At 50.4% G+C, this 121,896-nt stretch overlaps 2 protein-coding genes and 1 long non-coding RNA gene across 5 annotated transcripts; 1 reads left to right on the top strand and 2 right to left on the bottom strand.

The window, feature by feature from the left end:
- Window positions 1–876: 876 nt before the first annotated feature.
- CTDP1 (CTD phosphatase subunit 1) lies at window positions 877–75,029 on the bottom strand. Of its 3 annotated transcripts, none has more exons than XM_004059573.5 (13): window positions 74,542–75,025; window positions 59,479–59,562; window positions 58,716–58,809; window positions 56,758–56,886; window positions 49,835–49,985; window positions 43,702–43,792; window positions 40,968–41,134; window positions 38,644–39,681; window positions 36,497–36,638; window positions 36,132–36,338; window positions 23,509–23,671; window positions 16,818–16,984; window positions 877–1,728 (listed from the first exon to the last, which is right to left on the bottom strand). In XM_004059573.5, the coding sequence occupies exons 1-13, from the start codon at window positions 74,853–74,855 to the stop codon at window positions 1,590–1,592; spliced, it is 2,886 nt and encodes a 961-aa protein (XP_004059621.4). In that variant the 5' UTR covers window positions 74,856–75,025; the 3' UTR covers window positions 877–1,589. The 3 variants fall into 3 exon arrangements, with proteins under 3 accessions (XP_004059621.4, XP_063555399.1, XP_018869756.3); XM_063699329.1 differs by having other exon boundaries at window positions 74,793–74,928; XM_019014211.4 differs by lacking the exon at window positions 23,509–23,671 and having other exon boundaries at window positions 74,542–75,029.
- On the bottom strand, window positions 68,676–74,103 carry LOC109024022 (uncharacterized). The gene is made up of 2 exons (XR_002003502.4): window positions 73,287–74,103; window positions 68,676–68,953 (listed from the first exon to the last, which is right to left on the bottom strand). It is a non-coding gene; the product is annotated as an uncharacterized lncRNA (long non-coding RNA).
- A 29-nt stretch (window positions 75,030–75,058) lies between the features above and the next one.
- Window positions 75,059–117,322, top strand: LOC109023936 (uncharacterized). Its single transcript, XM_019013742.2, has 5 exons — window positions 75,059–75,410; window positions 94,018–94,183; window positions 114,111–114,379; window positions 114,961–115,092; window positions 117,119–117,322. Exons 1-3 carry the CDS (start codon window positions 75,188–75,190, stop codon window positions 114,262–114,264), a joined length of 543 nt encoding a protein of 180 aa, XP_018869287.1. The 5' UTR covers window positions 75,059–75,187; the 3' UTR covers window positions 114,265–114,379; window positions 114,961–115,092; window positions 117,119–117,322.
- The last annotated feature ends 4,574 nt before the right edge of the window (window positions 117,323–121,896 follow it).

The following is a 121,896-nucleotide window of genomic DNA, read 5'->3' as shown; positions in this document are numbered from 1 at the left end:
CTGCTTCTCTGGACAGGAGGAACTCCCTGACCGGCGTCTGGTCATCCTGCAGCCTCCTCAGACTGCAGACCCCAGAGAACCCACAGGCGGGTTGGGTGGTGAAGCTGCCTCTTCACTCGGCGCTGCAAATAACCTAGTTAGTACAGGAAACAGTCACCCGGGGCTGGCGTGCTGCTGGGTAACGGTGCCTTTCCTCTGCCACCATGTCGCCGCATCTTGACGACAGCAGCACCAGGACCCCGGGGTCCTCTACCCACTGAGGATGCCTCCCTCCCCAGCCAACCTCCATCGAAAACTCCACAGGAAAGGTCCCACACCCAGCAGAGACAGCCTGAGCCTGGAGGTCCCGCGAGAGCCACATCCTGTGGACGGAGAGTTCTCACACCTGCCGCCTCCCAAGCTGTGGTCAGGGGAGGGTGCCGTTGGAAAGCAGGAGTGTGTGCTTTTGGAGAAGGGCCGTGGCCTCGAGGTGCAGCCTCCCACCGCCACGCTGCGGGACTGATGCTGGGAGGAGGAGGGGACCTGAGCCGAGGCTGCTGGCCGGGAGGGGTCCTGGCGGCGGCCACAGCCCAGCACCTACCTGTAGCTCTCGGGCCCCCGCATCCCAAACAAACAAAAGGGAAGGATGAAAATAATGCAAGAGAGTAATTCTTCACACTTAACCGTTTTAAAATACCAGCTACAAGCCTGGTTCTTATGCTCAGAGGCGAAACCCTGAGATCATCACGCTCGCAGTTCTGCGGTTTCCATTTCTGCCGTTCCACACGGTCCCGTCTGTGGGAATTTTTTTCGTTTCTGTTTCACAGCTAAGGAGCTGGATCCCAGCGAGGGAGGAGGCGGGTGCTCACCGCTGCCACACACCCACGAGAAGAGAACTTACAAAAAGGATTTTTATTAAAGAGAAATCTGTTTGGTGGGTCAGATATGAAATAGATTTACAGAAACTTTACATCAGGTGTCTCCAAGACATAAAAGGCCACCCAGGAAAAGCAACGCCCCCTTGCCAGGATGCCAGTGGGAGGACGGCAGGATGGCAGCCCAGGCCACATGGCGTGGACCCTGCGTAGGAGGCTGCAGGAAGCTCCAGGCTGCCCGACAGTCACGGCGTTCCCCGGAAATGGGTTCCCTAGGAGGGAGCAGCAGGCGGCGGGGGTTCCAGGCATGTCTGTGCTGGGCTCAGAGCTCGTGCACGCACGCTGTTCTGCTTAAACTCCTAGTCCATGTCTTGTGGGACCCCCAAAGCCGTCCCCTAAGGAATGTGCTCTGGTACACAAGGGGAAAACACACCAACCTGCCCCTTACCGAGACAGCGGGCGCACCAGCCTGGGCCACATGAGCCTCTGCTGAGCTCTTTGGCACAGCACACCCGGGCCTTTAACACCTGTCACTTACAAAAGTAGACATTCCTGTAATAAAACTTCTTAAAAACACCTATTTCTGCAAAATAATGTGTTTCTGTATGTGGAGCTCTGCAAATATACATGTCCTTTGGGAAGAAAGCAGCGTGGACCGAGACTGAGGGCTGGTCCGGGGACGTCCGAGTGCTGCTGGAGGTTGGTCAGGCTTCAGTCCCCGCCTGCCGCCCACGCTCACATGAGGTCGTTGAGCTCCGCCTCCAGCGCCTTAGCCATCTCGTCGGCCTCGGAGCTGCTGCCCTCGTCCTCGTTGCTGGACTCCCTGCTGGACTCGCTGGCGGCATCCTCTTCATTCAGCTTCCTCTTGTGGCCTCTGCAGAGAAGCAAACATGGTGTGAGATGGTTGTGGCAAACGCACAACGCCGGGTCACCACCTGGTCTGCATTTGGAAAGTGGCTTCCGTGGTTTTAGCACAAGACACGGCACAATTCTCTGGTCAAGGACACACACAGGCCACCGACCCAGGGCCACGTCACATGCGTGTGGACAGCAGAGCCCCAGCGCAGGAGAAGAGGCCCCAGCCCTGTTACACACCAGGACACCACTGACAAAGCGGGTGTTCACCTGCTGGAAACGCACGTTCCGGCCGCTCATGAACACCTGTGAAGCCAGAAGACATCAGAACAGGAAAACAGGACAGGAAAGTGAAGATCATCTGTCAGAGTAACTATTAGTGTTACGTGAACAAGCACCTCCCAGCTCATCAAGTGGGCCACGGTCTGGAAATTCTCATTTCCTCAGGCCGCTGCTAAAATGACTCTTAATAAACAAAGAGAACACCAGCCCTCTGCATAACCAGCCAGTGCCACTAGGCTTTCCTTACGAGCCTCTGCATAACCAGCCGGTACCACTAGGCTTTCCTTAGGAGCCTCTGCATAACCAGCCGGTGCCACTAGGCTTTCCTTATGAGCCTCTGCATAACCAGCCGGTGCCACTAGGCTTTCCTTATGAGCCTCTGCATAACCAGCCGGTGCCACTAGGCTTTCCTTAGGAGCCCTCTGCATAACCAGCCGGTGCCACTAGGCTTTCCTTATGAGCCTCTGCATAACCAGCCGGGGCCACTAGGCTTTCCTTAGGAGCCTCTGCATAACCAGCCGGGGCCACTAGGCTTTCCTTAGGAGCCTCTGCATAACCAGCCGGTGCCACTAGGCTTTCCTTAGGAGCCCTCTGCATAACCAGCCGGTGCCACTAGGCTTTCCTTAGGAGCCTCTGCAGGTGCACCTGGTTTCTGTGACGTGAGCCGACTTGAACGGGGCACACCCAGGAGATCTCCAGAGCCCTGAAATTCCAACCACCTGATGTCCTGCCAGACACCCTCCCTCCTGGTGCCGTGCTGGGACGTCCCACTGCGACAAGGAACCTCAGCTACAACCTTAGAGATGGAAGCCTGGTTAAATGTGCACAGCCTGTTTTGATTTTACCCTGATTAGCGGCAAATGGGCCATACTAGCCTTCAGTTACAATCCTGAAAAGTCCTGAGAGAAACCAGCGACAGTCACCATATGTGAGTACCCTAAGAATATTTTCTTAGCTAACGTAGATACAATGTAGCTAACATACACACCTATGTGACACGTTATGTGTGATACAGCTGCACACACACACAGCAGGCATATAACACACATGCACTCGAGGCTCACACACAAACTATAGCACGGTAATTGTGATACAGCTGCATGCACACACAGCACGCATGTAACACACATGCACTCGAGGCTAACATACACAAACTATAGCGCAGAAATAACTTGAAACCATTCTTGCTGGTATAAGAAGAATCACAGTTCATTTATAAGAGACAAAAGGAATAAAATCAGGAGATCAGATGGAACCAACAGAAGACAAGAGAACCCCGTGGGCTGGCACACACAGCCGATCAGTCACGACAAGCTCGTTCAAAGAACCCAACTGTTCGTGGTCCAGGAAATACCGCATGAGAGAAACACAAGGGCCCCAGAACTCCAAGTCCTGTCCAGGTGGCAGGCACTGGGCCGTAGGATGACAGCCCCTCCCCCGCTCCCTCCTTCCCTCCTGGACCTGCCTCTGTGCCCAGCCCCTCCCTCCCTGGCCTGCCCTCTGTGTGCCCAGCCCCTCCCTCCCTGGCCTGCCCTCTGTACCCAGCCCCTCCCTCCCCGGCCTGCCTCTGAGTCCAGCCCCTCCCTCCCAAGGCTGCCCTCTGTACCCAGCCCCTCCCTCCCCAGCCTGTCCTCTGTACCCAGCCCCTCCCTCCCCGGCCTGCCTCTGAGTCCAGCCCGCCCTGTAAGATAGGAACTGCCATCTTTCATCACATACTGGGACCCCTGGATCCACGAGATCCTTTCTTAAAAAGCAATGCATCCCATCATTTAAAAGTGGAGTAGGCAGGGCGTGGCGGCTCACACCTGTAATACCAGCACTTTGGGAGGCCAAGTCAGGCGGATCACCTGAGGTCAGGAGTTCAAGACCAGCCTGACCAACATGGTGAAACCCCATCTCCACAAAAAAAAAAAAAAAAAAAAAGCAAAAAATTAGCCAGGTGTGGTGGCGGGCACCTGTAGTCCCAGCTACTCGGGAAGCCGGGGCACGAGAATTGTGTGAACCCGGGAGGCGGAAGTTGCAGTGAGCTGAGATCACGCCACTGCACTCCAGCCTGGGTGACAGAGTGAGACTCTGTCTCAGGGGGGAAAAAAAAAAAAGGCGGGAGTAGCGGGAAGTGCATGCCCTAATACCTGCCGTCCCAGTTTTAAATGAATTTATCATTTTTATGTCAACTGGAATGAATATTTTCTACTGAGAAATAAAGGCTTACTTTTAATTGCTATATGAGAGTGAGGGGTTGCAAATTAGCTGGGAGTGTTGGTGCATGCCTGGAGTCCCAGCTATTTGGGAGGCTGAGGAAAAAGGATCCTCTGAGCCCAGGAAATGGAGGCTGCAGTGAGCCTGGGCCATGACCGCAACACTGCACTCCAGCCTGGGCGACAGAGCAAGACCGTGTCTTAAAAAAAAAAGCTCCGTGCACCTTTTCTGTGCACCTGCTTCCCCTCTGCACACCTCGTCTGCAGATCTTGTGCCCGTGCCTGTGTTAGGCTGGGCACCGCCTGCTGTTTGCTTTGAGGATGCCAGGCGTATCATACACGAGTTTCCTTTATTTCCAGTCTCTGCTGACACCAACGACGCTGTCAGGGCCACGAGTCTGGCCTCCGGTTGCTACAGCAACAAGCTTTTGGCAATTAACAAATTCATCAGTCATCTCTCTTCCTCCGCATACACGCTGACGGCTGTTCCGGGAAAACCCGGCTCCCGTCCTCCCATTAGGCTTCCTCCACCTCACTCCGTTTTGAGAACTTGAAACAAAACAAGACAGAGACGGTTCTCGTAAACGTTAAGGTGCTGCAGTGAGGGGTGCCCCGAACCCCTGGAAGAGCTCAACCCACTGGCAGGTGGACGGGACAGAAGACCCCTGCGAACAGAGGTGGCGTTTCAGGCCCCCAGAGCAGTGCATGGCGCTGACCTCGGGGAGGGGGCAGTCACGACTGTGAACAGGAGAGCCGAAGTGCCCTCTCAGGTCGAGCTCGGGACGGTCACCAAGCCCAGGAGGGGGTGGGCCTGGATCTCGTGTGCACGGGGCCTCAGGAGTGCGTGGCGCGACCCTCATAGTCTGGTGCCCGGCTCCCTGCCCGTGTGCTGATGCCTTGCTCAAGGGAGCCCTGGCCCCTCCTAGTGGGGCGAGACTCGGGGGTGCTGGCAGGTGTGGTCGACTCCCTCACAGCGACGCTGGGTTGGACGTACCAGGGGCACCGAGCAGAGCAGGGGCAGGGGCAGGGGCCCCGACCGAAAGTGAAGACGGGGCAGACGTGAGCCAGGTGGGACCCTGGGGCAAGCAGGGAGAGGAGGGGGAGGGCGAGAGGTGCAAGAACCAGTTCCAACAATTCCTTTCTTTCTAAAATCAAGCGGGGAAGCCATCCGTGGCAGAGTTCTAACGGCAGCAAGAGGATGGCAAAGAATGGGAAATGCCAGCTGTGACTCTCTGTTTGAGGTTTAGAAATATGTTCCCCTCACAAGGCCGACAAAAACACCCAGAGTGCTGTTGACAGCAGGACACCTTCAGAAACGCCAGCGTAACTTGGCAGGGTGTCACAGGACCTGAACCGAGCCCACGGAAGGGACCACCTCAGCTCCCGCTGGAGAGCCCTGTGCACATGCACCAACACAGCTCACACAGAGACACGGCTCACACGCAGACACGGCTCCCAGGCAGACACGGCTCCCAGGCAGTCACGGCTCCCAGGCAGACACGGCTCGTACGCAGACACGGCTCACACGCAGACACAGCTCACACACAGACACGGCTCACACGCAGACACGGCTCCCAGGCAGACACGGCTCCCAGGCAGTCACGGCTCCCAGGCAGTCACAGCTCCCAGGCAGACACGGCTCGTACGCAGACACGGCTCACACGCAGACACGGCTCCCAGGCAGACACGGCTCCCAGGCAGTCATGGCTCCCAGGCAGACACGGCTCCCAGGCAGACACGGCTCACACGCAGACACGGCTCACACGCAGACACGGCTCCCAGGCAGACACGGCTCCCAGGCAGACACGGCTCGCACGCAGACACGGCTCCCAGGCAGACACGGCTCCCAGGCAGTCATGGCTCCCAGGCAGTCACGGCTCCCAGGCAGACACGGCTCCCAGGCAGTCACGGCTCACACATAGACATGATAATGATGACTCTAAAGGCCTCTGATCATGATTCTGTTGCTGTTGTGTCAGATGAGGCGGCCGCAGGCGCTCACGGCACTTGCTGGGAACAGTTTCTTGTGGATCCACAGCTGGGGACGCTGTGGTTTGGGGCTGTGCTAAGTGCTTCTTCCTTCGATTTTCACAAGAAACCTGCGGGCAGGCGCCACCATTCCCATCTCACAGCAGGGGCCTGGACCCCACGATGCTGGTAAGAATGCTGAGAAACGTCTTCCACGCACTTTGGAAAAACGCAGCTGACTGGGGAGACAGGGCCAGGGCTTCCATGAGGCTGAGTGTCTGGGACCAGGTCAACGGCTTCCACCCTGAGGGGTCACAGAGCCCGGGCTGCAGCGGCCCTCCCTCCACGGGTCCCCCCAGGCCCTGCGCGGTCCCTCCTGGTGCTGCGAATGCCGCACCCTCGGTCTCGCTCCGTGATGAAGTACAGGGAGCGCCTCACTAAGGTGGCACAAAACCTTTGCTCTTAGTTAAACCATGTTTGGAGCATGGGATTTAAAAATACGAGATGAATGGACTTTAGTCATTAAAAATTACCTCGAACATCAGACACAGCTGCAGGCGACGGTTAGTAAATGTCCGTAACTGATACCAGCTTCATTTCCTCAGCATAACATGCAATATTTGTATTTTGTTCATACAACCAGCTGCACAGCTCCACAGAGAAATATTAACAGAATTTGGGGAAAATTTAAAGCTTTAACATTGATCTCAAATTCAACATGGAATAAGGCAAGAACACAAACAGAATAATATATATGTATACCCCAACCCCATATTTCAGTTTTCCAAACACACTGGGCTGTCACAGTGCACACGATTTGGCACCGGAAAGATATCCGTCAGTGCGGCAAATGCACAACTGTGTCACACCAGCATCTAATACAAAGGGGATGGAACAATCCACAGGCACAGGGTTCCCGTGGCCACTGCCAGCGTGGCTGCGGGAACAAAAGGGAAGACCAGTGCTGCTCACCGTGAGGCCACCACGTCACTAAAAAACCCTTGCTGGCATGGCCAGGTCTGCACGCACCAGACACCTGCAGGAGGCGCTGCGCATGGCGGATTATTTCCCCAGTGCACCCTGGAGTGGAACGTGGCGTGAGAGCGGCGTGGGGCTGCCCAAAGCAGGTGAAGCCGCACACAAGCCCGGGGGCTCCGCGGGGACCTGGAGGGAACCCGCCAGATGACGTCAGCGGGACCCAACAGTCCAACCACCTACAACACAGGGCTGGGCTCTGCCAAGGAAAGCAGGCGGCAAGAGCTGGTCTGCTGCTGAGAGCGGGCCCGGGCCCAGGGAGAGCCAGCGGTGCCCTCCCTCCACAGCGTCTGCACCTGAGTCCCAGTTCCCGCAGGGCCCCAGCGGGGATGCCACAGCTCTGGGTGTGAACATTGTCATGCTCTCCTCAGCAATCTCATGGCATTAGAATGAACCTGTGTGTGTTACAGGTGGAAGAGGGGCAGGGGCCCTTCCCCGCAGGGAGCTGGTCGGGCGCTCACCACACCTGACCCTCCCCTCCGAGAGCCTGCTGCCAGGCCGGGGCTCTTTAAAGTGGGAAGTTCAGTGACCTATTTTAGGGTAAGAATTGCTGCTTCATATATTGGTATGAAAGGACTGGAAAAAAATTAATGTCTCATTTAAAATTGGGCAATCATTAAAAAACACTATTTGATTCAGCAGCTTTGTACCCAAATTCTAAACTGCAGGCACCGGAGTGGCTGGCAGCACACGGTCAAGTCACGCGACCAGGAGCCTTTAGCCCTGTGCGCCAAGGACCACTTTAACACCCCTAGGCACGGTAGGCACGGTAGGCACGGTGGGCACGGTGTTCACACCTGTAGGTCCAGCACTTTGGGAGGCTGAGGCGGGAGGATCGCTGGAGGCCAGGAGTTTGAGGCCAGGCTGGTCTCAATGGGCAACACAGGGAGTCCCCATCTCTACAAAAAAATTTTAAAAACATTAGCCAGGCATGGTGGTGCGCACCTGTGGTCCTAGCTCCTTGGAAGGTTGAGGCGGGAGGATCCCTTGAGCCCAGGAGTTCAAGCTTCCAGTGAGCCATGATCGTGCCACTGCACTCCAGCCCAGGCAACAGAGTGAGACCTTGTCTCTTAAGCCCCTAAGTATGGGGTGGGCAAGGCAGGGCCTCCTGACCTGTTCACAGTGACAGCAGTTGTCAAAACGCTCTCACTTTTCCAAGAGATGCAGTTTGTGTAGCTATGAAAACACGAAAAAGCAAACTTTCACAAATCAAAACTCCGCGCGCTGTGTGAAGGGAGAACGAACACAACCTCCACCTCTGACACCCTCGAGTGGCAAACCCTGAAGAGGCCGCAGAGTCAGAACACGCATGGGAGGGACGCAGAGTCAGAACACGCATGGGAGGGACGCAGGGTCAGAACACGCATGGGAGGGACGCAGGGACAGAACACGCATGGGAGGGACGCAGGGTCAGAACACGCATGGGAGGGACGCAGGGTCAGAACACGCATGGGAGGGACGCAGGGTCAGAACACGCATGGGAGGGACGCAGGGTCAGAACACGCATGGGAGGGACGCAGGGACAGAACACGCATGGGAGGGACGCAGGGACAGAACACGCATGGGAGGGACGCAGGGACAGAACACGCATGGGAGGGACGCAGGGACAGAACACGCATGGGAGGGACGCAGGGACAGAACACGCATGGGAGGGATGCACAATCCAGTCAAACACGTATGTGTGCTGACCACTCATCTTCCCCACAAAAATTATCCATGCCACACTCATTACAACTGCTTTGGAAAAGCCTGAAACTCACATGAACTTACATGTCGTGGGGACACCTCCTAATCCCAGGAGCACCTTCTGATTCCCCAACCCACTCTCAGGACCCACAAGTCTTTCCCATGGAGTGGCCTGGTACCCCTGCTGAGAGCCAGCTGGCCACGGACATGGGGCCGTTCCGGGATGGACACTTCTGCTCCACGGCCCAGCACGCTGTCATCACACCAGCCTCCATTACGCTGAAGCAGGATGTGCGTCCTCTGGCCTGCTCTTCCTCAAGACCCTCCAGGGTCTCCTGCGTTCCTGTAAGAGCTTCAGGACTGGTCTGTGGCCCCTCCAGGGGCAGCGTCCTCCCACGTCACCCCCCATGACTGAGTGGCGGGGGAACCTCCACGGTCTCGCCATGGCCGCCTCTCCCTTTGCTTGTCAGTTTCTGCCACTGGTGAGTTGGTTCTCACTTCTGGTGTACGTGTGCTAGCAACTGGCACTCTTCCCGATGGATCCAGCTCTTAGCATCGTAATTCCATCCGTTATCATTATAAAGCGTCCTTCTTTACCTGCAGAAGCATTCTTTGTTTAAATTCAGTCTTCTCAGATATTAGCAGAACACTCCAGCTTTCCTACGGTGATGGCCTCTGACCCAGTTGTTCATCCACTCATAGTTAAAGCTCTGAATCCCCTCGCGTTCGCACCGCCACTCTGCTTTCTGTTTCTCATGCCTCATGCAGTTTTAGCTCCTGTCTTCCCTTTTCTGTTTTCTTTTGCATTAAGTGAATATTGTCTAATGTAACATTTTGGTTCCTTTTGTGAACTCCAAGTATCTGTGTCAGGTCTCACTTAACTTAAAAAGTTTATTTTGCCAAGGTTGGGGTCACCTGCCCGTGACACGGCCTCAGGAGGGCCTGACATGTGCCTGAGGTGGTCGGGGCACAGCTCGGGTTTATACATTTTAGGGAGACATGAGACATGAAAGAACATATGTAAGATGAACACTGGTTCACTCTGGAAAGGTGGGACAGCTGGAACCGGGGAGGGACTTCCAGGTCACAGGTAGACAAGAGACAAATGGCTGCATCCTCCTGAGTTTCTGATCAGCCTCTCCAAAGGAGGCCATCAGATCTGCACCTGTCTCAGTGAGCGGAGGGTGGCTTTGGATAGAATGGGCGGCAGGTTGGATAGAACGGGAGGCAGGCTGGCCCTGAGCAGTTCCCAGTGTGACTTTTCCCTTCAGTTTCATGATGGTGGGGCCCAAGGTTTATCCTCCTTTCACACTTGTATGATCTGTTTCACGATGTATTTTGAGTTACTTCCTTAGCGTCTGCTCTTGGGTTTAGCATACATATATCTCGCTCGATCAGAATCAATTTTGGACTCATGCTGGCCTAATTCCAATTCGATACGGAGACATGGCTGCTGCACAGCTCAGCCCCTCCTCACTTTGTGCTTCACTGTACAATACCACATCCATGCATGCTACAAACCCAACAATGCATCGTTGTGATTATTTATAGCAGGAGGGGCAGCAGGTGCACACTCGGAGCGCGGTGAGACCAACCTTCTTGTTCAGCACTCCTGGGTCTCTTCAGCTCTTGCTGTAAATTCCAGTCACCATCTGCTGTCATTTAATCCTAGGCCCCTCCTCGGCGTGGCTACTGGCAAATGTTACATCTCCACATGGTATGGGCCCAACAATACAATTAGGTACAAAGAGTTGTTTTATTTCGTTTTGTGACAGGGTCTTGCTCTGTGGCCCAGGATGGAGTGCAGTGGCGTGATCTTGGCTCACTGCAACCTCCCCTCTGGGTTCTAGTGATTCTTGTACCTCAGCCTCCTGAGTAGCTGAAATTACAAGCGTGCACCACCACGCCCAGCTAATTTTTGTATTTTCAGTAGAGACAGGGTTTCACCATGTTGGCCAGGTTGGTCTTGAACTCCTGACCTCAAGTGATCTGCCCAACTCGGCGTCCTAAAGTGCTAGGATTATAGGCGTGAGCCACAGCCACCACATGCCCAGGCATAGAGTCTTATACTATAAAACTATACTGCTTTTTAAATCAAGAGAAGAAAGGAGAAGCAACACGCTACCTTACAGAGTTACATAATCTGCATTCCTCGTGCTTGCTTGTTTGTGTGGATTCAGATTTTCATCTAAGTCACCTGCTTTCAGCCTGAAGAGCTTCCTTTAGAACTTCTTGTAAGGTGCGTCTGCTAGTGAATTCCCACTGTCTGGGAAAACCCTGCCTTTGTTTTTGAAAGGTTGTTTTGCTGGATACAGGGGCCTGGGTGTGGTGGTGCCATCTCTTGAGGAGAAGCGGCTGTGGTGTGATGGGTTCTCCCACCCTCAGGCCTCTCTCCCACGGACGCCTCATGCCTCCTCTGCTGCCCCCAGCCCTGCTCCCGGCATTTCCTCTTCCACTGGGATGTGCCTAGGTAAGGATCTTTGTGTTCATCCTATTTGGAGTTTGTTGCGCTTCTGGGATGTATAAATTAATGTTTTCCATTAAATTTGGGGAGTTTTCAGTCATTATGTCTTTGAATAGTTTTTCTGCTCCTCTCTCTCCTAAAGATTATCTTTCTTAGTTAATTATCCAAGATTAAAAACAACTTTGATGTGTGAGTGTTTCTGGTGGAGCACTATTCCCTGTTGTCTAAGAGTGGGAGCTCACGCAACCCTCCCAAACGGACAAGAGGAGGTGAACCTCAGAAGGACCCTGCCTGCCGCCCTGTGTCTCCCACGCAGGCTGACCACACACCCCTGTGGAGAAGAGCTGAGTGTTGGGATCTGGGTACTCATGTCAGGAAACTAAGCCTTTAAAATGTGGTGCTGTTTTCCTTTCCTGTTTATCACTGCACCAGATGGGACAGGAAACGGGGGCACCAGGACTAAAATCTCCAAGTACTTAGGGAGCCATCGTCAGCTGTTGTCTCTGTCAACAGATCATGGGAACGACCAGCTCATCTTCCTGCCAGTAACATAACAGCTCCCACCAATGCTATGCTATGTTTCTTGGCAGTTAACTCAATGTCGTTTTCACTTCTCCGCGAACTCTAGGAATGATCTGAAGAAAGAGGCTATGGTATATTTTAAAGTTGCCTTTGTGAGTGATGATTCACCTCCGGCCACCAAAAGCATAAAAGGATAGGCTCAGGGACAGATCAACCGCACGGGGACCTCACCCAACCACGGGCTCAGGGACAGATCAACCGCACGGGGACCTCACCCAACCACGGGCTCAGGGACAGATCAACTGCACGGGGACCTCACCCAACCACGGGCTCAGGGACAGATCAACCGCACGGGGACCTCACCCAACCACGGGCTCAGGGACAGATCAACCGTATGGGGGACCTCACCCAACCACAGGCTCAGGGACAGATCAACCGTACGGGGGACCTCACCCAACCTGTGCAGGGGACCTCACCTCACCTGGGCGCCTGTTCTTTTCGGTACCTGGAACTGGTGTTGGGACAATGTGTCTGTGAGATCCTTAAACATTCTGAAGATGATTTGTTTGGTTTTTTATTCTGAGGATTTATTTTAAGGAGTGAAAGTGCCCGGCAGGCGGCTGCATATAGAGCAGGCATCTGATGTTTGTTGACTTGAGAGAAGAATGAATCACTCTTGGTAGACAAGTAAAAAACACAACCTTCCCCCTTCTGTTAAAACTCATTTTCAAGTTCAACTGACATTAAGATGCTGTGGAACAGCTTGGCCATGCGAAATTAGCAAGACGTACCACCAGCTAGAGCACTGACGGGAAAGAGCAGAGTTACCTCTGGCTTCTGTACGAAACGCGTCGCCACGCATGGGAAAGAATCATGATGAAACCTACATGTTCGACATGCAAAAATAAAAAACTCAAACCACATTTACTTCGTTACAAGCAAAAATTTCATGTGAAAAATTTCAAAACATTCACATCTCACTGAATATCCCATAAACAGGAATGAAATAAAACTGGAAGTCCCTGGTCTTTAAGGAAGGAGTGAGGTCCCCAAAGTCCAAGAGTCACAAAAACCCAACTGACAGGAAGCTGAAAAGACCCCACCGCCCCACCCAGGAAGCTGAACAAACACCACCGCCCCACCCTTTCGAGGGGCACACACGGCCCCCAGCAGTCAGGCTGCTATCGCGGCCACACGCCCACAGCGATCTGCAAACAGCAGGTGTGGCGCAGGCAGGGAGCAAGCACCGAGTCCCACCCATCCCCGCCATGGGTATGAGAGTCCCACCCATCCCGGCCGTGGGTATGAGAGTCCCACCCATCCCGGCCATGGGTATGAGAGTCCCACCCGTCCAGGCCGTGGGTATGAGAGTCCCACCCGTCCCGGCCGTGGGTATGAGAGTCCCACCCGTCCCGGCCGTGGGTATGAGTCCCACCCGTCCCCGCCATGGGTATGAGAGTCCCACCCGTCCCGGCCGTGGGTATGAGAGTCCCACCCGTCCCGGCCGTGGGTATGAGAGTCCCACCCGTCCCGGCCGTGGGTATGAGAGTCCCACCCGTCCCGGCCATGCGTATGAGAGTCCCACCCGTCCCGGCCGTGGGTATGAGAGTCCCACTCATCCTGGCGGCGGGTATGAAGGCTGCGCAGCAGAACCTGAACAGACTCCCAGGACACCTTACTCTCCTGATCTCAAATTCTGAAATCACCCAAGCCCACCGAGTCTGTAAGACACAGAGTGAAACGGCAATTACAGTACTGATCTGGTCCTTGCCCGAGGAGCCAGAATGGAGAGGCAGAGCCCCAACCGCCTCCTGCAGCTGGGAGGGCAGCATGGAAGCCGCGCCAGAGCAGACGGGTTTTCTAATTGTGCTCGTGCGGTTTCACCAGGGAGGGTCAGTTCCGTGTTTGCGTGGTTCTCTAATAGTGCTTGCGTGGTTTCACCCGTGAGGGTCAGTTCTGCCGTGCGCAGGTCATTTAGCAAAAAACAACAACAACAACAACAAAAAAAAAACAAAAAAAACCCCAAAAACCCAGGGGTGCTAACTCCAGTCCTGGCCCCCAAGTCTTCAGCAGCTCTGCGTCCCGACCCGCTGAGCGCCACATCCAGTTGCCCACAGGGGGAGACACGGACGCAGCACGTATCCCGGATGACGTGGCTGGCCGCCGGCAACACCCTGACTGGTCTTAGTGGAAAAACACTTTGGGTTTCTTCTTTTAATTAGAAAAAAAACTATCAGGTTAAACCACCTATGTTCATACAAAGAGCACGCTGCAAATCCACAGATACTAACATGGCCATGGCAGACAGACTCCTTGGAGCTGGCTCAGCTCAGCCCCAGGCTAGAGGGTCTTCAGGGGAGGGCAGTGGAACCCTCCCAGAGGCCCCCAGTGCACCGCCTTCCCCGGGCCTGACCCCAGAGCTTCACGACAGACCCAATGGGTCTACACAGAAAAGTGAAGGAAGGTACGGCCAGGCAAAACCACCCCGTAATTCATGTGGGAAGAACCAAGGCTTGTTATCACCCAATACGGAATTTCAAAATCTCTCCTAAAACAATTTCATATCATTTCAACACAGCTGGAAAATGCTGCTTTCTACGTGGTAAACACAGAGTGGGTTGCCAGGAGAGAAGCTGCACTCATTTCCCTGGTAAACCACAGAGCTGCAAATCAAGTGATTTTCTGTAAGTAATTCCTGCAAACGGAACAATGACTATCTTGTCTTGTCTGCATTTGTTGCTGGAATTTCTGGCCCAATTTTGTAACTGGATTGCCTGAATGAGTTACACTCTTTTCTTGAAATGCTGTTTATTCACCTACAGGAGAGCCTAAGAGTAAGACCAGACGTGGGGAGAAAGAAAGCAGTCTGCACTGTCTTCTTCACCACAGACACCAGACGTGCACCTGGAACGCCCCCTGCTCGCCTGCTGAAGCTGGGAGCAGCTCCTCCGAGGCTGGCGCTGCTCCTACCTCATTTCACAGGTGAGGAAACCAGGATGCAGAGGTCCAAATACCGGCCCACGGCCCCGCAGCAGACGCGAGAAGGCTCTGGAGACCAAGTTCTCAGGGCAAATCCTCGGGACACGCGTCTGTACTGAGGATGTCGGCAGGACCTGGAGGGCCACATCCTGTCTAACGGGCGGGCAACACAAAGCCTCCGAGGTTACCTCGGACGGCCTCGGAACAGCCCCGGAGCTGAAGACGGGAGCCGTGCTTCTAAATACTCAAGGAGATGCTGCCACCTGGGGTTACGCAGCCCGCCGACTGCGGACGTATGGACAGAACAAAGACACTTTCCCAGGAAGCTTCTGGGAGATGTACTCCACCAAAATGCAGAGACAGAGAACACCCCACAGAGTGGGGAAGACAACTCCCGGGGGCGGCAAGCAGGGCGGGCGGGGGTGGGGGCGGGGACCTGCGGGGGAGGCTGGGGGAGTGGAGCGGAGAGGCAGCCAGGGATTCAGAAACAGGCAAAAAGGAAGAAAGCTAACAAAAGTGAGGTAATTATCAAATCCAGGTAAAACAGATGTTTAAGAAAGGGAACAGCATCACCGTGTCCTATTCTATTTGGTAAAAGCAATTTACGGTCACAGGAAACACTGCGTCATTCCACACCCCCAAATCCTGGCGTGTTGATATTGGCGGAAGCAAGAAGAGACGCAGTCTGTATGTTGAATGCTAAGAATCAACAGACGGCACCCAAAATGCCTAAGGGCACGGCAGGTCTCCGCCACCACCCAGAACCGGGCAGTGAGGTGGGTGCCTTTCACACAAGGACATGCACGGGGGATGCGGGACGGGGACCTCTCCACACCCTGGGTTTCATGCCTGTTCATCGACCAACCTGAGAAAAGATGTCTCAAAGCAAACCGGCTCCTCCCCACCATTCGACAGCAGCACAGAGATCCAGAGAACAAAGCCGATTAGTGGAGAAAGATGATGTCAGAAACTGCGATGGGACCGTGAGCTAATCATCTGGGAAAAAAGCTAAATCCCCCCCTTACTAAAAAATAAATCTTAATTTACAAAGATTCATATGTAGAAAAGGTCAAACATAAACGCATCCAAGGAAAAGACACAGGGTTAAGATTCTCAGACAAGATTCAGAACCAAGCGGCTGTAAGATCTGCACAATAGTAACATCTCTGCATGGCAGAAATGTCATCAAAGTTAAAGGTGACAAAAAGATACCTTTCACGGCAATGCAGAAAACACTGACCAGTCACAAGGAGCAGGTGAGCAGCGTTCAGAGTGCGCTGTTGCGGCCAAACGCCTGAAAACAGGCCTCATTCATGGCGAAGGAAGCGCAAAGCAAACCATGGTGCTCAGCTCTTCCCACCCACAGACCGCACGCCGGAGGCGGGGACCACTGTCACCGGCGGGGGACCCACATCAGGCACCACCCTCGACATGCAGGACGCTGGCTCCTGACCAGCAGTGCCATGTGCAGACCCTGAACACGCCTGTGCACACATAGACCCCGTACATGCCTGCGTGCACACATGCAGACCCCCCACACCTGCACACACGTGCAGACCCCACACACGCCTGTGCACGTGTAGATACCTCACACACGCCTGTAGACACCTCACACACGCCTGCGCACACGTGCAGACCCCCCACACGCCTGCACACACGTGTAGACCCCACACACGCCTGCACACACGTGCAGACCCCCCACACACGCCTGCACACACGTGCAGACCCCCCCACACACACCTGCGCACACGTGCAGACCCCACACACGCCTGCGCACATGTAAGATGACATGGATCTCAGCATGGAGACAACCAAGTGGCCATCACCAGGGGCTGCTGAGTTTGGAAGCTGCTGGTGTCACACACAGAATGGTGGAGGGCGTGAAGAATGAGATGCAAGCAGGCGGCCCATCAACTACAGAGTCACCTCCGGGAGCCCGTGTCAGGCCCCTCCCACCTCAGACCCCGCACTCACCTGGGCCCCCGGCCCCCTGCCGCGCTCCTCTCGCTGGACGCCGGTGCCCCGAGCGTCCGCTCCCTTCGGGTCCCTGGCTTCCGGGGCTGGGGCTCCTCCTCCTGCTCCTCAGGCCTCCTCTTCTCGCTGTCGCTGTCATCGCTGCCTTCTCCAAGGATGTCGTCCACCTGACAAACAGCCAAGAGTCAGCGACAGACCTCCTTCCCGGGCCCCGTCCCCCCGCAACAGGCTTCTCCCGGCAGAGTCCAGGGCTCTGAGTGCAGCAGGGTGGGGGCTGGAGGTAGCACTCTGCTTTCTACCTGAGCCCTGGGGCTTGAAACTCAACCAATCCTTAACAAAGACCCGTGCAAAAGACGCTTGGAAATCCACAGAGCAAACCCAGACAGTCGGTTCGCAGGCAAAGATTGGGTTTAAATTCCTTCTGTCCCTTACGTGAACAGGGACTTTATTCCTAGTGCACTGTTGGATTTTATGGTGAATAATCAGAATATTTGCTTGAAATTTTCAAGATCAATGAGATTCACAGCACGACTCCTGAGTGGCAGGGCTTTCGGGGAGGCGTCCCAGTCCTTCCCATCCTGGAATCTGGGAGGAGAGCAGCCACCTGGGGGTGGAGACATGGCCGTGCCACAGGGACGCTCACTAAGATGTCCACCCGCTCGCTCTGGGCACGCCTCCAATTTGGGAAACATGCAGAGAGGGCGACTCCTGAACACCTGGCGTGAGCTCAGCCGGCCCCACGCCTGACACGTGTGACGCGGACGGGAGTGGCAACAGAGGCGGCAGGCAAGTGAGCAGGTGATGGGAGTACTGCATCCAAACCTCAGCCTCCCCGAACCTCAGCAGGCGGGAGGTGGGTACCGTCAGTGCCTCAATGTGGCGGCGGGAAAGGTTGAGCCCAGTGCTGGGAGGTGAATTCAAGTTCTCCCCTCCTCTCCTGAACTGCACGGAGATGGGAGAAGGACGCACAGAAAGAACTTACACCCAGGAGCGAGGGGCCCGCTCGGCCGACGACTAGCGGAGGGAAGAGCCCTTTATGTCCAGCACGGATCACGTCGGAGCGGTGTTGGCGGGCAGCTCTCCCGGGGGCTCCCATCCCAAGAGCACGGCCCTGCTCACAGCTCTCCGATGTTGAGGGCGTCTGTGTGTGACGGCACAGCCCCGTGGTCCCTGAGACGGGAAGGTGAGGCGGGGCGGCCTGACCACAGTCCCCCAGCGCAGGCTGTTTCCCAGGAGGGATCTGGGGGTGCACACCTGGCTGGGGCCTCGAGGGGCACTCACCGACGCCGACCCAACCCCACCCCCGCAGCAGGTACGAGAAACGGCCACAGAGGACGGAGCACAACTCCTGAGACAGGCGCGGTTCGGAGCAGTCGAGGCCGAGTCCAGAGTCACAGAGACTCGGTGTGAAGCCGCTTTGATCAGAAATCACAGCTCAGCCCCCGAGCCCACATGGAGGCCGACTCATCCACCCCGTCCACTCTGCAATTTCAAACTCATCACCACGTGTCCAGCGAGTCACAGCACATGCGCCCTGGCCTGAATCATTAAAAGGCAGAAACATTTTAACCAATGGTTAATCAGCTAAGGCAGGGGCTTTATCATCAGGTCATTATAATGATCTCTAAAAGTAACACGTTACCAGGGATGCTGGCATGGAATGGTATTTAGTAAGAGCATCTGGTTACTCGACGAGGTTACTGATGTTCACACTTCACCAGAATGCTTACATCACTGAATTTACTGTTTCGATGGCAAATCTCCTACGGGAATAATTCTACTAAATTCTATTCTGAAATACTTAGGGCCTTTAACACGGCATCATACCTTGTCAAGAGAGAAAAACAAGGCACTGTTAAAATCTGTTATTTTACATTTGACAGCCAAGGGCAGGCGGGCCGGCCAGCACGGCAGCCCACGGACCCGAGGGACCCTCGCTAGCGTGGTGCCCCACCTGGGAGGGCCTCAGACGTCCGTGCCAACGCTGGTGAGGCAGGGCAGCCAACGCTGGTGAGGCAGGGCAGCTGGTGAGGCAGGGCAGCTGGTGAGGCAGGGCAGCTGGTGAGGCAGGGCAGCTGGTGAGGCAGGGCACACATTCACATTAAAACCTGACCTCGCCTACATCATGCTCCTCCGATCTCTCCCTCTTTCTGCCTGACTCGTGTAAACACACTGATGTGGGAACGACACCTACCTTTCCTGGGCTTGTTTTTACAAAAAAGGTGACTGCACTTTCTGAAAAACAGTTTTCTTCACTACAGAGGCTCCTTGACGCAGGATGGGGTCACGTCCAGAAGAGCCCATCACAGGCTGAAAATGTGTCAGCACACCCGGCCCAGCTGCCTTCCACGCTCAGACATTACCCCATCGCTGGCAAAGTCGTCCAGCACAAGGCCGACTTGGAACAAGCTGTTCTACAGAATTCTGAGCCAAAACTTCTAATTCAAAGTGTGGTTTCTACCAAACACACGTCACTTGCACATCATTGTAAAGTTACAAAATTGTTAAGCGAACCATTGTAAAGTTGAGGGTCGTTTGTATTTACTTAAAACATGCTAACATAATTTTTTTAATCTTAAGGAAAATTTAAAAGTATGTAAAGAGAAAAAACACAAATGAATTCATACCTAAGTGTTGGAATTTCTACCAAAGAGCAAATACAGATAACAGCAGATGCTACTGTATCCTATCAATGCACGGAAATGAAATGTTTCTACCAACCTCCTTGCACGACCCTGGATCACAGAATAAAACTCTCCCCAGCTCTGCCCTGGAGTGAGGTGGGACGGCTTCGAGAGAGAGGACGGGAAACAAGAAGAGACACAGAGCAAGGTCGGGAAAGCACCCTGAGCATGAGAAGCAGAACAGGCTGAAACGAGGTAACGCAGCCGGAGAGGCAGCGGATGCCGGCTTTGGGGCCCAGCAGAACAGGCAGGAACGAGGTAACGCAGCTGGAGAGGCAGCGGACGCCAGCTTTGGGGCCCAGCAGAACAGGCAGAAACGAGGTAACGCAGCTGCAGAGGCAGCGGACGCCGGCTTTGGGGCCCAGCAGGCTTTTCCGCAGGGGTGTACAGGGGACGGGCCCCACCTCAACCCTCGGTGATCTCCCAGCCCTGGTTCTGGCACCTTCCCTTCCCCGCAGTTCCATGATCACACAGGAACCTGCAGGGGGACCGACACGTGGGTGTGAGTCTCTTTGTGCGCTGGCTGAGACAGGCGGGTGTTTGTGCACAAACACACCAAACGCACACCCGTCCTGTGCCGAGGCCGCAGCATGAGGATCCACACACGCAACACACATTCGTCCTGTGCCGAGGCCGCAGCGCGAGGACTGAGTGCTATTCACAGTCACCAGGCACAGTGCTTTGGCCACGCCCACCATGAGGAGACTCAGGGACTGTGTGGGGGTGCATGCTTTAGAGTCACCTCCAGAAGAAAAACCCACGTTAGCGAGTTCTCACATCTCCTGTGATTTTGGGAGCACTCCTGGTGAGAGCGAGTTTTCATGTCTCAAGTGATTTTGGGAGCACTCCTGATGTTAGCGAGTTCTTACGTCTCACATGATTTTGGGAGCACTCCTGGTGACAGTTGAGTTCTTACATCTCATGATTTTGGGAGCACTCCTGTTAGGGAGTTCTTACGTCTCACATGATTTTGGGAGCACTCCTGGTGACAGGGAGTTCCTATGTCTCATGTGATTTTGGGAGCACTCCTGATGTTGGCGAGTTCTCATGTCTATGTGATTTTGGGAGCACTTCTCATGTTAGCGAGTTCTCAAGTCTCATGTGATTTTGGGAGCACTCCTGATGTTAGTTCTCATGTCTCATGTGATTTGGGAGCACTCCTGATGTTAGTGAGTTCTTACATCTCACGTGATCTTGGGAGCACTCCTGGTGATGGTGGCCCCACACCCGGCCTCTGTTCTTGAGGCATTTTATCAGGGTCGTCATATTTCTTGGCTTCCACGTATATTAAATGCGGAATTTAAAAACGGTTAAGATAAAATTACAAGTTAATTTTCATGGCTTTCAGGTTTCTTCAAAGCCGTTGCAGGTGAACGCTTACTGACGCCATGCCTCGCTCTGCTTAGGCACGTTCTGGACGTGGCGGTCAGAAGCACGTGCTACCCAGGGGACCGGTTTTCCTTGAAAGCAGTGACATCAAGTGAGTGGTCTGCTAGCTGTAGAAGCCTCCGTGGTTTAAACCCAAGAAGAAATCCAGATGCCTACTGGGTCTCAAGGAACTGGGCACACATTCCCACAGCACTGACCAGGCGTGAGTTCTCAAAGCTGCTCCTCACATGAGGGGCGGGGAAGCCCTTGTCAGTGTGGGTGGGAGCAGTATCCCCCACGGCAGGCGCTACTCTTGGGTCAGCAACTTTGCCTCTCCTCTGTCGACGTGGAGACCCTTCCTTTACCACTGAAGCAGCCAATGCCCACCTAACACACTGACGCGCCGGAAATGGCCAGAGGTCTCGACACCCCTCACTCAAAGGCCCCCCGACAGGCTGCACTTGACCCTGGTTCCAGATCCTCTTGACTCCCCATCGTCTGTGCCCCAAAACGAGCAGCAGCCCCACCCCATGTATCCCCAGGATGAAGAGGGGCCAATGGCAGCTTCCAGGGAGCACCCCAGGGCAGGTACCTAGTCCGTCTCACAGGCTCACGGGGGCGTGCAGGCAACGGGCCCGAGAGACAGGCTTATCTGGGGTGCGGCTGCCTCATCTGCCCCAAGCACATGGAGTGGAAGAGGGACACATGTGAGACGAGGCTGTCAGGCCAGGGCCAGGCCACGAGGAGCTTCCTGAGGCTGCTGTAATAACCAGGCGCCATGGCTCAAAAGATCCAAATTCACAACCTCACAGCTGTGCAGGTCAGAAGTCCAACATGAGCCTCACAGGACCAAAATCCAGGTGTCCACCGGGAGAATCCCTTCCTTGCATCTTCCAGCTTCCAGAGGCCTCGGGTCCTTGGCGCCGGGGCTCCTCTGACCCCTTCTCCTGCCTGCAGGCGCTGATTGTCTTAAGGGCCCAGGACTCACAGAGAATCAAGGAGGCTTTAAATATTCACGAACATAAAACCCTCTGGCCTCTCTCCCATGCACAGAACAATCCACGGCTGCAGCCTTCTGCTTTCAATACCATTTGTTCCCAAAGAGCTACATCTGGGGGTTTACGATCACTTTTTATTTCTGAGAGAAAGGATTAGGTTTTGGGGTGGCTGAAAGCTGCTGAGTGCGTTCAAGACATCTGTCTCCCATTGAGAATTCAACCCCCTTTGATATCAAATGACTAAGAACCAGTTGTCACCACTGCCTGAAACAGGACTGCGTGGGGAAGAGACCCCGAGTCCTCCACGCCCGACCAGGAAACCAGGAGGGAGATGGGACGTGTCAGCAGCTTCCAGGCAGGAAGAGGCAGCGTTCCTCCCTCCTCTCCTCCCATCCCTGGTCCTAGGCAGGTGACTGTTCCTTATACAGAACCTTCTGGAATCTTAAATAAAGTGGTCTGGGCTTACAGGTAGTGGCTGAGAAAAATTTTTTTTAGACAAAACATTTTTGTGAAACAAAAAACAGCTAATGTTCAAAAAGACAGAAGAATGGCAGAGAAATTCAGCACACCTCAAAAAACGGTCTGATCCTCACAAGATAAACTGGCGTCTAAAGGTGATGACCTGAGTTACTGAGACGAGTCTGTCCTGAATAGAACTATCTGCATTTTTCTGCTACTGTTGAAAATACGCAGGAGCTGTTTTCCTCCTCAAGAAACCTCTGCTGCCTTCTGGATGCAAACAGAATGGTGGCTCTCTCCAGAGGACAGCGGTGCCAGGCAGGCAGGGAGGACAGGCTCTGGTGGGAACATGAAGACCTGAGGGAAGGGGACGGCCTGTGCCCTGACCAGCTGCAGGTGAGGACCCCACACAGGCGCCACCCATGAGGGCACCTTACAGGAGGACACGGGATGTGGTTTCCCAGGACAGTCCTCCTAAAGAACAGTCTCCGAAGGACGGTGCTGCGCAGATCGCCCATCCTTAACATCCGGACTGTTGTGGAACCTTCTATCAGGGGGCGGCCTGGGACCCAAGAGGAGAAGCACACGGGCCAAGGGGCCCAGGACACAGGGGCCAAGCAGGACCCGGCTGAGAAAACCCCAGCTCCACTGATGCTGCCTAAAGTTGTTTCGCGCTGTGATAACGAGATGCTGTGAGAATCACCAGTCACTCTGTGTGCGTGTGTTTAAGGCCCACGTGCAACAGACACAAAGCCCTCCAGCGTTTCTCAACGGGGGCCGGTCAGCGTCAGGCAGGGGGTGTTGACCGGCTCCAGGGTCACCCCTTGTCATGACCATGAGTGCCTCCAGACCCCGTCCCATGTCCTTGGGGTGGGCCGGGAGAGCCGGAGGGGCTGGGCGGCATCGGTCCTGGTGAAGACGCAGGCACGATTCCTAAGCCACAACTTCCACGTGTTCTCATGCCACACACTGCGGACACATTGCTTAATGCTGTTCCAGGTCTCCTTGAATAGGAAGTTGCGTGAAAAACACAAGTGCTCGTCCCAAACCAGACACAACTACGCAAGTGCAGGACTCTAGCTCTACCTCCAGGTGCACAGCTCAGCAATCCGCCCGCACACCAGAGCTCTGCGGCCCCAGCACGAGCGCCGGCGCGGGCACCGGGGCGTGGGGTTGGCTCACCTCTTTGTCCATACTCTCTAAATCCTCCTTACAAAGAGTGTACAGCGGCATTGTCTCAGACATACTGGGCTGTCGCTTTCTTCTAGAAGGGCCAGGCTGCTCTCCGTCCTGAGCGTCAGGCAGCTCTTCACCAAACATCTGCGGCTGGGGTGGCGGAACCGCTCTGAAAGGAATTTCACAGGTCCCACATGAGGAAGGTCAGTTCGAATGGCACTTTTCCGCACCGAATCAGACTCCTGGCTCTCGGACTAGGTAAACACTCACACACCCCAACAGGGAACACGTATGAAAAATGTGATGTTTCGCCAATACACTTTTCAGAGGTTAATGGATCAGAATTTGCTAACTGAGCCAGGGTGAGTGGCAAAACATGTTTCTGACTATCCTGTGGAAAAATAACACCCACCTTCTTTTATCCACAAAACCCCCGTGGGGCAGAGAGCATCTGCCGGGCTCTGGCATCTTAGAATAAAGGGCAAAGAGAGACGGGAGATGAACCGTGTTCTGGGAACCCCCAGGACATGTCATTCACCCTCAAAATAGGGTCCGGAGAGCTACACGGCAAAACACAAAACAAGAAAATGCAACATCTCCAGGCTACGAAAACAGACACGAAAAACGGCCAAGTGACAAAACAGACGTCAGTGGGCTGAAATTAAAATCATTTCACAGGTCAGCACGGTGGCTCACGCTTGTAAAGCCAGCACTTTGGGAGGCCGAGGCGGGTGGATCACTTCAGGTGAGGAGTTTGAGACCAGCCTGGCCAACATGGCTAAACCCCATCTCTACTAAAAATACAAATATTAGCCCGGTGTGGTGGTGCACGCCTGTAATCCCAGCTACTCAGGAGGCTGAGGCAGGAGAATCGCTTGAACCTGGGAGGCAGAGGTTGCAGTGAGCTGAGATTGCACCACTGCACTCCAGCCTGGGCAACAGAGCAAGACTCCATCTTAAAAAAAAAATTCACGAAAAAACAGAAAAAGGTAAATCTTGTGCTTGTATAGTTAAATATTAATGTAATAAATCAACTAGAAAGGGCCAATCTTCTGTTTCAAGGATCTTTCTGCCATGTTAAAACCGCAGCTCCGTTTGAAATGGTTTCTCTCCTCTGTACACATCTTTCTGGATCTGGATATGTCAATCTTATTAATATATTCTGATGCATGCCTCTGACTGCTGGAATTTAAGGCAAGCCTCTGGGAAAGGGGTGGTGCGGCCCTCCTGAGAGGCGGCTGTTTCTAGCTGCTGGTTCTTCCCTGGATGACCAAAGGACGAGACCAGGAGGCACTAAGCGTGCGTCCCAGATACCAGCTCGCTCGGGACAGGCACGAGGACGAGGGGATAAAACCCATCCTGGTGAAGGAAAACGGGCACTAAGTCAAAGTCACAAAACTAAAAAGACACAACCGTGTTAGGCTATTTACTAACGGAGAGAAGATTTTCTGCCCAGAAATCTGAAAGTGCTGATCTGCGCTGTTTGGAATTCAGGACTTCCCAAGCCTTGTCAAAGTCCACTCTTCACGGCGGCCCTCTGTGAACATGCGTTTCCCATCCCACGAATGCCGCAAACGCCACGCTTCCCATCCCGCGAAAGCCGCGCTTCCCATCCCACGAACACCGCGAATGCCAGGCTTCCCACCCCGCGAATGCCGCGCTTCGCATCCCGCGAACTCTGTGAACGCTGCGCTTCCCATCCTGTGACCGCCACGCTTCCCATCTGCATTTGGCTGAAACACCCATGTACGTACAACTGGACACACGCAGTTCAAAGCAGTGTTGTTCAAAGGGCCAACTGCACTGTTATTTTAAACTGAATTAAATGTTTCAACTAAATGTTAAAAACCTGTGATAACTGCTCTACTCCCACCAAACACCCCACCTCTGGGGTCTCAGAGAAGGCCATGGAGGAGACTGACATCCAACCCCACCGGCAGCAATGAGGCCCCACCCACCCATGCGGGAAGGTCAGGATTCTCACCAGCCCCCACAGCCATCCACCAGCAACGGCGTCACCCCCATCCCCTACAGCAGTCCACCAGCAAGGGCGTCACCCCCATACCCCACAACTGTCCACCAGCAACGGCATCACCCCACCCCCACAGCCGTCCACCAGCAACGGCATCAACCCCATACCCCACAGCCGTCCACCAGCAACGGCATCACCCCACCCCGACAGCCGTCCACCAGCAACGGCGTCACCCCACCCCGACAGCCGTCCACCAGCAACGGCGTCACCCCACCCCCACAGCCGTCCACCAGCAACGGCATCAACCCCATACCCCACAGCCGTCCACCAGCAACGGCGTCACCCCACCCCGACAGCCGTCCACCAGCAACGGCGTCACCCCACCCCGACAGCCGTCCACCAGCAACGGCGTCACCCCACCCCGACAGCCGTCCACCAGCAACGGCGTCACCCCACCCCCACAGCCGTCCACCAGCAACGGCGTCACCCCACCCCCACAGCCGTCCACCAGCAACGGAGTCACCCCACCCCCACAGCCGTCCACCAGCAACGGCGTCACCCCCATCCCCCACAGCCGTCCACCAGCAACGGCGTCACCCCACCCCGACAGCCGTCCACCAGCAACGGCGTCACCCCACCCCCACAGCCGTCCACCAGCAACGGCGTCACCCCCATACCTCACAGCCGTCCACCAACAATGGTGTCACCCCACCCCGACAGCCGTCCACCAGCAACGGCGTCACCCCCATACCCCACAGCCGTCCACCAACAATGGTGTCACCCCACCCCGACAGCCGTCCACCAGCAACGGCGTCACCCCCTTCCCCCACAGCCGTCCACCAACAATGGTGTCACCCCACCCCCACAGCCGTCCACCAGCAATGGCGTCGTCACCTCCATCCCCCACTGTCAGGCATCAAAAAGAGGCCGTGTGGGGAACTGGACTCCTATCCCAAATGGCAGGAACAAGGGGGCCTCCACTCCTGCTGCTGGAGCATGGCCCAAAAAAAAATCAGTGATGGGAGAAGGTTTAAATAAGATCCAGAGTCTCCTAACATGATGTGACAGGTCCAGGTTTCAATCCAGTATCACCTGCCACAGCAAGAACCAGGAAGATCTCAAACTATGGAGAAAAGGACAATCAACAAGGGCCAAGCTGAGAGGGCAGAGATGCTAAAATTCACAATGATTTTATAGCATCCATGATAAAAATGCTTCAAGAGGCAACTGCAAATATGCTTGAAACAACTGAAAAACACAGAAAGGATCGGCAAAGAAATAGAAGATACAGACATTTTATAAACAAAAAATAAAAACTAAAACCAAAAAATGTCCTGGACAGACTAGCAACAAATGAAGGAGACAGAGGAAGGCTGTGAACCCGAAAATCTAACAGAAGTCACCCAACCTGGACAACAGAGAAAACGAGCTGCAGGAAAAAGAACACAGCTTAGAGATGCACGAGATACAAAAAGCCTCAGCATCCGTGTCCTGCCATCCCAGCATGGCAGAGATGGCCCTGAAAAGCAATGGCTGGAAATGTCCCAAAGACGTCAAAAGACATAAACCTTCCAACTCAAAAAGCAGAGTCAAACATAAACAAGGTAAACCCTCCAAATCTACACCAGGACACCTCGTCATCAAACCTCAACTAAAGACAGAGAAAAACCTGGAAGGCAGTGAAAGAGAAAACACAGCTTACCTACAGGAAAAACGGTCAAAGACAGAAGATCACTCATCAGAACCACGGAGCCCAGAAGGAAGCCGGATGTTTTTCAGGCCCTGAGAAAAAGGAAGATCAACCCAGAGTCTTGTCCTGTGAAAACGTCCCCCAGCAAGGGAGGGACTGGAGAGGGCCCAGGCCTGCCCTGAGAGCATGATGGACACTGCAGGGCAGGTCAGGAGGGAAGGGACTCCGAGGGAACCTCCCGTGAGGACGGAAGCAGGAATCCGGGCAAGCACCGGAGACTCCGCTCGAGTTCTCTAGACCACACTTGACTGTCAAAACAAAAGTCATAAGAAATAATCCCAAAGCAAGCAGAAGGAAAGTAAGAAATAAGGAGGCTGAAAACAAACGAAAAAAAAATAGAGAAGGTAAGCAGAGCAATTCCTTCAAAAACACAGCCACAACTCACCCAAACACAGCAGGTCCTGTGAAAAGCCCTGTAACTGTTAAGGAAAATGAATATGAAATTTTAAACCTTGCAAAAATAAAATCTCCAGGACCAGACGGTCTCACTGGAGAATTCTCCCGAATGTGTGAAAGGAAGGGGCAAGTCCACAGTCTCACCAGGGATGCTGGAGGGTGGGGCGCTTCCCACCTCATCACGGGAGCCACAGCAAACCTGGGGGCAGATGGCACACAGCGTGACAAGTGCAGCCCCACAGGCCCCTCAACGTCAACATAAAGACACTTCACAGAAGTGCATCAAGGTTACTATACACCACAACCAACGGGAATTGTTTCTGGGGTGCAAGGTTGTTTTCATGTCCAAAAATCAGTCAATGTGACCACCACATACTGACAGGCAAAAGAAGAAAAACCACACACACCATCATATCAATCAACAAACTCCTAAAAAATTCAACACCCACTGGTGATAACAACTCACAGAAAACAGGAAATCCAACTTGATCAAGAGCATCTACGGGCAGAAAACCCAGAAACAGACCACACAGGTGCACCTGAGCGCCCTCGAGACGCTGCGGCAGAAGCAGCCGTGGAGGCAGGACGGCGCCGGCGACAATGCGGCTGGGGCCAGAAAACCACCCTCAAGAGCATCCCGGGCTGAGGTGTCACATGAAAGACTATAGAACTTTTAGGATAAAACATCAAGAAAATCTCTGGGATCTGGGACTAGGCTACTAGTTAACTTCACAGCAAAAGCACGATTCCTAAAAGAAAGAAGTGATAAATAGAATCTCGTGAAAATTAAAAACTTTTGCTCTGCCAAAGACCCTCTAGAGGATGAAAACTCAAGTTGCTGACTGGGAGGAAAGGATTTGTAAGCCACACATCTAACCAAGGACTAGCAGATGGAACAAACAGAGGAGGTGATGCGTCATTATTCACCACGGAAATGCAGGTTACAGCCACAACCAGCTCAGGACACACCTGTCAGAATGGCTGCAATAAACAGCACTGGCCACGCCACCTGGGTCACTCACCGCTGCTGAAAACATGAAATGATGATGCAGGTATTCCAGAAAAAGGTCTGGCAGTTTCTTTAAAAAGCTAAACACACACTCACCATCCAATTTAGCAACTGTATCTACCACTGGACATTTATCCCAAAGAAATAAAAACTTAAGATAGGTTAAGCATCCCATATCCAACATGCTTGAGACCAAAAGTGTTTCCGATTTTGGATTTTTGAATTTTGAAATATCTGTGTTACACTTACGGGCTGAGCATCTGCAACCAGTGACCCCAAATCCGAATGCTCTGGTGAGCACTTCCTTCCAGGGCCACGTCAGTGCTCAGAAAGGTGCGAATCTTCGTGCTCAGAAAGATGCGAACCTTGGAGCATTCCCAATTTTGGATTTTCGGATGAGAGGCTCAACCTGTGCAAACATTTAGAGCAAAGGCTGGAAACAACCCAAATATCCCTCAAAGGGTGAACGGTGAAACCACAAATGGCTCCACCACACACCATGAGACCCGGCTCCGCAAGAGAAGGACATGAATGAGGGGCACAGAGGTGCTCCAGGAACTGGCTGAGGGAGGAGGGCCAACTCCAGAAGGCTGCCGACTTGCCGTACACAGCACTGCGGAGAGGGCGCGGTGCAGGGAGGGACAGCAGGTGGAGGGCCAAGGATCAGGGAAGGGGAAGCGGCTGAGGCCACGAGGGGCCGCAGGGGAGCTGGTGTGAAGGTTCTGTGTCTGGATGAGTCTGTGTGGGTCCTAGTGGTGAGCCTGTTCCCCACTTTCACAAGAGGCAACCACAGGGGAAACAGGATAAGGGGTCCAAAGGGCCTCTCTGCATTATCACTGCATGTATATCTACAAATATCTCAAAAAGTCTAACCAAAAAACTGAATGTTCCCACTCACCCCCAGGTCCCCAGTGAGCCAGCCTGCCAGCCCAGCACCAAAAAGGTCAAAGCCAGAATTAGAAAAAACGTACAACGTTCAAAGACTTAGATGAGGACCAGTCCAGGGACGAAGGGCCAACTGCCCTCACGGCCAAGCGTCCTGTCACAATGGGGTCTGCACAGGGTTCCGAGAAAAGAATGAGGAACCACCACTCTCAGGAGGGTGGGGAGATGGGGCCACCTCCACAGCAGCACAACCAATGCACACAACATATGAGGCCTGGGGCCACTCAGGCGCGGGACCCACTGTGAGATGGGGTGCCATGGGGGAATCGGGCAACCAATGCCCGTGACAGATGAGGCCTGGGGCTGCTCAGGCGTGGGACCCACCGTGAGACAGGAGTGCCATGGGGGAACTGGGCTGCAGGGCACCAGTGCTGTTGCAAGGGTGTGAGGGTGGCTGCAGGAGACCATGCTGGACCCGTTTATACAGGTGGAGTGGTCCTGCAGGCACTAGGGGTCCACACGTGGAGTGGCATCGCGGACACAGGTCTATTTAGTGCAGGGAACTGGGCAGGCGCCACAGGAACTCAGACAAGCAGGGGGGACTCTTGGATTAAACCAGAAGAAAACACTCTACTGTTCCTCCAAGATGGAGGCCTACGGAGAAAAGGTAGGGTGTGACCAGAGGCGTGGCCAATCCACACAGGCCCAGGTCCTCACCGCAGCACGAAGGCCCTGCAGAACTCCTGCTGGGTGGTCCCGTTTCCTCAGACTTCCAGCACTATGTCTAGCCTGGGGAGGGAGACATTCAAACAGGGATTCCTTTTTTCTGATGTAAGTAGGTCGTTTCATCAATTTTGAAAACTATCAAAAAGCAGAACCCAGGCTCATTTTAAGAGAACTCAGTTTCCAACACGTACAAGTGAAGGGAGAGACATTTCCTTAACGTGACAAAGGTGCATCCAGCCTGCAATCACCCAGACCAGGCGGCCCGCTGCTGCAGCCACAACAACGCTGCTTCCCGCCACCAAACTGACGATTATCGCAACCTAACAAATCACATTAACATCCTTTCGTATAAATGAGCTGGTATTAACTGAAGTAATATTGATATTTTGGTGTAAATTACACTTTCACATTAAAATCAGAAGAAAATTTCATCAAAAGTCAACTTATTCAAATAAACTACAGCCCAGCGTGCATCTTCCTCACGGAAGGCACGGCTAAACAGTTGTTTATGACGTGCCATTCGAAACTGAACTGCTGCTTTTCACGTAAATTATACACATTTCAGAACACACATACACAGTTATTGGCTGCCATGTTATTAGTGTCATTCAAGTAAAAGTGTCTGACTTTATTCAAATCCAGCTTACCATCTGCAAGTCTGTTTTCAGATAACAATTACTTTTTTCTCATTGATCTTAGAAATTCCTAGCTCACTTCAAGCAAGGGTGAATTATTAAAACACCAGTTTTGTATCTAATCTTTAACCACTTTATGTAGTTTAAGACAATGAGGACAGGAGCTTGAGACCAACCTCAGCAACATGATGAAACCCCGTCTCTGCTAAAAATACACAGATTAGCCAGGCATGGTGGCATGTGCCTGTAATTCCAGCTGCTCAAGAGGCCGAGGCATGAGAATTGCTTGAACCTGGGAGGCGAAGGTTGCAGTGAGCCAAGATTGCACCACTGCACTCCAGCCTGGACGATGGAGCAAGATTCCGTCTCAAAAAAAAAAATAAATAAAAACACTGAAGAAAAAATAAGTCAAAGGTTTGTGATTTTATTTTAAATTATTAAAAAAAATTTTTTTTTGAGACAGGCTCTCACCCTGTGGCCCAGGATGAAGCGCAGGGGTGCGATCACAGCTCACTGCAGCCTTGAACTCCTGAGCTCAAGAGATCCTTGCGGGTCTGCCTCCCAAAGCACTGGGACTACAGTGCAAGCCACCCCCCTGGATATATTATTCAACAGTATGAAAAGCAGCATCTAAAGAACAGGTGCTGTTCGCAGTACTGATCGTGTGGCTGCTTTAAATTATCACATAATTTCGAAACCAAATCTCAGCAGTATCACTTCAGTGCACGTTTCTGTCCTGCCATCGTGCTTCTACTGATTAGAATGACAGCACAGAACACACCCTGACTTCCCAGAGGTGGGGTCTCCACATCCTTCTGCTCTAGGTGGTGCTGGCCCGTTCACTGACTGGCCCACAGCAATCCCATAGGCCAGGTTCCGCCCCGCTGTTCTCAGAAGCGTCCAGGAGCTTTGTCAACTGGCTGGAGAGTTGGAATTAATTAAGTCAAATGAAGAAGTAAGAGTGGCACCAAAGGACTAAGCCCTGGTGTTACAGAAAGAGACCTGTTCCCAGTCCCTGGGATCACCACAGTGGTGAGAGTGGCTGTGGGCTGGGCCTCAGCAGCTCCAGGGTAGGAGGCTTCGCAGGAGCAAGTGGGCAGCGGGTGGGATCAGCTATGCCTTCGCCACAGATGAAAGGACGCAGAGCTTCCAGAGGGCACGTGCCATGCTCAGGGCCCTTCTGGACCCTGCCCCAGGCGCCCCCTCATTCGGCTGTTCTTGAGCCTTTAAAATAAACTGGTATTGCTGAGTGAAACGTTTTCCAGAGTTTTGTGAGCCGATTCAGCAGATTATCAAAACTGCACAAGTCTGTGTGTGGGGACCCCCAACACTGTGGCCAAGCTGGACGGTGAGGTGGCCTGGGGGTCCGAGATGAGGGCAGCCTGGTGGGACTGAGCCCCTAGACTCAAGGCCTGATGCCAACTGTCGGTCGTCAGCGTCAGAAACAAACTGAACTGCAGGCACCTGCTGGCCTCGAAGAGCTAGAGAAGCAGCGTTGGAAAGACACCTTGTATTAAAAACCCAACCAGCCCGCAACAGGAAGCCCTTCTAAAGACCAGAAACGACATCACCACGAGGATGCCTTCTTAACAACAGGAGATGACATCGTCACCAGAACACGATGGGAAGTGACATCATCACCAGGACGCCTTCCTAACGACAGGTGATGACATCATCACCAGGACACAATGAGAGGTGACATCATCACCAGGATGCCTTCCTAACGGCAGGAGATGACATCGTCACCAGGACACGATGGGAGGTGACATCATCACCAGGATGCCCTCCTAATGACGGGAGGTGACATAATCATGACACGATGGGAGATGACATCATCACCAGGATGCCCTCCTAATGACGGGAGGTGACATCATCACCAGGACACGATGGGAGGTGACATCATCACGAGGACGCCCTCCTAATGATGGGAGGTGACAGCATCACCAGGACACGATGGGAGGTGACATCATCACCAGGACGCCTTCCTAATGACGGAAGGTGACAGCATCACCAGGACACGATGGGAGGTGACATCATCACCAGGACGCCCTCCTAATGATGGGAGGTGACAGCATCACCAGGACACAATGGGAGGTGACAGCATCACCAGGACGCCTTCCTAACGACAGGAGATGACATCGTCACCAGGACACAATGGGAGGTGACATCATCACCAGGACACAATGGGAGGTGACATCACCAGGACACAATGGGAGGTGACATCATCACCAGCATGCCTAATGATGGGAGGTGACATCATCACCAGGACACGATGGGAGGTGACATCATCACCAGGACGCCTTTCTAATGGGAGGTGACAGCATCACCAGGACGCCTAACGACAGGAGATGATATCGTCACCAGGACAATGGGAGGTGACATCATCACCAGGATGCCTTCCTAATGATGGGAGGTGACAGCATCACCAGGACACGATGGGAGGTGACATCATCACCAGGACGCCTTCCTAATGGGAGGTGACATCATCACCAGGACGCCTTCCTAATGATGGGAGGTGACATCACCACCAGGACGCCTTCCTAATGGGAGGTGACATCATCACCAGGACGCCTTCCTAATGACGGGAGGTGACATCACCAGGACACGATAGGAGGTGACATCATCACCAGGACGCCCTCCTAATGACGGGAGGTGAGATCATCACCAGGATGCCTTCCTAATGATGGGAGGTGACATCATCACCAGGACACAATGGGAGGTGACAACATCACCAGGACGCCTTCCTAACGACAGGAGATAACATCGTCACCAGGACACAATGGGAGGTGACATCATCACCAGGACACAATGGGAGGTGACATCATCACCAGGACGCCCTCCTAATGATGGGAGGTGACAGCATCACCAGGACACGATGGGAGGTGACATCATCACCAGGACGCCTTCCTAATGACGGAAGGTGACAGCATCACCAGGACACGATGGGAGGTGACATCATCACCAGGACGCCTTCCTAATGACGGGAGGTGACATCACCAGGACACGATAGGAGGCGACATCATCACCAGGACGCCCTCCTAATGACGGGAGGTGAGATCATCACCAGGATGCCTTCCTAATGATGGGAGGTGACATCATCACCAGGACACAATGGGAGGTGACAGCATCACCAGGACGCCTTCCTAACGACAGGAGATGACATCGTCACCAGGACACAATGGGAGGTGACATCATCACCAGGACACAATGGGAGGTGACATCATCACCAGGACACAATGGGAGGTGACATCATCACCAGCATGCCTAATGATGGGAGGTGACATCATCACCAGGACACGATGGGAGGTGACATCATCACCAGGACGCCTTTCTAATGGGAGGTGACAGCATCACCAGGACGCCTAACGACAGGAGATAATATTGTCACCAGGACACAATGGGAGGTGACAGCATCACCAGGACACGATGGGAGGTGACATCATCACCAGGACGCCTTCCTAATGGGAGGTGACATCATCACCAGGACGCCTTCCTAATGATGGGAGGTGACATCACCACCAGGACGCCTTCCTAATGGGAGGTGACATCATCACCAGGACGCCTTCCTAATGGGAGGTGACATCATCACCAGGACGCCTTCCTAATGATGGGAGGTGACATCATCACCAGGACGCCTAACAACGGGAGGTGACATCATCACCAGGACACCTAACAACTGGAGGTGACATCACCAGGATGCCTTCCTAACAACAGGAGGTGACATCATCACCAGGACGCCTTCCTAATGGGAGGTGACATCATCACGAGGACACCTTCCTATTCATCAGGGATGACATCATCTCTGTGGCTGGGGATCCTCTTCCCTGTCATCAGGATGCAGGACTTCAGATTCATCCCAAACCCCCCACCCCCTAGGTCCCAGAGCGTCGCCAGGCTGCCGCACAGGAGGCCACCCACACCGGCCCAGCTGCCCGCAGCCACCCTGCACCTGCCCACCTCCCAGTCACCCGACCCGACTCCTCCTCTTAGCAACACTCTCCACCATGACCTCAAGGGCCATGAAATCAGCCGAGAGGGGCACACGCTGCTCTCCAGAATCGTAAAAGACAAAACACAATCTATGAAACAGAAAACCGGGGAGGAACTAGAGCGCGTTTCCAGAGGGAGTGGCCTCTCCCGAAAGCCAGCTGGGCTTTGCCGTGGTGCCTGGTGGGGCCTTCTCACCTGTCCACCCAGGCTCGGGAGCTGCCGCCCACTGTGCGAAGGCCATGCCCTGGCCACCCCTGCTCCTGACTTGGGAGGGCCGTGCACTCCAGGCCTCAGCGTCCCCACGCAGGGACAGTGCTGGATCCTGGAAAGGCTCGAAAAGGACATCAAGCCGTACCTCTCCATCTCCCGATTAACCGTGAGCACCCGTCTCCCTCTAGCAGCCTGCATTCTGTACCTGTCACAGGATCTGAGGTGTTGTGACCTGTCAGAGGGCTTCCAGGGGCAAACACATACCAGGTCTTGGTGGGTGCTCCTTGCCTGGGTCAAGTTTAATTGAGTTGAACTTTTGGTTGAATTTCAAAGCAACAACCATGGTACAAACAAAGACTCCTCACTTAAATCTCCAAGAATGTCCCACAGCCATTTACATGGGGTCTGCAGGGGCCACAACCTTAGGCTTGAGGGCTGATCTCGGGTCCACGCGGGCAAACAGGCACAGAGGCCACGTGCTCAGGAAGCATCCCTCGGGGCCTGCAATCTCCCCTCTCCAGGGCAGCACAGATCCCGGCTACCAACGCCTTATAGTCCAATGAAATTTCCCTTCCTCACAGTGCTGTTTACCAGCCGCCACTGCCACCACCCCTGCATCTGCTGTGTGTGGAAACTAAGAGGGCAGCCCAGGGTTGGCAGAGCAGCAAACGTGGAGCCGGCGGAGAGCAGACGGTGAGGCGAGCGGGGCAGGGGGCTCAGAACCAGCCCTGCTCTGCTCGTTCTCTGCTGAGTGTTCCCAGGTCCGAGTGCTCTGCGGGGCGGCCACAGGTGGGCACATGCGGGTGCCTGGACAACATCTGAGAAGCTGATCGTCGGGGTTTTGTTTTAGTTTTGGGACCCAAGACAGGAGAGAAAAACAAAAGGACCCAAGACTGCAAGCGGGGGCGGCGCTCCCACGAGGTGGAAGCGGGAGTCACCGTCTGCAGCCTCCACCCGCCCTCACTTCGGGCAACTGGCGTCATCCCCCCAACAGACTGGAGCAGCAAGCTTGAAGAGCCCTCATTAGCTGGGGGCAGTGGCTGGGCTGCCACATACCTGAAGGAAGAGGGCTCCTGGCGGATGGGTAGGGAGCTGGAGGGCGCTGGGGGCCCCCGGGCGCCCATCCTGATGAGCTTCCCCGTGTTGGAGTCGTAGATCCGAACCTCGGGGCCAGGCTGGGCCTTGGGAAGAATCGGCATCGGGTGGAACAAGGCGGTAGGGGGCACACCCTCCCGGTCAGGAAAGACCGCAGGGCTGTTCTCCCTGTCGGAGGAAGAGAACAAGGGCCATGAGCGGGGCGTCCGGGTGATGAGGGGCAGGCACGCAGGGACACCCAGTGGGCACTGCCCAGGCGCATGAACCAACAGCTGTCCAGCAAGGGAACGCCTGGCACGGACCTGCTGGGTGCAGCGAGGACCCACCTCTGTGCCTTGGTGTGATCGTCCCTGAGCGGGAAGAGCTGCTCCTCCACCTTGTCCCAGCGCTCCAGGCAGCTCCACAGCCAGTCAGGGTTGACCACGTGCAGGTGTCCGCACTCCTGTGCCTGCAGCACCTTCTCTGTGCCTGCAGGAGACCCGGCTGTGTCAGGCTGTCCTGGCCAGCACTGGAGGCTCAGGGCCCACATCCGGCTGCACCCACCAGGGCCCTCACCTGGCTGTACCCCACCAGGGCTCAGGGCCTTCACCCGGCTGCACCCCACCAGGGCCCTCACCCGACTGCACCCCTCCAGGGCTCAGGGCCCTCACCCAGCTGTACCCCACCAGGGCCCTCACCTGGCTGCACCCCACCAAGGCCCTCACTCGGCTGCACCCCTCCAGGACTCAGGGCCTTCACCCAGCTGTACCCCACCAGGGCTCAGGGCCCTCACTCAGCTGCACCCCACCAGGGCCTCCACCTGGCTACACCCCACCAGGGCCCAGGGCCCTCACCTGGCTGTACCCACCAGGACTCAGGGCCTTCACCCAGCTGTACCCCACCAGGGCTCAGGGCCCTCACTCGGCTGCACCCCACCAGGGCTCAGGGCCCTCACCCGGCTGTACCCACCAGGACTCAGGGCCTTTACCCAGCTGTACCCCACTAGGGCTCAGTGCCCTCACTCGGCTGCACCCCACCAGGGCCCTCACCCGGCTTCACCCCACCAGGGCTGCCCACTGCAGGTTCCCATCTGCCAGGCCAGGGATAAGCAGCCATGGTGGGAAGGGGTGGATCTCAGACGGGGAGCCGGGCACAGTGGGTGACATGAGCAGCAGGAGAACCTCTCTTAGCATGTGTTCAGGAAAGCCCCTCAACAGTGAGGCCACAAACACAGAAGCAAAAAGGAAACGTGAGCACAATTCAGGGGGAAGGAAGGAATGCGAGAGAAGGGCCAGGAGCTTGGGCACTCACGGGACAGGGCAGGCAGGCACCTGAGGGGCCAAGGAGGACCCCGGCCTGGCCCAGCTCCATGCTCAGGAAAGAAGGGTCAGGAGCTGGGCAGGCACACGGCAGGGCAGACGGGCACCTGAGGGGCTAAGGAGGACCCCAGCCTGGCCCGGCTCCGCGCTCAGGAGAGAAGGGTCTGACTGCCCACAGGAGGCCAGGGCTTGGCTTTCTCCTGGGATCAAGGGTCTCGCTGGGCTCCACGGAAAGCCCGCCTCTGCCCTGCAGCTAGCACCTGGCTATTTCACACTGAGATGGAACCTTCCATTTACCCTTGATTCAAATGCTTTACTGAGCACATGCGTGTCCAACGCCGCATGATACGTGCCAGAGCCATGGCCTCAAATAAGACCACACCTGCTGTCAGGGAGCGTGCGTGGACAGGGATGAGCTCACCCCACGAGGCTTTCCTGAGCCCCGGAGGTGGGGCCACGCACTGAGAAGCCCTCTCAGGAAAGGCCGCCAGGACAGGAAGCAGATTGGAGGAGCAGAACCGCAATCTTCATTCGCGGAAAATCCAGGTGCTTATGGGAGCATTTTCAGAGAATAACTAGAATAACGAGGTATTTGGGTTTTTTAAGCACCAGGGTGTAAGTCTTCCTTCAAGAATCACCTATTGCTGAAAGGTTGTTTTATTCAGCAGAAGTTTCAACATGTCAGAGCAGCCTGCCCCGTCTGGGACAGGTTTCACCGTCGGGAGACAGCAGGCCTGTCCTCCGCCCTCCCAGCCACAACGTGTCCTTCTGTGCACGTTTCAGCTGAAACCTTGCATTTAGTTTTCTAACTCAGAGGGTTTGTCAACCTTTTACCTGCAAACTCCTGTTCCTGCCTCGAATTTCTCCACTACGTCCCTATCACTGATTCCCTGTTCTCCAACCTGGCCATGGCTTACTCCAGGGAGAAGGTTGAGCTTTCTACACACGAGTAACTCCCACCACTGAATGGTGTGTGCGATGACTGCGGTCTGAAAGCATGAACGTGCCCAAACTCTAATTTCACCCACTGTCATGATCTATTCTTAAAAGATGGTGATTCTGGGAAACGTTTCTGAAAATTGAAAGTGAGATAAACAGCAATGCCAACTCTAAGGAGTGCCCGCAAGGAGCCCGCGGGCCTGACCACGCCCAGGGCACAGGGAGGCAGCACTCACCAGCTCGCGCGGCGATCAGGTGTGTGGCCCTGTCAGGGGCGTCGGGGCTCAGCACCAGCCGAGTGAGGATCTTTGCTCCCAGCGCCGTGGCGTGGTAATGCTCCCGCGTCTTCTCTATCGGGAAGTTTGTCGGGTGTAGCCCACTGAAAATTATGGCCACGTCTGCCAGCACCTTGCTCTTGAGCTCCGGCACGATCTTGCGGATGTCCGGCGCCTCCTCGATCTCCTTGTTGAGGTAGCGGTCGTACTTGGCATAGTAGTCAGTGTGCACACGGACCAGGATCTCCTCCAGGTAGATGAGGTGGTCATCCTCGTCCGTGTCCTCCTCCTCCTCCTCCTCCACGCTCTGGTCCAGGGACTCACCCGCAGTGACCCCCGACAGCTCGCTGTTCTGTGACTCGGTCTCCGCCTCCTTCCTGTCGGCACAGCCGTTGCCCAGGCCGCAGAGGCCATCCCGCTCGCCCTCCTCCTGCCCACCCAGCTCGGGCTCCTTGTCCGGGGCATGCGCGCCAGGCTCGGCCTCTCCGGGGAGACTCGGTGCTGCAGGCCGCCCCGGCTCCAGGGAACTGCCCTGTGCCAGCGCCCCGGCTCCCTCTGGGGCGGCCTTCGGCTTCTGCCGGCCTCTTTTCCCCTCACTTTCGCCATCAGAGGCGGAGGAGGATGACTTCGTGCCCTCGGACTCACTGCTGCTCTCGCTGTCGCTGGATAAGTCGAAGTCCAGGTCAGTGCCCGTGGCACCCTGGGCAGGCCGCTGTCCCGGTGCCACCCGGCCACCCTGCGCACAGGATCCCTGGGGCTCAGGAGCGCCTGCCAGCTCTCGGCTGCTGGTGGGGGCCTGGGCAGGGGGCCAGATGTCCCTCTCGTCCAGCTTCCCGGGGCGGGGTGAGTCCCGCGGGGTGGCGGCCTCACTGCCGTTCAGCTCCCGTGCAGGCTTCTCCAGGCCATTGCTGGGCTCCACTCCAGGGGCCTGCATTCCCCCCTCAGGGTCTCTCACGGGTGGAGCTTGCTCTGAGACCTCAGTGCCTCGAGAATGATTTACTAAATATGCATGCAAAAGGAAAAGTTACCGCAATTTAGCATTAAACATTAAATAACGTTCCAAGTTAAAGCAGCACCCTTCTCCATGGCTGTGAAGTCCACCACCCTCTAGACCAGGCCTTGGCAACCTTGCTGTGAAGAGGCCGGACAGGGTGAGCACCCCTTACCCGAAGTGCGTGGGACCAGGGACGTTTTGGATATTGAATTTTTTTCTGAGTTTGGAGTATTTGCGTTAAACTTACCAGCTGAACATCCCCAATCCGAAAAACCCAAAATACCCTCATAAGTATTTCCTTTAAGCACCATGTGGGCACTCAAAAAGCTTTGGATGTGGGGGGAGGGGGGATCCTCCACCTGTACGGACAACTAGAGGTTTCCGGGCTGCAGAGCTGGCGCCACCGTGGCCGCAAGCCCCCGACGACCCGGCGCCACCGTGGCCGCAAGCCCCTGACGACCTGGCGCCACTGTGGCCGTAAGCCCGACGACCTGGCGCCACCGTGGCCGTAAGCCCGACGACCTGGCGCCACCGTTGCCGTAAGCCCCTGATGACCTGGCGCCACCGTGACTGTAAGCCCCTGACGACCTGGTGCCACCGTGGCCACGGTTTCCCAAGCCACGGTCTGGAGGAAGTCAGCAACTCCACGCTGACCCCACCCATCTGGTGAAAGTCTCCACCTTCTACAGGAATGCCCCTAGTTTCACCCTCTCCTGGTCTTAACCTCCAAGTTCCATTTTAGTGACTACAGCAATAAATGTGTGCCTCAAAATATTTTTCAAAAAACTAAAGATCAAAAAACACTTAACTTTCGTAGGGTGGACGCCAGCTGCATGCCTGACTGACAAGTTAAACCACACTGCTCTCTGGGGCCCCAGCCAGCGCCCAGCCTGACCACTGCGCACGGGGAACAGTTCTTCCCCGCAGAGCCACCGCCCCCACATTCACTCTCTCTACAGAACGCCATGGCCCAATACCCAGGGGTGTGTTTAAGGAAAACTGGGATGAAGGGAGTTATTCAGATGTGTTAGGTTAAACAGCATCCTCTAGTTTTTATTCAACTGGGAAAACGCTTAAGTGAGGGCCATTTTTTTTAAAGCCCAAATCGAAACAACATAATATCCTGTTTTTCAGTACTCTATAAATAAATCCAATAATCTCTACTGAAACACAAATAAAAAAAAAAGTGTATCTTGAATTTATAGCAGTCAAAACAGAGATAAGAAATAAGAAGAGCTAAACAATAAGCAAATGTGAATTCTTCTAGAGAATCAGGAAGGAGGTTACCCACCTTTCTTTCTCTTCTGAGATTCTCGGGACCCAGGGGGCGCATTCATATCACCCGTGCCCTGGAAGTATACATATTTCTTCACAGTTATCAGATTGGGGGCAAACTTCCAGACATCTTCTCGATCATCAATAATGCAAACCATTGAGTCTCCACAAGGAAAGAGATTTCTACAAGTGAAAATGCATAATTTACAAAAAATAATAATGAAAAGTTGTAGTCATTCATCTTGCCAAGCGTAACAGTTTAAGATCCTAATCCACATGTAACCAGCAGACAGCAGGTTAATCAGACGGACCCCAACCGCCCTGAAGCCCTTTCTGTTTGGGTCACGTTTAAACCTCAGTAACATCTTCTGCACTGTTTCCGATTCTCCTTCAGGCAGGAGTTCCCAAACTGTTTCTTAAAGCGCCAGAGTCACTATTTTAGGCATTACGGGCCACGGGGACGAAACCCAACTCTGACCATGTGGGCGTGACCATGTTCCAATAAAAGTTCATGTACAAACAAGGCTGGGTAGCCTAAAGGCCAGAATTTGCTGACTCTGTAAACAGACCGGGCTAGGCGCTGTGTGGCTAATGCCTGCAATTCCAGCACTTCGGGAGGTCTTGGCGGGAGGGTCTCTTGAGCCTAGGAGTCTGACACCAGCCTGGGCAACACAGGAAGACCCCGTCTCTACAAAACATACAAAAGTTAGACAGGTGTGGTGGTGTGCACCCGTAGTCCCGGCTACTCAGAAGGCTGAAGTGGGAGGATAGCTTGAGCCCAGGAAGTCAAGACTGTGGTGAGCTGAGACCACACTACTGCACTTAAGCCTGGGCGACCGAGCCAGACCGTCTCAAAAACAAAAAAACAAAAACCAGACCCAGTGCTGATGCAGAATTTCTAAGTGGACCTCCAGCTACCTCCATGCAAACCACAGTGCCCACCACTGGGGCCTATCTTGGGCATGTCCCCATTGGATCCTATCATTCTGCCTTCGGGTGACTTTTCCCCGTAACACACTAACAGCACCTCTCATTCTCTTTTGCTCTGATTAATCTACTCACTCTGGCACCAACTAGCAAAAAGGAGGTTTCTGAAGTAAATACTTTCAGATTCTCTTCTTAGTTAACATTAGCAAGTATAGGTCTCACAGTCTGTGCGGACTCTCTAAATGTAAAAACCGAAGCGCTGGGAGGAGGGTGGCCACCGTGAGCCAGGAAGCGGCTGAAGCTGAGGCTGTGGCCACCAGGCTCCTCAGGAAAACAAGCCACACCTGACATGATGTTACACCAGCAAGGACGGACTTCCGGGTGGAAATGGGGAAACTCCTCGAATACAGTGGGCAAGAAACGTCAAAGCATATAAAAGAATATTAAAAAGTCTTTGCAGAGGGCCGGGGAGGGGCCTGCCCTGTCAAAAAAGCTCAGAGGAGCTGACAGGAAGGGGCTCTGGAGCTGATGGAAAGGAAAAAATGGCAAAAGGCAAAAATATGGGCGTAATAGTCAAGTGACTTAGGATTTTGTAAATTATTAGTAGGATTAACACAAGCAAGCTCCTAAGAAAATTATCAACCTCAGATGCTGATGCTGATGTCAAGAACTGCCCCTAAACCAGCGGCCCCGCAGAGCTGCTGAGCTTGTGCGTGGGGTGGGGCTGTTAACATTCCTCTGCCCACTCGGGTCCTTTCGGCTGCCACCTCCCTGATGCCATCCCGTCCCTACGCCTGCCCTCCTGGGTTCTGGGCCCGGAAGTCCAGTTCCTGAGTTCCCCAGGAGCCCTGGCCATTCCCTGGATACTCAGAGGCAAAAGGGCCAAATCCTTCACAGCCGGCTACTGTGGGGACACATGCCTGCCTCCTGCCTCTCCAACCACAAATCTCGATGCCAGGTCTTCGCATAGGAATGAAAATTTGGAGGTCAAGGGACCAGAATGATCACATATGCCAGGGTTGGTTAACAAACAGATACACCACGTCAGGTGGCGGGCTGACATCGAATCAGTGCCGTCTGACAGAGATGAGGCAGAGAGGATGACAGATACACAACGTCAGGTGACGGGCTGACATCGAATCGTGCTGTCTGACAGAGACGAGGCAGAGAGGATGACAGTCCCCGCCTCCACAGACACAAAAGCCCAGCTCAAGGGCAGTTTCAGGGCAGGACAGGGCTGTTGGGATGGGGCAGAGCCTGGATTGGGGGCCCTGCACAAGCACCAGGGCTCAGGCACCTGGGAGGCAGTGGGAGTACAGGTTAGAAAAGAACTTTCTAAGTACTCTGAGGCTAACAATGAAAACTGGAAAGGGGATGTTAAATTCCTAAAAAACATCAACACAGAAATACTGCTCTAGGCCGGGTGCAGTGGCTCACGCCTGTAATCCCAACACTTTGGGAGGCTGAGACGGGAAGATCACGAGGTCAGGAGATCGAGGCCATCCTGGCTAACACAGTGAAACCACCGTCCGTACTAAAAATACAAAAAAAAAAAAAAAAAAAAAAAATTGCCGGGTGAGGTGGTGGGTGCCTGTAGTCCTAGCTACTCAGGAGGCTGAGGCAGGAGAATGGCGTGAACTCTGGAAGCAGAGCTTGCAGTGAGCCGAGATCGCGCCACTGCACTCTAGCCTGGGCAACAGCGAGACTCCGTCTCAAAAAAAAAAGAAAAAGAAAAAGAAATACTGCTCTAAATTTCAAGATGCGATTTTTGAAATGGGAAATGAACAGCGAGGTCTTTGTGAGGAGCGCGGCCGGGTACATACCTAAGGTTTCCCGTTTTAGAAAATGGGTCAATACATTCATCCCTTGATAATATTCGGTGAGAAAAAAGCTTCTTCTCGGGGTCTAAAAAGCCTTGGAAAAGAAAACAGGACAAAGATTACAAACCTGAGACATGTTTCGCTCACACGGCACATGGTGAAGCCTTGAATGTTTTTTTTACAGTGGCAGACACACAACATGATGAACTGGCACCAAACACTTCATCCCTTTTGAGGTAAGACATGGCTCGTGTGGGGCTTCTTTTCTCTTATGGTGAACTTATTTCTCAAACACAAACCATGTTGATAAGTGTTTATAATTTTACTAACATGAAAAATTTGTAATATCTTACTGAAGTGCCTATCTAAACCAGATGGATATGAAAATTATGGAAGGCACTTGCATAAGTAAAACAGGTAAGTCGTCATTTGATCTCAAAACACCCTGCATGTGGTTCTGCACATGATGGAGTCTGGACACTAAGCTGAAATTACTCTGCGTCACCTTGGATATGATCTTTCCTAACCCCAGGCGGGTGGCCCACTGCTCTCATCTGTAATGGTTAGTGGAGGAAAGGTTATCAAGGAAGTTTGCTTCTCCCAAGTTACTTTAGTAGAATTATACAAACTCACACGCTGTGTTGCAGAAATACACAGAAAAGCCGATTATTTCTAACTATTATACACGTTTTAATAATGGTAATTTAGGCAACATCAAGGAAGCCTGCCTGACAGAGGAGACTGGGAAGGAAGGACATCCGGGACACCACCTTGACCAGCTAGTGCAGAAGGCACTTCCACAGCGAAGAATCCGCTTAGGCTAAATTTGACACTTGCACTTCACATGACATCCGTTAATTACAAGTCTAGTTTAACTTTTTAACAGTAATTTTCTAAAGAGCTTCAGGTGCTTGATGCTCGGCTTCGACTCCTTAAAGATAGTAAAACCAAGCTATCTGCAAACACCCCTTCTACACTTCAGGAAGCACCGCCGGCACAGTCAACAATCAGCCAGAACACCCCTTCTTCGCTTCAGGAAGCACCGCCGTCACAGTCAACAATCAGCCAGAACACCCCTTCTTCGCCTCAGGAAGCACCGCCGGCACAGTCAACAATCAGCCAGAACACCGCTTCTTCGCCTCAGGAAGCACCCCTGTCACAATCAACAATCAGCCAGAACACCGCTTCTTTGCTTCAGGACGCACCGCCGTCACAGTCAACAATCAGCCAGAACACCGCTTCTTCGCCTCAGGACGCACCGCCGTCACAGTCAACAATCAGCCAGAACACCTCTTCTTCGCTTCAGGAAGCACCGCCGTCACAGTCAACAATCAGCCAGAATACCCCTTCTTCACCTCAGGAAGCACCGCCGTCACAGTCAACAATCAGCCAGAACACCCCTTCTACGCTTCAGGAAGCACCGCCGTCACAGTCAACAATCAGCCAGAAGATCCCTTCTTCACTTCAGGAAGCACCCCTGTCACAATCAACAATCAGCCAGAACACCCCTTCTACGCTTCAGGAAGCACCGCCGTCACAGTCAACAATCAGCCAGAAGATCCCTTCTACACTTCAGGAAGCACCACTGTGAAAATCAACAAATCAGGCAGAGGTTTCTTGGGATCACCTCTGCTCTGGGTTTCTTGATCTATAAATTTATCTTCTGAACTTTAAGCCTACTGTGTTATCTTCCTAAGTTTGCAAAGTCTTCAATTCACAGTAAAGTGCCCATATTTTTAAATAAAGATGATTTTAAAATAAGTTATCTCTTGTTAATTTACAAGAACCACAGAGTATATACGAAACATATTTCAGTTTGTAGAAGTAGGGGTACTAAACAAAAACAAAACAAGCTTTTCAGGTAATTTATTCCATTGGTAAAATATGTTGGAGGCATCAAGTTCAATGTCAATTTAATTTCATCAGCCATTTAAAACATTCTGGAGAGAAAAAGCTACGGTTAATTATGAAGCCTCAAAAAGAAATGTTTCAGCTACTCATCATACAAGTGGCTGAAGCCATAAATTTGCACATACCTCAAGAGATAGGTATTCCATGGCACCCAGATAACGTGTTTAAGGGTATTTGATCATTTAACATTTACTGAGTTTAACATTACTTGGAATTTTGCTAGGAATATAAGGTGCGGGAATGAATACAACATAATTATTACTCTCCCAAGAGGCTGAAATTGTAAGAAAATTGAACACATTAACACACAACCTCTATCTGGCCTGACACGTGCAGGTGCCGTGGAACAAAAGGTGGACTGGATTGCAGAAGAGTGAGCCAGTCCAGAGTCGGGAGCTGGGACTGTGGTCTTGTCATGGCACGCAGGTCCCCTGCATAACCATTAGTTATGCATGAGGCAAAGGAGGTAGACGAGACATCTCAAAAGCACTGTGAACCCAAACTCCAACCACGCAGCCCACATTCTCTCAAAAAAGTCTCACTGGAACGCCTGGCTGCACGCCTCTGCATGGCACACGGGGTCCACTTCCGGATCCGAACGCACCCCGGAACGCCTGGCTTCATGTCCCCACGTGGCACACGGGGTCCACTTCTAGATCTGAACGCGCCCTGACTGCACTCCACATAATCACTATTGTTTTCACGCTGGCTTTTAATCAACTACTCCCTGCACCCATCCCTACTGGGCTCAACCTCTGCACCACCACCTCTGAGATCACAAATGCGAGAAACACGTTTGCTGTTTTTGATACAGGTTAAAACATACACATCACAATTAAAACAGAAGAGCTGCTCTGTGCACCACCTCAGTTACCCTGCAGCCCCATGGCACTATGCACAATGCACTGTGGGATCCGTAAGATCTTCTGGGAAGATGAACCTGCTTCCTGGCTGAAGCATCACCACCTCCAGACGTTTCAAATGCAGCACTGCCAGGAGCTTTCCGTTCCCTGATGCCACTGGTTTGTTAGTATTTCATTAACCAAAAGACACTTGGGCTTAAAGGAGAAATAAATGCGATTGTTTCTTACTATGTGTAAATTCCAGATGATCACTGAGGCCATGAAGTCGCTCAATCTAAAGTCTGTTAATAGAATTATTAGCGTCTCTACTATCAGATAAAAGACACGCATTGCAAACTCTTAACATCTCTGTCCTAGTCATACTGAAAGCACGCATGCTATCAACACGGTCACTTTCAAAATGAAAAGCATCAAAAGCAGATGCTCAGCGACCACCTCAGGCTTCAGTCCGGACCTCACTTTCTCACTTGTAGAAAAGCTGACCCAGGTCATCTCTACAGATCCCACCAGCCACAGTGAAGCAAAGCTCGGCCTTCCTGAACCACAGCCTGGACACAGTCCTCCTCCTGCGTTGCTTGGGCTCGAGGGCCCGTGTTCTGTTGAGAATTTCTGCATCCATGTTCAAAGGGATACTGGTCTGCAGTTTTCTTGTGATGTCTTCGTCTGGTTTTGGCCGACATCCCTTGGACACATTGGAATACTGGAACTTTAGCATAGAAAGCAGAGCTTGAAACGGAGAAGGCACCAGACGGCCCGGTGACGCTCAACAAACCTAGCTGGTCTCACTGCAGGACGACCCGCACTCGAGGCTCTCCGCAGCCAAGCGCCCACCAGCAGGCTCCTTGCTCTGCTGTCTAAGCGGCTCAGCGGCCTGCGGATGTCTGCATGGATGCTCTGCTGAATCTGCAAGCAGCTCCCAGGCTCCCTCCAGCTTTCAGGCTGATAAAGAAACATGGCATTCTCGTCACCTGCTTCATCTCTCACCACACGAGGCCTCATGAATGTGGAATCAGATTGTGGTGACCCATGCCCTGCCTGTTGGTGTGACGGGTGGCAAGGGTATGGCCCGGCTAAAACCTGGGACCCTTCTGCTTGTAGCCCAAACCCCTCCAGCCAAGCATTTAAACCGACCCGAGCCTTCCACATGCTCATCTTCACTGGGGCTTGTGTGCTCTGACCAGCAAACATCGATGCACCTCAGGAAAGGATAAGCAAGACGTGTGAAACAGCGAACCTAAAGAAGCCCAGCTTTAGAGAGAGACCTGGAGAAGGAAACCCGAAATGAGAAACACTTGCACGGGCACCAGATCAACGTATGGAAGACGAGACAGGAGAAGAAACATCACCGGCATCATGGACTCAGACGTGCAGGTCACCGGGCTGTGCCCGCTGGTGTGCACCTTGTGTGGGAGGCGGGAGGCAAACCCGTCACCCTCCCAGGGAGCAGGCCATGCGGCGCGCAGTCCTCACAGTCCTGGGGGTCAGGAACCACTCCCTCACCGAACAGTCCTGGTTTTAGGAACTCACCCAGAGGATCCAGTCCCCAGAGGAGGGAAAAAAAATCTTATATAAAATGATGAAGATTTATAACAATGTGATGGATAAATTCTTAGTGATGAAATCTTATGTGAAAAGAACAGTATGTAAACTTGTGCATATATTAAGACAAACTAGGCAAAATTATACATACAAAAAAAAAAAAAACAGAGAATAGGGGACAGCCATGGATATGATGACCGTGAGGAATAATTTTCTGGTTTTTAGTCTTTCCCTGACATTTGTTATTGTGAGAGGAATGCCCCGCTCAGTTGTCTGGTTTGAGTGGGTGTCACTATCCCTGCGGTTTGTGTGACTTATGGGTTGGCCTCTGGGAGGTGCCTGGCACTGGCTGCAATGGCACAATCCGGGGCTGGAACACATGGGGATTTGGGGGTCTATTTCCACACAGTGGGCAGCTTAGTCGGCCTGGGCTGCTCTAAAGAAACTCCATAGTGTGGGTGACTCAGGAACACACATCCCTTCCTCACAGTTCTGGAGGCCGGCGTCCGACCACGGCGCCAGCAACTTGGCTGCAGGTCAGTGGGCGCCGGCCTGCTGCATTTCCCGCAGCTCCCAGGACCCACCTGGGCAAGGGCCCTGATTCCATTCATGAGGATGGAGTCCTCATGACCTCACCACCTCCCACGCCCCCCCCAACACCCTCGCCCTGGGACTGGGTTTTAACACATGGACTTGGGGGCTGTAAAACCCTGAGATCATAGCAGGCATTATTTCTTCACTGGCCCGAGGACGTGAGCAATATCACCCTTGTGCATAATTACTCGTCTTCACATCATCTGTCTCAGGCAGCTATGCAGCAGCAGCCATAATGTTACAGGTGAATATTTCGAATTTCAATTACAAGAGGAATTAAAGGTCATGATCACAATTTCCTATAAAGCCACTAAATATTAAACGTGGATTGAAAATTCATTTCCCCAACAACAACAAAAGACTAAGACCAATCTAGAAAGACCTTTGAATTTTAAAATGCTCAGTCTAACAACCTCTGGAGCCAGCACGGAGGAGCTTGCCTACACTGCCACTCGGCGCCTACATCCATGTGGGACAGATGGTCGCCGTCCCGTGGCAGCCCCCTCGCTTCATCCACGTGGGACAGACGGTCGCCGTCCCGTGGCAGCCCCCTCGCTTCGTCCACGTGGGACAGACGGTCGCTGTCCCGCACTGTCCCCTTGCTTCGTCCACGTGGGACAGACGGTCACCGTCCCACGTTGTCCCCTTGCTTTGTCCATGTAGGACAGTCACCATCCTGTGGCGTCCCCTCACTGCATCCACATGGGACAGTCACCGTCCTGTGGCACTGTCCCCTCGATTCGTCCTGCTGGTGCTGCCTCCCAGAGGGCACCGCAGCCTGGCATTCATGCTATCACCCAGGGAGACAGAAGCAAACGCTAAACCCCAAGGGTACCCATGTGTAGGTAGGGGACAATCATGCTGTGTGCAGTGAGAGCACCCAGCAAGAGCACACACAAGCAGCCCGGCCCAAAGTCCCTGTGAACTGATTTAAGAAGGTATCTGTCGGAGGACGCTCGCAGAAGTTTCCACGTGCCCATGTGGTCCTGACAAACTCCCAAAGCGGCCCACCCAGTACCGCACCCGGCCAGAGCGGCCGTGGCCCCACCCAACAGCCCTGGTGGCAGAATTCCCTTACCTCTCACAACCCCTTGCACAACGGCCCACCCTAAGACTACAACTGAGTTGCAGGAGAGCTTCTTTTCTTTCTTCATCTTTAAGAAACCATCACCGAAAACAGGAAAGAAACCCACTGTTCACATGGCCTCTTCGGTTGTGGCTTGACTGACCTGCGATGGTGTGTGCGTACAGCCGGCTGCCGAAGGTGAAGACGTGCAGCTCGTACAGCTTGGCGATCTTCTCCAGGAAGTCCTTGCAGTGCGGACGCAGGCGCGTGTGCAGCATGGGCTCACCCCGGCCCAGCTGGAAGTGAAAGATGCCCTAAAAAGAACAGTAGCAACAGTCGGGAGAAAAGGCCTGAGGAGCCCCGGCCGCCCCCGCAACCTGTGTGCCCGAGACAGGCGTCCTGAGAACACGCGTGTGCCTGAGACAGGCATCCTGAAGACACACATGTGCCCGAGACAGGGGTCCTGAAGACACACATGTGCCCACCCCTCCACATGGGACAGAGGATACATGTTTGCATGTACACACCCCTCCACACGGGACAGAGGACACGTGTGCGTGTACACGCCCCTCCACACGGGACAGAGGACATGCGTATGTACATGCCCCTCCACATGGGCATGGGACGGAGGACATGCGTGTGTACACGCCCCTCCACGTGGGCATGGGACAGAGGACATGCGTGTGGACACACCACTCCACGTGGGACAGAGGATGCGTTTGCACCCGCCCCTCCACATGGGACAGGGGATAGGAGTGTGCACACACCTCTCCACGTGGGACAGAGGACGCATGTCCGCCCGACCCTCCAAATAAGGACGTGACCCTAACTGGTGCAAGGGGCTACCCGTGGCATTTAAAACCCACTGTGTAAGTAGTTTCCATGCACGCGGTACGAGTGAGTGAGTGCGGCCTTCTCTGCTGCGGGAATGCCCTCAGTGAGTGTGAATACTGACTGCCCGTGGTAACTAGGATAACCACCTACCTGCAACAACTGTTCAAGATAACCACCCTGGGTACCACGTTAACAGTAACAGCCTACGGTAACTACATGATAACCACCGATGACAGCTACACTAACTACTCACAATAGCTACCTGCCTGCAACGACCCACCTAGGATAACCACCCCCGATAACCAGCCAAGAGTAACAGCCTGTGATAACTACACGATAACCATCCCCAATAACCACGCCAACAGTCACCACCTATGATAACTACATAACCACTGATGATAGCTACACTAACTACTCCTGATAACTACCTACCTGCAACGACCGCCTAGGACATAACCACCCCTGATAACCACGCCAACAGTAACAACCTACACTAACTACGAGATAACCACTGATGTCACTTCTGCCTTTGTTTCCTCAAATGCTGACACGTGTTACACAGCAAGGCCACCGCAGCTGCTCGGAACAGACCTCCACCAACATCACGTGCTGACAGTGTTTTCCTGAGCTACTGACTAAAGGAAATCAACATTCCCGGGTAACCTGGTATATAACGCATGGGTGATTTTCAGATACAGTTTCTTTCATCTACATATACAACATAAAAGCTGAAAGTATTCTAAGTCATATTTAGTAGACAGATGAAATGAGCAACACCGACTCGCTTACATATGATCGACATGCAAATAAGTTTGCTTTCCTTAGGAAGTTAAACTTCGATCCTTTAAATCCTGTTATTTTCTCAGTAAAATATTTACTCAATGGCTTTAAAAAAAGGTCGATGACTTAAGCTCAGTTACATTTTTCTAGTTCTAAGTTAGTTACGACCCTCATGAAGAAGCTACTCTGTTCAAGGTTTAGGAGTGAGAAGTTCTAGTAACAACTTTCCCAGTTACATTTTTCTAGCTCTAAGTTAGTCACGACCGTCATGAAGAAGCTACTCTGTCAAATAGTCACGAGTGAGAAGTTCTAGTAACAACTTTCCCATTACTCAACAGTAAAAAGTCCAGCAGCTGTCCAGGCTTCGGGAGGTGTGGCCAGCACCACTTCTGATCCCTGAAATTGCTTTCAGAGGGGCCAGCAGTAGGGCCAGGCACCAGCCTCAGGGTCTCCTCTGGATGTCAAGTGGGGCACACTACTGCTACTGAGGAGGCAGAGGACAGACCGTTCATGCTTAGACCCCTTCCCCACTACATCAGGACACTGTCACCTTCCAGACCACACAACTGAGAAACAGCCACATTATAACTAGACTCCACCGTCTTCAGCAGGCCTATCCTGGAGATACTGAGAATCACACGAATTTTTTGGTTTCCCAGTGAATATAATCCATGCTGACACTCTACTGCAGCTTATTAAACATTCAATAGCATTATGTCTAAAAGAACAATGTACCTAACTTAATTTAAAAATACTTTATTATTAAAAATCACCGGGCGTGGTGGCTCAATGCCCATAATCCCAACACTTTGGGAGGCCGAGGTGGGAGGATCACTTGAGGTCAGGAGTTCGAGACCAGCCTGGCCAATATGGCACAACCCCGTCTCTACTAAAAATATAAAAATTAACTGGATGTGGTGGTACACGCCTGTAGTCCCAGCTACTCGGGAGGCTGAGGCACAAGAATGGTTTGAACCCGGGAGGTGGAGGTTGCAGGATAGAGAGATCGTGTCACTGCACTCCAGCCTGGGCAACCCAGTGAGACTCCGTCTCAAAAAATTTAAAAAAAAATAAAATAAAAAATAATTTTATGATTAAAAAATGCTAACAACCACCTGAGCCTTCAGCAAGTCAGTCTTTCTGCCGGCGCAGGGTCTCACCTTGATGCTGATGGCTGCTGACTGATCAGAGGGGTGTTTACTGAAGGCTGGGGGTGGCTGTGACGATTTCTTGAAATAAGATGACAAGGAAGTTTGTCCCATCAATCACCTCTTCCTTTCACAAAAGGTTTCTCTGTAGCATGCAATGCTGTTTGACAGCGTTTTACCCACAGAAGAACTGCTTTCAAAACTAGGGGCAATCCTCATAGACCCTGCCGCTGGTTTACCAACTAAGTTGATGGAATCTTCCAAATCCTTTGTGGTCATTTCAACAACGTTCGCAGCATCTTCTCCAGGAGCGGATTCCATTTCAAGAAACTACTTTCTTTGCTCATCTGTAAGAAGCAACTCCTCATCTGTTCGAGTTTCACCCTGAGGTTGCCGCAGTTCAGTCGTCTTCAGGCTCCACTCCTAATTCTCTCGCTATTTCCACCACACCTGCAGCTCCTTCCTCTGCTGGGGTCTCGAAGCCCTGGAAGTCATCCATGAAGGTCAGAATCAACATTTTCCGAACTGAGGGTTGGAATCGACATCTTCCGAACTCCTGGTTGATGCAGATACTCTGACCTCTTCCCATGAATCACAAATGTTCCTGGTGGCACTCGCAATGTCACAATGGTGAATCCTTTCCAGAAGGATTTTCTGTTTGATTTTCCCAGATTCATCAGAATTGCTCTCTAAGGCAGCTCCAGCCTTAGGAGATGTAGCTGTTTTATTTATTTATTTATTTATTTATTTATTTACTTATTTATTTATTTATTTATTTATTTATTTATTTATTTATTTATTGAGATGGAGTCTCGCTCTGTCACCCAGGCTGGAGTGCAGTGGCGCGATCGTGGCTCACCGCAAGCTTCACCTCCCAGGTTCACGCCATTCTCCTGCCTCAGCCTCCCAAGTAGCTGGGACTACAGGCACCCGCCACCATGCCCGGCTAATTTTTTGTACTTTTAGTAGAGACAGGGTTTCACCGCATTAGCCAGGATGATCTTGATCTCCTGACCTCGTGATCCACCCGCCTTGTCCTCCCAAAGTGCTGGAATTATAGGTGTGAGCCACCGCGCCCGGCCAGGAGATGTAGTTCTTAAATAATAAGACTTGAAGGTGGAAATCATTTCTTGAGCCCTGGGCTGCAGGGTGGATGTGGTGTCAGCAGCATGAAAACAACATTCTTCTCCTGTACGTCTCCATCAGAGCTCTTGGGTGACCAGGTGCATGGTCAATGAGCAGGAATATTTCTGAGAAGACTCTCTCTTTCTGAGTAACAGGTCTCAAGAGCGGGCTTAGAATGGTCAGTAAACCATGCTGTGAACAGAGGTGCTGTCATCCAGCCTTTGTTGTTCCACGGATGGAGCACAGGCAGAGGAGATTTAGCATCATTCTTAAGGGCCCTGGGATTTTCAGAATGGCAAATGAGCACTGGCTTCAACTTAAAGTCACCAGCTGCATTAGTTAGTCTCCAACGAGAGAGTCAGCCTGTCCTTTGAAGCCAGACACTGACTTCTCCTCTCCAGCTATGAAAGTCCTAGACGGCATCTTCTTCCAATAGAAGGCTGTTTTGTCTGCACTGAAAATCTGTTGTTTAGTGTGTTTAGTTTCATCAGTGATCTCAGCCATATCTCCAGGGGAACTTGCTGCAGTTTCTCCAACAGCACCTACTGCTTCACCTTCACTTTTGTGTTACGGAGACAGCTTCTTCCTTCAACCTCATGAACCAATCTGTGCTGGTTTCCAGCTTTTCTTCTGTAGCTTCCTCACCCCTCTCAAACTTCACAGAATTGAAGACAGTTGGGGCTTTACTCTGGATTAGGCTTTGGCTTAAGGGAATGTTGTGACTGGTTTGATCTTCTACTCAGACCACTAAAACTTTCTTTCTGTGCAATAAGGCTGTTTCGCTGTCTTACCATCTGTGTGTTCACTGAAGTCGTATTTTTAGTTTGCTTCAAGAACTTTTGCTTTGCACTCACACCTTGGCTGTTTAGTGCAAGAGGACCAGCTTGCAGCCTTTCCTGGCTTCCGGCGTGCGTTCCTCACTAAGCATAATCACGTCTACCTTTTGATTTAAAGTGAGAGACTGGTGAGCCTTCCTCCCACTTGAACACTCAGAGGTCACTGTAGGGTTACTACTTTGGCCTAATTTCAATACTGTTGTGTCTCAGGGAATAGGGAGGCCTGAGCACCAGGACAGAGACAGGGAATGGCCGGTTGGTGGAGCAGTCAGGACACACACATCTACCCATTACGTTTGCCGTCTTATGTGGGTGTGGTTCGTGGCACCCCAAAACAATCACAACAGTGACCTCAAAGATCACTGACCACAAATCCCTATAGCTGACAGAACACTAATGAAGCAACTATGACAACAGTGACCTCAAAGATCACTGACTACAGCTCCCTGTAACAGCAGAGCATTAACGAGGAGGCTGAAGTACACGGGAAATTTCCAGAGCGTAGCACAACACCTGGGGGCACATGCTGCTGGAAAATGGCACCTGCAGACGTGCTCGCCAGGTTGCTCCGAGCCTCCTCCCTGTGAACACAGTATCAGTGAAGCACCATAAAATGAGGTGTGCCTGTAAAACTCACTCAATGCCCAACTTCAAAGGCACAATAAAAGCAGGAAACAGCCACAGCAACTCATGAAGGTATATGTGTGCAGAATGTATTTTCATAAAGTCCTTACATCCTTCAAAATACCTAGTTTGTCAGAAAATAGGCATTAAAAAAAAAAACCTTGGCCGGGCGCGGTGGCTCACGCCTGTAATCCCAGCACTTTGGGAGGCCGAGGCAGGCGGATCACAAAGTCAGGAGATTGAGACCATCCTGGCTAACATGGTGAAACCCCGTCTCTACTAAAAAAATACAAAAAATTAGCCGGGCGTGGTGGCGGGCACCTGTAGTCCCAGCTACTTGGGAGTCTGAGGGAGGAGAATGGCGTGGACTCGGGAGGTGGAGCTTGTAGTGAGCCAAGATCGTGCCACTGCACTCCAGCCTGGGTGACAGAGTGAGACTCTGTCTCAAAAACAAACAAACAAACAAACAAACAAAAAACCTTAGTGAGTAGAGTAGCGGGTATGAACGAAGCAATCTGAAAATATCTAGTCACAGTTTATACTGCACAGAAGAACAGACTGCTGTATAAGATGCCACGATACACACAAATGACTAACACAGCCAGAAATAGAAGCTGTTTTGTGGGTTAGACCTGAATTCCGGCCCTAAAGGAAACTCCTGTGCAGCACGGCAGTTACTCGATTCTCTTCATTCTGCAAACAGCATAAAACGCGAGAGTCTGTACCACCTGGGGGGTCTGTGCAGATCACCCTGACCACCTGACTGACTTACAAGGCCAAACTTAACCAAACTGCTTCCAGATGAAGCTTGTCACAAATTTGACTTATGTGTAACTGTCATCAATCTGTCCCAGCTGTTGGTACCATGACCCGGCATTCAGCAGCGGAGGATACCCACTTCCGTGGTGCATCCTCCAGCCTGCTGGGTGTCTGCTATTGGGACCTGCAGGATGCCCAGGAACCTTTAGGAACTGGTAAGGTCAGAACTGATGGGCCTCTGAAATCCCAAATCTAACGCCAGAGTCCACATACTGTTCAATAGCAAACACTTAAAAAACAACTCAGTGTTGGTGAGGGCCTCCCTGATGGCCACCGTCTAGGCTGACACAAGCCTCTGGGCACAGACATTCAAAGCCTTCGGTCTAGAAATGCAGCTTCTCTGGTTCCATCCTGAGCACACATCTGAGGCACAGGAAGGGTTTCGTGTGCATTAAACAGGGTTCTGCCCTCACCCTGCATTTCCCCATGTTTCCCCTGGAGAATGCACGCCGGTCACCTCCCACCCAGGCTTTTCCTCCAGCCCAGTTCTCCCAAGCACAAACCCAGGCGTCCACCTGCCCTTGACATCCTAGCGACATAAAGGCATCCAACACCAACGTCCTCCCCACCAAGACTCCCCCTCTCAGGACACGCCTCGCACCATCCACCACACCATCCTCACAGGCTCGGGACGTTTCTGCCTTCTCCGACAGCGTGCCAGGCAGGCACACAAAGGGCTCCCACACACACGGCAGGAAGCGCGAGACACAGTGGGTGTCGGGATGTCTGCCCGGGGGCCGCGGATGCTCCCCAACAGCCCAGCAGACACACGGCCCACACCCAGAACTAGCAAGTCTGCTTTCCAAACCCAGGCTGACCTACGGGAAATCATCTAAAAAAACAAGATAACACACTTCTGAATCAAAATTCTAGGACCCGCGGTTCCTGGGAAACTGTCCGTAGGTGCTGACTGCACTCACTTTATTCGACATCTGCTGACAGTGCTGCTCGGTCGTGTGAATCAACGTCTGGTCCAAGTCCACCATGAGCACCAGCTTCCGGTTTCGGTGCAGTCGCTGCTGGTCTTCTCTTCCCAGCTGTTCAGCTTGCTACAATTAAAAAGAAACAAGAAATGACAAAGTCAGTATGTTTGCATCCAAGGTAAAACTCCATTTCATCGAGAAACACGAAACTGTATCAATGTGTTCCTCTCCAGCCCCCCACACTCCATGGACTGCGCCGTACAGGCCGAGAGGCAGGGCTGGGTCACCAACCTGGTCACGGCAACCTCGCTTGTGACCACAATTTTATAATTCAGTTAAATACATGAGCCAATGAAAACGGAGGGGGAAGGGAAATTGGTTGTTTCTATAAAAGCTGGATTCAACAGTATGGAGCGCTCAATAAAAGTGAGCTGCAAAATTAACGAAGAAACCAAGTCAGCCATCTGGGAGACGCTGGGTGGCCCAAGCTGGGCAGCAGAGACTGTCAAGGGCTATGCGCTCAGAACCTTCCACGCTCAGAACCTCCCGCGCTCAGAACCTCCCGCGCTCAGCCTATTCTTGTGCCTCGAAGAGACCCGGGGGCCTGGCAACAGCGCATCGGGGTGTCCCTCCACGCGGGGCCCAGAGTGGTGCTCCTAACAAGGGCCCGGTCACCCCGGCATCAGGAGCCCGGCATGGGACATGGGATGTGACGCACCACACTGCCTTTCTCACTGTAACTGGCCCTCACTCTTCACAACAAAATCCTGGTCCCGCTCAGGGGGGACCTCCTCCCGTGCCCATCCCCGAAGGGAAACGCACGGAAGGGCTGGCAGGTGCCAGAAAGATGGGGGGGGTACTTCCTCCTCCCTTCACCCTCAAACTTGCCAGCTTTGGTTTATGCATACACATTTTACATTTGTTTAAAGTTTGGTAATTCAGAAAACCCAGAATCCTGTATCTGGCATTTTGCTTTTCCCATAAAAAGATAGACTGAAATTGGTGTCCATCATTTAAAAGCACGAATTTACTAAAATCATAACACTGGAAAGTGTTTTACCTATTTACAAAACTGTGCAGCCCTGAAAGTCTGTAAGATCACAAACTAGTTTTTCTCAGCTCCCAGAGCATTTTCACCCACAGGGTGAAGCCAGGTCGGGGAGACGGTGTCTGCCTCAAGCACAGGAGGTGCCCGGAGCCGCTGACCCACAGTGCCCCAGCAACTCCTGAAATACATAAACGCGGCGTAGCACTCGAAGATAAAAACCCATCTCACTCTTAACTGGGCACATGAAGTTAACTGGGCACATTAACGGGCCTGTTCTCTCCACCCCGTGTACCCCCCATGGGCTCTCCTGTCGGCTACAAGGCAAACACTCCTGGGACCCCCAACCCGCCCCTGCATGTGCCCACTCTCCCGAGCCAGCTTCCCAATGGTACCAGCAGCAGCCGCTCCTGTAGCCAACAAGGTGCTACCACCCGCGTCCCCCCGCCCCCGCTCCTACCCCCGGCCACCGACTCCTTGCCATTATCTGCCCCAATATATGCTTTGCCCTCCTGGCTCATCCGGCACATGCCTCGGCAGCGCGGCCACCTCCTGAGCTCCACGAGCAGCTGTCACATCCCTCCCCAGTTAGGACTTGGCTCAAGGGAACCCAGGCTGAGCCTGGCTGTTCATAGCTGCGGCGGCAGCACCTGATGTTCCCGACACGCAGGTCACACAGCCTCGGGGCCCCGAGTCGCTTTTGCAGGCGGACTTGTCTGTGGAGAACCAAGGGCAACCGTCCCCGCTTCAGGAAGGCCGCAGTCCCATAAGTCATCCGTGTGACGAGGGGTTGTTTCAGTAACAACGATGACAACCACACGTCCGTGCTTCTGCAGCCACCCTCCTCCTGCAGCCGCCCTCCTCAGAGCACCACGCTTCCCCAACACGCCGCCACTGATGCCCAGCTCACCTCGGAGCTCACCATCAACTCCGGCACGCTGTGCACCATGGACACGGTTGCCGTGGACAGCGGCACCTGCTGCTTCCCATTCTTACTCTGCAACCTGCAAGTGCAAGGACAGGTTCAGGGCTTTCAGCTGAGTCTCTGCGCACAGATGCACACTGGGCTCTAAGTGACAGGATTCTAGCTGATGTTTTAACGGACACACGCTGCTATCTTAGCACAGAACTTGATTCTGTCGGCAAATGTGGAAACATTCTCCACAGACAGGAAAACTGGTGGAAACACTGAGCTCGTGGCCACACTCATGAACACACACAGCCATAGTCCTTCATGAAAACAAACTGCAAAGTCACACAGAAGCAGAAACAGGCCCTCAACCATGAAAACGCAGAAAAAGTAGCTGCCGCACCTCCCACTTGGCATTAGAGGTAAAGCAGCCCCCAGCATGGGGCGCTCAGCGGCGCAGAGGGAGGGGTTGCTCCAGGCACTCAGCAATCTGCGTCTTCAGTCAGGAGAAAACAGGTCTCGGCCCTCCAGCATGCCCCCACACCACACCTGAGAATGGCATGAGGCTGGGGTCACAGAGCAGGAAGGACTGCCTCCAGGGAAACCCACCGAGTGTGACTCGCGTGGGGCCCAAGGGAGGCGTCTGCATCTGCCGCTGGGAAACCAAGGGCCTCACTGTGTTCCCAGCACAGCTTCTCGGACTCCCCGGAGGCCATCACCTCGAGCCCCAGCAGGCAGTGATCTCACTCTTGCGGATACTTACTGGGTGAGGTCTTGGCCACATTCAGCACACAGGCCTTTCATGACAACCGGGTGGCTGCATCCTTCTAACCTCACCAGAACCGCTCTACAAAAAAACACAAAGGGAAGAACACTTTAAAATCTCTTGGTTTATCAAAAGAGCCCCCAAGTAAGAATTTTAAAATCTAAGTTTTTGTACCAATTCTACACTAACTCTTGCATAACTTTGTAGGCAGGTGACATCACCCCTTGAGGGCATTTCTTTGTCTATAAAATGAAAGGACTTTCCACCTACAGGTGTCTCTCACGAAAAATGACACGCCACCACACCTCACTACCCCCATGCCACCCGTGGAACAGCTGAAAAAACTAAGGATGTCTGGTCCAAAGAGGAGACTTGGGGATAACATAAAGTTGTCTCAAAACACACTATTTATATGTGATCCTCAGACATTTCCGTTAGAGAATTTATAAAATCTAAAACTTTCATATCATGCCCAGTCTAGACAGAGGCTGACGCAACTACATTTTCCTGACAAAATGACTGTAATGTTCGTTTTATATAAACACAAACTGTTTTATTTGTCCAAACAGTGGTCATCTGGCAGAAGCCATGGAAGAAGTGCTGAAATCTGAAGGCTACGAGACCAGAGGCCGCCTGGCACTCAGCGCCCACCCCTAGGTGCCTGTAGCCCCCACACTCCCATCCCAGCCGGGCTGCTCCGACCACCCCGCCCCGCGGACACAAGGCTGCCCGGCACTCAGTGTCCCTAGGAGCTCGCAACCCCCACACTCCCGTCCCAGCCGGGCTGCTCCGACCACCCCGCCCCACAGACACGAGGCTGCCCGGCACTCAGCACCCGCCCCTAGTTGCTCACAGCCCCCACACTCCTGTCCCAGCCGGGCTGCTCCGCCCTGCCCCGCGGACATGAGACAGCCACCCAAGCTGCATCTGTCAGTGGGACCTTTCCAGGCGGGATGCCCCATGGCCCACCGAGACCCCCAGCTATGTCATCGAGAGGGCGCGAGGATCAGGCCACAGGCGGAAACAAGGCGGAGCCACATCCTCCATGCCCACTGTGACATGGCAGGCTGCGCTGGGAGACTGGGAGGGGCGGGTCTGTAGCCTGGAGGGGAGCGGAGGGGCGGGTCTGTAGCCTGCATCCTGCAGGGGAGCGGAGGGGCAGGTCTGTAGCCTGCATCCTTCAGGGAGACTCGGAGGGGCGGGTCTGTAGCCTGCATCCTGCAGGGGAGCGGAGGGGCAGGTCTGTAGCCTGCATCCTTCAGGGAGACTCGGAGGGGCGGGTCTGTAGCCTGCATCCTGCAGGGGAGCGGAGGGGCAGGTCTGTAGCCTGCATCCTTCAGGGAGACTCGGAGGGGCGGGTCTGTAGCCTGGAGGGGAGTGGAGGGGAGTTCTTCCCGGGGAGGAGGATGGGCATGCGCAGATCACCCTGGAGGAAGAACGGTGCTGAGGACACACGGTGCGGGGCTCCGAGCCCTCGGGGACGGAGTGGGCTGCCAGTGACTATCAAGAATCTGAGCTCCTCCGGGTCCTGGGCCTGTGCGTACACAGTGCATGTGCAACACAAACGGATTCCGCGTTTACTCACGTCCCATCCCCAAGACATCTCGTCATGTATACGTGCAAATATTTCAAAATCCAAAAAAATCCAGAAATCCAAAACACTTCTGTTTCCAAGCAGTTTGGATATGGGAGACTCATCCTGTATCAGGTTTTTTTCTTAAACCAGACAACAAAATAGTGACACCTTGTTTGAAAAAGTGTGTTAAACTTTCTAAGGCGACAAGTATGATTTCTTTAATTTTATCAAAATACTTCACAATGAATGATTAGAGTTCTGCCCTAAAATGCCCCAATGAGCAGAGACTTAACCAAAAAACCCAACCTCTGGGAAAAAAAAAAAAAAAAAGAACGCACAAACCCCACACTGGACCATCCTCCCTCCCGGTCACCACACCTGCTCAAAGACACTGCCAGGCTTCACAGGCCTCAGGGACACCTGCTCCCTGCTTGCTGAGACCGCAGGGGCCATCCCCACCCAGGAGTCTGTGTCCCCACCACCATCACACTCGGGGCCTCCACATCCAGGCTCCTCTCCGATGCCTGGCAGCCCCCAACTCCCCGGCTGAGCTGTTTTCGCCCATCCACAGGGCTCTGCGGCCCCACCGCCAACACCCAAACCCAGTCCTCCCAATGGCCCCACGTCCTTTCCCCAGGCACTGCTCCCCCAGTCCTGGCAGCAACCCCACTTGGGAGCCCCAGCCCCTCTAACAGGCTTCCCTGGTCTCCAGCTGACATCATTTTGCAAGCAGCCTTCTGCAAGGAAACTCTGCACAGCTCCTGCCCCACACAAGACACCAGCTCACAGCGGGCTCCTCGCTCTACCCCCTGCCCCACACAGGACACCAGCTCATGGCGGGCTCTTCATTCTACCCCCGCCCCACACAGGACACCAGCTCACGGCGGGCTCCTCGCTCTACCCCCTGCCCCATGCAAGACACCAGCTCACCGCGGGCTCCTCCTCGCTCTACCCCCTGCAAGGGGAAGAGAGGGAAAGGAATCCTCAAATATGAACTAGGAGGATTTTGCCAATCTCTCCTAAACATGTTAACATGAAGAAGGATCTGGGGTGGCTCTAGTTTAACCAATAAAACAGGTTTTTTTTGTAGAAATTGACAAGTTGCTTCTGAAATTTATATGGAAGTTCAGAAAAGCTAGAATCTCAATTTTCAAAAATAACAGAGAACTTTTACTACCTGACTTCAGAACTTATCAGGCATACAACATAAACGCATGGAACAGAGGAGTCCAGAAAGACTCAAAGGTATGACTGACGGACGACCCACCAAGGTGCCCAGAAAACTCCATGGCGGGCGGGGGGCACCTTCTAGCCAGTGGGGCTTCACACAAATGGATCAACGGCTGACAAACGCCTGCAGAGTGTGTTCTGCAAAGGTTTTCTCCACTGTTCCCCACCCCGAGTCCACCCTGGGAGCCGTCCACTCCTCCCCCACCCCGAGTCCACCCTGGGAGCCGCCCACTCCTCCCCAACCCGAGTCCACCCTGGGAGCCGTCCACTCCTCCCCCACCCCGAGTCCACCCTGGGAGCCGCCCACTCCTCCCCCACCCCGAGTCCACCCTGGGAGCCGTCCACTCCTCCCCAACCCGAGTCCACCCTGGGAGCCGTCCACTCCTCCCCAACCCGAGTCCACCCTGGGAGCCGTCCACTCCTCCCCCACCCCGAGTCCACCCTGGGAGCCGTCCACTCCTCCCCAACCCGAGTCCACCCTGGGAGCCGTCCACTCCTCCCCCACCCCGAGTCCACCCTGGGAGCCGTCCACTCCTCCCCCACCCCGAGTCCACCCTGGGAGCCGTCCACTCCTTCCCACCCCGAGTCCACCCTGGGAGCCGTCCACTCCTCCCCAACCCGAGTCCACCCTGGGAGCCGTCCACTCCTCCCCAACCCGAGTCCACCCTGGGAGCCGTCCACTCCTTCCCACCCCGAGTCCACCCTGGGAGCTGTCCACTGTTCCCCAGCCCGAGTCCTGCCTGGGAAGCTGTGTGGCCCGTCGCACAGTGACACTAGGCTGCCACAAAGGACGGGGGCCTCCTGCTCCAAGGAAGGGCTGGTAGCAAGCCCAGGTGCCACCTGCCTTCCCCAGCACAGGTCTAAGAGCGAGTGTAAGCTGGCCCTGCTTCCCACAAACAGCCTCCCTTGGGCCATCAGCGCAGCCTGAGGTCTGAAGAAAGTTGAGTATAAGCTGAGTCGGGTGCGCACTGCCTGCTGTCACCAACAGTGTAATACGAGTCAGACGAGAGCGACTGCAGATGACGGAGGTGCCACCGGCAGATGACTACAGCAGATGCCTAGTTCTACACGAGGAAGGAAGCTTCTAGAACAGTGTCACAGCAGCTGTAACAGCTGGGTCTTGACAGACGAGTAGGAAGCAGGTGAGGGCTGGAAATGGCAACCACGCAAGGTCCCGGTGGCAGAGACAAGGCCAGCTCCTGACGCCAAGGGCACCTGCGCCCAGTGCACACGGGCAGCACTCCGCAGGCTTCCAGCAACGTGCCCAAACACAGGCCTTCGTAGAAAATCACTTGCATACTGGCTACGTCGGAGTCACGTAATTTTCTGTACTGCGGTTGAAAGGTTCTGCCTGTCTTACTCTAGTGCAGGCTCTGCTCCCCCAGGACCCCTGTAGTGGCTGGAGACACTCCCGGATATCACACCTGGAGGCAGTGAAGCTGCTCAGCAACCCACAGCATGCAGGATGCTCCCAGCCAGGCCATCTGGCTCAGAACGTCTGTGTGTGCAAAGGCCGGGAAACCCGCGTGCAGACAGGGAGCAGAGAGCAACGTCTTTTCTTAATACGAGACATTTCTACACTTCGTCTTTGCAGACGCTGACAGAAAACAGGGGTGAAAAGCCCTGAACACTCTCATTCCAGCCTCCACGCTCCAGGCAGAGAAACGTCTCCACACCTTAAAAAGGGGCGTGACACGTTGTGGATTCTTGAATGCGGATACACACACGTAAAAACACCCAACCAAACAGCTCAGCCCAAAAACGTCCAATCAGTCACCAATAAATGTTTTCTGGTTTGTCCTAAAGAAAATCCATGAGAAAGCCATGACATGCAACTTCTAAACAAGTTATTTGCCTCAAAATACACAAGTATAGTAAGTACCAAACTCTGTGGGGTTCTGGCCTCTCAGCTCTCTCAGGGGAGGTCCGAGGGCATGGGTACATCAGAGAGGGCTACAGGCTGGGCCTGGACCATGGACGCCATCACCTCTGAGCATCCGCTCCAGGTGGGTCCAACCTTCTCCCTTCCTTCTACAGATCAGGAGGGCTCCAGGGTCTTCCCTAAGTTCCAACATTCTGAGTGTAGAAATGTATTTAGAGGGAAGAGTGTATTTTTTGCTCCTAGACCTTGGGTTTCTAAATGTCATTCTCCACCAAGAAGCAGGACTTGTTGGAGAATGGCTGATTCCAGGACTGTGGCCAGGAGAGCAGCAGCCTAGAATCCGTTATGCAGACAAGGCGGCAATGCCTCAAGACTCAGTCGCTGGGAACCAGCACCACGGGGATCCCGCCGGCCACAGCTGGGATAAGTTGTGTGTCAAGGCAAATAATAACAATAACAGATTATAAGCCATTAAATAAAATAAGAAACCATGAGCCTACACTGCTAAATAGACGTGTTACTTATTTGTGACGGAGTCTCGCTCCGTCACCTAGTTTGCAGTGCAGTGGTGTGATCTTAGCTCACTGCAACCTCTGCCTCTGGGGTTCAAGTGATTCTCTTGCCTCAGCCTCCCGAGTAGCTGGGACTGCAGGTGCGCACCATCACGCCTATTTTTGTATTTTTAGTAGAGATGGGGTTTCACCATATTGGCCAAGCTGGTCTCGAATTCCTGACCTCAGGTGATCTGTTCACCTTGGCCTCCCAAAGTGCTGGGATTACAGGCGTGAGCCACTACGCCTGGCCTTATTTGTTCTTACGGCAGAAAGTCAACCAAAAAGTGGAGAAGAAATGCTGGAATTGAGAACACCACCACTGGACTATCATCCTAGAAATGAAGCGATTCAAGCAGGAATCACTGACAGATACCCAAAATGTGGGTCAGCTTGGTGCGAATGTATTTATGTGGTAACAAAGTATCTCTTTCAAGATACTGAATTACAACAGGAAAAGTAGTAACTTTTTACAACAGACACCACCTTCACTAAACGCAGGCTCTGGGACAGTCTCACCAGAGTGCACAGCTGCGATCTAACTGAGGGATGTCCTGCTAAACCAGGCAATGATACAGAAAGAAAGACGAAGGAGCTGACTCTTGAGGGTTCAACCAGCGACGCCACGTGGGGTCCAGGGTTTGCTTTTGTTACAAAGGATTTTATTAGGACTATTAGTGCTATGTAAGAGCACGTCTTTCTTTTTCAGGAAACTCAAGTATTTAGGGGTGAAGTGACATCACACCTGCAACTAACTCTCCAACTCCAGAAAAACGTGCGTGTGCATGGGGAAAGATAAGCAAACTCAGCAAAGCATTAACATTTGTGGAATCTGGGGTGAAGCTGGTGTGAGAATTCTGTGCACTGTTCTTGCAACTTTAAGGTCAAAAATTATGTCCAAAAAGAGCCCGAGTGGCTGGGTGCGGTGGCTCACGCCTGTAATCCCAGCACTTAGCGAGGCCGAGGCAGGATCACCTGAGGTCAGGAGTTCCAGACCAGCCTGGCCAACGTGGTGAAATCGTCTCTACTAAAAATACAAAAATTAGCCGGGTGTGGCTGGGAGTGATGGCTCACGCCTGTAATCCCAGCACTTTGGGAAGCCGAGGCAGGTGGGTCACCTGAGGTCAGGAGTTCGAGATGAGCCTGGCCAACATGGTAAAACCCTGCCTCTACTAAAAATACAAAAATGAGTTGGGCGCGGTGGCTCACACCTGTAATCCCAACACTTTAAGAGGCCGAGGCAGGTGGATCACCTGAGGTCAGGAGTTCGAGACCAGCCTGGCCAACATGGTGAAACCCCGTCTCTACTAAAAATACAATAATTAGCTAGGCATGGTGGTGGGCACCTGCAATCCCAGCTACTCAGGAGGCCGAGGCAGGAGAATCGCTTGAACCCAGGAGGTGGAGGTTGCAGTGAACTGAGATTGCACCGCTGCACTCCAGCCTGGGTGACAACAGTGAAACTTCATCTCAAAAAACAAACAAACAGCTTCAAAGGAACAAGTGTTGTTGTTTTGTCTCCTGTGCAGCCACAGGGGTGGGAGCCCCAGGCTGGAGTCCAGTGCAGTGCAGTCGTCAGCTGTGGCTGACGCTCTGCACCTGGTTCAGTCGCCCAGAGCCCAGACGCAGCCATCCTGGAGAACATGCACAGGTGGGGTTCTGGCAGCGGTTACTGAAACTGGCTGTAAAGCACAACGTCTGAGGAATGTGAAGAAGGAAGAAGGGCAGCCCAGCCCGATTCCCAACACTGCACACATCCACAGAGCCGTGGCTGGAAAGCTTCAACACTGCCACTGTGGTCTAGAGCGAGTCATCCAACAAAACCAGTTCCCAGCACGTCTCAAAACCATGTGGCACCACGTGCACCACACCATTCAGACCCTACTGCCCTCTCTGCTGGGTAAACAGACCTGCAAGGAAAGTCCTTGCCTCAGAACCTCCACAGACCCCAGGGAGCCATGGTGTCAAATGCTTCCTGCCTGAAAACACTTTAACCCTCCGGTGGAATGCTCAGGACAAACAACCAACTGCTGTGGTGCATGCCCACCAGTGAACTGGAGAAGCCAACTGCTGTGGTGCATGCCCACCAGTGAACTGGAGAAGCCAACTGCTGCAGTGCATGCCCACCAGTGAACTGGCGAAGCCAACTGCTGCGATGCATGCCCACCAGTGAACTGGAGAAGCCAACTGCTGCAGTGCATGCCCACCAGTGAACTGGAGAAGCCAACTGCTGCGGTGCAGGCCCACCAGTGAACTGACAAAGCCAACTGCTGCGGTGCATGCCCACCAGTGAACTGGAGAAGCCAACTGCTGCGGTGCAGGCCCACCAGTGAACTGGAGAAGCCAACTGCTCCGGTGCAGGCCCACCAGTGAACTGGCAAAGCCAACTGCTGCGGTGCATACCCACCAGTGAACTGACGAAGCCAACTGCTGCGGTGCATGCCCACCAGTGAACTGGAGAAGCCAACTGCTGCGGTGCAGGCCCACCAGTGAACTGGAGAAGCCAACTGCTGCGGTGCAGGCCCACCAGTGAACTGGCAAAGCCAACTGCTGCGGTGCATACCCACCAGTGAACTGACGAAGCCAACTGCTGCGGTGCAGGCCCACCAGTGAACTGGAGAAGCCAACTGCTGCGGTGCAGGCCCACCAGTGAACTGGAGAAGCCAACTGCTGCGGTGCAGGCCCACCAGTGAACTGGCGAAGCCAACTGCTGCAGTGCATGCCCACCAGTGAACTGGCGAAGCCAACTGCTGCGGTGCAGGCCCACCAGTGAACTGACGAAGCCAACATGATGCTGGGTATCGACTCGCTAACTGCATCATTCCTGCCAGTCTATAGTCAGCACAAAAAATGCATCAAAATCGTATGACACCAGCATTCTTCACCATTTAAAGCACCGTAGGAAAATTACTGTCTTTTAAAACCTACTTCAAAAATATTACAAATATTAAATGAGTTAAATTTTAGCTCAAGTTCCTCTTAAAATTGTAAGGAATTTTGTACATATAATGCTAAATATATATTTAAAAACCTATCAAGACCATCTCTTCATAACCTTTAAAATGTACATTTATCCTTTAAGAAATATCACCTGAATCTCTTCAAACTCATCAGTTCCATTCTCTCTACATTCTCTTTCTCCCGAAAATATAAAAAGCACTTTTTTCTGAGACAAAGAACTTACATCGCTTGTTTTCAGTTTTGTATTTGTGCACTTTTAAAATACACATAAAACTGAGAATTCATCCATTCCTCTGTACCCAGATACTAGATGATTTCACATAACCCACTTTAAAACTAACTTTAAAGAAACCATGAAAATGGAGACAAATCTGATAATGCACACAAAATTTCTGAAACCTACAAACCATTTCCAGGCAGATGTGCTTCAAAGTCCTTTATCTAAAAGATTAGATCAGAGATACCTAAAAACCCATGACAAAGGTAAATCACAGACGAACAAAACCAAGGAAGTAACAAGGCCCAGTGGTTTTCTGTTAGGTGAAAAGTGGGAAAAACAAAGCAAAACGTTTGAAGTGCAACTTACCCACATTTAATGGGCTGACAAAGTGACAGCCTCCCAAATTTTAGACACAAATATCTTTTTTAAAGTATCATCCTTTAAATAGTGCAGGCGTCAACAGGGAAGAATAAAAGTATTCTAAATAATTATTAGAATTGTTAATAATAAAATTATTCTAAAAGAATTACCAATTCATCAAGATTCTTGGTACCAGGATGAAAACGAAATGTCCTTATTTCCAGGACCGGACCCTTAGGTGACGATGTTCATGCACTGACTGAAGCACATTTAGAATTTCAGAGGCTTCTACTCCCTCATCACAGAACAATAAATTCGGGGACTAATCTTAGGTTGCAGCCTATTCTAACTGTATTACTATTTCTCAGAGATTCTCATTCCAAAATCTACAAAGCAATAAAGACAGCAATACCGTTATTGTTGGAACGATCTTCATTTTATTCAGCAATGTTTTTCCTGCTTTTCTGTAGCACTCTCACACCCTGTGCTGGTGAATGCAGATGCTCTTCCTGTGGACACGCTACAGGCACAGGTACAGTCTGTCAGACGTCATCAACCCTCGCACACGGCCTCGACCTGTTAGTTCTCACCGGTCACCGCAGGCTCCCAGATCATTTTAGGTACCTTCCCCTTTCTGTGGCGATTTAAATACCTCCCTGTGAGTGACTGGGAAAAAGCCAAAGCAAAGAAATCTGCAGGAAAAAAAAGACTTAGTTTCTGAAAGATGGTGACCTGTCAGAATATTTTCTATTAAAATAATTGTACTCCACATAAATATTATAAAAGCAGACAAACACTATTGTTCTAGCTACTCCCCACACACTAGGAATCTCCAGGGCTGAAACCTGGTCTACAGAGAGCAGCACGCAGAGAACCAAGGACAGACGCTCTCTCAAGGGCCTGAGCACACCACGAGGCATCTGCACCGTCCTCCTCACCAGGACCCTCACACCCCGTAAGGGGCACCGCGGAGAAACTGGGAGTAGAGACCACGAGGCATCTGCACCGTCCTCCTCACCAGGACCCTCACACCCCGTAAGGGGCACCGCAGAGAAACTGGGAGTAGAGATCACGAGGCATCTGCACCGTCCTCCTCACCAGGACCCTCACACTCCGTAAGGGGCACCGCAGAGAAACTGGGAGTAGAGACCACGAGGTCCCTGCACCGTCCTCCTCACCAGGACCCTCACACCCCGTAAGGGGCACCGCGGAGAAACCAGGACTAGACACCACGAGGCATCTGCACCGTCCTCCTCACCAGGACCCTCACACCCCGTAAGGGGCACCACAGAGAAACTGGGAGTAGAGACCACGAGGCATCTGCACCGTCCTCCTCACCAGGACCCTCACACCCCGTAAGGGGCACCGCGGAGAAACCAGGACTAGACACCACGAGGCATCTGCACCGTCCTCCTCACCAGGACCCTCACACCCCGTAAGGGGCACCGCAGAGAAACTGGGAGTAGAGACCACGAGGTCCCTGCACCGTCCTCCTCACCAGGACCCTCACACCCTGTAAGGGGCAGGGCAGGTCCAAACTTCTTGGAACCTCAGTTTCTTTCCAATGGAGTGAGGAGGTTCTTACTTCTGCCAGATAGGATGAAGCCCGACAAAAACATACAATCTTATTAAAGATCAAAACGACAATCTAGTGACTATTGTAACTTCACCCAAATGCAGTGTTTTTAAGTTCCCAGAATGGTTCTTTGTCTAAAAATAACCACTGATGCGGTTAGGATAAATGTTGCTGGTAACAACAATGCAGGCAACAAGGGCACGGACCCACCTTGCCTGGTGACAACAACGCAGGCAACGAGGGCACGGACCCACCTTGCCTGGTGACAACAACGCAGGCAACGAGGGCACGGACCCACCTTGCCTGGTGACAACAACGCAGGCAACGAGGGCACGGACCCACCTTGCCTGGTGACAACAACGCAGGCAACGAGGGCACAGACCCACCCTGCCTGGTGACAATAGTGAAGGTAACAAGAGCAGGGACCCACCTTGCCTGGTGACAACAATGCAGGCAACGAGGGCACGGACCCACCCTGCCTGGCTGGTGCTTTTCACAGGTCCACTCACACCTGCTATTTATAGAGGGAGGTTTCACGGGGCCACAGGTTCCATTACCTCTCTCCGCAGTGCTCCGCCTCAGTAACCGACACTAAGCTGCACAAGGCTCACTCACACATACCCACGTGGGATTCTTCTTTCTTTGTTAAAATTCCATGCTATAAAGAACGGTTTAGACTGACGTTCTAATCTACGCTCTGGAGCAGCGCGTACTCTGCTCCTCGGCACTGTGAGCATGCTGGCTGCACATGTACAAGCAACATCCACACCTCTCAGTTTCTCAAACACAGTCTCAGCTAAACAAGTTACTGTCAAGCAGCCGGCGGCCAGTGGGGTCAAGAGCCACCTTCACTAAGGTGATGGCACACAAGCGACGCTTGAGCTTAGCACACTCAGGCTGCTGCCGCTGTCTGCTCTCTGCAAGCTCCAGTTTAGCAGATTTAATGCTATGTTTTCAAAGATACTTCCTGTTATTCCTGAAAAATAAGTATTTTTATAAGCCCTGTGAAAGGATCAAGATAAAGGAACAACAATGGGTAGGCACCCCCCAGTCCCAAAACCGTCCTGGGCCAGAAGCTAATTCATAACACCTGCAGGGTGAACACGGCGACCAAGCCTCAAGAGAGACAGGCTGTCCTCCCCGTAAATCCCACACCTCGTCAGCAATGTCCTCAATAACACCCTCGGGAAATCTGATTTCCCAAGACTTTCTCCAAAGGCCCCTCACCAAGGAGCCACCAGGGCACGCAGGCAACCAGTAAGCCCTTGAGGGACCAAAACTGTGTGGCCACATCAAGGGCTTCACCCAAGCCAGAATTCCAACGTCAGATCGCCTGCACATTCCTCAGGCAGCCGCCCTGAAACCCCGTTTCTGACACCTGAGTTTCTGATCCATCAGCTGGGCGGGACCTGCTCTCTCTCACCAAGAGCCACGGGGTTCCATTGGCGCTGGGAGGTCCCTGTTAAAAGGGACCTCCTTTCAGCCCAAGCCCAGGAGCAGATTCTGCACCTCCCCTGCCCTCACATGCAGATGAGCTGAAGCCAGGGTTGGAGCCTCCACAAAAGCAGCTGTGGATTCTGCCCATGCTTGTCTATACAAGTGCGTGTTATTTGCATAATCTGAAAGGGGTACTCTAAGCATCAATCCACGATAATCAGTCTACAAACATTTAAAGCAAACTTCAACCAAATGCTTCCTCTCCCAGATAAAGATCTCAGGAATCTGCAACTTCAAGAAAACTTTTAGAGGTGGTCGAGATAAGTCAATTATAAAACAGCCCACGTGCAATTCTGGGAACTTGCTTAGTAAAAGTCAAACACCTGGCCTGGTGAGCAGAGTCAATGACGGTTGAAGGCAGTTCCTCTTCCCTGATGTCTTCACCTTCCAGCCTCCAAGTGGTGTGACACCACAGAAGAGAACCGCGGAGCTGTTGCTGGAAATGACCACACCAGCAATCAGAGAAAAAAAGAAAAACACAGGAAAAACCTTTTAAGTGAAAGTGACTCAGGCTCTCTAGAGGAAGGGAGATGCTCTTCACCAACCGACGTCCCAGAGGCGTCGCAGGGATCAGAACTAAACTCACACCCATCACCTTCCAACATCAGGATGGAATTATGCCCAATATTCTCTACTTCATCACAAAGCGGCACAACCTATTATGGAAAGACTTCCATATTTAATCAGTCCCTCAGTCTCACGGGGGACGGGCTGCAGGACTCCTTCAGATACCAAATTCCACATCCACAGATACTCAGGTCCCGCAGTCAACCTGGAGAACCCACGGATCCAGAAAGTCAGCCCTCTGTATAAACAGGCTGGGCTCCACACCCAGCAAACAGTGTCGGGCGTGGAACCCACGGATGCGAACAGCAGACGATTTACTGAAAAACATCTACATAAAGGTGGCCCTGGCAGACCAAAGCAAGTTGTTCGAGGGTCAGCTGTAAATTGTGTATAAAGAGCTGCTGAGCTGGAACTCAACGTCCTGGAGAAATCCATCACTGTTGGGCTTTAAGCAAAAGCTGCGGAGATTTCTACCTGCAACTCTCTACGGAGAGACGTCAGCAAAGCCACCACAAGTCCACACTGCAGGGCGCTACTCCCATCACAGGGGTGCTGCCAGAGAAACGCACTTGTAACCCACCCTGTTCACAAAATCTGTCAACAAGTGACTGAATCTAGTAATTTTCAACTGTGTTCCACGAAGGTGCAGCAGGCATTTTGGGGAGGCCAACACATACCGGCTCCCAACGGCAGCCCCCCAGAGCCAGGGCAGCGTCATCTGGACCACACGGAGCCGACCGTCAGCAGCATGGACTCCTGCTGCAAATGCACCTCCCGAATTCAGCTGGCTAATGCAACTGCGAGGCAGGAACCTGATTCCAAACAGACGACCGGAACTGCCAGGGCACATGCACACAGGGCTTTAGACTAAAGCCTTTCCAGTCGCTCCTTCCTGGATCTATGGCACCCACGCCCACTGCACGGGCAGGAACACCTCCGGAAATGCTGACGTCAAACCACCACCACCACACTCCCCAGGACGCTCATAAAACTCATGTACACAAACCCACAGGAGTACACAGAAACGGGGAAGGAGGCACCTCAAATTCCAGGCAGCACCGTCTGTGGCTTTCTCTAAGGCAAGGATTTACCTGCCGCCCATGGACTGGAGGCAGAGAGATGAGCCTCCTGGAACCAGAGGGACACCTGGTGCCACACAGACGCTCCATCTGAGGAGAAATGATATCACATCCGTGTCTCAAAGGGCCCTGTGAGGTACCCCAAGATCTCAAACAGCACCTCCCTGTAAACACTACTGACTGCTGGGAACCCGTCATCAAGCTCATGACCTGGCTGGCTGACTGATGCACTGGGTTGGTTTTATTCACTAGACTGACTGAACATGGAATTTCAATACTAACTTGCCACATAACCAAGTTACTCACCTGTCTAGGCCAAAGCGGCCCTTTCTGTACAATCAGAGGAACAGAATGAAACATCAGTAGGGCTCTTCCATCCTGGGGTTTTCGGTCCAGGGAATACACCAGCATTGGGGTCTGCCTCCACAATCCTCCCAGGAATGGCCAGTGCCCACTGAGGAAGCCGTGCAGGCATTTTCTGGGAGGCAAGGCCCTGAACCTCCCAGCCCCACCCACCAGCACGCAGCGGGCAGGAGTGAGTGCCCGTGCCGAGGGTCAAGGACCCAGGCTCTGTCTCCAAAGGAAGCGGAGCCAGGACGTTCTGGGGCTGTGACGGGAAGACTCCTGTCCCAGTCCGCACTCTTGGGGAACCAGATGCAGAGAAGATCCTCAACAAACACAGGGTCAGGGCAAGCCAAAGGGACGAGGAGCCGCGGCTGCCGAGGAGGGAAGAGAGTGGCATCCCCAGAAGGAGCGGCACCTTTCCCAGAGGGAGCTCACGCCCGGCCCACTGCGGGCTGGAGTGTCCACCTCTCCCTGGAGTTTCTGTTCTCACAATCAAAACTACCAAAGCCAGGCGCACATGCGTGTCCACTTGCCCGCCCATCCCAGAACACAAGGGTAGATTCAGACATGGCTGGACACTTCGGTGCTACGGAAACATATCCCCTTCTGGGGTCAGAGCACAGTTACTGAGAGCTGTGGAGTCTGTCACACGCCCACGTCACCCTGAAGCAGCCTGCGACAATGCCCATTGTGGTCAACCACGGGGCCACTGCCTTCGCTGCAGGTCTGGGTTCCGCCCGTTCCTTAGCCACGAAACAGAACTGCACCAGGTTTTACAACTGCGTTTCACAAAGTTTACAAAAATTTAAAGATGTACACACACCCAACAGTTTATATTTCAATAACAGGTCTGGAGCCTGCCTGATGACTCTTGTGCTCACAGCCACCCATGAGTTTTCCTAAGTCACGAAGGTGGAGCTAAAGGAAGGGGCGAGGACTATCACTGCAGAAAGAAAGAAACAAACATCGCTTTTCTAAACAGTAACTTCGTGTCGCTACGCAGGACCCTTTCCTTTTATCTCAAAATGCTCCCCGTTGGTAAAACCACAGGTGGTGACTATCCAGTTTTAGGGGAGAAGCGCAGTGTCTGCGTCCCGCTTTATCGCTCCCTCACCAGGGGCGCCCCTGCCCACCGCGGACGCAGCAGCCCGGGGGTCCTCCAGGATCCCTTCCCGGAGCCGCCCGCCCTCGGCCCCGCCCGGCTCAGCACACTCACCCTGGGGCGACCACCTGGCCCGGCTGCGCGCACAGCTCCCGCACCACGCCCGCGCGCTCCGACCTCAGCCTGCGTTCCGGCCGCGCGGGGCGCACGCAGCCCCCGGAGGCTACACGGGACTGAGAGGCCCCGGCGGACTGCGCGGAGGCGGCGGCCTCGAACACGGCCAGCACCGAGCCGATGCGCACGGCCGCGCCCGCCGCCACCCTCCACTCCAGCAGGCGCAGCGGCGCGGGCCCCGGGCAGCGCACCTCGGCCACAGCCGCCGTCGGGGCGCCCTCGGCAGGAACGCGACCCGCGGCCGGCACCTCCATCGCGGACAGAGGGCGGGCGGTCGGTCGGTACGGGGCCTGCGCTGCGCTCAGAGCGCAGCGCCTACCGCGGCGGCACAACCCAGGCGGCGACGCTGCAGTTTCTCTCGGTACCGGCTTCCACCCGCCGCCTAGCCCGCGCCGACTTCCTGGAGGGCGCGTGACGTCACGGCAAGGGCGCCGCGTGCGTGCGTACGTGCGCGTGTAAACACGAGCGCCGCGCGGGGCCGGGGCCGGCTCCGTCCTGGGACCAACCCTGCTTGCCGGCCGTGAAGAACTGCGTTCCTGAGCCCTACCTACTTTTCCTCGGAGCGCCGGCACCGTGGAGCAGCGGCATGCAACGCGGGCCGCTGTCCCCCAGTCCCAGTGACGGTCTTGGCGCGCTCGGAACTACGTATCCCGGCGTGCACCGCGGGCAGGGCATGGCGGGACTACGAGTCCCAGCGTTCAACGCAGGCCTGCGTGCCATTACCCCGTCACGCGCCGAGACCCAGCCTCCCGAGACTACGAGTTCCGGCATGCTCCGCGAGCCGCTCTCCTCGACTCCCATCGCGCACTGCGAGTCGCAACGTCGCGGGACTACGGGTCCCGGCATGCCTTGCGCGCCGCGGGGCCCAGAGACCTGAGGCTGTCGGCGTCCTGGTGGCCCCGCCTCGTGTCCCACCCGGACCCCACGCCGCGGGAGCTTGGGGGCTGCGGTCTTCTCTTCCTCCGACCTCACCTTCGATGCGGAAGCGCAGGGGCAGGTGTGCCGCCCTCGGCCCGCGCAGGCGGTGGGCCCGTCTGGGGCAAGGCGCCCGGAAGCGCCTGGTTGGTTCAGAAAATCGGACTGCAGCGGGAGGGCGGGCACCGGCGCGTGGTCTCAGTGGCCCCAGGCGAACCCTGATGAGCAGCAGCCGCAAGTGGCTTACTAAAGGAGCCACTTTCTACGTTTGTCTGGAATTTACGTGAATTAAGCTGGCGGGCGGGCGGCCAGGCCTGTAGTCTCAGCACTTTGGGAGGCTCAGCGCTTCGGGAGGCTGTGGCGGGCGGATCACCTGAGCCTGGGAATTGGAGACCAGCCTGCGCAACGTAGCAAGACCCTATCTCTAAAACAGATTCATTAATACTTAGCCAGGCCCGGTGGCTGAGGTCCCAGCTACTCAGCAGGCCCAGGCTGGCCTGAGCCAGACCGCTCTGGACTGTTTTTATTTTTTCAGCCTTAATACCTGCTAGAATTTTTTTTTTACTATGTATCTTTGTCCTTACATATTTAAATTTTATGTACAATTGAGATTATCCTGTATTTGCTTTTTCCCCCTCACTTTTATGTGGTGACTTTTCTCATGTTAGGCTGAATACTAACATTTTGGAAACTGTCGGCCTGAAAACGAGCGGAGACACAGTTTCTCTAAGTAGAGAGTTTATTTGGGCCACACTTGAGCACAAATTCAAGGCGCCCTGAATGTGTACTCCGATTAGCAGTTAACAGTGGATTTTAAAGGCAAAAGAGGGGGCCAGGGAGTGGACTAATAGGAACTTGTTTGTGAGGAATTCTCACTGGTTTACAGAAATAACATTGATTAGTGACTGACTATATGTTGTTCAGCTATTGAGTGTGGGTATAGTGTCCAGTGTGGCGTCATTAGATTAATTTATAGCTGTTTGTGGCACTGTTGCCACCAGTAGCAGTTTAAAGAGGTGAACACAGGTCAAGGGGTAGTAGGGCGCGATTGTCGCCTCATTTGAATGTCTCTCTCGGCCTGATAATTAAAAGGACTCGCGTTCCTCAGATAAAAATTCTCTTTTCTCAAAACCATTTAAATGTGGTAATTAGAATGGCCCAGAAGGGGCACAGTGCTTTTTAGCCCTCGCCATTACTTGCTCTTAGGAGTGCATTTTTTGTAGCTGTGGGTTTTTGACTATCTCTGCTGCTTTCTCCAGCCCCTACCCCCGTGACTACAGGGGAAAACGTGCGGCGCTCACGAGAGAGCCTTTATGGGATTTTTTAAAAATGGGGATCGTGGGAAAATGGCACCAGCAGTCACAGTTTTTCAGTTTCTCACAATCCCATAAAAACAGAGCAACCAGGTAACAAAACTAAAGCATGGGCAACATTTACAGACCACTGGATGGTGAAGAATTCCCATGAACCCCTGGTTCACACTGTAAGGACACACTACTCAGCATGGGCAACATTTACAGACTACTGGATGGTGAAGAATTCCCGTGAACCCCTGGTTCACACTGTAAGGACAGACTACTCAGCATGGGCAACATTTACAGACCACTGGATAATGAAGAATTCCCATGAACTCCTGGTTCCAACTGTAAGGACACACTACTCAGCTGTAGCCTGAAGCCGCCTCCTTACATACTGTAAGTTTAGCCTATAGGTTTCTCCATACGTAGTGAACAGTCATCTAATTGGATGTGTGGACACTGTAACCTACTCTTGAATCAGTCACAGGCAGCAGCACTTCAAACTCTGTTCCAATAAGCCAGACACGAGCTGTAGCCACCCTGCTGTTTGCAGGCCTCACCTCTGCCTTCTGTGCCTCACTCCCTTTTCTGTCCGTAAGTCTTTGGCCACATAGCGGCACTGGAGTCTCTCTCAGCCTGTTGTGGTTTGAGGGGCTCCCTGATTCCTGAATCATTCTTTGCTCAATTAAACTCTGTAAAATTTAATGTTTCTGAAGTTTTCCTTTGAACACTACCAACAGCGCAAGCCCAGGGTGATGTTGGGGCCTGCGGGAGAGAAAGTAGGGGGGCCAAGGGCTCCACACTCACTGTGTGAACAGGTTTGTCTCAAAGGTTGTTGGTACGTATCAGCATTCCCTATTTGAACCTGTTCCCACCAGCAATATGTGAACTTTGGTTTGAAAAAATAATTCTGTAAAATGGGAAGAACCGTGTGTTATGTAGGGACTTTGAAATACAGACCTCGATGGAACTGACAGACTGATCTAGGTAGACAGATGTAGACATCCCTAGATGATTACAGCTCCAACCTGGATAGATGCCATGTAGTCTTCCAGTTAGAGATGCTATACAGCCAATGAAACTTAACCATGTCTTTAATAGGTGTGCCACCTTTTGTTAAAATTAGCTATCTTACAAGTATCATGAGAAAAAACATTAGTATCAACAGATTGAAACATTTATTGGGAAGAAAGTGAGGCCACAGTCAGGAAAAATAGCATAAGCCACAACCTCTTAGTCAAGAATCTTAGAAACAGCTGTGTTTCGTGTGTTTCAGAACTGAATTGTTCTGATTTTAGGAAAGTGACGTGTGCATATTCCACTTGGGGCCTGGGTAACACCCTCATCAAACTGATATTCCTGCAGCAAAATACAAGCAGGACGAAAAGGATCATGGGTCGTCTCGTGCCAATTCAGGTTAGACTTTCCTGCCAAATGAAGTACACAAAACTTTCCATGTTTAGAACTATGAATTTGGGCCAGGCACTGTGGCTCACGCCTGTAATCCCAGCACTTTGAGAGGCCGAGACAGGTGGATCACTTGAGCCCGGGAGTTCAAGACCAACCTGGGCGACATAGTGAGACCTCATTTCTACAAAAAATTAGCTGAGTGTGGTGGTGTGCACCTGTCTGGAGTCCCAGCTACTCAGGAGGCTGAGGTGGGAGGATCCATTGAGCCTAGGAGGTCAAGGCTGCAGTGAGCTGTGATTGCACCACTGTCCTCCAGTCTGAGCAACAGAGCGAGACCCTGTCTTAAAAAAAAATGGATACTGGGGCCACAGATAAGAGGTATGGGACTGTAATGCAGTCACCTTTACGTAGTGGCCCAGGGGAAAAGGAGGAATCCCACTCCCCAGAATTCTAGTTTTATCCACGTCTCGGGTGGTTTTGGTGAAACCTGGAAGGATTCTGTGGTCACTTTTCCTCACTGATGTATGTTTCCTCCAAACTCAACTGTGTCATTTGATTAGCATGCAAGGGTCTGTGCTAGCAAGGCCAGAACAAAAGGAGGTTAAGGGGAAGGCAGCAGTTGTAGGAATAGAATATGGCCTTGGGGAGTCCAAGATCTCCTGGGGCTGGGTATCTGTGTGTGAACATCATCTGCACGTATGTGACTATGCTTGGGGCCCTTTAACTGTTTCACAGGCCAACATGTGGCCCCCAAGACCCTTATCTGACACCTTATGTGAAAACTCAGTGGATTAAAGACTAAACAAGAAATAAAGGTATACAATTTCTAGAAGAAAACGGGAAAAATTTATGACATTGGATTTAGCGGTGATTTGTTGGATATGACACCAAAGACACGGGCAACAAAAGTAAAACCAAGACGACATCAGGCTTAGAAACTTCTGTGCATCGAAGGACATAATCAATCTTTCCCTTCTGTACAGGGAAAAGGTAACCTGTGGAATGTGAGAAAATATCTGCAAATCATATGTCTGATAAGGGGTTAATATCTGGAATATATAGACAACCACCACTCAACAGTGAAACAAGTCACCTCATTTAAAAATGAGCAAGGGACTTCAACAGACACTTCTCTGAAGAGAATATACAGTCAGCACTCTATCGATGGGTTTTGCATCCCTGGATGTAACCAGCCAGGGATTGAAAATATTTTTATTAAAAAAATGTGCCCATGCTGAACATGTACAGACTTTCCTTCTCATTGTTCTCTAAACAATATAGTGTAACAACTATTTACGTAGCATTTACTTTGCATTAGCTATTATAAGTAATCTAGTGACGATTTAAAGGATGCAGGAGAGTGTGCATAGGTTACAGGCAAATACTCCCAGCATCCTTAGATTTTGGTCCGTGGGAGGTTCTGGAACCAGTCCCCCACAGATACCAAGGGACAGTCGTATTTACAGATGACCAGTAGGCACATGAAAAGATGCTCAAAATCACTGACCATTAGAGAAATGCGAACCACAGTCACAATGAGATAATCACTCCATACTCATGAGGATGGCTATGATGAAAAACAGCATGGAGTTAGGATGGCTGTGATGAAAACAGCATGGAGGTTTTCCTCAGAGTTAGCATGTGATCCAGGAATCCCACCTGTGCGTATTTACCCAAAGAATTGAAAGCAAGGTCTAAAGAGCCACTTGCACACCATGTTCACAGCTGCACTGTTCACAGTAGCCAAGAGGCAGAAACAACATAGCGTCAATCAACAGATGAATGGACAAGCCAGGTGGCCTGTCTGTGAGATGGGATATTATTTAGCCTTAAAAAGGAATGAAGGCCAGGCACAGTGGCTCATGCCTGTAATCCCAGCACTTTGGGAGGCCGAGGTGGGCGGATCACGAGGTCAGGAGATCGAGACCATCCTGGCTAACATGGTGAAACCCCGTCTCTACTAAAAATACAAAGAATTAGCCGGGTGTGGTGGCGGGCACCTGTAGTCCCAGCTACTCGGGAGGCTGAGGCAGGAGAATGGTGTGAACCGGGGAGGCGGAGCTTGCAGTGAGCCGAGATCGCGCAACTGCACTCCAGCCTGGGCGACAGAGCAAGACTCCATCTCCAGAAAAAAAAAGGAATGAAATTCTGACCCATGCTACAACATGGGTGAACCTTGAAGAAACTATGCTAAGTGAAATAAGCCAGCTGCAAAAAGGCAAATACTGTCTTTTTTTTTTTTCTTTTGAGACAGAGTCTTGCTCTCTTGCCAAGCTGGAGTGCAGTGGCATGATCTTGGCTGTGCAATACTGTCTTATTCCCCTTCTGTGAGATGCCTAAAGTCAAATTTATAGAAACAGAAAACAAAATGGTAGTTACCAGGGCTGGGGGCAGGGTGGGCAGTTGTTTGATGGGTACAGAGTTTTAGTTTTGCCCGGTAAAAAAAATTCAGACCAATATGAATAAATAATGCTACTAAAGTGTACACTTAAAAACAGTTAATATGGTAAATTTTATGTATTTTTTAACCACAATTAAAATGTATTATTATTATTATTATTTTTTTTTTTGAGATGGAATCTTGCTCTGTTGCCCAGGGTGGAGTGCGGTGGTGCAATCTCGGCTCACTGCAACCCCCATCTCGGGTTCAAGCAGTTCTCCTGCCTCAGCCTCCTGAATAGCTGGGACTACGGGCACCCACCACCATGCCCGGCTAATTTTTGTATTTTCAGTAGAGATGGGATTTCACCATGTTGGCCAGGCTGGTCTCAAACTCCTGGGTTCAGGTGATCCACCCACCTTGGCCTCGCAAAGTGCTGGGATAACAGGCGTGAGCCACCACACCCGGCCTGGAGTTAACATTTAAAAAGTGTGAGAGGCCTCTACTGGAATTAGATGATGATTTTTCAGACTTATTTTTAGAGATCACTTTGCAGAGTTCTGCTTAATTTGTGGCATAATAGAATAAATATTCCTATTTCTGAACTAAATAATCTGAGAATGTACGCATTTCATAACGTGAACCAGAATTGCTTGAGAAGCACAGAGGTAGTGGGAATTAAGTACATTTAAAAAAGCAAATTCCAGGTCTATTTAGATGCTCTTTAAAGACCATTGCCTGTGACACCTGTTTCTAAACGTTGATAATCTCTAGGCCAAAAAAGAAAAGAAAATGAAATGTTGACCAGTTTTTACTCCCCTTGATGACTTTCTTTTTTCCTTTTTTTACTTTCCTTTGTGATTTCTTTGTGAGTTCTTCCTAACTTCCCATTCAGGCCAAAATCATGAACATCTTTAGATGTTGGTTACACTGTGAATCTTAACACTGAGAACCCACTTACCTTGCTAAGCATCTCTGCAGAGGCAAGGATGGTGCTTATCATCGGGGGCAGATGACACTTTGCCAGCTGCTGTACCAAGTGCATTGCAGAGCCTGGTCTCATTTCATCTGCACCATGACTCACTGAGGTAGCTACGGTTTCCAGCTTACAGATAAGAGAGGAAAGCGAGGCCTGCGGAGGTTTGGGTGCTCAGCTGCACAGCCAGGAGGGGGCAGGACTGGCATCTGGAAGCCAGGTGGCTGACTGCAGACCCTGCTCCCGTTACCTCCACTAGAAATCTTTGTGATCTCAGCTGATGAAGGGGCCGTACTCCAGGGCCGTCAAAACGAAACGGGACAGCTTTTTCGATAAATACAATTTATCTGAATAATGTAGGAAATACAGAATATAGTTGATGTTTTGTTTGATGTTTTATTTTTGCCCTCCTTACAAGAGGACTGGCAGGAAGGGGACGGAGGCCGCTAGACTGGTCTGACTTCAGGGGCAGGTGAGAATGATGCCTTGGGCTGGGCTCACCGTGCCTAAGTGTGCAGTACAGAGAAGGCAAGGCTCTGGGGAGGTGAGGGCAGGCTGGCGGGTGGACGCAGCTCCCTGCTTGCCCCTGGTCCTGATGCCATTTGAAGGAAGATGTCAGGAGCCAGATCAGGGCAGCAAGGAGTGGAGGCTCCTTTCATTCCTCCATACCCACTAGCTGTCATATAAGGCAACAGTTCTGCCCCCTCAGGGAGCTGCCTCACTCAGGCCCACGTTCAGGTTCCGAGCTTTGAACTTCAGTCAGTGTGCCAGCTGTCTGCTGAATTTCAGTCTCAACATACGAGGAATGGAAGGAAATTTCTTTAGCTTGATAAACAGCCTCTACAAAAAACCTGTAGCTGACATCAGACTCAGTGCTTGAAGATGGGAGGCCTTCCCCTAAAATCAGGAATGAAACAAGAGCGGCTTGCCCCTTCTAGGTAATTGTGTAAAGAAGGCTCTAGCCAGGGCAGTTAGTCAAGAAAAAAAGCATCCAATTCAAAAGAAAGGTATAAAACAATCTCTAGAGATTGTTGAAGATAGCTTAATCTTTTATGTAAAAAAAGCCTATGGCAGGGCACAATGGCTCACACCTATGATCCCAGTGCTTTGGGAGGCCAAGGTGAGAGGACTGCTTGAGCCCAGGAGTTCAAGACCAGCCAGGGCAACACAGTGAGACCCCATCTCTACAAAACAAACAAACAAACAAAAAACCTATGGAATCTTTTTTTTTTTTTTGAGACGAGTTTTGCTCTTGTTACCCAGGCTGGAGTGCAGTGGCGCGTTCTCAGCTCACTGTAACCTCTACCTCCTGGGTTCAAGCAATTCTCCTGCCTCAGCCTCCCGAGTAGCTGGGATTACAGGCACCCGCCACCACACCTGGCTAATTTTTGTATTTTTGGTAGAGACAGGGTTTCACCATGTTGGCCAGGCTGGTCTGTAACTCCTGACCTCAGGTGATCTGCCCACCTTGGCCTCCCAAAGTGCTGGGATTACAGGCATGAGCCACCGCGCCCAGCTGGAATTCATTTTAAAAATCTTAGAAAAACCATGTTTAGCAATGTTGCAGGATATAAATTGTGTTTCTATATACCAGCAATGAAAAAGCCAAAATAAGCAAACAATTCTGTTTATAATAGCACCAAAAAGAATAAAATACTCAGGAATAGACTTAAGAAGTTCAAGATGTGAACGCTGAAAACTGCAAAGCATTGTTGAAAGAAAATAAAGAAGATTTAAATAGATTGAAAGATATCTCATGTTTATGGATCAGAAGACTTAATATTGTTAAGAAGGAAATATTTCCCAAATCGATCTATAGAGTCAATACAATCCTTTTCAAAATCCCAGCTGACGTTTATGCAGAAGTTGACAAGCTGATCCTAAAATTCATAAAAATGAAAGGGACCCAGGATAGAAGAAAGAATCTTGAAAAATTATTTGGAGTACTCAGAATTCCCTACAAAGCTGCAGTAATCAAGACAATGTGGTACTGACATCAGGATAGAAATGTAGATCAATGGAATAGAATTCCAGTCTAAATAGAATTTAGAGTCCAGAAGTAAACCCTCATATTTATGGTCAACTGATTTTCAAGGATGTGAAGACATCTTATTGGGTGAAATAAAAGTGTTTTCAACAAATGGTGCTGACAATATGTAAATGACCAGTGAACATATGACAAGATGTTCAGTGTCTTTAAAGGTCAATGTATTAGTCTGTTCTCACACTGCTAATACATACATACCTGAGACTGCATAATTTATAAAGGAAAGAGGTTTAATTGACTCAGTTCCACAGGGCTGGGGAGGCCTCACAATCATGGCGGAAGGCAAAGGAGGAGCAAAGTCATGACTTACATGGCGGCGGGCAAGAGAACGTATGCAGGGGAACTGCCGTTTATCAAACCATCAGATCTTGTGAGACTTATTTGCTATCCTGAGAACAGTGCATGGAATTCCCACCCCCATGATTCAATTACCTCCCACCGGGTCCCTCCCACGACGTGGGAATTATGGGAGCTACAATTCAAGGTGAGATTTGGGTGGGGACACAGCCAAACCATATCAGTCAGGGATCTGCAAATCAAAACCACAATGAGAAACCACCTCATACCTGTCAGGATGGTGCTATGGCTTGAGTGTGTCCCACAAAGTTCATGTGTTGGAAACCTGATCCCCAGTGCAACTGTGTTGAGAGGTGTGGCCTATAAGAGGTGATTAGGCCGTGACAGCTCTGCCTTCGTGAATGGCTGATGCTGTTATCAAAGGAGTGGGTTCGTGATTACGGACGTGAGTTCCTGATGAAAGGGAGCTTGGCCTTCTCTTGCTCTTGTTCTCACACACACTGTTGCCTGTTGCCTTCTGCCATGGGATGACCCAGCAGAGGACCCTCAGCCTCTTGCTCTTGTTCTCACACACACTGTTGGACCCTCAGCAGTTGTGGCCCCTGGATCTTGGATTTTTCCACCTCCAGAATCCTGGGTCAAATACATTTCTTTTATTTATAAATTCCCCAGTCTCTGATATTCTGTTATAGCAACGCAAAATGGACTAAGACAGATGGCTATAATAATAAAAACGATAAAAATAGTAATGTGATTATATTGGGTCATCCTGTAACAAATGGACCACACTAATGCCAGATGTTAACAATTGCAGAAACTGGGGGTGAGGGGATGGAAGAGTATGTGGGAATTCTTTGTACTCTCTGTGCATTTTTTCCCTAAACCTAAAAATACTCCAAAAAATAAAGTGTATTAAAATAAAAGACAGTAACAGGTGATTCAGTGGAGAAATTGGGACCTTCATAAGTTGCCAGCAGGAATGTAAAATGGTGCAGCAACCTTGGACAACATTTGGCCTCAAAATGTTAAACATTAAGTTGTCTTATGACCCAGAATTCCTAAGTGTATGCCCAGGAGAATTGAAAATATATGTCCATATGAAAACTTGTACCTAAATATTCATAGCGGCACTTTTCACAATAGGTAAAAGGTGGAAATGACCTAAACGTTCACCAAATGATTAATGGATAAACAAAATTGGTATGTCCATGAAATGGAATATTATTTGGCCATAAAAAATGAAGTTCAGATACATGGTACAACATGGATGAACCTTGCAAACATCATGCTAAGTGAAATAAACCAGGCACAAAAGACCACATGCTGTACGATTATATTTGTATGAAGTGTCCAGAAGAGGCAGGTCTGTAGGGACAAAATATAGACCAGCACTTGCTCAGGGCTGGGGGAGTTAGCAGGTGCATGGGAAACGAGGGGTGACTGCTAAGGGTACGGGGTTTCTTTGGGGGGAGATTAAAATATTCTGAGACTGGATTATGGTGACGATTCCATAATCCAGGATATGTATTAAAACGATTGAATTGCATGCTTTAAATTTGATGATTTGTAAACTATATCTCTACAAAACTGATACAAAATGTAAACCACATTTCTCACTGAAGAAGTTTTGGGTGACCCTGCCGTAAGTTGATGCCTACTGTGAGAGCACAGTATCATGATGCAAAAATGTTTGTTGAACCTCAAAGCTCACTAGATGAGGCACAGATGAGAAAACCTAATGCTTCTGTCAACCTAAAGATAGAGCATTGCAATGGGAATATGCGTTCCACAGTAAACGCTGCATATTCAGACAGGGAAGGAATCACATAATTATTCTGAGATAATTGTCCTCAGTACAGAGATCGGTAACAAGGACGATCCAGTCTGGGGCTGGACAGGCAATTGCTGGGCAGGTGTTCTTGCCAAAGCACATTTTGTGTAAGGTTGTGATAGCCTTGGTGTAAGGTTGTGGGTTTTGTCATCATTTTTGTTATCAATATACAAGCATGAGAACCCTCTCTTCAAGGCCTTCCCTGACTCTATTTGTCAGGAGTTTTTGTTTGTTTGTTTGCTTGTTTGTTTTTCTTTAAACTAGTGAATCTTTTTTGACTTTTTTTTCTTTAACACTAGTGACCCTTTTTTGACTCTGACAATTTTCGCATTTCCTCTTCTGATCAAGATCTTTCTTTAAAAGCCTCACTGATCAATCAACCTGTGGTTGGGTTTTGATGCCTCTCCGTGCTGGGATGGACCTGTCATCGTTGGTGGTCTCACCCCACTTTGAGGGGAATGACTGGTGACTAGGATCCAGTGTCAAAACCCTTTTAGCCACATCTGAGCAGCAAGGGAGGTTTGAAGGGAGTGGCTCCCTGGATAAGTCTACCTGGAGTGCATTGTTAAGTGCAATTTTGTCTTTTCCATGATCTTTTGCTATCACCTGAAAGTGCTGGGCCAGCATTATATTATTAGGAGTTGTACTTCTGCAGATCAATTAACAAGTAGCCAGGCATGGTGGCTCATGCCTATAGTCCCAGCTACTCAGGAGCCTGAGGTGGGAAGATTGCTTGAGTCCAGGAGTTCAAGGCCAGCCTGGACAACATAGCAATATCCTATCTCAAAAAAATTATCTTTATTCCTATGTATCCTAGATGGAAAAAAAATGACAAGTAACAGATACAAAGTTTAAAAAGGGGAAATAAAAAGTAAAATTAATAGTAATGTGACAATCCCAGTTTGTATCCATGAACCTGGTAGGCTTAAAGACAATTGAATGAATCAATGACCATAGGGAATTAGGTAAGACTTGAATGATGTGGCCTGTTTTCTTCTTTTGTGTATATGGGTCTCAACTTTCCCAGAGGAATTTATCCAGGTACCACAGTAAGAAATGCACAGGCATTTTCTTATTTAACCAATGAATACTAAAGGATTTTTTTTTTTTGAGATGGAGTTTCACTCTTGTCGCCCAGGCTGGAGTGCAGTGGTGTGATCTCAGCTCACTGCAACCTCCGCCTCCCGGGTTCAAGTGATTCTCCTGTCTCAGCCTCCTGAGTAGCTGGGATTACAGGAGTGCACCACTGTGCCCAGCTAATTTTTGGTATTTTTTAGTAGAGACGGGGTTTCACCATGTTGACCAGGCTGGTCTTGAACTCCTGACCTCAGGTGATCCACCCGCCTCGGCCTCCCAAAGTGCTGGGATTACAGGTGTTACTAAAGGATTTTTAAAGGTTACGTTCTGTTAAGTTACCAGCAGAAGCTACTGATTGTGAAATTTCAATTTCATCATTATCCTGTCAAGTGAAAAGGATAGACATTAAGAGGAGTTGAGGAGTTAGAGTCTCCTTATGATATGGAGTCTTGTTCCAACGTCCAGGGAAAACTGTTTACAACATGAAAACATCAACTTTTCCTCCCAGTTTGCAGCTTGAATATCTCTGGTTGTGGCATCAAGCAGTTTGGTGAACCTTATGTGTGGACCATACATCAGGCATGAGGCTTGTTTCTTAAAATGTGTTTAGGTTCGTCTTACAGGGCTTTAGAAGAGAAGCAGTTTTAGTTTTTAGTTGGAGAATTATAGCCAAACAATGAAGAAAATTAGGAGAATTCAGGATCTAGCCCATTCTACAGGTAGATAAGAACTCGAAAACAAGGCTCAGAGCTACAGTCTAATAACAGGGGTATGATAGTTTTTCTTTAGAAACATACCTTTTTCTCCCTACACTGATGACATAGGTTATCAGATTTAAAAACCTCTCGAGGCTAGAAAGCCAAACCTGGGCAGATATTTGATTGTACTTACAACCTGAATGTTCCTGGGCCTGCCAGGAAATTACAATTTTTATTTACTGATTGTAAGGCTGGAAAGTCTTAAAACCAGGCTTTCTATGGATACCTTCAAATATGATATTCAGTCAAAACCTCTGTACTATAATCAATGTTTCCAATTGTATCCTGCTGTAAAGAGAGAATAGGTTTTTGTTGAACTTATATAAATAATTATATTGTACTTAAAACTAAGAATATACATGAATAGTTTCCAAATTTTGGAACAATCAAGTAAACAGTAAAATCAAATGCCTCCACCTTTGTTCACTAAACTATACCAAATTATTGTAAACTATAGACAGCTTTTGAGAGACAGTTTTCTTAAATCTGGAAAATAAAACATGTAGGTAAAGAACTTACAATGTTTCAAATAAAAGTCATTAAAACGTGTTAATTTTTAAATTTCATATAATTAGTATTTTGTTTTGCTTGATCTTGGTTAGCAGTGTCATGGACCCGTCAGTTTCTTCATCAGAGTTCTGGAAATTCTTTTTCCGTTCATGATCTTAAAGTTATCAGAAATCTGTGTCCAAGAGTTCTTGCAAGTCTTTTTATGAAAGGCAATTTGGGACTGTAGTTGATTGCAAATACTTTTAGGGAATAATCGAAAATAATAACGAGAGAAGCCCAAAGGCTTAAAATGGCCATGGTTAAAAATCTGATGAAAATTCCTAATTATCAAGGAAATTTAGTTACTTACATACAACATATGGCTTTTTTGTTTTTTTGGCAGAATTTCCCTCTGTCGTCCAGGCTGGAGTGCAGTGGCACGATCTTGGCTCACTGCAAGCTCCACCTCCGGGGTTCACGCCATTCTCCTGCCTCAGCCTCCCGAGTAGCTGGGACTACAGGCACCCGCCACCATGCCCGGCTAGTTTTTTTGTGTTTTTAGTAGAGATGGGGTTTTCAACATGTTAGCCAGGATGGTCTCGATCTCCTGACCTCGTGATCCACCCGCCTCAGCCTCCCAAAGTGCTGGGATTACAGGCGTGAGCCACCGTGCCCGGCCAACATATGGCATTTTAAGATAACAACTGGAATCATGACTGACAGCTGGACTGATACCGGGACCATGAAACTTATAAACTTCACATCATCTTTAGAATGCATTAATAACATAGCCATACAAATATAGCTTCAGAAAAAATGTAATATAACAACCAAAATTATGACTGATAACATATTAGATTTCTATGAGTTTACATAATTTTTGAAACATGTCAACAACATACCCATAAATGTATGTGAAAGAAGATCTAGTATCACCTATAATTTGACAATGCTTCCCTACAATTTACCAAATAAGCCTAATTATTTAATGTCTCAACAAGACGAGAGATACATTTTTTGAGTCTCTCCAGGAGCACAAATAGAAAATCCAAAGTTAGTTCTAGGTCAAAAAGACTTAATTTGGTATTCTGATATTTGGAAAGCTTACCAAATATGTCAAAAAGTTTAAAACACTTGATCAAAACAGAATCACAGGGCCAGGCGTGGTGGCTCGTGCCTGTAATTCCAGCACTTTGGGAGGTTGAGGCAGGTGGATCACTTGAGGTCAGGAGTTTGAGACCAGCCTGGCCAACATGGTGAAACCCTGTCTCCACTAAAAACACAGAAATTAGCCAGGCGTTGTGGCAGGTGCCTGTAATCCTAGCTACTAGGGAGATTGAGGCAGGAGAATCGCTTAAATCTGGAAGGTGGCAGCTGCAGTGAGCTGAGATCGCACCACTGCACTCCAGCCTGGGCAACAGAGTGAGACTCCTGTCTCAAAAAAAAAATTACAAGTCATGTAAAATATTAATCATTCATTTAAGCAGAGTGATAGTTAAAATACTTCAAAAGCAAATACGGAAAGTTACATGAATGTAAAAGCCTTGACCCATTTAAAGCTCAGTTTTCCGCTTGAGTAATCAAAAACTTAATAAAAAACAAATGTAACTTGATAAAATGTAAAAGTGTCTTGTGTTTAGGCTAGTTACAAAAAGTAAAGAAGAACCTCCTGCTGTATTATTGCTTCTCCTTAGATAACCCAGAAGTCAAACCTGAAGAAAAGGGTACTTGAATTTAATTAGACACAGGAAGAGTGCGTCCAGGGTTATGAGTGTTCACTTTATCATAGAGGACTGTAAACAAGCAAAGGAGTGCCTGGAGCAGGGAATTACATGACTCTTAGTAACAGCACAGGAATTTTCTTGGTTACACAGAATAATCCAGACACATCAGGAAAAGCCGGCCAGGCCAGTGGCTCATGCCTGTAATCCCAGCACTCTGGGAGTCCAAGGCAGGAGGATTGCTTGAGCCCAGGAGTTCGAGACTAGCCTGGGCAACATAGGAAGACGCCCCCCATCTCTACAAAAAATGGGAAAAAAAGAAACATTTCAGGATTAAACATCAAAACCTCTTGCAATTTTCCTAAGGGCAAATCAATACTTTAAGAAAACCTTGTTCTAACATAGGTGATATGGTTTGGCTCTGTGTCCCCACTCAAATCTCCACTCCAGTTGTAATCCCTAGGTGATATGGTTTGGCTCTGTGTCCCCACCCAAATCTCCACTCCAGTTGTAATCCCTAGATGATATGGTTTGGCTCTGTGTCCCCACCCAAATCTCTACTCCAGTTGTAATCCCTAGGTGATATGGTTTGGCTCTGTGTCCCCACCCAAATCTCTACTCCAATTATAATCCCTATAATCCCACATGTTGAGGGAAGGACCCAGTGGGAGGTCGTTGGATCATGGAGGCAGTTTTCCCCGTGCTATTCTTGTGATAGTGAGTGAGTTCTCAGGAGCTCTGATGGTTTTATCAGGCAGTTTCCCTGCTCTTGCTTCTCTCTCTCGCCTGCCACCATGTAAGACATGCCTCTTCCCCTCTGCCATGACTGTAAGTTTCCTGAGGCCTCTCCAGCCATGAGGAACTGTGAGTCACTTAAACCTTATTTCTTTACAAATTACCCAGTCTCGGGTAGTATCTTTATAGCAGTGTGAGAATGGACTAATACAATAGGGGACCAAGATTTTTGGTTTTGTGCTACTTACCCTGATAGGAAATCTAATGAAGGCTCTGGACCAAAATTTTGGGTAAACAGTTTCCACGCAGTTTAAAAATAAAAATAAAAAACGCCATTTCTACCCCCACCCACCTCTTCTTTTTTTTTTTTTTTCATTTTCAAATGAGGTTAGGGCTAAATTTTCAAGTGTTTACATTTTAGCTAGGTGGGCCAGGCATGGTGGCTTATGCCTGTAATCCAAACCCTTTCGGAGTCTGAGGCAGGTGAATTACTTGAGCTCAGGAGTTCTACACCAGCCTGGGCAACAGAGTGAAACCCCATCTCTACAAAACGACAACAAAACTAGTCATGTCTGGTGGTGCGTGTCTGTTGTCCCACCTACTTGGGAAGCTGAGGCAGGAGGATCATTTGAGCCCAGGAGGTCAAGACTGCAGTGAGCCATGATTGTAACACCATACTCTAGGCTGGGTGACAGAGCAAGACCCTGTATCTATATATCTATATCTATATCTATATCTATATCTATATCTATATATCTATATCTATTTCTGTATATCTGTATCTGTATGTGTATCTAGATCTATATCTATCTATCTATAAAAGAAAAAAACATTTTAGCTAGGATTGACTGCATTGTATAAGAATCTCCAAGAAGACTTGAACTAGCAGCAAATGTCTTTTGGTTGCTGGTCTTGTTTGCTTGGTTAGAGATGTGGTCAGGAAGCATTGTAGTAGGGTTTTGGTTTTATTTTGTGTTTGGCTTTTTCTTTTTGGACTCTGCATGGCAGAAAAAGTAATACAATTTTTATGCTGGACAGAGATACCTTAGATTATTGCTCTGTGCTCCAGCTTTTGACCTCTGTAATCTGAGAGCCTAACTTTTATAAACATTTATGAATATGTAGTTCTTTTTCTTTTAGATTATTAATTTTTCAATTAAGTGCTCCATCACCATAAGCAATTGTTAGTCAGTCAAACCTAAATTGATGTCTCTAAAAGGTGTCTAGGTTGTTGGTTACCATGGAGCTGTTGGAATTTCTAAAGCCGTTGATTTGAAAGCCCTTTAAGACTTTGAAAAAAATCTTGGCTAGAATGCCATAAGCAGTGAGTTTCATCTCAACCCAGCAGAAGAGTCAGAAAATTCAAAATAGGCAAAAAAAAAAAAAAAAAAAAAAAAGTTGGGGGAGAGATACAGAACTTAGAAGACTCCATGTTAACTCTATCGCCCCAAGGTTGTTTTTTTGAGAGGGTTGCTTTTTTAGAGAGTTCAAATAATGGCCATTGAGCTCTGAATTTTCCTTGGTGTTATTTTGCCAATCACTTAAAAAATGTGCATGAGAATGGGCCACAATATGTAACTGGCTGGAATCCCAGCACACCGGGCATACCTTAATGTTTTAGAATCTCATTCAATTCTTATTGATCTCTTGAGAGCAAAGAAAATCCGCAAATCCAGCCAGGGAATGTCAGGAGTTTAGACCATGTTTGAGATGGCGGCGGCTGCCCTGATGGCCTTTAGTTAGCAATTCTGCACTCACCATTTAGAATGTTTATTTTTGTTCTCAGAAGATTTTAAAAAACCATCAAGGGGAAAGACTCAAATCAAGTCAAAAGGAACCAAGGTAAGAGTGTTCACAGAAATTTTAACCTAGGTGTCCACATAGAACAAAATGTTAAACCAGGCATGCAGATCAAAAGTGAATTCACAAGTAAACATATGCCTTACAGAGAGAATGTTAATTCTGTACAAATCAGAGCATTCAACCCAGAAAGATTTATGCCTTTGTACCAGAAAGGACTTAGCAGAAAAGACAAAAAGGCTGTTTATCATCTCGGGCTGGATGTGTGGTCCTTTATCAAGGCGGCCTCATCCAAGTCACATTCTGAGTAGCATCAAAAAGCCTCCAGCACAAAGAGAAAGGCTCAGCCTGAGAAAGGACTCGCCAGGGTGAAAAATCAAGCTGTGGAAATGAAGAGCTCAAACAGCTGGAGTAAATACCACACAACGGCTCCAAAAAATGGGAGTAAAAATGATTTCTTCCGATGGTGATATTTTCCTGGTCCCATTTCTGACACCATATGTATCAGTCGAAGTAACAGAGAGAGGCTCACTCAAAGAAGAAGTAACTTATTCAAGAATAGAGCATTGAAATGGGAATACACATGCCACAGTAAATTATGTGCATATTCGGGTAAAGGAAGACAAAAGGTTCTAAAGGGAAGATTAGGAGGATGACAGAATTAGTTTGAAAGAATTATCCTGGGCTACAAAGATCAATAGCAAGGATGATGCCAGTCCAAGGTTGGACAGGCAGGTGCTGGGCAGACATCCTTGCAGAAGTATTTTTTGTGTAAGGTTGTGCTGGTCTTTGTGCAAGGTTTTGGGTTTTGCAGCATCTTCTATCATATTTTTTGTTATTCGATGGATGTGGGAACGCTCCCTTCATGGCCTTCACTGGCTCAAGTGCCTTCATTTTGATTCTAATGACTTTTATGCCTCCACCAAAATTAACCTGTGAGAAACAGTCTATGTTACAATACTACAGGTGCCTTCAAATTTACATTTTACAACTAGGTTTTTGAGTTTTTTTTCTTTTTTTTTAGATGGAGTCTCTCTCTTGTCACTCAGGCTGGAGTGCACTGGCGCGATCTTGGCTCACTGCAACCTCTGCCTCCCGGGTTCAAGTGAGTCTCCTGCCTCAGTCTCCTGAGTAGCTGGGATTACACCCAGGTGTGCACCACCATGCCCAGCTAATTTTCGTATTTTAAGTAGAGACGGGGGTTTCACCATGTTGGCCAGGCTGGTCTCGAACTCCTGACCTCAGGAGATCCACCTGCCTCGGCCTCCCAAAGTGCAGGGATTACAGGGGTGAGCCTCCGTTCCCAGCCATTTTCACTCATTTTCACTGAGTGAAAGGACGGGATAGCACGTGGAGGAGTCTCGCCAAATGCCGTGGAAGCTTTTACAGGAAGGAGGGAAGCTGAACGGTCATCGGATGTGGTGCAGGCCATTCTCTTTCAACCTCTCAACAATGGTCACACTTTCAGGGAGGAAGACCTGGGGTATGTATCAGTCTTATCAAGAAAAGCTGTTTCTTTTCCTGTTTTATTTTATCCCAAAAGCTTAAAAGCCCCACCAGGTTATTCTTTTTAAAAATATAAATGGGAGGATAGCATTGCCTCTCACAGGACTGCTGAGAACCACGCTCGCTGAGGTCACTCACAACTAATACAGCTGTTTCCTACATCACTGATTTTCTAGGGGAAGGCGCCCAGTCCCCAGGAGCACAATCTGTCCTGGCCATGCTTGTCCACCGAACTGCAACTCACACTCTGCAGGTCCTGGAGCTCAAGAAAGACCCCTGGAGGGAGCTCCCGGCCACGCCCAGGTCCTGGGCCCCTGCGAGGCAGCCATCACCACTTCACAGGTGAGCTCTGTCAAAACCGGCAGCTTCTAAGTACAGTCAGTTACCAGTGCGCCGTGAAATAGTTCTCAAACTGGTTGCCATACACAGGCATTTTATTGCATTTTACTTTATTGTGCTCAAAGATACTGCATTTTGCACAAATTGAATTTGTGGCAACTCTGCCTTGAGCAAGTTGGTTGGCACCGTTTTCCCAACAGCTCCTGCCCACTTCGTGTCACTGTGTCACATTTTGGTAATCCTCACAGTCGTCCAAACTTTTTCATTTTTATCACCTATGGTGATCTGTCATCAGTGATCTTTGATGTTACTACTGCAATTGTTTTGGAGCACCGTAACTGCCCACGTGAGACACTAAACTTAATTGTGTTCTGACAGTTCCCCTGACCCGGCGTTCCCATCTCTCTCCTGTCCTCAGCCTCCCTATTCCTTCAGACAGAACAATATTAAAATCTGGCCAGTTAATAACCTTACAATGCCCTCTACACATTTCATTGAAATGAAGAGTTCCAGGTCCCTCACTTTAAATCAAAAGCTAGAAATGATTAAGCTTGGTGAGGAAGGCACATCAGAAGCCGAGATAGGCCAAAAGCTAGGCTTCTTACACCAAATGGTTAGCCTAATTGTGAATGCAAAGGACAAGTTCTTGAAGGAGATTAAAAGTGCGACTCCATTCAAAAAAAAAAAAAAAAAAACCAGCTCCTGGATTCATTAATTTTTTGAAGGGTTTTTTGTGTCTCTATTTCCTTCAGTTCTGCTCTGATTTTAGTTATTTCTTGCCTTCTGCTAGCTTTTGAATGTGTTTGCTCTTGCTTTTCTAGTTCTTTTAATTGTGATGTTAGGGTGTCAATTTTGGATCTTTCCTGCTTTCTCTTGTGGGCATTTAGTGCTATAAATTTCCCTCTACACACTGCTTTGAATGCGTCCCAGAGATTCTGGTATGTTGTGTCTTTGTTCTCGTTGGTTTCAAAGAACATCTTTGTTTCTGCCTTCATTTCGTTATGTACCCAGTAGTCATTCAGGATCAGGTTGTTCAGTTTCCATGTAGTTGAGCAGTTTTGAATGAGATTCTTAATCCTGAGTTCTAGTTTGATCACACTGTGGTCTGAGAGATAGTTTATTATAATTTCTGTTCTTTTACATTCGCTGAGGAGAGCTTTACTTCCAACTATGTGGTCAATTTTGGAATAGGTGTGGTGTGGTGCTGAAAAAAATGTATATTCTGTTGATTTGGGGTGGAGAGTTCTGTAGATGTCTATTAGGTCCGCTTGGTGCAGAGCTGAGTTCAATTCCTGGGTATCCTTGTTGACTTTCTGTCTCGTTGATCTGTCTAATGTTGACAGTGGGGTGTTAAAGTCTCCCATTATTAATGTGTGGGAGTCTAAGTCTCTTTGTAGGTCACTCAGGACTTGCTTTATGAATCTTGGTGCTCCTGTATTGGGTGCATATATATTTAGGATAGTTAGCTCTTCTTGTTGAATTGATCCCTTTACCATTATGTAATGGATACATATGTAACTAACCTGCACAATGTGCACATGTACCCTAAAACTTAAAAGTATGATAAAAAAAAAAAGTGTGACTCCAGTGAACACAAACGATAAGAAAGTAAAACAGCCTTATTGCTAATACAGAGAAAATTTCAGTGGTTTAGACAGAACATCAAACCAGCCATGATACTCCCTGAAGCCACAGCCTCATCTAGATGGAGGCCTTAACTCCCTTCAACTCCATGAAGGCTGGAGAGGCGAGGAAGCTGCCTCTCTCCACTTTCTTCAGAAAGAAGAAAGGTTGGAAACCAGCAGAAGTCCATTCACGAGGTTGAAGGAAAGAAGCCGTTTCTGCAACATAAAAGTGAGGGTGAAGCATCAGCTGCTGGTGGAGAAGCTGCAGCAAGTTCCCTGGAAGACCCAGCTGAGACCACTGATGAAGGAGGCTGCACTAAACAACAGATTTTACATGCAGATAAACAGCCTTCTATCGGAAGAAGACGCCGTCTGGGACTTTCACAGGTGGAGAGGAGAAGTCAGCGCCTGGCTTCAAAGCTTCAAAGGACAGGCTGACCCCCTTGCTAGGGGCTAATGTTGAAGCCAGTGCTCACTTGCCATTCTGAAAATCCCAGGGCCCTTAAGAATGATGCTAAATCTCCTCTGCCTGTGCTCCATCCGCGGAACAACGAAGCCTGGATGACAGCACCTCTGTTCACAGCATGGCTTACCGCCTGTTCTAAGTCCACTCTTGAGACCTGTTGCTCAGAAAGAGAGATTCTTTTCAGAAAAATTCCTGCTCATGGTCACCCAAGAGCTCTGATGGAGACGTACAGGAGAGGAATGTTGTTTTCATGCTGCTGACACCACATCCACCCCGCAGCCCAAGGATCTAGAATGATTTTGACTTTCAAGTCTTATTATTTCAGAAATACGTTTTCTAAGGCTATAGTTTATTCCTCTGATGAATCTAGGCAAAGTCAATTGAAAACCTTCTGAAAGGAATTCATCATTTTAGGTGCCATTAGGAACATTCATGATTTATGGGAGGATGTCAAAATATCAACATTAACAGGGGTTTAGAAGAAGTTGATTCCAGCCCTCAGGGATAACTTTGGGGAGTTTGAGGCTTTAGTGGGGGAAATAACTTCAGACGTGGTGGAAATAGCAAGAGAACTAGAATTAGACGATTAGACGGGGCCTGAAGATGGGACTGAACTGCTGCAATCTCAGGATGAAACTTGAACGGACGAGGAGCTGCTTCTTCTGGATGAGCAAAGAAGGTGGTTTCTTGAGATGAAACCTGCTCCTGATGAAGACACTGTGAAGATTGTTGAAATGAAACAAAGCATTTAGAATATTCCGTAAACGAGTTGATAAAGCAGTGGCAGGGTGTGAGCAGATTAACTGATTCTGAAGAAAGCTCTGCTGTGGGTAAAAGGCTGTCCATCGGCATCACACACTCTCGTGAAAGGAAGAGTTGATCAACACGATAAAGTTCGTTGCTGTTGTATTTTTAAAAATTGCCACAGCCACCCCAGCCGTCAGCTGCCACCACCCTGATCAGTCAGCAGCCGTCAGCATTGAGGTAAGACCCTCCAGCAGCAAGAGATTCGGACTCACTGAAGGGGCAGACAGTTGTCAGCATTTTTTAGCAATAAATTAGTTTTCAATTAAGGCATGTGCATTTTTTAAGACATAATGGTATTTCACAGTTCATAAGACTACAGTATAGTGTAAACATAATTTTATAAAGCACCAGGAAACCACAACGATGCATGTGACTTGCTTTATTGTGATATTCACTTTATTGCCGTGGTTTGGAACTGCAGCAGTAGCCGTTGCCGGTATGTTGGGGTGAGCATCTTAGACATTTAAAGCAGCCATTTCCACATGTTGTTTTTATTCTAATATTTTTAGTATATTGATAAACAACATAAGAACACATGTCCTTCTTTTAGAAAATCCAAAGTATAAAATTCACATTTATAGAACATAAAATAGAGCAGAATATTGGCCTTATAATAGCACAAACCTCCTGAAGTAGTGGTTCTTAAACTTCAATATACCTCACGATCACACAGGGAGCTCTTTAAAATGTCCTGTGGACCTGAACGGATGAGCCCTCCCAGGAGATCAAGCGGAGGAGGCTCAAGATATCACTCCCAGAAACTCACTCCCTCAGCAGGCAGTGGTGAGGGCAACATGAGCAGGGCCTTCCTCCACCTCACCTGGGCCGCAGCTGGGATGTGCGTGAGCCCGGACCTTCCTCCGTCTCTCCTGAGATGCAGCTGGGATGCACGTTGCTGGGGGAAAATGGCAAGGACGCCAGTGAAAAGCACCGGGTAAGAATCGGTGCATTAGGCCCAGGGCATTAAAGTGTCCTGCTGGAAGGAAGACTCAATCCTCCCAGGGTATCACCTCTGCTGGCCTTGCTGCTTTCACGAGTGAAAGAAGCTGCTGGCGCCGACCTGTGGGCTCTCTGTGACTGACGTGGTTTCATTTTGGCATAACTTGGAGCCACTGCAGGCTGGGGCAAAACAAACGCAGGTCTCTTCTGTCTCAGCGGGAGTTCCCTGCCAACCTTTTGTGGACAGAGCAGCAGGGAGTGCAGTCTTGCCCGCCTTCTCTGTGCAGGGCGAGGTCTGGGCCAGGAGGCTCTGCAGCTGAGACCAGGGCAGCCCTGTCTGGTCATCCCCACGCAGACATCCCACCCTCCCACTGGCCCGCGGAGCAGCTACACCTGCCGCTCTTCTGTGGACCAAGGGCGCGGTGGACGGCAATGCTGTTTCACTTGGGATCAGGCCAACTGAACAACATGGTCCGGAGTCAGAGGACTGCCATTGTCATTTACCTTGCCTCCTTTTTCTGAGTATCACAAAGCCCTCATGGACTCAGACCTCTCAAGGAGGAGTGTGGAACCCCCATGTTCTCTGACCCCCACCTCTGTTTCCTTGGCCCCCATCTCCATCCTGCCATCCCTCACAGGCTCCCTGGCCTAGCTTCTTTCACAGCCCTGGGTCCTCAGGCCTGGCCAGGTGCTGAGTGTGGCCACTTTTCTCCAGGGTTTCCAGCTTCCAGGCTCCCCATACAGTACAGAGCAGACTGTGTGTAACGTATGGGGTGAGCTATGAAGCCTAACCCTACAATGAGCCCATCAGCTGACCTGAAATCCAGGGTGTCACCAACATCACAACAACCGCTGGAGAGCTCCCCATCCCACTCTGCCCTTTGCTTCCGACCAGCAGATCCACCAGCCTCAACCTGGTGTTGATCATGTTCCTTTTCTACGGTGTTTTATTGCATGAGTATATATATATATATATATATATATATATATATATATATATATACACACACACACACACATATACAAATATATATACACACACACATATACAAAGATATATATATATATACACACACATACAAAGATATTGCTTAGTTTGGCTTGTTTCTGAGGTTTATAAAAATAGCATCATATATATTCTTCAGTGATGGTTGTTGCACTAATCATTGTGTATCTGCATCTTCATCCAAATGATTTTGTTTGGCTGTGGTTTGTTGATTGTGATTGCTGTATAATATCCTATTATGCGGCTGTAACAGAACGTGTTCATGCCATCTTTATACGTGGACATTTGGTGTAACAGAATGTGTTCCTGAGTCTTTATACATGGACATTTAGTTGCTTTCATGGGAAGTACTGCAGCGAACATTCTGTATGATTCTTGGTGCACCTGAGTTAAAGCCTCCGGAGGGTGTGTGTGTGGAGGAGGGTGTGCGTGTGGAGGGGACTGCAGAATCATAGAGTGTGCAAATGTTCAGATGAATGAAGTGACAACCAATTTTTTGAAATGGTTGTTTTAATTTATAATCCCACCAGCAACAAAGGAGTTACTTTCTATCCACATCCTCAACAAGTCTATGTTATCCAACTTGGTCTCTGCCATGCCAGGTAAAAACCTGTGTTAAAATGAAAACTTGTAGTTCTGATTGTCAGTCTCCTAATGACCATATGGTTTAGCTTATTTTTCTATTTTTTATCTGCCATTTGAGTTTTTTTCCTGTGAAATGCCTGTTCATGTTTGTTGCTCATTTTTCTGTTGGGGTGTTTGTCTTTTTATTACTGATTTGTAGTAGTTCCCTGTGGCTTCTGAAGGAAACTATTTTATTGTTTATATGTTACTCATGTTGTCTACCAATTTTGTGTTTGTCTTTTTCATTTTCTTTCTGAGATACTTTGATGAACAGAAGCTGTTAATTTTAAGAATGCCTTCCCTAACATGAGGATTTTAAAGATATCTTCCTTTTATACTTTTAAAATGTATGAAATTTGCCCTTCACAGCTAACCATTTACTTAATAAGAAATGGATGTTTCATATATGATGTAAGGCAGGAATCCAATTCATTTTCCATATGAATAACCAATTGTCCCAGCACTATATATTGAAAAACTTCTGTTCTCATTGATCTGTGATGTCATCTCTGATATATACCAGTCTCTGTTTTTTTTGAGACAGGGTCTTGCTTTGTTGCCCAGGCTGGAGTGCAGTGGCGTGATCTCAGCTCACTGCAACCTCTGCCTCCCTCATTCAAGTGATTCTCCTGCCTCAGCCTCCCGAGTAGCTGGGATTACAGGCACGTGCCACCAAGCCTGGCTAATGTTTTTGTATTTTTTAGTAGAGACGGGGTTTCACCATGTTGGCCAGGCTGGTCTCGAACTCCTGACCTCAGGTGATCCGCCCACCTCGGCCTCCCACAGTGCTGGGATGACAGGCATGAGCCACGCACCAGCCAGGCCAGATTTTCTATTCTGGCTTCTACTGCGCTGTTGGAATTGCTAGAGCTCCGTAAGTCATGACATCTGGGAGGGCCAGGGCCCCACGATTCTTTAGAAGTTTCTTCAGAAGTTTTGTGGCTGTTCTTGGTATTTGTTGTTTCATAACTTGTAGAGTTAATGTGTCAAGTTTATTGATAAAACCTGTTAGGGCCTTAACAGGGCTGTGTGGAATCTAAGTCGGTCTGAGGAGAACTGGCAGTTTTGTGATTTGAATTTTCCCATCTGTCAACTTGGTCTACCATTTCACTTGCTTAGGTCCATTTCAAAGTCCTCCAATAAGGTTTTATGATTTTCTGCATATAGCACTTGCTCATTTTTGTTTTGTATTTATTCCTGGTTACTTTATTTTCTGTTGCTATTGCACACGATAGCTTTTTAAAAACTGCCGTTTTCCGGCTGATTGCTGCTGGCTTACAGAACTGCAGTGGATTTTCATGAACTGGCGCCACGCACTCACCTTACTAAGATCTTTTATTTCTAATAGTATATCAGTAGATTATTTGCAGTTTCCGCGGTAAAAACGCATATCATTTATAAATGATGATTGTTTTATGCTTCCCTCCCAAGTTTTGTAGCTTTTCTTTCTTTTCTTGCATTGCTGTGGTGGTTTAGCCCCATTGTGCAGTGATTAACAGAATCAGTTATAGTGGGTCTCCGTGTCTTATTCCAGATGGTAGAGGGAATGTTTCCGACATTTCTCCATCAGGAAAGATTTATGCTAAGGGTTTTTCTGGCCTGTCTTTTCTCAGGTTAAAGAAACTTCCGTTCATCCCTAGTCTTCTAAAAGATTTTTATGACTGTTTTAGAATAATATCAAATGGTTGTCTGCCTCTGTTGAGATGACCATATGGTTTTTCTCTTTCATTTTGTTAAGACAGGGAAATACATATATTTGCATATGTGTAATGTATACATTATTCTGTTTCTAAAACCAGATTCAGTTATGCATTTCTGGGATAAACCCAATTCCATAAGTAGATTTGTAGTTAGCTAATATTTGACTTAATCTTTTTATGGCCATGTTTACAAGTGAGAAACGCCTGTGTTCCTCTCTTGTGTTATCCTAGCTGAATTGGAAATCAAAGGTGTATTGGGCTTATAGAATGAGTTGGGAAGCTTTCCTCTTTTCTGTCTCTAATTCCATTTTTGAAAGCATTTTTATAAGTGTGGGATGACCTTTTTTAAATGTTTGATAGAACTTTAAGCCTTTCTTGTCTTGGTATTTCTTTGTGGGAAAATTTTAATTTACTGATTAGATTTCTTTCATAGTTAAATGTCTGTTTAGACCTGTCTCATCTCAAAATGAGATGTTTCACTTTTGGAAATTATATTTTCTAGGAATTTGCCAATTTCTTTGGATTCATTATTGTTCTTTTTCATCATCTTAAATTGGATGTTTAGCTCATTAATTTTAAGCCTGTGTTCATTTGAATCAAATCTCAGAGCTATAAATGCCCTACTAGATCTCACTTTTGCTTCCTCTCACAAGTTTCAAAATAGTCAATCATTCAAGTATGGCTTTATTTCTATCGCAATCTTTTTCTTTGATGAAGGAGGTAGTTCAAAGTACATCTTAAAATTTCCAAATGTATGGGAAATTTCTTTATCTTTGTATTGTTGATTTCTAAATTAATTGCACTATGGTTAGATAACATAAAATGTATGATACTATTATTTTGAAATTTAATGCAGTTAGCATAAAGCCCAGTATATGGTTAATATTTGCTTCAAAGGAATGTGTATTATTTTCTGATTTGGTTCAGCATTCTATCTAATAAATTAAGCTTGTTGAATGTGTTATTCAAATTTACTATATGTTTACTTTTTTTCTAATTGAAAAAGCAGTAGTCTAAAGAGATGTGTCAAAATCTCTCACTTTGAAAGTGCATTTGCCAATTTCACCTGCGGTTTTATCAACTTTGCTTGTGTGTGTGTGTCTTCCCTCCCTCTCTCCCTCTTTCTCTGTCTCTGTGTGTGTGTGTGTGTGTGTGTGTGTGTGTGTCATTCCTCTCTCTCTGTCTCTCTCTCTCTATATGTGTGTGTGTCTGTATTTTTTCTCCTCTGTTACACATTTTTCCTTTGGGAATCTATGGAGATCTGCTTTTTTGTCTATTTTAAAAATTTTTGTTCACTTCATTGTTGTTCTTTTGGTGATTGCCATTGAAATTTTACTTTGCATTTCTAACATAATAAATTTAAGTTTAATACTTCAGTTTCCTTCTCAACAACATAAACCTTAGAACACTCTTCTCCAGACTTTCAAACTAACATTGTTCAATATTTTAGCTCTATAACTTTTATAACTCCCAAGTTAGATATTGTGGTTATTATCTTATAGACAGTGTTTGTTTAGATTTAACATATATTTAACAATTTGTTTGTCATTTCATCTGATATTTTATAACTTCCTTTTTTAAAGTAACTATTAGGAAAAAGATCTATCTCAATGTAAAGGAACTGGTTCTACTAAAACAATGCATCTCTAACAGACATCTAAAATAGTTACAGAATATGTAATCTATACGTAATACACGCTGCGTAATACGCACTGTGTAATACACGCTACGTAATACACGCTACGTAATACACGCTACGTAATACACGCTACGTAATACACGCTGCATAATACACGCTACGTAATACACGCTACGTAATACACGCTGCGTAATGCTGCGTGATACACTCTACGTAATACACGCTACGTAATGCTGCGTGATACACGCTACGTAATGCTGCGTGATACACGCTACGTAATGCTGCGTGATACACGCTACGTAATGCTGCGTGATACACGCTACGTAATGCTGCGTGATACACGCTACGTAATGCTGCGTGATACACGCTACGTAATGCTGCGTGATACACGCTACGTAATGCTGCGTGATACACGCTACGTAATGCTGCGTGATACACGCTACGTAATGCTGCGTGATACACGCTACGTAATGCTGCGTGATACACGCTACGTAATGCTGCGTGATACACGCTACGTAATGCTGCGTGATACACGCTACGTAATACATGCTACACACCACGCGATATGTTATGCATAAGTCTATCATGCCCTTATGGGATTAGTTTCCACCTGCTTAGAGCACATTCTTTAGAACTCCTTTAGGAAAGTTTTATTGGAGTTTAACTCTCAGTTTCTGTTTCTTTGAGAATGTTTTATTTGCTCTCATTGTGGAAAGACGGTTTGGGTAGACAGCAGTAGAATGACAATTTGTTTTTAGAAGACATGATTCCACTGGATTCCAGTTTCTATTTTTGCTGTTGAAAATCTGGGCATGGCACAGTGGCTCACGCCTGTAATCCCAACATTTTGGGAGGCCAAGGAGGGTGGATCACCTGAGGTCAGGAGTTCAAGACCAGCCTGGCCGACATGGTGAAATCCTGTCTCTACCGAAAATACAAAAATTAGCCAGGCATAATGGCACACTCCTGTAATCCTAGCTACTCGGGAGGCCAAGGCATGAGAATGGCTTGAACCTGTGAGGTGGAGGTTGCAGTGAGCCAAGACTGTGCCACTGGACTCCAACCTGGGTGACAGAGCAAGACTCTGTCTTGAATAAAACCAAAACAAAAAAAAAAAAAAAAAAAGAAAAGAAAATCTGTTAGTCTTATTGTTGGCTTTATAGGTGATCTGTCTTCTGTTTGTCTTCGGTGCCCTGAATTTTTTTTTTTTCTTTTTTGAGACGGAGTTTTCGCTCTTGTCGCCCAGACTGGAGTGCAATGGAGCGATCTTGGCTCACTGCAACCTCAGCCTCCTGCCTCAGCCTCCCAGGTAGCTGGGATTACAGGTGCCCGCGACCATGCCCAGCTAATTTTTGTATTTTTAGCAGAGACAAGGTTTCACCATGGTGGCCAGGCTGGTCTCGAACCCTTGACCTCAGGTGATCCACCCGCCTTAGCCTCCCGAAATGCTGGGAATACAGGCGTGAGCCACCGTGCCTGGCCTCAGTGTTCTGATATTTTCTTGCATGTCAATGGAAGTGTCTATGGATGGATTTCTTGCATGTGTCTATGGGTGGATTTCTTTTTATTTACTCTGTTTGGAATGTATTGTGTATTCACGACTCTCATCAATTCTTGCAGGTTTTCAAGCATCATCTCTTTAATTAATCATTTTTCCCTCTTCCTTTTTGGTCTCACTTCCTAGAACTATGAATAGATATTCGTTAGACCTTATTCTATAATCTCTTCCTCTTAATCTTTCAAATATTTTTTGCCTCCCTGTTTTTCTGTTATGCATTCTGCACAATTTCTTCAGCTCTAACCTCTAATTTTGATGCCTCTGCGGGACTGAGTCTGTTTTGTGTTCGGGTCCTGCGTGCTGACTTTTGCTCACGGACGCGTTCCTCTGCGTGTGTTTGCTGCTCTTTGGCCGTGAGCTCAGGTTTGGCTGATGTCACTCTGTGAGAACCCGGTGGTGTTTACTACTGGCTCAAGCTGGGGACCCCAGTGGGGAGCACATTTGCCTCCTCTGCTGGGCCTGGAGCCCCAGCTCACCTCCTGGCCCAGACAACTTTTAGGTGGCTCTGATGTGGCAAGTCCTCCCAGGGCAACCTCACCTTTTCCATTTTATTATGGGATTTCCCTCCTCTGAATTCAGGTCACGAGGGGAGCCTTGAAGAAGTCCCTTATTTCATTCAAGCCCAATACTGGCAGGAAAACCAAGTCTCAGGCACGATCGGATGGTTTTGTTGGTGAGGACCCTTCCAAGTGTCTGGCCTGCCTTACTGTCATAAGTAGACATCCCCTCCGATTTTTCTTCGGTGTGTTTTTAACTGCATAAAATAGGCCAACAGGGAAAACCAGTTTCTTCCTCCCCCTCCTCCTCCTCTTCCTCCTCCTCTTCCTTTTGGGCTGGGTTTTGAGACAGAGCACGCATTCCAGAGGAGGCACGTGCTTGCGGTTGCTTTTATTTCGATACATGAGGCAGAGAAAAAGAGCAGAATGGGGAAAGTCCCCGTGAGTGGACGGGCCCTGCTGATGTGACGCGGAGAAGGCGATGCCTCCACTGTCAGAATCTTGTCGTTGTGGGGAGAGAGCTCCGTAAGACAAGGTGTCTATAAGCAAAAAGTACATCTGCATGGAAGATGCTATTCCATGATGGATTACCGTCAGAACAGTCTGCACCGTGCATCCCAACACACAGGCCAGTTAAATCTGCTCTATAAGGTGCGTGAGCATGGGGGCCGTTCCAGCTCCATCGACTATTCCCTGACTCTTTTTACCGCTCCCATGGGCTTGTCTGGATGGCACATTACTCTCAGTAAAACGGAGGAATAATGAAAACAAACGCGCTGCACTGTGGCTAAAGGGAACTGCTACCTTTTTCGTCGTTTTGCTTTTCTCTTTTTGTGTTTTAAAGGAGGTGGTAGCGCACATGTGGACTTTGGAAAGAAAAAGACAACCGGGAAAATGTAGATGGCTCGTGTGCTGTCTAGGAGAAGGCCGCTCCCGAGGGGTGAGGACCGCATCTGTGATTCTGTGGCCCGTGAGAGCAGCTGGTGCGCCCTGCAGGGCTGACAGGGCCGAGGATAGAACGAGCCGCTTTCTAATCACCGGTCAGAAGCGTGGGCCGGAACAGAGGGTCGGCTCCTGAGCCCACGCGCACACACCGCAAAAGCCTCTAGGGTGCATTTGATTGTGGTGGTGACTCTAGCGACTCCGAGTTAGAAGGATCCCGTTTTGTCTTAGAATTTTCACCAGGTGTGTTTTTAATTATAGCAGGGAGAGATGGCATTGAATGTTTTGCTGTTTGAGCCTTCCCATACAGCTCAGGTTTAATTTACGAAATTGTTATGAGAAGTCTGGCATTAAGAGAAGAAAACATATTTTAGGGTGAGTCTGATTCGCGTTTCTAAGCCCAACTTTCATTTAAAAATTCCCTTTGTCTGGTGCAGCCAGAGAGCTTCTGGCACCTCCCAACTCTTCTGTGGCACAGTTGTCACCTGAGATATGCTCTGTACATTACATGGAAGTGAATAAACTAATGCATTCTAACATTTATTTTCCTAACACATTTGTTCTGGCCATACAGCAGCAGGCCATTTGCGATTGCGTATTGTAATGCAGTCTTTGCAGCTGGAAAAAGTACATATTTTGGAAAAATAAGCATAGGACTCATTTGACTTTAAATCATCAGATGAGTCTTAAAATGCCTTTTAAAGGAGACCTCTAGGCTTAGTGCTGAATGTGGGTTGTCCATGCAACTTAAGGGAGGATTTCTTCTGTTTATTTAAAAATAATTCCAAAACATAAAACTGATGACTTATTTGAATATTACTTAAAGAAGATTCTTATCATTTAGAGATATATGCTGAAATATTTGGAGATGAAATAGTATGATACCTGAGATTTATTTCAAAGTAACCTGGTTTAGGGACTAGTGGGTATGACCGAGATAAGATGGTGCTGCACTGAGGGTGCTGGAGGGGGCGGCAGGACTGAGGGCTGAGGGTGCTGGAGGGGACAGTGGGACTGAGGACTGAGGGTGCTGGGGAGGGGAGGACAGTAGGACTGAGGACCGAGGGTGCTGGAGAGGGTGGTGGGATGGAGGACTGAGGGTGCTGGAGAGGGGAGGACAGCAGGACTGAGGACCGAGTGTGCTGGAGGGGGTGGCAGGACAAAAGACCGAGGGTGCTGGAGGGGGCGGTGGGACTGAGGACCGAGGGTGCTGGAGAGGGGAGGGCAGCGGGACTGAGGACTGAGCGTGCTGGAGAGGGGAGGGCAGCGGGACTGAGGACTGAGCGTGCTGGAGGGGGGAGGGCAGCGGGACTGAGGACCCAGGGCGCTAGAGGGGGGAGGGCAGTGGGACTGAGGACTGAGGGTGCTGGAGGGGGGAGGGCAGCGGGACTGAGGACCCAGGGTGCTAGAGGGGGGAGGGCAGCGGGACTGAGGACCAAGGGTGCTGGAGGGTGCAGGGGGACTGAGAACTGTTGGTGCTTTCGCATATGTTTGAAAATTTTCATAATACACAACGTAAAATGTTGTGTTAGAGGAAACATTCTTCCTCTATAAATTTCACTTGCAATTTATGTACAAATTACCTTCTAGTTTGCTTCTCTTCTTATCACTGCCAGGTTTCCATTACAGCCACTGGAGAGAGTTTCTAAGAAGCAGGTCCCCAGATGACTGTCTTAATGTGATTCAAAACAGAGAAGGGATTGGAGCCATGGACAGACAGCACAAGATAGAACCGAGGGTGGGCCGGACTTGAGAGAGTCCTTAACAGAAAGAAATCGCTCTCGGGGGATGCCTTAAAGTGCAGCATTTTACACTGTAGACCGTGAGCATCCTGGAATTTCAAGTTCTGTTCCATTGATCTTTATGTCTGTCCTTATGCTGATACCAGATGATCTTGATCCCTGTAGCTTTATAGGAAGTCTGAAATCCAGTGGCATCCATTCTCCAACTTTGTTCTTTCCCAAAATTGTTTTGGATTCTTCAGGTCCATGTAAATAAATAGTTCAGTTTGTCAATTGCCACAAAAGCAATTGCCACAAAAAAAAATTGATAGTGATTGCATAGAATCACAGCAATTTGTGGAGACAATGTGTAAATAATATTGAACCTTTCAAAGAGCACAAATGTCTCTCCATTGGTTTTGCTCTTCTACGATGTTTGCGGTTTTTGCTGATGAAAACTCAGTGATGTTTTGTAGCTTTCAGTGAACAAATATTGCATGTCTTGTTATATTTAATACTATTTTATTATTTTTGATGCTGTTGTAAATGGAATTGTTTTCAATTTTCAGGTTGTTTATTGATATTATGTAAAATATAATTGATTTTTGTGTAATGATATTATATCTTACAATCTTGATAAGCTTGTTTATTAGTTCAGTAGGGCTCTTTTTTGTAAATTTCTTAAGAGTTTCTGCATAGACGATTAGGTCATCTCCAATAGACAGTTTTATTTCTGCTTTTCAGTATTTGTGGTTTTAACCCTCTCCTCCCCTTCCCCTTCCCCTCCCCTCCCCCCTCCCCCTTCCTCCCTCCCTCCCTCGCTTCCTTCCTTGTTTCTTTCCTTCCTCCCTCTCTCCCTCCATCCCTTCCTTCCTTCCTTCCTCCCTCCCTCCCCCTTTCCTCCCTCCCTCCTCCCTCCCTCCCTCCCCCTTCCTCCCTCCCTTCCTTCCTTCCTTCCTCCCTCCCCCTTCCTCCCTCCCTCCCTCCTCCTTCCTCCCTCCCTCCTTCCCTCCCTTCCTTCGTGCCTCCCTCCCTCCTCCCTCCCTCCCTCCCTCCCTTCCTTCCTCCCTCCCTCCCTCCCCCTTTCCTACCTCCCTCCCTCCCTTCCTTCCTCCCTCCCTCCCTCCCCCTTTCCTACCTCCCTCCCTCCCTTCCTTCCTTCCTCCCTCCCCCTTCCTCCCTCCCTCCCTCCTTCCCTCCCTTCCTTCGTGCCTCCCTCCCTCCTCCCTCCCTCCCTCCCTCCCTCCCCCTTCCTCCCTCCCTTCCTTCCTTCCTTCCTCCCTCCCTCCCCCTTTCCTACCTCCCTCCCTCCCTTTCTTCTTTCCTTCCTTCCTGCCTCCCTCCCTCCCTCCCTTCCTTCCTTGGAAAGGAGATAATCATGAAAGACTGAGGCCTTCCCTCCTAAGATGCTGAACAAGACAAGGCTGGCTGTTCTCACCACTTCTCCTCCAGCACAATGTGAGAAATTATTGTTACAAGTCAGGCATTAAGAAAAGAAAACAGGCCAGGTGCGGTGGCTCACACTTGTAATCCCAGCACTTTGGGAGGCCGAGGTGGGCAGATCATGAGGTCAGATCGAGACCACCCTGGCTAACACAGTGAAACCCCATCTCTACTAAAAATACAAAAGAAATTACCCAGGTGTGGTGGCGGGCGCCTGTAGTCCCAGCTACTCGGGAGGCTGAGGCAGGAGAATGGTGTGAACCTGGGAGGCGGAGCTTGCAGTGAGCTGAGATGGCGCCACTGCACTCCAGCCTGGGTGACAGAGCGAGACTGTCTCAAAAAAAAAAAAAAAAAAAGAAAAGAAAACATTTTAGGGTGAATCTGATTCACATTTTCAGGCCCAACTTTCATTTAAACACTCCCTTCTTCTGGCACAGCCGGAGAGCTTCTGGCACCTCCCAGCTGTTCTGTGGCACAGTTGTCACCTGAGGTCTACTTGGTACATTACATGGAAGCGAATAAACTAATGAATTCTAACATTTATTTTTCTCCTCCAGCACAATGTGAGAACCGACAGTTTTGTCTTGTTTAACATCTTAGGAGGGAAGCCCTCAGTCTTTCGTGATTAACCATGATGTTAGCTGTAGGTTTTTTGTACATGTCCATTAAAAGATGGAGGACATTCCTTCTTTCTTGTTTGCTGTGAGTTTTTATCATGAAAGGTATTGGATTTTGTTAATGATTTTTTCATATCTATTGATGAACTGATTTTCAGATATTAAACCAATCTTGGATTTCTGGGATACACTTTAATTGATCCTGGTTTATAATCCATTTTATATGTGGTTGCATTTGGTCTGCTAATATTTTGTTAGGGGTTTTTGTATCTATGTTTGTGGGAGATATTGGTGTGAAGTTTTCTTGTAATGCTTAATCTGGCTTTGGTATCAGGGTGATCCTGGCCTCATAGAATGAATTGGGGAGTATTACTTACTCTTTGTTTTCCTGAAAAAGTTGTGTAGAATTGGTATTATTTTCTTCTTTAAATATTTGATGAAGTCGACCAATGAAGCCACTGGGGACAGGGCTTTTCTTTTGGGAAGATTTTTAAATGTCTTTACTTGTCGTAGGCCTATTAGGATTTTCCATTTCTTCTCAAGTCAGTTTTGGCCATTTGTGTCTTTCTAGGCATTTTTGCATTTCGTCTTTATTGGCATATGTTTGCTCATAGCATTCCCTTAGCACGAGGTGGTGACATTCCCTCTCATCACCGGCCTTACTAACTGTGCCTCCTCTCTCTTTGTGGTCAGCCTGTTTCCGGATCTCTCAACCGCAGCGCTAGTAACATTTCGGGCTGAATAATCCTGTCTTCGAGGTCTCCACTGTGCACTGTAGACTGTGGCTGACATGCAGTTGGATTTTGTAGGTGAGATCTGTTTAGGGTCAACGGCTGTGTGAGGAAAGGAGAGGAATCAGGGCTGGGCGGAGGGAGATGCATATCGCAGCGTGGTCAAGCCAGCTGAGCCTCGGCCAGGCTCCAGAGTGAAGGCGGCCTTCAGAGAGTTCCCCGGCCGCTTCCCGGCCTTCCCCTCCCGCCTTGCTCATCCCTGGACGGGGCTCCCTACAGCAGAGCTCAGCTCCTCCTTCCTTGGGGCCTCAGACTCGACCCCCCTTCCTGCTGCTGGGCAGCAGAGGCTTCCTGGGGTGGCACTTCTGTGTTCACCCCATGAAGGCACTTTCTCTCTGAAGTTTACACACAAGGAAGACCCGTTTCAGCCATGAAATGTGCACTGTGACAGTGACGAGCCTAGGGTCACACGGATTCATGGCTCCCGTGGAGCCACATTCCAGCATCTTTTGGGGGAGGACACTCCCTGCCGGGCAATGAGGAGCCAGTAGCAGGGTCTCCCCTCCCCGAAGACGGGCTGGACACAAATCACCTCATTTTCCACTCTGTCCACACCTGAGGCTGCATCTCAGCTGGAAAATTACACTTGAATTCTAAATAATAATCATTATTGTTTCTGGTTATTTTGAATCCACTGACAAAGACCTTTACAAAATAATTGCACTGATCAATCCCATTTGAGGTGCAGGGGAAGATTCTTGAGTTGGTGTGTGAGGAGAACATTAGGGAAATTCTGCAGTGGTGTTCTGTTTAGTAAGTATAATTGCAAGGAGTGTATCCTGTTAAAACGCCTGACGTAGCGTCTTGTAATAACACAGGGTTTCCATGGAGAAGCAGATGGTTCTCAGCCTCCCCTTAGAATAAAACATCATAATTTCACCACACCCACAAGCTCCACTGCAGAGTGAGAGCAAAGGCGTATGCCGCACACTTCAGATCCGTGTAATTGCAGCCTGAGAACACTTTCTAGGGAGAAGTGCCTTTAAAAAGAAACAACTTATTAGAATATCAGATAAAAGGGTCCTGGAAGAATGGTATTCAGTAGCAACTATAGCTGTGGCTTACAGAAAAGCACAAATGAAACATTTCTATCTCGAAGACTTGTGGTCCCTGGATGTTTTAAACTTCATGTTTCTGGACAAAGTAAAAAAGACACACTCACTGTACTTCAGGTGCTTTCATTTCACCATAAGAAGACGTGAACAATGTTTTTCTGCTCATATATTGAAACCTTTCACAAAAGTTCTTTTAAAAATGGAGATATAACTCGTACCATATAATTCATGCTTTAAAATGCCCAATTCAGGGGTTTTCAGTATATTTACAAGGTTGTGCAGCCATCACCGCTATTTAGTTCCGGAGGGTTTTCATCACCAAAAGGAACCCGGGACCCTCAGGATCAGGAACTTGCTTCCCAGTGTAATGGAAGCAGACGGCCACTAGATGGAGACGTCTCTCTACCGCCTTGCAGGTGGGGCTCGCACCCCGGGGGGAGGGACTCCGCGCAGGAGGCCGGCCTCAGCCCCGTGGCACCTGCAGGCCTCCGGACACCTGCCTCCGCCCCTCACTTCTCGCGAGACAGTTTCCCCAAATACCTTATGCCTAGTCCTGTCCGTGCAAGAGAGGCTCTTTAGGAAGAATGTGCACACACGTTCTTTATTTTACTAGTTACTTATTTCTTACGTATTATTATACATTAATTCGAATGTGTTACAGAGAATAATATAACAGGCACATTAGTCCATGATGTCACTCGTTTTATTTACAATGAGCCTAAGTTGAAAAGCAAAATTACATTTAAAATTAATTCGAGAAACATATTAAATGACTGTCGGTTGAGGTGCAGACATGGCCAAGTCCTGTGGGGCACCCCAGCTTCTAGGCTCTGAAACAGCGCAGGAAGGATGCCTGTGGGAGGATGAAGTAAAAATCCCTTGACTTCCACGAGAATGGGACAGCCCCCTTCCAGGCGCAGATGTGTGCTCCACGTTGCCTGGGAATCGATGACTCTGTCTCACCTGCTGTCCCCTCGGGCCTCCAAGCAGGAGGCCCTTGATCCATTTGTGTGATCAGCCGCGGGGGACGAACTCCTCAGTCCTGGGGAGGTTCGTCCTCGGATAATGCAATCAGGAAGCTGGCTCTTTATGGAACTGGCCATCCCGGGCAGTGCTTGCAGTTATGGGGGCGAGAATACAGGCTGAGGGGCTGAGGGGGGTCTTTGGGCGGCACATGGCCATGGACAGGGCTTAGCTTACAATTTTGAAACCTGGAAATCAAGGTTTTGGAAACAAGCCTGATTGTAGGTTGAGTCACTCGGTGCTTTGGGGCCTCTTTCTGCTGGGGACGCACCAGCTGGGAGGGGAGGCAGCAAGTTCACCTGCTTCCTGTTCCCCCATGGGGCTTGGGTTCCTGTTCCCCCACGGGGGGCTTCTTGTTCTGCCACGGGGGCTTCCTGCTCCCCGCGCTGCCCTGGCCTCCGCCTGTGCCTCTGTCAGCCAAAATCGCAGGCCTCAAAGGCTTCACATGCTCGGGGTAGGGTTTGACGTGAGCGGCAGTCCTGGGAGGTGAGAGGCCTCACCCCTATTTTCTAGATGAGAGAAGTGACATTCAAAGCATTTAAGTAACTCTGGTTACCAGGGAGACGGTCTGTGAGCTTTGGTTCTTTAACTCCACACTTTCTTTTCATATGTTCTACTTTCTCCGAATTATTTTCACCCCAGGAGAGTAAGGTGCTTGCCTGTAGACTCACACGCTCTTGGCCACCTTCTAGCGCGGTAACTACCCACTTTGTCTTGGGGAGAGTGTGGAGTGAGGAAACCTGAGACAGCCCAGGATTTCTCCACCTCACACAGTGTTGCAATTTTTTGAGGGTGGGGGTGGAAATTCATGCACTAATTGCCTTTATGAGAACAAATGATGGCGTTGCGTAATGTTATTGTATAAAGGGAGTGTTATTTCCTATTATTAAGCATCTGCTTAAGATGCTTGGGGGAGAATATAAAAGTCATTTAAGAAATATTTGTTGAGGAAATAAATGAATAAATAAATTAGATAAGAATAGCACCTGGCCTCAAAGAATCATCAAGCTAATAAGATCTTCTATCGAGCTTATAAAAAACAAAGTTCTACCAAGAAGCTGGCAGGACTCTGTGGTCTTTCATGATTTCCAAATCGTGGAACCATCATCCACCTCTGCATTCTTGTTTGCAACTGAGGGTTCCACCAACCCCAGAGGGGAAGAAAAATCACAATACAACAATAAAAAAAACCCAATAAAATACCGTGTAAACAGTATTTACACCGCGTTGCATAGTTCGAGGTATCCCAAGTCCTCTAGAGAGGATGCCCCATTCCAGGCGAGGCCCCGCCCCGTGGGTTCTGGCGTCGGGGGAGGGGGGGTCTGGGGCGCCTCCCCCGGGGGTGTCACGAGGCCACCTGCATGTCCACAGGGGCTTCTCGAGTTTGCCCCTCGCTGTCCCCACACCAGGGCAACACTGGGCCTTCAGACAGGTGTGTGCAAGATGAAAGATGAAATTCATTTTCCCATCTCCATAGCATCCGACAGACAATGCCGGCAAAACCCAGCCTGGTAAAGAGGGAGAGAAGGAACCAGGCTTTGGCAAGAGAGGCGCTGTGGTTTCCCCAGAGGACGCAGTGGAAGACTTCCGAAGGGCCAGGTTCCTCCTCAGGGCGGAGGGGGCGGCACTGACCGGGCTGAGACCGGGCTTGGAAGGAGCAGGTGCGGCTGGAGGCCCTGCAGGGTCTCGGCTGAGTCCGCAGTTTTAAATCAGAACGGGAGCTCCCGGCCTGTCATCGTCCTCATGGTGAGAGGCCTGGAACCCGAGGCCAGGAGGCTGCTGGAAGCTGGGACGGAGCCCGGGGAGGCTAAGGTGAGCCCAGCCTGCCCGGGGTCTGCGCTGGGGCCTCACTGCCCGGTCTCCTCTCGTCCTGACAATCAGGGGCGTTGATTAGCAGAAAGCCCAGTTAGAGATGGTGCTGGTGGCAAATATGAAAAATGGCACAGTCATCCGTCCCTTGATGTCCCTGGGGGACGCGTCCCAGAACCTCGAATATGGGACCAGTCCCCACACTCAGTCCCTGCAGCCAGGAGGACCTGCCATGTGCAAACTACTGGCTTAATAAATGTACCCGTGTAGTTTAAACCCGCATTCCTCAAGGGTCCACTGTAATTACAGTTACCGCTCAACTAAACAAGTTAAAATTTTATGGACATATGTAAAAAGTCGCTTAAAGAAAGATAAAATCATGTTAAAATACAGTGAAGGCTGAGTATAGGCCCAAAATAATTGAAATCAGGATATCGAAGAAGCACCTACACCCCCATGTTCACAGCAGCTTTGTTCACAAAAGCCAAAAGGCACACACCACCTACGTGTCTATCCAGGGCGGAATGAACCCACACAACGTGGTCCGTCCTACAGTGGAATATTCAGCTTTGGACAAGGAAGGAAAATCTGACTCAGGCTATACCATGGATGAATCTTGGGGACGTCATGCCCAGTAAAGACAATCACGTGTGAGTCTCACTCACAGGAGGTCTCTGGAGTCCACAGGTCCATAGAGACAGAAAGCAGGTGGGGGTGCCGGGGGCCGGGGCAGGGGAGTGAGCATTTCACGGGGACAGAGCTTCAGGTTGGGAGGATGAGAAAGTGCTGGAGATGGTCGGTGGTGAGGACTGCACAGAACATCGTGAATGTGCTTAGCCCTCTGGACCGTGCCCTTACAAATGGTTAAAATGGCACATTTTGTGTTATTTATGTTTTACCTCAATTTTAAGAATACAGCGGAGGAGCCCACCATTCCGGGAAGGACTCGCTCCGCACTGCGGCTTTATTTGGGGATTTGGAAAGTTTCACGGTGGCTACTTGTTACAGGAGGAGGGTGTGGTGGGCATCTGGGGGGCTCCTCGGGGCCCCCAGCTTCTCCGGAGGTGCCCTGATACTCTGCAGTCACAAGGATACAGATGGGTGGGTTTTTGTTTGGATCCTCCTTTTTGAATGGGAAGTAGGAATCCCAGAGCCAAAGTGAGTGTGGCTGATGTCACACAGGCTCAGAACGCAACGCCAGCCTGTGCCTCAGACGCTGCAGGGAGGACCCTTGAGGCAGCCGCACCTGGAGTCCCTGCCCCAGCTTTGCCCACCACTGTGGCCACACGCAGAGCCCTCCTCAGGAAAGAGCCCCGTGCTGCCTGCATGGCACACACGGCAGCGTTCCAGTGTGCCGGCTCGTGCCACGACCCTTCCGGACTTTCCGTGGTCCACGGTAGCATGGTAGACAGCACTCCCTTCATCCCACGAAAGGCGTCTGTCACTTAATTTGAGAAGACATCACTCTTTTCTAAGTGCCACTAACCCATTCGAGGTGCCCCAGTCCCCCACTTTCCACTCAGACTCCCACGTGGGACGGTCGTGGCTGTGGGGTGTCCCTGTGTCTCCGGGGTGACTTGGGCCTCCAGAGAACCCCTGGCACAACCTCCAGCTGAAAACAGGAACAAAGAAAGTGAGCTTAACATTCCGGCTGTTTCAGACAACGTGTTTCTCTTTGTGGGGGCAAGGAGGGCAGGGAGACACCTGAAACCATTTTTATTCATTCGCTCAAGTTGGTGGGTGGCGGGGTCATGTTGAGGGGAAAAAGCCAAACTCTGTAAAATATTTAGAGAGGTTTCTTCTGAGCCAAATATGAGTGGCCAAGGCCCGAGGCACAGTCTCAAGAGGTCCTGAGAACATGTGCCCAGGTTGGCTCCAGACATTTAGGAGGACAGAAGTTACAGGCAGACGTCAATCAGTACATGTGAGGTGTGCATGGGGTCGGTCTGGAATGGTGGGATGACTCAAAGTGGAGGCCTCCAGGTCACAGGTGTATTTGAAAGTTTTCTGATTGGCAGTTGGTTGAAAGAGTTAACTTATTATCTAAAGACGTGGAATCACCAGAAAGGAGTGTCTTGGTGAAGGGGTTTGGAGACCAAGGTTCTTATGTAGATGAAGTCTCATAGGTGCCACCCTTGGAGACAATAGATGGCAACTGTTTCCTCTTTAGACCTTTAGAAGGTGCTAGACTCTCAGCCAATCTCTTCAGCATCAGAAAAAGGCCTGGAAAGGGAAGAGGATTCTCTACAGAATGTACATGTCTCCCACAAGAGACAGCTTTGGAGGGCCGTTAGAAAATATGCCAAATAAATATATTTTGGAGTAAAATATTTGGATACTTCCAGGGCCTGCCCTCGGTCATGTGATGCTATACTAGAGTCAGGTGGGAATTTGGTATCTTATATTGCTGCCAACAGCCTGTTTGTCAGCCTTAAGATCTCTGTTTTAAAGTTCATACTGGTCAGTTGTGCCTGAATTCCAGAGGGAGGAGGGTAGAATGGGGCATCTCCAGCCCCCACTCCCTCACCAGCCTGTGCTTTGGACACTGCAGGGATGACCCTTGAGGCAGCCGCACGTGGCCTGACCTCGTTTTTCAGGTTTCTTTGAAATCCCCTTGACAGAGAGGGGGGTCCATTCAGTCGGTTGGGGGCTTAGAAGTTTATTTTTGGTTTACAGTCGGGACAGCAGACACCAGCGTGGCAGAGCTGGGTTCTCCTCCTGGGGGCCCAGGCCGTGAGGAGCAGCCGGCCAAACTTCCTTAAGGCAAAACAGATGCTTTTTTCTTTTTTTTTTTTCCTTTTTTTTTTTTTTTTGCATCAAACTTACCAAGAAATATCTCTACCCAACTTTACTGAAACTTTAAAGCTTGTAAAAACTTTTAGGTCAAAGTCCCTTATTTACAGTCCAGACGTTGGCAAGTTTCGCTGGGGCACAGATGCCAGCGAGTGGAAGCGGAGCTGAGCCAAACTTTCTCGTCTTAAATCAAAGACGAACATTGAAAACATCTTGGGCTCTAGGTAGAGCCAAGCCCCACCCCACCGCGTCTGGACAGGAGCTTCGGACGCACGGCAGGGCCCGGGGACCTCCAGGGAAGCCCCGGTCCAGGGCCTTCAAAGGCTCGGCTTGCTCAGAGCCAGGGCGACGGCTCCGAGCTGCTCTACGCGGGCCACACAGTTTATTTCCATTCGGGACTGGAGCCCGGGTCCCTGAGGGGGGTTCTCCTGGGGGGACCTCACTTCCAGGTCCTCACTGACGTCCGCCGGAGTCACCGCTACTGCAGTGGGCACGACCAGCCCCGGGTTTCCACGTGGCCAAGGCCCCACCCGGCGTGGACCCCAGCGCTGGGACCACGCAGCTGCCCAGGCCCCGGGCCCCGGGCGCTCCGAGCGGGCAGCGCCTCCTCCCACCTGGAACCCACCAGGCCAAGCTCCCCGTGAGCGGTTCGGAGCGCATCGTCCCCTCCCGGAGTGGAAAGGCCCCCGGGAGCGGCTCCTTCTGCCCGCGGATGGCGAGCGCGCCGGTGACATTTCACAGCAGATTCGAACCCGCGGAGCCTTCCCTGGCGGAGAGCAGGGCCCGAGGCTGCACCGCTCCGGGCTGAGGCAGGAGCGCCCCGCATCGGCTCGAGGGCCCCGCGCCGTCTCCCTGCGTTCGTGGGCGCTCCCCGGGGGCCTCGTTCTTCTGCGTGGGACAAATTCCTGCGGGAGCAGGAGTCCTTCCCGGAGGCGCCCCCAGGCCGCCCATGAGCGCTGAGCCGCCGGCCTCGGGTGGGGAAGGCTCCCTGGACGGGGCGGCAGGGCTGGGGTTGCTCTTCCCTCCCCGCCCACTCGTGTCCGCGCGTGGCGCCCCGGGCCCAGGCCGCGCCTCGGCAGAGTCCCCCTGAGACCTGGGGGGCGCCTCCCGAGTCCCCGACAGGCCCAGGCCCGGGTGGCCGTGGGACGCGCCATGGGCGCGCAGCTCCGCAGCCGAGAGCCGGACGGTCCCGCCGGGTCCCCGAGGCCCCAAGTCCTCTCGCGGCTCGCGGCGCAGGCGGACCCAGAGGCAGCCCCTGGCCGGGGTCTCGAGCGCGCAAAGTCGGAGCTGATGTGGGTGCTGGTGTCTCGCGGGGGTGGGCCTGAGGCCGCCCCTTCGAATTACAGCCGTGGCCACAGAGCGGGGCTTCCCCTGGACTCACCGCGGGCCAGGGCGGGCGGCGGCTTCCAGCGCGGGAGGAGGGCGGAGCTGGGCCGGGAGATGCCCGCGCCCCGAAGGCCCAGCAAGGCCCGGCTCTGCACCTGCCTTAGGAAGGAAACGGACCCTAAAGACAGAGAGAGACGGGATTTTAAAATGCAGCACTTCAGAAGATGTAACCCTTTATTAAGACCATTTCACACCTTGTAGATGTTGGCGTGTTCTAGGTAAATATGTCTTTCCCCAAAGGGACTTCGTCCCTCGGAGGCCTGGCCGGGCACCCGGAGCGGCTCTGCAGGCGCGGAGGGTCCGTGTGCAGGCCGCGTCACTCGGAGCAGGCTGTGGGCTATTGGTTTGTTCATTTAGATTTCGGATTTTTTAGTGGTGGATTCCCATTTATTTTAAACTTCAGATGGCTTTTCTGATGTTTCCGAGGAGTTTATAACAGCTCTTTGGGCCTCCTCATGCTGTTTATTTTCTTGTAAATTTGTTTGAGTTCTTTGTAGATTCTGGATATTAGCCCTTTGTCAGATGAGTAGGTTGCGAAAATTTTCTCCCATTTTGTAGGTTGCCTGTTCACTCTGATGGTAGTTTCTTTTGCTGTGCAGAAGCTCTTTAGTTTAATTAGATCCCATTTGTCGATTTTGGCTTTTGTTGCCATTGCTTTTGGTGTTTTAGACATGAAGTCCTTGCCCATGCCTATGTCCTGAATGGTAATGCCTAGGTTTTCTTCTAGGGCTTTTATGGTTTTAGGTCTAACGTTTAAGTCTTTAATCCATCTTGAATTAATTTTTGTATGAGGTGTAAGGAAGGGATCCAGTTTCAGCTTTCTACATATGGCTAGCCAGTTTTCCCAGCACCATTTATTAAATAGGGAATCCTTTCCCCATTGCTTGTTTTTCTCAGGTTTGTCAAAGATCAGATAGTTGTAGATATGCGGCATTATTTCTGAGGGCTCTATTCTGTTCCATTGATCTATATCTCTGTTTTGGTACCAGTACCATGCTGTTTTGGTGACTGTAGCCTTGTAGTATAGTTTGAAGTCAGGTAGCGTGATGCCTCCAGCTTTGTTCTTTTGGCTTAGGGTTGACTTGGTGATGCGGGCTCTTTTTTGGTTCCATATGAACTTTAAAGTAGTTTTTTCCAATTCTGTGAAGAAAGTCATTGGTAGCTTGATGGGGATGGCATTGCACACGTATGTTTATGGCGGCACTATTCACAATAGCAAAGACTTGGAACCAACCTAAATGTCCAACAATGATAGACTGGATTAAGAAAATGTGGCACATATACTCCATGGAATACTATGCAGCCATAAAAAATGATGAGTTCATGTCCTTTGTAGGGATGTGGATGAAATTGGAAATCATCATTCTCAGTAAACTATTGCAAGGACAAAAAACCAAACACCGCGTGTTCTCACTCATAGATGGGAATTGAACAATAAGAACACATGGACACAGGAAGGGGAACATCACACTCTGGGGACTGTTGTGGGGTGGGGGGGAGGGGGAGGGATAGCATTAGGAGATATACCTAATGTAAATGATGAGTTAATGGGTGCAGCACACCAGCATGGCACATGTATACATATGTAACTAACCTGCACATTGTGCACATGTACCCTAAAACTTAAAGTATAATAATAATAAAAAAAAGGAGATAAGGTAAAAAAAAATCAAAAAATAAAAAAGAATCAAAACACTTCTTCTCTCAAGAAATGTACAGTTTAGGGAAGAGGCAAAAATAAGTAAATATTCCAATAAGAATTGGGGGAAGGGCACAGAGAGCCAAAAAAGACCACAGGAAAAGGGATGTCTAGGATGTGTGGGGGGGGTCACGGAGGGACCCAGAAGACAGAGCGTTTCAGAGCAGGTGGGATGGCGTGGCTTGTTAGTGAATGCCAACAGAGCATTGGTGGTGTTTGCTGTTTATTTTCAACATCTTTTAAAATACAAGTGTAAACTAGCATTGAATTTAATTTGCCTTAGTTTCTTACCAGTTCCAAGCTAAAATATTACTACAAAATCCACGACCCCATTGAAACATGCGCTTGTGCTTTAGAATATGAAAACATTGTGACGTGTGATGCAGTGACCGACGGGGCCGTCAATGATGGCGCAGTTGAGAGGCTGCTCCCGGGGAGTGATCAGGATCCACTGTCTCGGCCGCTGTCTCTTCATTCTCATCCCATTCCCCGAGGCCCTAAGGAACGGCGGGATTTGGATTTGATTGAGTAGCTCCATCCCTGTCGCGGAGCACAGGGGACAGCACCGCGGAGCCTCCACTCTCTGCGGATGTTTCGCCAGGGTTTGCAAGGAGGAGTAAAACTTGTCCCGGCTGCTCAGGTGTCTCTCCCAGGTTAAGACAGGCGCTGGTCACTGTGCCTTGTCTGCTGAGGGCATACCCAGGAGTGTGACCGTCCAGGGATGGGGTGTGCGCTGGTGCCATGCACGGCAGAGTGGCCGTGCTGAGACACCGTCTGGGAAGGAAAGCTCACTTTCTGGGAAGGAAAGCTCGCTGACTCAATGAGGAAGCACCAGCTGTGAGGCCTGAGTGAGCAGCACAGACACTTGGGGTGTTCCTAACACTTGGGGTGTTCCTAATGGGACTGGACAAGTGTGGATGCCCTGGCTGGGACCCTAGTGCAACAGAAAGGGGGCAGGGGCCCGGTGGGCCTTCCTCTGCATGGGCTTCATTCTCACTGGAGGACAGGAGGGGGCAGCTGGGCGGCCCAGGGAACAAAGCCCAGCTGACTGTATCCAGGCGCTGTCCAGGAACCACGGTCCCACCAGGGAGGGAGACAGACAGTGAGCCACACGTGAGTCATCGGGTCACGGGCTGTGGAAGAAACTGGCCAGGAGTCCGTGGCTGGGGGCAGGGCAGCAGGGAGAAGCTCACTGAGAAAGTGACTTTGGGGGAGGGGCACATGGTGCATTTGGACCACCAAGGTGGGGAAGCTGGGCTGGAGTTGGGGGCACAGTGGGGGCGAGGATGCCGCCCAGGGATGAGGGTGGGTATGTCAGTGTTCTGCTCAGGCCTGCTGGGGAAAATGTCTTCTCAATCCTTCTCTGCCAGCCACTAAGGAGCTCTCCAGGAGACATGGCTCCAGGAGATACTCACCCTGCCTGCTGGGCCCCTCGCTGCATCCCCAGGGCCATGGGATGACCCGGGGCTAAGGGTCAATATGCTTGAAGGTCCATCCAGCAGAAAGGAAGCTCCTGGAACCTCGGACTGCACTGTAGGGCGTTGCCTGGGGGGCGGGTTTTTCCCTTGGGGTCACT

This window comes from Gorilla gorilla, chromosome 17 (assembly GCF_029281585.2).
Source record: "Gorilla gorilla gorilla isolate KB3781 chromosome 17, NHGRI_mGorGor1-v2.1_pri, whole genome shotgun sequence".
NCBI classification, from domain to species: domain Eukaryota; kingdom Metazoa; phylum Chordata; class Mammalia; order Primates; family Hominidae; genus Gorilla; species Gorilla gorilla.
Note: the sequence above shows the minus strand (reverse complement) of the source record. Positions and strands in the feature narration are given on the sequence as shown.

Bases quoted from the DNA above. Each gene is read 5' to 3' on its own strand.
- CTDP1 (XM_004059573.5), bottom strand. From the start codon at position 74,855: ATGGAGGTGCCGGCCGCGGGTCGCGTTCCTGCCGAGGGCGCCCCGACG. The intron at 41,135-43,701 runs GTATGTACCCGG...TTTCACTTGTAG, and splicing joins TCTAAAACGGGAAACCTTAG to AAATCTCTTTCCTTGTGGAG. The intron at 39,682-40,967 runs GTGGGTAACCTC...ATGCATATTTAG, and splicing joins ATCTCAGAAGAGAAAGAAAG to TAAATCATTCTCGAGGCACT.
- LOC109023936 (XM_019013742.2), top strand. From the start codon at position 75,188: ATGCAACGCGGGCCGCTGTCCCCCAGTCCCAGTGACGGTCTTGGCGCG. The intron at 75,411-94,017 runs GCGAGTCGCAAC...CTGATTTTCTAG, and splicing joins CTCGACTCCCATCGCGCACT to GGGAAGGCGCCCAGTCCCCA. The intron at 94,184-114,110 runs GTGAGCTCTGTC...CCATCTCCATAG, and splicing joins CAGCCATCACCACTTCACAG to CATCCGACAGACAATGCCGG.